The sequence below is a fragment of the Amblyomma mixtum genome, chromosome 2 (genome assembly GCF_055824585.1).
Source record: "Amblyomma mixtum isolate Tamu chromosome 2, ASM5582458v1, whole genome shotgun sequence".
Taxonomy (NCBI): Eukaryota; Metazoa; Arthropoda; class Arachnida; order Ixodida; family Ixodidae; genus Amblyomma; species Amblyomma mixtum.
In genome coordinates this window covers 204,067,542-204,201,075 of record NC_143013.1, presented here as the reverse complement: position 1 = coordinate 204,201,075, position 133,534 = coordinate 204,067,542, and the positions used below count along the sequence as shown (strand labels likewise).

The following is a 133,534-nucleotide window of genomic DNA, read 5'->3' as shown; positions in this document are numbered from 1 at the left end:
TGCGCCTGAAGCCAGAAGGCATCCAGAATAGTTAAGCGCGCCGTAGTGAGGGGTGCGCTGTTTCATTAGGCGCAGGGGTTTTTCTCTCGTGCGGCGCACACACACATTCCTGAACCTGCCGAACGTGTTTCCTTTTTTTCCAACGGTTTGTAAATCGGCTTCGAGGGGAGTATGACATGATGGGTTGAATTGCAAACGCCGAATAGATTCTAGTGTGATTCGACATGCCTTAGTCTACAACGGTAAGCAAACGCGGCGGCAAAGCAACGCAACTTCTGTCGACAGGAAGTGAGCAGTCGCCCTTCTTTTTTATGCTTGCATGCTAAGCTAACGGCAGAAAGGTGCCACCTTTTGTGAATTTGAAGAGGACGACCATGCCTGGGGAAGGTTTCCCGTCGTAGTTGTTAGTGCGCGTTAGTGAAAAGAAGAGACATTGACGAGGCCAAACAAACTGAATAGATCCGCGTGCTGTTTAATCACCGGCCTAGTGCCCTGTTGCGTCTTCGGAACAAGAACAAGTTGGTTCTGGATGCATTTCGCAGTCTCCTTACGGAAGCAGTAAACCGTGTGCTCAGCGAAGGTAGGGTAGACCTCTTCGCCATTCCATGGTGCAACGACGTACAATCGACGTCGTACTCAACAAGCCCTTTAAGGTCAGAGATAGGTAGGCAAACAATGAACGGATGTCCGGCAACAATCGAACAAGTCGACGGGCCGCCTGCAGAGGCCCCCGCTTGTGACCATCTGCGGACCATCTGAGTCTCGTCGACCTGGCGTTTCATGTCTGACGACATGGCCAAGAACGCAATCAAGAAGTGTTGCACAAGCAAGAAACTTCATGGGACTGACGACGACGCACTGTGAGAGGCGGCCAGCAACAAAGAGTTCTCTTCCGACGACGCTGCTGAGAGTTCTGAGTGAGATTGTACCTCCAGGTAATCAAGTAACGCAGCCGATGGTATATAAATGCGTTTCGGCAATTTTTGGTGTTTTATTTTTTATATTTCTTTTTTCACTTCAAGTTAAGAGGGTTAATCCATATCCTTAATCAACCTTTATGAACCTGTTTGCATCTATAGAGACAGACACTTCGACCTTACTTTATGGGTGCGTTCAGGAAAGAGCGGAGTATGATCATGGAAGACAGTTGGGCTAGTTGGTGTGAATTCGTTAGTGACTGCGACATTGCAACTAGCGTGGAAAGCACAAGGACAGAGACAAAAGGAACCCGTGCTGTCCCGTCGGTTCCTTTTGTCTCTGTCCTTGTGCTTTCCACGCTAGTTGCAATGTCGCAGTCACTAAGGAAAGAGCGGTAATTGCGGTCCCTTGACCATTTTTTGTTCTCAATGAAAGTTTTATACAGGGTGCCCCAGCTAACTTTCCGCCACGGTGGCTCAATTGTTACGGCGCTCGACTGCTGACCCGAAAGACGTTGGTTCGATCCCGGCCGCGGCGGCCGAATTTCGATGGAGGCGAAATCTTAGAGGCCCGTGCACTGACATCGCACAGTGCACGGGCCTGGTGGTCAAAATTTTGACCACCTGGTCAAACTCCAGGTGGTCAAAGTTTCCGGAGCCCTTCACTACAGCATCCTCATAACCTGAGTCGCTTTGGGACGTTAAGGCCAAATAAGCCAAACCAAATAAACCAAACCAGCTAATTTGGATCAAGATTTAAAAACAACCTAAGCGTTCTTCAGAATGGAAATCACGTCGATGTTGTTAAGTTTTATCTAAAGTTACACTGCCATTCTTTTTGCTCGTCCTATTTGAATAATTAGTTGAGATAAATAAATATCTTTTCAAATATAGCTTGAAACGTTCAGGCGTCATTAGGAAAGTTGTTGGGGCTCCACAAATATTGTCCAACCCATGCACTTCCAACGAGATAGCGTGGCCGTTTTTATTCGGGAGAAACGAAAGCCCGCAGAGTTTTAAATATACCACGTGACAGCGCGCTCCGTGGGCCCGAATGCGCCTCGATTAAAGCGCTGTCATCCGTTCTCGGTAAAAAACATCACTCGCTTCGCGCCTTTCGTGCTGCCCAAGACAGAGCTTCGCGGTGTGCTTGGTTCTAAGATAAGCGCCAGTGGGTTCGGGCGGCAGTTGAAAGAAAGCGCGGTGCCTGTTACCCCGCTCCTGTTGAAGTGGACGAGAGATTTCCCTTTCTTCAATTTGCCAACTGCAAATCTAAAAGGCGGCAGATGGCAGGTGGCGGCTTCGCATGGACGCATGACGGCTTTTTCGCTAGTGGCCCCACCTAGTGCTAGCGAACTCAACATGCCCATCGCGGCAGGTGGCAGCTGTCATGAGGAGGCTTCACCCCCATACAGGATGACTTTCACTAGCGAGGCATCTTATGCTGGCGCTAAAGGGTGACTGATTGTCGAGGTGGAAGCTTGAGCTTGGGCCTGGATGTATTGCACGGTTCTGTCGCTACGACGCCCAGCTTAACCGTGTCATGTCTGTTGGACTCAATCTACGGGTAACAAACCAAAATCGTGTCCTAGAAAAATGCATACTTCTTTCCGCTTTATGTTTTCTCTGGCTAACTCTGTTCGAAACAGGTTAGTAGAGACCGCGAACCCTGAAAGTTTGACGACAGCTGGGCGCCACTTGCAGCTAACGCCCTAATTCCAGAAACAAAAAATCTTTCAAGCAATCGGTACAATGGAGCTAAATCTTGGGCAGACGGCTTCACTGGCGCTGTGCACGATGTAAAACCAAAAATAAGGCAGCTGGTGGCGGGCTTGAGGAAGGCACTTCGTGCCAATGGGGCCTGCAGCACTTTGTGGATGCGCCTTATGCAAGAGATGCTTGCAAAATCTAGAACAGCTTGGTGTTTCTATGCCTGCTACGCAGCGCGCCACTTATACGACTGCGTGAATTGAACCGCACTGTTGTCCTAGCTACGATATCCGGATTGAATAATTAGCGCTTTTGAAAGGAATAGATTTAGTGCACGAGCTCATTTAATGTTATGGTAGAGACGAAAGTTATCGTCAGCTTTGCCCATGGTTGCTTGCCTCTAAGAGATTCAGAGAAGCAGCCAGCTTTGAATTCGACTGAGGGGACCGTGTCCACCCGCCATCAGAAATCGCTGACAGCTGTGTAGAGACAGCGTTTCTTTGCTACAAACCTTTTCCTCTAGAAAGCGTAGATAAGGTGGTTGTCTAAACCCCGACACCCAAACATGGACAAAGATGAACGCCCTAACACAGGTCCTGCGCTGAACGTCAGGCGGCAACAATCACGGTTGCCAGTCTCTGATGGCTCTGGTAAATAGCGGAAATGATTGCAACTGTCGGCATCTCAATCATGACTGTAAGCCGTAGGCGCTGACTTCGAGCGAATGACTTCATGGAAATAAAACAATTTTTATGACAAAGCAGGCAACTTTGAGAAATCTTGTGGAGACGCAATAAAGAAAGGCTGATTAGTTTTAGACATAGAAGAAAACTCCCGGTTCCTTGCCGTATCCTGCAATTGAATGGCGGTAATAGTGTATGCAAAAATGCGCGTTTAGAGTCCGACTTAATGCGCGCACAGGCTACGTCTCGTTGGTGAAAACAGCGAACTCGACGCATTGGCGCAGCCGATGTAACGGGCGGCTGCCTCCGCGCCACAACGGGCCCGACACCGAGATGGATTTTGCTCCTTCCGCGCTTCGGCGCCAGCCGCTTGGACACACATCCAGCCTACAACGCATCGGGCGGGTGAAAATGGCAGCTGCCCGTGCGAGCAGCGCGAGCGGTGAATACGTGTGTGCGTCGCACAGTGTCTTTGAGTGAACCCTTGTGTCTATGACAAAGATGCACTCGGTTTCTGTTACCAAAAGCGAGAGAATGACGGTCGGGAGATACTGTCTATTTTCGCGATTTATAGGCGGCGCCGCAGTCGAGACAAGATGGCAGTCGTAAAGAAGACTGCGGATATGATCAGCCTGGGCGAATCTAAAGTTTTCTTCATTGCACGATTGAGTTATACTTATTCATTGCAAGCGACCGCCTAGTTTTAGCTAAACAATTTGTGTTAGTGGGTCAAAGCACAAAACCGATGACAAAGCGGAGATAGTCGACGTGTGCCGCCAAACGTCTACCGTACAAGCGCTACCGCACGCGATCGAAACCCGCCTCCAGGATGCTTTGAGCGATGTGAAGACCACCAGCGCAGAATTCTTATAGCGGGGGAAAGTCAGAATAATGCAAGCACATCTCGGGCTTACTGCTACATTGTTACAGGTAAGCAAGGCTTGCGAAGTTGCTAAGTGGCGATGGAAGCTAAAACCTTTGCGGTGGTTTTGCTTTGGACCACCGTGTGCTTGGATATACGTTCAGCTATCTTAGCACCACTAGAATTTACATGTGGCGTTGTGGGTATCATTTCGCTGCAGTAAGCAACATCTTTGTATGCACATTCATGAGCAGATTTATTTAGAGCAGTGGGCTGCGGAATAAATCATAGCACATGAGTGCCGTGTTAAGGGCAGTGGGTCCGTTGCATTCTTTTATTTCTTTGCAGTTTCGCTTACTCGGAAGTACTGAGCGTGAAAACCAGCACCTGATGTAAAATTTTGTCTCGTTTGCTCTGCAGAGGACCGATCGAGCGCTTCGATACAAGTCTTCTCATGTCTGTTCGTTACGGCGTGAATGGATAACATCGTGTCCGAGCGCGTCCTCAGAGGCTCGACGGCGCGAGTACTAGGCGCAGGCTCCTGTTCGTTTCATTTTCCGGTAATCCAAATCCCACCAGTTAACCGGATTGAGTCCAGTTTACCGATCGATTCTGATTAGTGACTTGCCGGTGCCCTTGCCGGCCAGTTAACTCGACCTGTCTTGGTGCTTTATTTTTTTTCCTGCTCATTGGCTCATACTTTGTGAAACGCGCTTGTCTCTCGCCGCTGCGGTCTCTTCACTTTGAGGTTTTATTTTGTGCACCATAAAACACCAATGCGTGGAATGACTATAGACAAAGGGAAATATTAAACGGAACGGGGAACAATACTGGGACTGTAACTGGAGCTTGGGTTCCGACGAGGCTCAATTTTGCGTCTTGAAAATTAAATGCATCATCAGCGCTGTGTCGTCCATTCCCTTGTCTTTTGTGTTCGTCTTTGTTCGCGCTGTTTATTCAAGATGCTTAACCAACTAGCCCGCGAGAATTGTGGTTGCATCGCGGCAGCAATTGCAACGACTCGCCACGAGTATCACCCTAGCCGTCCAATTGAAACAAAAGAAAGCTATATGGCACTGAGTCCTTGACTGGACGACAGACGTCGTCTCCCTGAAAACGGAATGAAGGCAGGGCCACCGGCGCTCTGACTGGCTTGTCAATTCCCAGTTTCTGCACCTAAAGCTGCCTTCTCTTTGGGCTGCTAGGAGTGGTTAAGCAACGCAATGACACCTCCTAGCTTTTCCATCTAGTTGATGAAAAGAAAGCACGCAGCCTGCAGCCGAGCTTTCTTTTTGCCACGCCGCTTTAGGGACAACTTCTGAGACTCATTGCTACGCGCGCCAGCACCGCAAGAAGCGCGAATCTCTAGTCTTAGTTCTTTGTAGATGGGATGGCAGCGCGGCGGCAGTGTGCGCAGTCTACCTGTCGTGAAAACCGCGAATATCTTGTAAGAAAGTTATGAGTGCAAAATTTCAAGGAGCCGGCGAAGCATTCACAAAGGAACAAACAAGCGCTTTCGCACGCGGCTGATCCTTCTTACACTAGTTCGCTGCGTCCCTTCAGCGTGTCGCCAATTTCGTGAAAATAACCTTTGTGACCCATGGAGCGCAACGTTCTCGCAACGAGTTAGCTGTTTAAGCCTGCTTTTGTCTTCGCATTTGCGGGTTTGCTGCGCAAGGCGAGTTTCGCTTTTGCAGCATACAATGCGTAGCTTTTTCGTCTCCGTTTTCGTTCTCAGTTGGAAGAATGCCGGAAGATTTGGAAGAGACTCAGACACGATAAAAATGGCTTAAGGTTTAGCATTGCCGGACACGAATCAATGTGCGAAAGCATGTGTTTGTTTTGTAGACAGACACCACCGCCACTGCCTCAAAGCGCAATAGAAGTGTTCACTAACCAAACAGTCATTTATGAGCCTTTCCATTCCTTTTGTGACTACCTGATAGGCTTCGTGACTACCTTTCGATTTTGTAGGGTAGGAGGCTAATAGTGCCTTTCCCGCATGAATGGAAGTTGATGAAGGCGACGGCGTGCAATGCGCAGTGCGAGAGTATTGGAGTTAAACAGGAGGCGTAGTAGGTTGCATCGATAACGTAATGTTCTCGTGCAGTGGCCGACAAACTTCATCTGTTCGCGCATGCGCGCGTTGAAAACAGTTGTGGCAGTATTTATTTTATATCTCCACGTATCTGAGAGGCTTCACATCTACTTTTGAATATTATGGGGTAGGAGGCTGATAGTTCTTTCGAACTAAAAGGCGCCGATGCCACTTCGCACATAGCTGTTCCAGGCGGCGCGCATATTGTCGATCGTTCTGCGCATGCTCCAAAAAGATTGCCCGACAGCGCACCACTGGCGTCGCTTCAAGTATTGAAGAAACGCCATTTTTGTCCGGTCCATCGAAACTGACATAGCATTACTGACGGTGATCGACGCTCGCTCTCACGCCGAGAACGTCAGATTATGAACACGCCCTAAGATAGCCGGCGAGGCGGTACGGAATGGGCATAGTACACAGGGCGATGCGTACGTGCACTCCAGCATCGGAGAGGAGCAGAATAGTTAAACTAGAAGTCTATAAAAATTAGTTGCTCTCGCAACACTGCTAGCACTCAAAAAGTCGCGTTACACATTCGTAACCGTCTTGATGTTTTTCTCATGCGTATTTCTTGTTTTTGCAGGAACTTACATTCATTGCTCCTCAAGCTCAGTACATTGGATAAAGGGACACTGTGGAGAAATTAAAGTTGGCTTCTATCGATTGCGTGCCAACTCCTGAACACAAAAACGCCACTCTTTCTGAAAACAAAGCTCTTGAGAGGTAGCAAAGATCAAAAACTAAAACACAAGTATCACTGCCACACGCCAATCTTGCCAGTACAATTGTGATGATGAAGTAGAAGAAATGATGACAAAGATATCTGAGGCTGACAAACGCGCATGAAGGTTAGGTGTTTGATCAATATTGAAGTATATAAATTTTTTTTTGATACACCAGTGCACTTTCGTCACTCCAGGAAGGCGAAAAAAACAACCTCAATGGTGGAAGTCAACGAAAACAGGCAGCTGGCGGCGCAATAGGCGGCCAGCTTACATCCGGTATGTTTTGGGGTGCTTCTGCCTGACCGGGTGGTTACGTTATGTACCTCAATTCACGACGGCATAGCAGCAGAAGACCCCCAAGTGCCTCTCTAAGTGCTCCTTGGAGAAATTTCGTGGAATGGCACGCAACTGCAAGCAGCAAATAGAGCTTTGTATAGCCAGTCTTCAAAGCGCCTCCAAGTTAGCAAGTTCACCGCTCGGCTCGTTCGGTTCGTCAACGTACCAAGGCGCTGGCCTACATAACCAGCCCTACGAGGATTATTGTTACAGAATTTAAATATGACCGCACGTACCAGTCGCTACACATCAGTCGTGGCGGCGGCTCGGCGGTGTTAGCAACCCTGCCGACTACTCGGCGCTAGGACTTTTGCCAGATCCGCTGCTTCAGCCCTGAAAAGCATCGCACGCTGTGTGGGGTTGAGGTCGCTGAATGCTGGACGCAGTCCTTTGCGAGAACTTCGTTCTCGGAGTCGGGAATGGGTTCCATCGCAACGTTGGTGCAAACGTAAACGAAGCGACGACGGCTTATAGGTTCAACAAGGGGAAGCTTTGGGCCAGTCTGACATGTTGGAGAGGAGGAATAGCCGCGAACTTGACTAGACTGAAGAACGAGAAGAGGACAGGACAACCGCTCGCCCTGTCCTCTTCTCGTTCTTCAGTCCTGTCAAGTTCGCGGTTATTCCTCCTCTCCAACGGCTTATAGAGCCCGTTAACGTCCGGCCGGCAGTAGTTTCCATCTCGGCTGCTGCTAGGCGGGAGCACAGCGCTCGCATCCAGCAGCCATGGAGTCCTCGTTTCCATTTCCACCATTTTGTCACTGTTCTTCTATTTCGTCATCAGAGAGTCATGAATTAGAATCGTAGCAGCGGGAAAAAATTTTTGAACTTCAAAACCAAAAAATCTTAGCTATAAATGCGCCTTCCGGTGCCAGACAAGCGGCAACACAGGCGCAAAATACCGAACTATAGTATTTTATTACGAACAAAATTTGATCACGTTGTCCTCAGTGTTTCTTTAAGGATAAAAGATGCTGAGAGTTCACGACTTAAATAAATATTCAAACTGAAATTTTGCGCGTCAGATAGAAGGGCCGCTGTTTGTGTAGTTTCTTCAGCTACACAGTCGCATTTTTTAATAGGCTGCTGCGGGAAATTTGAGGAGGATTATTTAAAGAGTTTCTTCGACATGAATCAGATCAAGAAACCCAAATTAAGTCAGGTTATATTCTAATTGCAAACTAATCAGTGCATCTATTCGCTGGAAATACTATGATGAAGAAAGTGCCACGTAACGTCTAGAAACTGGGCCAAAATAAAATTTTAAATAAAAAAAACCGGCCGTATCCTCCTGATGTGCGCATCAAAGTGAGTGGAATCTGCCCGTAGGACCCTTCTTTGCCAGCTTAAACCTCATAGCTTGTACTGCTTTGAGCGTGGTCTAGTTTATTCATTCCCTAACATTACTTTGCGATCGACTGCATAGGATAAGAAGATATAGGCAGAAGATCTAAACCTAGAAGACAACGATAACGAAGTGATGATTAGCCGCATCGCACAAGAAGCAGGAATGCACCTTTTAAACATTGAAATTTAGTGTGTTTGTTTGGACGTGTTGGTATCAGCTTACTAAATTCAATATTACTAGCAAATTTTAGATGCAGACTGGAAAGGATAGCTCTAGCGGGTCCTCCTGTTGACTTGTATCCTGTGCTCGTAGCGATCTCGCTCCTGAACAAAAATTCAGGATACTATAGTGTGGCCTTAAAATTTTAAATCCCATACATTCCAGCTAGATTAGTTTTCCACAGCCAAAATCAGTACACAGTAAAAGAGGGCTGACGCCTGTTTCGTCAGCGCTTGTGGCAGAAGCCGGCTCTTTACGTTGACTTGCTCGTGCAAGTTAAATAGCGGAGTGCCCCTGATTGCTCAATGTGAATGTTCTAATTCAATTTTTTTGCTCCATTCAAACCATATTAGTTTTAGAGATTTTTTCACAAACAGTGCCTAAATTGCCTATTCTAGTAATAATGTTTCAGAACAAAACTTGGTCAAATCTAGTTGCAAATATTGACTAAATTATTTACATAAATTCGGAGTACATAGTGGTGTAGAGCTGCTCTAACTTACTTAAGAAGTATATCATATTTTTTAAAGGCAATAAGATTTATGCACAAAAAGAAACTTTATGCTTTTTACATGTTAGTGAGGAAATTTTTTTCATCACGAAAAAAGAAACTCTAATGCGTTGGACAGTGGAATCTGCAATAATAAAATTTAGAAAAACAATCGACTCACTGACCAGGCCGAGACTTCAGATTGCTCCCGGACGTTCTGCAGCTCACAGTCACTTTCATGTGCGTTTCATCCGTGCTGCGTTGGCCAGCTGTGTCCTGACGATGACAGAGCTAGAGGATGTCCTAGATAATCCCCCTGATTTCTTTATTTTCTGTATTCTCTGACTGGCTCTGTGCAACGAGGGTGACCGCAAACCTAGAAAGACGGACGACAACTGTGTCCCGTTTATAGCGAACGCGCTAGTTACACAAATAATTCTTTAAAAGAAGTGTCGCCTTGAGTGGTGCTCTACTAAGAAGTAAAAAAAACAGAACCAGGTGACGCGTTTGCGGAAAATGTTTCATGCCGATGGAGTTTGCAGCTTATCTTGACTACACCTTTTTGCAACCATTGCTTTCAGAATCTGGGCGCCGCTACCGACTGCTGCTGTGCTTGATACACAGCGCACTGCATCAGCAAAAAGCGCAAGTACAGTGCTACACCTGCGGCGTTCTACAAAGAGGAGAAGTAAAAAATGGCTCCAGGTGACGCGTTTGCGGAAAATGTTACATGCCGATGGAGTTTGCAGCTTATCTTGAGTACACCTTTTTGCAACCATTGCTTTCAGAATCTGGGCGCCGCTACCGACTGCTGCTGTGCTTGCTACACAGCGCACTGCATCAGCAAAAAGCGCAAGTACAGTGCTACACCTGCGGCGTTCTACAAAGAGGAGAAGTAAAAAAGGCCTCCAGGTGACGCGTTTGCGGAAAATGTTTCATGCCGGTGGAGTTTGCAGCTTATCTTGACTACACCTTTTTGCAACCATTGCTTTCAGAATCTGGGCGCCGCTACCGACTGCTGCTGTGCTTGCTACACAGCGCACTGCATCAGCAAAAAGCGCAAGTACAGTGCTACACCTGCGGCGTTCTTCAAAGAAGAGAAGTAAAAAAGGGCTCCAGGTGACGCGTTTGCGGAAAATGTTTCATGCCGATGGAGTTTGCAGCTTATCTTGAGTACACCTTTTTGCAACCATTGCTTTCAGAATCTGGGCGCCGCTACCGACTGCTGCTGTGCTTGCTACACAGCGCACTGCATCAGCAAAAACGCAAGTACAGTGCTACACCTGCGGCGTTCTACAAAAAAGAGAAGTAAAAAAGGGCTCCAGGTGACGGGTTTGCGGAAAACGTTTCATGCCGACGGAGTTTGCAACTTATCTTGACTACACCTGTTTGGAACCATTGCTTTCAGAATCTGGGCGCCGCTACGGACTGCTGCTGTGCTTGCTACACAGCGCACTGCATCAGCAAAAAGCGCAAGTACAGTGCTACACTTGCGGCGTTGTACAAAGAAGAGAAGTAAAAAAGGGCTCCAGGTGACGCGTTTGCGGAAAATGTTTCATGCCGATGGAGTTTGCAGCTTATCTTGAGTACACCTTTTTGCAACCATTGCTTTCAGAATCTGGGCGCCGCTACCGACTGCTGCTGTGCTTGCTACACAGCGCACTGCATCAGCAAAAAGCGCAAGTACAGTGCTACACCTGCGGCGTTCTACAAAGAGGAGAAGTAAAAAAGGGCTCCAGGTGACGCGTTTGCGGAAAATGTTTCATGCCGATGGAGTTTGCAGCTTATCTTGACTACACCTTTTTGCAACCATTGCTTTCAGAATCTGGGCGCCGCTACCGACTGCTGCTGTGCTTGATACACAGCGCACTGCATCAGCAAAAAGCGCAAGTACAGTGCTACACCTGCGGCGTTCTACAAAGAGGAGAAGTAAAAAATGGCTCCAGGTGACGCGTTTGCGGAAAATGTTACATGCCGATGGAGTTTGCAGCTTATCTTGAGTACACCTTTTTGCAACCATTGCTTTCAGAATCTGGGCGCCGCTACCGACTGCTGCTGTGCTTGCTACACAGCGCACTGCATCAGCAAAAAGCGCAAGTACAGTGCTACACCTGCGGCGTTCTACAAAGAGGAGAAGTAAAAAAGGCCTCCAGGTGACGCGTTTGCGGAAAATGTTTCATGCCGGTGGAGTTTGCAGCTTATCTTGACTACACCTTTTTGCAACCATTGCTTTCAGAATCTGGGCGCCGCTACCGACTGCTGCTGTGCTTGCTACACAGCGCACTGCATCAGCAAAAAGCGCAAGTACAGTGCTACACCTGCGGCGTTCTTCAAAGAAGAGAAGTAAAAAAGGGCTCCAGGTGACGCGTTTGCGGAAAATGTTTCATGCCGATGGAGTTTGCAGCTTATCTTGAGTACACCTTTTTGCAACCATTGCTTTCAGAATCTGGGCGCCGCTACCGACTGCTGCTGTGCTTGCTACACAGCGCACTGCATCAGCAAAAACGCAAGTACAGTGCTACACCTGCGGCGTTCTACAAAAAAGAGAAGTAAAAAAGGGCTCCAGGTGACGGGTTTGCGGAAAACGTTTCATGCCGACGGAGTTTGCAACTTATCTTGACTACACCTGTTTGGAACCATTGCTTTCAGAATCTGGGCGCCGCTACGGACTGCTGCTGTGCTTGCTACACAGCGCACTGCATCAGCAAAAAGCGCAAGTACAGTGCTACACTTGCGGCGTTGTACAAAGAAGAGAAGTAAAAAAGGGCTCCAGGTGACGCGTTTGCGGAAAATGTTTCATGCCGATGGAGTTTGCAGCTTATCTTGAGTACACCTTTTTGCAACCATTGCTTTCAGAATCTGGGCGCCGCTACCGACTGCTGCTGTGCTTGCTACACAGCGCACTGCATCAGCAAAAAGCGCAAGTACAGTGCTACACCTGCGGCGTTCTACAAAGAGGAGAAGTAAAAAAGGGCTCCAGGTGACGCGTTTGCGGAAAATGTTTCATGCCGATGGAGTTTGCAGCTTATCTTGACTACACCTTTTTGCAACCATTGCTTTCAGAATCTGGGCGCCGCTACCGACTGCTGCTGTGCTTGCTACACAGCGCACTGCATCAGCAAAAAGCGCAAGTACAGTGCTACACCTGCGGCGTTCTACAAAGAGGAGAAGTAAAAAAGGGCTCCAGGTGACGCGTTTGCGGAAATGTTTCATGCCGATGGAGTTTGCAGCTTATCTTGACTACACCTTTTTGCAACCATTGCTTTCAGAATCTGGGCGCCGCTACCGACTGCTGCTGTGCTTGCTACACAGCGCACTGCATCAGCAAAAAGCGCAAGTACAGTGCTACACCTGCGGCGTTCTACAAAGAGGAGAAGTAAAAAAGGGCTCCAGGTGACGCGTTTGCGGAAATGTTTCATGCCGATGGAGTTTGCAGCTTATCTTGACTACACCTTTTTGCAACCATTGCTTTCAGAATCTGGGCGCCGCTACCGACTGCTGCTGTGCTTGCTACACAGCGCACTGCATCAGCAAAAAGCGCAAGTACAGTGCTACACCTGCGGCGTTCTACAAAGAGGAGAAGTAAAAAAGGGCTCCAGGTGACGCGTTTGCGGAAATGTTTCATGTCGATGGAGTTTGCAGCTTATCTTGACTACACCTTTTTGCAACCATTGCTTTCAGAATCTGGGCGCCGCTACCGACTGCTGCTGTGCTTGCTACACAGCGCACTGCATCAGCAAAAAGCGCAAGTACAGTGCTACACCTGCGGCGTTCTACAAAGAGGAGAAGTAAAAAAGGCCTCCAGGTGACGCGTTTGCGGAAAATGTTTCATGCCGGTGGAGTTTGCAGCTTATCTTGACTACACCTTTTTGCAACCATTGCTTTCAGAATCTGGGCGCCGCTACCGACTGCTGCTGTGCTTGCTACACAGCGCACTGCATCAGCAAAAAGCGCAAGTACAGTGCTACACCTGCGGCGTTCTTCAAAGAAGAGAAGTAAAAAAGGGCTCCAGGTGACGCGTTTGCGGAAAATGTTTCATGCCAATGGAGTTTGCAGCTTATCTTGAGTACACCTTTTTGCAACCATTGCTTTCAGAATCTGGGCGCCGCTACCGACTGCTGCTGTGCTTGCTACACAGCGCACTGCATCAGCAAAAACGCAAGTACAGTGCTACACCTGCGGCGTTCTACAAAAAAGAGAAGTAAAAAAGGGCTCCAGGTGACGGGTTTGCGGAAAACGTTTCATGCCGACGGAGTTTGCAACTTATCTTGACTACACCTGTTTGGAACCATTGCTTTCAGAATCTGGGCGCCGCTACGGACTGCTGCTGTGCTTGCTACACAGCGCACTGCATCAGCAAAAAGCGCAAGTACAGTGCTACACTTGCGGCGTTGTACAAAGAAGAGAAGTAAAAAAGGGCTCCAGGTGACGCGTTTGCGGAAAATGTTTCATGCCGATGGAGTTTGCAGCTTATCTTGAGTACACCTTTTTGCAACCATTGCTTTCAGAATCTGGGCGCCGCTACCGACTGCTGCTGTGCTTGCTACACAGCGCACTGCATCAGCAAAAAGCGCAAGTACAGTGCTACACCTGCGGCGTTCTACAAAGAGGAGAAGTAAAAAAGGGCTCCAGGTGACGCGTTTGCGGAAAATGTTTCATGCCGATGGAGTTTGCAGCTTATCTTGACTACACCTTTTTGCAACCATTGCTTTCAGAATCTGGGCGCCGCTACCGACTGCTGCTGTGCTTGCTACACAGCGCACTGCATCAGCAAAAAGCGCAAGTACAGTGCTACACCTGCGGCGTTCTACAAAGAGGAGAAGTAAAAAAGGGCTCCAGGTGACGCGTTTGCGGAAATGTTTCATGCCGATGGAGTTTGCAGCTTATCTTGACTACACCTTTTTGCAACCATTGCTTTCAGAATCTGGGCGCCGCTACCGACTGCTGCTGTGCTTGCTACACAGCGCACTGCATCAGCAAAAAGCGCAAGTACAGTGCTACACCTGCGGCGTTCTACAAAGAGAAGTAAAAAAGGGCTCCAGGTGACGCGTTTGCGGAAATGTTTCATGCCGATGGAGTTTGCAGCTTATCTTGACTACACCTTTTTGCAACCATTGCTTTCAGAATCTGGGCGCCGCTACCGACTGCTGCTGTGCTTGCTACACAGCGCACTGCATCAGCAAAAAGCGCAAGTACAGTGCTACACCTGCGGCGTTCTACAAAGAGGAGAAGTAAAAAAGGGCTCCAGGTGACGCGTTTGCGGAAATCTTTCATGCCGATGGAGTTTGCAGCTTATCTTGACTACACCTTTTTGCAACCATTGCTTTCAGAATCTGGGCGCCGCTACCGACTGCTGCTGTGCTTGCTACACAGCGCACTGCATCAGCAAAAAGCGCAAGTACAGTGCTACACCTGCGGCGTTCTACAAAGAGGAGAAGTAAAAAAGGGCTCCAGGTGACGCGTTTGCGGAAATGTTTCATGCCGATGGAGTTTGCAGCTTATCTTGACTACACCTTTTTGCAACCATTGCTTTCAGAATCTGCGCGCCGCTACCGACTGCTGCTGTGCTTGCTACACAGCGCACTGCATCAGCAAAAAGCGCAAGAACAGTGCTACACCTGCGGCGTTCTACAAAGAGAAGTAAAAAAGGGCTCCAGGTGACGCGTTTGCGGAAATGTTTCATGCCGATGGAGTTTGCAGCTTATCTTGACTACACCTTTTTGCAACCATTGCTTTCAGAATCTGGGCGCCGCTACCGACTGCTGCTGTGCTTGCTACACAGCGCACTGCATCAGCAAAAAGCGCAAGTACAGTGCTACACCTGCGGCGTTCTAAAAAGAAGAGAAGTAATAAAGGGCTCCAGGTGACGCGTTTGCGGAAAACGTTTCATGCCGATGGAGTTTGCAGCTTATCTTGACTACACCTGTTTGCAACCATTGCTTTCAGAATCTGGGCGCCGCTACCGACTGCTGCTGTGCTTGCTACACAGCGCACTGCATCAGCAAAAAGCGCAAGTACAGTGCTACACCTGCGGCGTTCTACAAAGAGGAGAAGTAAAAAAGGGCTCCAGGTGACGCGTTTGCGGAAATGTTTCATGCCGATGGAGTTTGCAGCTTATCTTGACTACACCTTTTTGCAACCATTGCTTTCAGAATCTGGGCGCCGCTACGGACTGCTGCTGTGCTTGCTACACAGCGCACTGCATCAGCAAAAAGCGCAAGTACAGTGCTACACCTGCGGCGTTCTACAAAGAAGAGAAGTAAAAAAGGGCTCCAGGTGACGGGTTTGCGGAAAACGTTTCATGCCGATGGAGTTTGCAGCTTATCTTGACTACACCTGTTTGCAACCATTGCTTTCAAAATCTGGGCGCCGCTACGGACTGCTGCTGTGCTTGCTACACAGCGCACTGCATCAGCAAAAAGCGCAAGTACAGTGCTACACCTGCGGCGTTCTACAAAGAAGAGAAGTAAAAAAGGGCTCCAGGTGACGCGTTTGCGGAGAACGTTTCATGCCGATGGAGTTTGCAGCTTATCTTGACTACACCTGTTTGCAAGCATTGCTTTCAGAATCTGGGCGCCGCTACGGACTGCTGCTGTGCTTGCTACACAGCGCACTGCATCAGCAAAAAGCGCAAGTACAGTGCTACACCTGCGGCGTTCTACAAAGAAGAGAAGTAAAAAAGGGCTCCAGGTGACGGGTTTGCGGAAAATGTTTCATGCCGATGGAGTTTGCAGCTTATCTTGACTACACCTGTTTGCAACCATTGCTTTCAGAATCTGTGCGCCGCTACCGACTGCTGCTGTGCTTGCTACACAGCGCACTGCATCAGCAAAAAGCGCAAGTACAGTGCTACACCTGCGGCGTTCTACAAAGAGGAGAAGTAAAAAAGGGCTCCAGGTGACGCGTTTGCGGAAATGTTTCATGCCGATGGAGTTTGCAGCTTATCTTGACTACACCTGTTTGCAACCATTGCTTTCAGAATCTGGGCGCCGCTACCGACTGCTGCTGTGCTTGCTACACAGCGCACTGCATCAGCAAAAAGCGCAAGTACAGTGCTACACCTGCGGCATTCTACAAAGAAGAGAAGTAAAAAAGGGCTCTAGGTGACGGGTTTGCGGAAAACGTTTCATGCCGATTTATTTTGTAGGTTATCTTGACTACACCTTTTTGCATGTATTGCTTTCAGAACCTGGGTGCCACTACCGACAGTTGCTATCCTTGCTTCAAAGCGCTCAGCATCAGAAAAATGCGCAATTACAGTGCTACCCCTGCGGTGTTCTGCAAAGAACTGAAATCAAAAAAGGAACGAGATGACGGGTTTGCGGAAAACATTTCATGCCGATTTATTTTGTAGGTTATCTTGACTACACCTTTTTGCATGTATTGCTTTCAGAACCTGGGTGCCACTACCGACAGTTGCTATGCTTGCTTCAAAGCGCTCAGCATCAGAAAAATGCGCAATTACAGTGCTACCCCTGCCGTGTTCTGCAAAGAACTGAAGTCAAAAAAGGAACGAGGTGACGGGTTTGCGGAAAACGGTTCATGCCGAAGGAGTGTGTCCCGCCGCAGTGGTTGAGTGGGAATGCGCTCGACTACCGAGCCGGAGTACGCGGGTTCGAACCCGACCGTGGCGGCCGCGTTTCCATGGAGGCGAAACGCAAGAGACGTGCGTGTGCTGTGCGATGTCATTGCACGTTAAAGATCCCCGGGTGGTCGAAATTATTCCGGAGGCCTCCACTACGGTACCTCTTTCTCTCTTTCTTCTTTCACTCCTACCTTCCTTCCTTACCTTACGGCGCGGTTCAAGTGTCCGCCGAGATATGTGAGACAGATAGGGCGCCATTTCCTTTCTTGAAAATCCATTTGAACCAATTAAAATGGAGTTTGTAGCTTATCTTGAATACACCATTTTTCAACCTTTGCTATCAGACGGTTCATGCTGGTGGAGTTTGTAGCTTATGTTGAATACACCTTTTTGCAACCACTTCTTTAGGAATCGGGGCGCCGCTATCGACTGTTGCTATGCTTGCTGCACACCGCATAGCATCAACAAAATGCGCAAGTATAGTGCTACCCCTGAGGTGTTCTACCAAGAAAGAAGTACAAAAAGGCACCAGGTGTCGGGTTTGCGAAAAGGGCTTCATGCCGATGTTGTTTGTAGCTTTTGTTGATTGCACCTTTTTGCAAGCATTCCTTTCAGTATCCGGGCACCGCTACCGACTGTCGCTATGCTTGCTGGTCAACGCATAGCATCAGCAAAATGGGCAAGCACAGTGCTACCCCTGCCCTTCTATTGTACTTGGAAAGCCGTGGAAAGAATAAATTTCAGGAACGACGCTTGTAGCGGTGCCACTGAAATCCCTCTTGCTGTAGGCTCTGGAAACAGCGTCGGGGTACCCTGTTCGCACTTTCCGGCGTTGCTTTGACTACCGCTCAAAATGCCACCTTGTCACTGTCCGGATGGCTCAAGGTCGTCCCTGACATTTCCTCTTCTGCATCCTAGATAAAGATGTCCCTGGAGCTGTACTGTAAAGACGGAGTGGGCTGCACAATAATGGCCGGCTCTTCGACATTACTGCCGTATGGGAATGCCATGTGGGTGCGACAGACGAGTTTAACGAAGTGCGACTACTAACTTTAATTGATTGTAATTACTTTTTCCTCGAAATCCCCAACAGAGCCCGTATACTATATATGCGGTGAAACATCGGCTCTCAAGACAATGTGGAAGTTCATTGACCACCCCTAGTCGGACCAAACAAATATGTTCCGCGTAGCCCTGTCTACTCTTATCCGCATGTAGCGCTGGTTGAAGCCATTAATATTTATTCTGTTTATTTACTGAGGGAGTCCACCTGCCGCTGTGAGAATGTTGCTAGGGCGCTCGGCTACTGAGCCTGAGGACATCAGATAGATCCCGAACGCGTAGGCAGCGTTTCGATAGAGGCGAAGCGCAAAAGGCGCCCGTGTGCTGTGCGTTGTCAGTGCAAGGTAAACAGCTTCAATTGTTCGAAATTTATCGCCTGATTTCCACTTTGGCGTCCCTGATAGCCTGCTTGTTGCTTTGGGACGTTGAACCACGTATACCTATTACCATTTCTTCTAAACCAGTGTAACGCAGGAGATAGAATGAAATGCAAAATACAAAAAGGACTTAAAGGAATTCAACTCAATGCATAAAAGTTTGATGGTGTCAGTCTTACATTTTATCATTGGATTCGATGTTACCTAGCCCTTTCCATCCCAGCACCCTCATATGTGGCCAAAATGTTATGCATGTTTTCAAAACATGTATTTGTATTGAATTCGACGATCCCAAACGAATATAAAACGTTCGCACCATATGGACGTTTCATGAATGTCTCCCTAAGCGGGAGAATCTGCTGCGACAATAGCCGCAGCCGAGAGTAAAGCATTGTGTTTTCCAGAAGCCATGGCATGACGTACGTACCTGCGTATTTTAATCAAGCTTTTCTGACTTTTCTGACAGGAACAATAGATGCCCTTGTAATATACTCCGCGAAAGTTTTTGTTTGGGGAGTGAATAATGGCCTGTTGAAGTGTGTTGCTTTGAAGACTCTGCGGTGTAGGGTTGAGGCGTCGTTCGTTGAGACAGGGTTCGGAAACTCAGTTTACAGAGTTCTGACTACAAATAACCGTTGACCTCATAAAGGCAGAAAGCGCAGCAGAAAATGAATGAGAGGAATTGTGAATTTTCACCGCTACAGTGTCCAACAGAGTGACGAACATTCCGGATAAAATTAGGTATTACGATATGAGCCCCTTTCCAGTCGAAGTGGCTCAAAACAATGCTCCCCATTGCAAGATTCCAACGAACAGCTGGCGAACAGTTCTACAGTGCAAGGAATGCAGTGTTTAAATTTGCAATAATGAAAAATGGCCGCAAAATGCTTTGACGAGCTTCAAAGGGTGTAACCTGGTAGTCTCAGTTTAAATGTATATTTACAGTCTTTTTTCTGGCACATAAAGTCCAGCTAAGTTTGTTTCTTGTTCGAGTGTTTGTATTTTGCCCTGTCGACTGTACATAAATAGTCAAGATTTCAAATCTGCAAGCCTATGCAGTAGGGGAAACAAAGTATTCGTGCTACCATAGGTAAAGCACCCCCGTCAGCTTTGGTGCGGAGGAAGGAATATTGACGTAAGTACGTTGCCTCTGGTGGCTAATGGGTTAGTGAATGAGAGGGATGGTGTCTCTTTACTTGTGACAGGAAAGCGGTCTTAACATACGGTTGTGGATGCACTGCCAATATATTTTCTCTAAGATGAAAAAAAAATTTATGGCGTTTCTGCTTATGCAGCAGAAATGCGGTTTGGTTCATGCAGGTTTAACGTCCCTAAGCGACTCAGTTTATGAAGGACGCCGTAGTGAAGGGGTCCGGAAATTTCAACCACCTGGGGTTCTTTTAACCTGCCTTGACATCACACAGTGTATGGGCCTCTAGAATTTCACTCCGGTTTAGGATGCGGTTCTTTAGGACTGCTCTCACGAATTTGGTTGCCTTCCTTACGGATGTCACTGTTTCAATGTTTTGATGATGTAATCGTATTAGACAGTGTCGTCCGCTTTCATTATTTAGAGTGCGTCCAGGATTGTCTTAACCTTTTCCATATTCTTGTCTGTTCTCCTGCTTGTCTATTATATATATAACGATGGACCGAAAGACACTCTGAATTAAAGAATAAGGAAAGCGAGCTTGGAAAATATTGATATTGCGCGAGCCGTACGAAAATCCCCCTGTGCAGAAGTTAACACAATAACCATGCTCATATGATACCAGTGTAGGATCTCCGCTCGTCATGGGTACTTACTTGCCCATGGATTAGAGACCAGGCAGTCCTGGGTGGCTTACAATAATCATAAGATCAAGGTATTGTGCGACATTTGTGGTTTACCGCCTCAGAGGAGCATATGGGGTATGGGAGGCACCGAAGCCGAGGTCTTTGAATGTACTTCCACCATCTCGCCTTGTTTAAGGAGCTGCGGCATTGCACAATACACGGGTATTTTTTTCATTTTGCGTGCATCGAAATGCGGCCTCCACGCGGCGACCTCGGGCTCACCACCTGAATGCCATACCGCTGCGTGCTATGGAAGTAAAGAAAGCTTGCAGTATTAGGTCGGGTATATTTTTGGTATATTGGTTTTGTCCGCTTCGTTCTCGCTACAAAGTACGCTCTATGGGTGCCTGGGGGTTGTTTTATCTGGCATGCCATGCTATTAGTTGCACTTCAAAGAAGCCGAACTGGCTGTTGATAGGATTTTCAGGGGATGTTGGAGGGCAAATGAACAACATTTACAGGTACACAATAAAAATATCCTGCAGTTTCTTTCTCCGCGCCCTGTAAAAGCGTCTGCGTGGGCTGTGGCAGGCTCACATGTTTTCACATTTTATACGTACCCAGTTAATGATGTAGGCTTGACAGGTTTAGCGATCTGTTACAGTGGGCGAAAGGGTAGCAGCGGTTGACATTTTGCCGCCTTAGGAGTAGGTGCTTACCCGACCTCTCCACCTTTCCCTCATTAAAATTCCTTGCTCTCTCTCTCTCTCTCTCTCTCGATTTAGAATTATTTCATTAGAAGCATAGCAAGTTTTCTGCAACTTCTTCTGTAGTTATGATATTCTATCGCTACAGAGGTACCGAGGACTCAGGAATTCAAGCTATGGTGGTCGCGCTTGGGAATTTCCTGTCTAAGTTGCGATAACGGCTCTTTGTTCGGAGCTCCTCGGAAATGTCGATATGTCTTCGCAATTCTGCTTGAAATACATGATATTCTGATTTATGAGCCTCTTTGTTGTGTTCCTTGATCGTCAGGTTCAATGTGACCGGGACGTAGGACCTTTGGTTCCTCTACGTCCGGGCTACAGCCTCAATCTCTCACCACTGTTTTCTTGTGTCTAGTAAGATTCGTTAATCAAACATCGGGTTCAATTTTCGAACACAGTGTTAAGAACGGCGCCAACAGGTAGCAGCCACCACCCACATTTCTCCTGGATAATTCTATCGACTCGACGACGTTTGCCTCAAGTCGTGAACGCTAGATTTCCAACACTGGGACGCTCCCTGGGATGGCGTACAGGCCTGCGTCTCTCCGAGCGTGCGCGTCGTCATCGTGGAGCGTGTTGCGCGTTCGGGCCGGTCAGCCACCGGGGCGTTCCCAAGGAAGGCGCCCTGGCCTGCGTCTCTCGTCGTCGTAGAGCGTGTTGTACGTTCGGGCCGGTTAGCCACCGGGACGCTCCCAACGATGGCGTCCAAGCCTGCCAGTCCAATCAGCCACCAAGACGCTCCTGAATGGATGAAAAGGAGCAGGAATCTGTGCCGACTCTATTTAAGGGCTCCCGTCTACTTTGTGCGTGCCTTTCCCTGCTGTGTTCCAGCTTGGCACGTAGCGTGCTTTTCGTTGCTCCTTGTAAATATGTAAATAAATTCAGTCTTCTTTCACCACCTCCTACCCCTTCGCCCAGCGGCGCTCCTGTCCTGGTGGTAGGAACGGGCGTCGTCTTGACCGTGGTTCCGTCGAGCCACGACCCCGAACCTTCATCCTCAAGAACTGATTGGCAGCGGTGGGATCGAGCATGCGGCGTGGTGTTGCTTCTACGGGTGAGTGCTTGAAATTTGCTTGAGATTCGCCAGGCTTCAAATGTTTGGGTTATAACTTTGAACTGCTGGGAATCGGGGGAAGTTGGTCAGTGAGACAAGTGCGTTTAGTTCACTTCAACAGTTGAACAGCAAAGTCAAGGCTCAGAGCAGCAAACATGGATCTAATGAGGTTGCTAAGGACAGCTTTGGTGTCATTGTGGGAAGAGTTGGGTGTGGAGGTAGAGGAGAAGATGAAAAAGTCGGACATTTGCACATTGCTCTTGGAAACCGTCCAGGAAGGAAAAGTTAGCGATGCGTGGGAGCTCCTTAAAGCGGAGTGAAAGAAAGAGGAAGATGAACGAAAGAAAGTGGAAAAGGAGAGGCTAGCGGCCGAGAAAGCGGAGCGGGAGCTCAGAAGGTTGTAGCTCTCGCATGACCGAGAGAGACTGGAATTTGAGAGGTCAAGAGGCATGACTCCAGAGAAAGCGAGCGAGGCCGAGCTCTGAATGGACGGACCGATGCAGCCGTATCGGATTGGCGAGGATCTTGGTTATTACCTCGTGAATTTCGAAAGGGCGTGTGAGAAACGCGGTTACGCTGAGATATTGGCACAAACGCTACTGATGCTGTTGCCCTGTGAGGCGGCCACTATAGTCGCGAGGCTTAATGCGAAAGATGCCGATGACTACGAAAAAGTCAAAGCGAGTCTGCTTAGAAAATACCGCCTGTCAGCGGAAGAAGTTCGGCAGCGGTTCAGAGGTGCCAGTAAGTAAGTTAGCGAGAGCTATGCAAACTTCGCATTCAGTTTGAAGGCCTACCTTACAGAATGGTTGTAGGGTGCTGAGGCGTATGAAATCAGAGATAAAGTTCCAGAATATATAGGACTCGAGCAATTCTATAACAGTCTCACTGAGGCTGTTAGGCTATGGTTGCAAGACAAAGAAAAGGTGAGTATGGCAGAGAAAGCTGCAGAACTAGCGGATGAATATGCAACACGTTGAAAGTTAAGCTCAGTGGCCAGCGGGTTTGAAAAGAAAACTTCCGGGTTAAAAAAGTGCTTTGTACCCAAAAATGGACTGCAATTTAGGAGTCACGAGGCGGTTGAGGGCACTAAACTGGCCCCAGAAATAGTTAGGATCGTGCCAAGCATGCCCAAGCTCAGAAAGCATTGACGAGGGAGTTCGAGAGCAGGAAGCCATTCCGTTGTTTCAACTGTCAGGAGACGGGGCACATCGCATCTGGGTGTAAAAAGTCCTGATTAACCTTCTGATATGCGCACGACAGTGACGATAGCTTGGAACTCCTGCGTCCGTATATTCACAAACTCCAAGTGAATGGAAAACCGTGCAGGGTCCTCCTGGACAACGGGGCAACAATGGACATTGTTCACCTCTCTTATGTTAAAGAGGAAGATTTCACGGGAGAAGTTGCTTGGATAAGGCAGTTGCTAAACCATCCGAGTCCCACGCGAGAACTAGTAGACCGGAATCTTAAAACTGCTCAACACACGGCGAAGACTTACTACGGCAGGAAAGCTAGACTGAGAACCTTCAAGGTGGGCGATCGGGTGCTTATTCTGAGGTCCGCTCGCAAGAATAAGTTGGAAGATCACTGGGACGGACCAGTGGAGGTTCTGGCGCAACTTTCGGAAACTAGCTACTCTTTGAAAATGCCAGGAAGAGGCCAGCAGATTAAGATCTATCACTGCAATTTAATGAAGCCCTATGTAGAAAGGAGCGGGGTTGTAAACATGGCAGTAGATATGCCCGAAGAGCTACTAATCGAAAACCCTGAGGGGAAAGGCCGCACCAACAAAAAGGCTGACAACAGCATAGAGGAAATCCTGTCCCGTTCCGCGAACACCAGGGTGCTAGAGCCAAAGCAACTGCAGGAATTGAGACAACTGCTGTGCGAATTCCAGTAGAGTTTTAGCGGCCGGCCGGGAAAAACAAATCTCATCACGCATGAGATAGAGCTAACTTCAGCCGATCCAATAAGATTGAAAGCGTATAGAATTTCTCCAAGACAGAAAGAAATAATAGAGGCAGAGGTAAAGCACATGCTGGAACTTCGCCTGATAGAGCCAGCAGAGAGCCACTAGACATCTCCTCTGATATTCATAGAGGCACCAGGCAAAGATCCGCGACCCTGCGGTGACTAGAGAGAGCTGAATGCCATAGCGAAGGACAAATTATACCCTGTACCGAACATCGAAGAAAGGTTAGAGAGAGTTAGCGCAGCACAGTACAGTACATCTCCACCTTTGACCTAGTGAGAGGGTACTGGCAGGTGCCCCTCTCGGAAAGCGCGAGCCGGTATGCGTCATTTATTTCTCCTGTTGGTGTATTACGACTTATGGTGCTCAGTTTCGGGCTGAAGAATGCACCTTTTACCTTCTCAAGGCTAATGAACATCATCCTCAAGGACATGCAGGATTTCGCGCTGCCTTACATTGACGATGTGGCTATCTTCACCGATTCTGGGAAGACCATGTTCCCCATCTCAGGAGGGTACTGACGAGTTTGCGAGACGCTGGACTAACCCTTGAACCCGAGAAATGTAGTTTTGGCTGCTCCTATGTGGCCTTTCTTGGTCATGTAGTCGGGAGAGTGACACGGGGCCGTCAGACCTCAAGATCGCCCCTATTGCTGAATTCCCGCAACCTCGATCTAAGACGGACCGAACTTTTCACAGCTAGCGAGTCCTCTGACCGATGCGCTTCGCAAAGAAAAGCCTCATAGCGTAATCTGGGACGCGCCAAAAGAAAAGTCGTTTCAAACCCTGAAAAGTGTGCTGGCCTCACAGCCCGTGTTGCGTGCACCGGGCTACACCAAGGAATTCATTGTCCAGTGCGACGCCAGTGACAGGGGGATGGGGGTCATATTAAGCCAAGTCGGAGATGACAATGTGGAGCACCCCATCCTTTCCGCCAGCAGGAAGTTAATCGTAAGGGAAGAAGCCTACAGCGCTTCAGAAAAGGAATTTGCTTGTTTGGTTTGGGCCGCACAAAAGCTATCCTGTTATGTTTACGGAGCAAAATTTACTTTCGAGACAGATCATTGTCCGCTTACATGGCTGCGTCAAATTTCAGCCAAGAATGGCCGCTTGGTGCGCTGGTGTCTATGTACAATGGCAATGCCTACGGACTGAGCTGACTATTCCCGTAATTGAGGTGTCCGTTGTGTCGTATTTCGGCGCTTTTTCGTCTCTTTGTACATAGATGCCAGTTTGTTTCTTGTTGTTCTTGTTGGCGTAGTGACGTCATCATTGATGTCATTGTTTCGCTTCCAAGTTTTGCTACCCCTCCTCACGTCGTGTACGGGTAATCGGGCTTTCGCAGCCAATTTAGCCAACATGGAAGCTTGTCCTAGTAGCCGAGGCTATTGCTGTCAGCTGCGAAATTCTGCGATTAGGTTTCTGTCAAGAATGCCCTGGTATGTCATAATAGCCTGGCGGCTCTCGGGCAAATTTCTTGTACTGCCTGTGGAGGGGCGCTATGTTGAGTGCTTGATTTCGACTAATGCCTCCATTGAGCGAGGTTTAGGACTCTTTTGTGTGCTCGCTGAGGCATTCAAGAAGGCATCCCACGCTACAACCCAAGCCCATATCTCCTCGGCAAGTGATTGTGACCACTGGACGATCGAGATTCTCCTAGCCGCGGAGAAGCTGTTAAGAACGGCGCCAACAGGAAGCAGCCAGCACCCAAGTTTCTCCTGGATGGTTCCGAGAAACCCTATCGACTCGACGACGTTTGCCTCAAGTCGTGAACGCGAGATTTCCAACACTGGCACACTCCATGGGATGGCGTCTAGGCCTGCGTCTCTCTGAGCCTGCGCGTCGTCATTGTGGAGCGTGTTGCGCGTTCGGGCCGGTCAGCCACCGGGACGCTCCCAAGGAAGGCGTCCTGGCCTGAGTCTTTCGTCGTTGTGGAGCGTGTTGTGCGTTCGGGCTGGTCAGCTACCGGGATGCTCCCAAGGATGGCGTCCAAGTCTGCCAGGCCAATCAGCCACCGACACACTTCTGATTGGCGAAAAAGGGCAGGCGTCTGTGCCGACTCTATTTAAGGGCCCCCGTCCGCCTTGTTTTGTGTCTTTCCCTGGAGTGTTCCATCTTGGCACGTAGCCTGCTTTTCGTTGCATTTTGTAAATATGTAAATAAATTCAGCCTTCTTTCGCCACCTCTTAAACCCTTCGCCCAGCGGCAGTCCTGTCCTGGTGGTGGAACGGGCGTCGTCTTGACCGTGGTTCCGTCTAGCCACGACCCCGAACCTCCATTCTCAGCAACAGTTAAAAAATATGTGATGCAGAGCAAAGAGCACTTCACAGTTCATGCAAGGCTTTGGTTTTCAGGGACAGTCTGATAGTACTGAAACGTTGTATATACCTCGCACCTGTAATTTCAGAGTAAGCCAAGAAGCCTTTGGTTTTAAAATCAAAGAACGACACCTTGGTGGTGCACCAGGAAATGACCATAGAAGCGATGAACGAGCTGTGGTTCGAAAGGCACAGCGATTGAATGAGTATGATTACATTGCATTGTAATGCCATGTTTATTTCTCATTACGCGTAGAAACTGTAAGTCTTGCACAGACAATGACCGATCGCAATGACCACGTAACCCAAGTCACAAATCAGGAAAGCAAACACATGCTGAGACAATGTGGAAGTGTCCGGAAGATGTTTATTGCCGCAAAAGAGTGGGTCCTGCTCGTCGCATCAAGGTATCCGTCTGAACAATGAGCCTGCGGTTGCAGAAGCAGTATATGAACCTTGGATCACTACGCCGAAACATTTCTTGAAATTTGAAAATCAGTCCATATAAACATGTTTTTGCCATTTATCATTAATTACAATCTTTCTGACAGTGACATTCCTAACTGCGGCATTCCAAACTTTATTTCAGATTGCCGGTTTAGTCAAAACTACAACCTTTTATAGCACACGTTTTCCTGAAACATGACTTGTATGCACCCCACGCACCAACAACGGCTTCAGGTCTGTGTATTCGACATTACCATCATTTCAAAACAATTTTTAGTAGAAATGCCTCAATTATGAGGGATTATATTATGATGCTGCATTCAAAATACTGTATGTTTTTTGAGCCTTCCCTATGAAAGTTTTGCATTAAATCCCCTGATTTATTGTTTCGAATTTGTTTGCGTTGTTTGTGTTGTTCAAAGTTAAGTTTAAACCAACATTACAAACGCATGTAATTTCTCTTGTTGTGTATGTAACAGCATTCTCTTACGTGACATGTCAGAGAAATTTATAATTTTGGCTAGGTTTGATGTTAGAGCTTGTGTTTTTTGTTTACATTCTTCTGTATTATATAATATATACCACTTTAATATGACGCGCAAGGGTGACTGCTAAATAATGGGGTTAGGGCCTCGTCAAGCTGCTACTAGCGTAGCCTGCTGCCCTAGCCATCTTCCTTCTGAAAAAGGAAGTGAATAAACTTTAAGCATCCAAATATATGACTACCACTAAGCTGGTAACGTGCAGTGAGGGCATTAAAAACAACTGAAACAGTATATTTTTACGTATTGGTTTATATTAATCATGTAAGAAGGCGTCCAATTTATTAAACTACAGTGGCCAGCTGTTTTGGTATTTTTTCAAGTGTTTTCATAGGATTGCAAGCAGATGCGTTTATTGGAGAAGCAGCTCCGATTGGTAAGAGAGTAAAGAATCCCAAAACACGGTGAGTAGTGGCAGTTCAAACTCGTGCCTTGAAATATAGCAAAACTTTATTGCATTTATTAATACTGAGCTCAGCCTCTGCTCCTAGCATTTACTGATTGGGGCTAACGTGACACGTTATTAGTAAACTATGTATAATGCTGAGTCAGCACGCGAAATTACATTTTACTGCCTTTTTATGAGTGCTTCATGCAATAACGAGGGATTCCGTTTATCATTCTGCGTCTCACATTCGTTTGGTGAGAACGTAACCTTCAAAATGATGTCAGTTTGCAGGTTTCTCTTCCACCTTGAAAGATGGAGGTGTTTCATGCACGCTGTTAATTGCACCGCATTCTTGTGTGCTACTGAAGACAAGTTAGGACAAGTGCCACATTACAATAGTTAACCATGCAAGATGCTTTACATGAGTGTGTTAAAGAGCTACGTCGAACCTGATAAAAAGTAAGCACCTATCAGGATTAGCGATGTTGACTGCTTTCCTTCAGTAATAAACCAGAAATTTAAAACTTCGATTCTGGATAAGATGCTTACGGGGTAAATATTGCACAATTCTGTCTAAGTAACGAATTCCAGGGAAAAATTACTCGCCGAATCAAGGACTTTGTTCGGGTCGGGATACGTTGCAGCTCTCAGTCGATACGAAACCACTGCAACTGTGTTGCATTTTTTTGCTCCATTTTAGAAGTAACAAACCGGAAGCTTGTCCTCGATATACGCCTGTTTTTCCGCTTGCTGTTCGCCCTTCTTGGCGCTATGCGAAGCCAGCGAGTAAAGCCACAAACCTTGAAATTTAGAGGACAGCTGTGCCCCACTTGCGGGTAAGTGCTACTTCAAAAACACTTTTTGCTTTATGGAGTGTAGCTGAATCTTTCATACAGGAAAGCACTTAGATGTACTGACTGCGTAGCTCTAGACAAATTTTACCTCCCTCCAAGCGTTTCTTCCAGAAATATTCAGGAGCCACAGTTGAGCGTTTTAAATGGAAAGCCGTTATGCCAATACCACATAAAAGACACGGAGGCGCATTTTCAATCGGCAACCTGCATCAGCTGGAGTCTACATTCTGTCATTCTGAATATTGTCAGTATTGACCAGTGCCTCTGCTCCTAGCAGTGACTGATTGGAACAACCGCGAAATTGTATTTGCCGCCCAACTCTACACCGTGTTAAAACGAATATCCACTTGTCGACGGATGCATAACCAGGCCTGGAGTGCGGCCTGATCTCAGTGGCCAGAAGAGATAACGCACTCCCTCACCAGATTAGGACCTGACCAGCCTGGTGTAGTATTTTGCCAAAACCTCTTTATGATCAAACAAGTTAACTCCCGACCCTCAGTCTGCAGCAGCTAAGAAGCAACTGACAAAGGCGGCAGTCAGACCTGCGACTCAGCGGAGAGTGCTGTAGGAACCTCTGGCTCCGGGCAGGCTGCCATTGAAGAGTGAACCTGGCAAACGCTTAACGCTAGAACCATACCAAATGGGGCTAGTTTAGCAGTGCTGGTATCAATTGGGATCTAATAGTGCTCATTGACGTTAGAATGGCAGTTGATTCGCTTGCAGTGCTCAAGTATGGCCACGTGCATATCGCGGATTAGCGGACACCGGAGAACTAGGCGTGGGATTCCTCGTGTATCGGGACAAAGCTTGCAACATAGAGTTCTAGAGTTCTATAGCATTAACGAGAGGATGCCAGCTATCGTAAGTAGGCAAACAACACATAAGAGGTAAAATGTGAAGGTGGTACACGCTTACGCGTCTATATCCACCCATGATGACCAGATCGTCGAATGCTTCTATGAAGACACGGAGCTGGCAATCACCAAAGCAAACGCAGTACACCGTGCCAATGGGCGACTTCAATGTCTAGGTAGGTAAGAACCAGGCTGGAGACCAGGGAGTAGGCGACTATGGTATGGGCTCGATGAATAGCAGCGGGGAGTTATTAATAGTGCTCGCCGAGAAAAAGAATTTACGGATCATGAATGTATTCTCCCTCAAAAGAGAGAACAGGAAATGGACGTGGAATAGCCTCGATGGCGAGACTAAAAATCAAATAGACTTCATACTGCGTGCTCACCCTGGAAATATGCAGGATGTGGAGGTCCTTGGGAAGGCACGTTGAGAGACCACGAGATGATAAGGTCACGAGTTATTCTTGGCTTGAAGAGGCATCGGAAGAAACTAGTGAAGGGGAAGCAAATTAAAAAAGTTTGCAGTAAGAGGGAATGTAGGGAAATTCAGGATATCACTTCAGAGCGGGTATTCGTCTTTAACTGAGGGTGAGGACCTTAATGTTCAAGCAATGAGCGATAATCTCACAGCTATCTTTATAGAATGCGCAGAAGTAGGCGTTAGAAATGTTTGAAAGGATACCGGCAATATTTCTCTCGGGACGAAAGATCTGATTAACAAACGCCAAAGCATGAAAGCACCGAGCCCTAGAGACAATAGCTAGAAGATCTGCCAGTCCAATAAGCGCAAGGTAGCCAGCATAAGGAAGTTTAATATGGACAGAACCGAGCAAGCTCTCAAGAACGGCGGTAGCCTTAAAGCGGTGAAGAGGAAACCAGGCATAGGCAAAAATGAAATGTATGCCTTAAGAGGCTAGAGCCATATCATTAGCAATATGCACGGCACACTTAGAGTAGCCGATGAATTCTACACAAATCTATACATTAGGCAACGTAATCAGGACATAGATGAGATAGGCGCTATAACATAGCAGTGGGACATCACGCCAGTAGCATAAGAAGAAGAAAAGAAAGCCTTAGCAGCTATGCACACAGTTAAAGCAGCAAGGGAGGATCAAGTATAACAGCTTATCTCTTGCAGAGGACCCCGCTGCATGGTCGGTATCCTTAGTCCGGGACACCGTACAAAGAGGCCCCGTCTCGCACCCGCTTTACTATAGCCCTTTGGGACTCCAGTGTGGAGCATTTGAGGAGGGCAGTCTCCCATGCACCTCGGGGGGGAGAAGGGGGGAATCTGAGTACATGCCCACACCATGTGAAATATATCGCATGTCTCTCCACAGTGCGGGCAGCGCCCATCTACGTTGGGATCGAAGTGTTTGGCGATGGCCGGACAGAGATTTCCTGTTTGCACGCGCCGCAGAGTGCGCTACTCCGCCTTACTCAGCCCCTTGGCAGGTGCCGGGTAGAGACGGTGGCTGTCGCAGTAAAGAAGTAAGATTTCGCGGAACCGCAGAAGGGGTTTATGAGCTTTTGAGCCAGGATAGCTAGGATCAGGAGCCTGGTGTGTGGCGGAGGGGAGCCTATGCTTGAAAATCTGCCCTGTATACCCAATGCCTATGAATACTCAATGCCTATGAAATTGACCCTGTATACCCAATACCCTGTATACCCTGTATACCCTGTATACCCTGTATACCCTGTATACCCTGTATACCCTGTATACCCTGTATACCCTGTATACCCTGTATACCCAATGCCTATGAAATTGAGCGTACTAGTACTTTGTGAGAACAATAAATCATCTTAACCTATAAGAATGGAGATGCCATGGACTTGAAAAATTATAGAGCGATCACTTGCCTATAACATATTTACTAAGGAGGAGGAGGTAGAAGAGGAAAGGCAGGGAGGTTAACCGGAAGAATAATCGGTTTCCTACCCTACACGGGAGAAAAGTAGTGAGGGGATAAAAAAAAGAGAAATGAGAGAAGCAGAAAATTGGGTCACTCTAGTCAGTCTAGAAAGGCATTCTAAAAAGTCACTCTAAGTCACCAAAAAGTCAGTGTTCGTTGAAGTCACAGCCTATCATGCAGGCCAGAAGTTCGCAAGAAGCGGAGCAGTGCTTTGGAGGCCTTCACTGCCACGATCGCCGCTGCCAGTGGCCGAAAATCTTAATTTCGGCCAGTGGGCGTGGATCTAGGCGCTCCAGCGCACGGCTTAGAGACTGCTTTTGGGCGCTGTAGGCAGGGCAGTCACAAAAAATGTGGGTTATAGTTTCGTCATGCCCACAGATGGCACATGCAGGGCTATCAGCTATACCGATTAAGAATGAGTACTGGTTGGTGAAATCTACACCAAGCCAGAGGCGACACAGCAAAGTTTCTTCTTGTCGTGGTAGGCCTGATGGAAGCCGCAGCTTCAGATCTGAGTCCAAAGATTTTAAACGTGAATTGCAAAACTGGCCGGAATTACACGCGGCAAGCGTGATGTCCCGCTCAAGTGCGCAAAGCCTGCCCGCTGCGTCTGCTCTAGAAATGGGGATCGACACGAAATCGCCGTCGTCGTGAGTAGTTCGCGCGACCTCATCCGCGCGCTGATTGCCTGTTATGCCACTGTGCCCCGGTAGTCATTGGTATGTAATGTCAAGTCCTTTGTTGACGGCAGAGTGATTTATGCGACCAGTTCTTCATGGGCTCCAAGGCGAAGAGCAGCTTATAAGCCTTGGATGGCAGTCTTTAGGCACCTAAATAATCAGGCAGGATCTCGTAAAGTATATTCGATAATAGACCATATTCACCCTATCAGTGTGGAGATAGAGAAATGGGCCGAATGTAAAGAACATCTGTATGCAGCCTTCATAGATTACCTGAAAACATTGGACTCAGTCGAAACCATAGCAGTCATGCATGCATTACGGAATCATGGTGTAGAAGTGCCTTATGCAAAAATACTTGAAGATATCTACTACGGCTACACAGATATCATAGTCCTCCACAAAGTGGCCAATAAAATTCAGTAAGAAAGGATGTCAGGCAGGGAGACACGATCTCGCCAATGCTGTTAGCCGCCTGTTCAAAGGAGGTAATAAGAGGCTTGGATTCGGAAAAGTTCGGGATGTGTTAATGGAGAATACCTAAGTAATCTGCGATTCACTGATGAAATTGCCTTGCTAAGTCTCTCAGGCGATGAACTGCAAAGAATGATGGGTGAGCTAGAGAGGCAAAGCAGAACAGTGGGTCTAAAAATTAATATGAAGAAAACTAAAGTAATGTTCAACACCCTCGGAAGGAAACAGCACTTTGCAGTCGGTGGCGAGGTATTGGATGTGGTAATGGAATGCATGTACTTAGCGCGGGCAGTGAGCGCAGATCCAAATCACTAGCGCGCAAAAACTAGAGAAATAACAGCGGGTGGAGCACATTTGGCATGTTCTATTACATAATGAATGGCAGTTTGCCAATGTCCCTCAAGAGAAAAGTATATAGCTGTCGCATCTTGCCGGTACTCACCTATACGACAGAAACGTTGAGGATAACAAAACGTGTTTAAACGGACTGCATTCCAAGAGGATAGGGTAGCGTGGGGCGGCAGAAAATTAGGTGGGTGGCGATGGTGGTGGAAACATTTATTGCCAAATAACATTAATTGCCAAGCAACGTTTGCCAAGAGGGGGCAAACCTTGCCTCCCTTTACGTGCACGAGGCAACTCTTAGGGGGCTGCCATTAAAAACTGCATCTAAACGTCTTATTATGGATCCGAGAATTCCTTTCTAACCGCTCCCAGGTTGTTCTCGCTAATGGCCACAGTTCCAACCCTTGGGTGAGGTGCAACTCACCCAGCTCTTCAATCTACTAGCAAACTACTCTTGTAAGATTTTTCGTAGCTTCGGCTAGGTGTTCTTTTTCATGTGTTGCGCTGTTTTGTAGAAGCCTTCGCATATGTTCTTGTGAATTATTTGTAATTACTGCGTGTCGTCTGTCTGGTGTACATGTTTTGTTGCTCAGTGAACATTTTACCACAAGCCATGCTCAAGCTTGCGACTGGCGAACAATGAGCACTAAACGAACGCTCACTTTTCTCACTTCTTAGTTGGACTGCGACTGAGTCAGCCGCGCTAAGTCGACAGTCTCCTGCGACATCGTAACGGCTTCCAATAAACATTCTAAGGGTGTATGGGTAGGTACACCATCAGTGGGTGCATGATATATGGTGGTGGAGTAGTGCAGAATGCATTTATGTACGATACACTGAGTTTAAAGAATGACCGCATTAAGGTAGTCAACGTATGGTAGGACATCAGTGGCTCCTTTTCCTCTCTTTCTTCACGAACGACATTCGAGTATTTGCCCAGCGATGGCACTGACACAGACTCTGATGGTTTTCTAAAGAGTACGCTGAGAGAGCGAGGGAAACCGAGAAAGAGTCTAGTATTGAATATAAATTGTCTACAGTGAGGTTCTGCTCGCGATCATGACTAGAAAAGATGATTTCACAGTGAGAAAAGATATGACAGCTTGTTGACTCTTGTTGCTACCTAATAAAAATTCATAATAAGGCGAAAGCTTGAGGGCAAATCTGTTGCTTGCTGCGATTTGTTTATTACACCGAAGCATAAATTGTGGGGGTTGTTTACGGCTACGGCTTGTAACAAAAGTAGCACAGCAGCTTTTGGGCTATGGTCTTTTGGGCTTTTCCCACCTGCCATAGATTTTTCAGCATCGTCTTGTTCTATTCTGTCAGACTTTGATTCCGCCAAATGAACCATGTGTTTACGCTCCCATTGCATTATATGCATCCTCAAAACCATCGCCGCTTCATATCAGTGTTCCCACCACAGCAGGCGACAAAATGCATAGCATAAACATAACGAGAAAGCCCGTTCTGCTGAAAAGCTTGCCCACTTCACAAGTTCTACGGCACAACTTGAAAATAAATAAAAAAGCTGGTAGGCTTGCCGCTGTAATCCAAACCGCAGATACCCTTAGCTCTATAAAGTAGCATACAGGATTACAGAGGAAATGAAAGTTGATTGAAATTATTTTTATTCAGTAAGACTTAATTCAGACAGAAAATTATTTTATCATGGTCGAAACAGTACTCTACGGTTTCAATGAAAGTGCTTCAATGCGTCACCAATCACTTGACTGCGGAAGAGAAAAATCCCTCAGGTCGACGCTGCAGCCATGTATGCACCACCTCTGACACCTCATTTTCCGTGCTGCACTTGCTGTCACCGAGTGCCTCCTTAAGACGGCCGTAAATGCGGCATTCTCTAGAGGCCAAGACATTGATCGTGAATGGTGCGGAAGGGGTTCTAGAAGGAAAGTTTAGAGATCCGGATTTGTACGATCTATGTGTAAGCATGCAATAATGAGCTGTAACAGCGCGCCAAAAGAATGCACATTCACTTTCTTGCAGATTTGAGCTACTCCTCGAGCAGGTCTGAGTTGAACCGCTTCTCGTAGTGACTACAATGGGCATGGAATGATCTGTGATTGGCTCTGAGCTGTCTGAGCACAATGTCAGTCTGAGTTTGCCACCTCATTGTGCTCGACACATTGGTTTCGGTCACAATAGACGTCACTAGTGCTTACTTGTGTAGTCACTGGCTGAATGCGGTCTACCTAGCTTTCGTCCCCGATGAGGATGCGCTGTAGGCAGCTATTTTCTTTCTGTTTCAAGCGCCTCAGGAGCGCTCAGGTGGCGCTTCTTCATCTAACAATAAGTTCTTTTCGTAGACACCTAGCAGAAAATTTGTGTTAATGCGACCTAGATATCCTACATTATTTAGTGCTCCCTGCTGTAACTAATCTTAATTCCTTGAGTCACCTCGCCGCTAGGTAAGCGCCGGTTCTCATAGATCATGTCTTCCAAATCAGTAAGAATATACATCGCTGTCAAAGTGCGCAGGCGTCCAGATTGCTATGTGTCAGCAGGTGTTAAAGTTTTTGTAAATTTTTTGTTCCACTACTAAACCTTCTGGCTATACAGCCAAGTAGGCTATGGTGTAGCTTGATTTTTCATTAACCTTATTTGGCTTTCATCCTGCCATCTTAGATGTTCTGTAATGAAGCTATCCTTTCCGGCATTCCGAAAGACGGCACCGCACTCCACCACTTGAAGGTGAGTAATAACATACTAGAACACAAGATTTGGCGATTTTACTCCTATTTTTTATGATCAGTTTAATGCTGGTTTTTGACTGACTGTTGTGTTAACGATCATAATATCCAAAGTAACTTGCTGCTAGTCCTTACAAGCATTTCATGAAGCTCCAGAACTAATATCTGACATAGCCTACACTCGACCCGGTTAGATACAGCGTTGTTTTCGCCGTTTTAATACGCGCACTCTCCGCACAACGGACATAAGCCGCTCTACCTCTACTTGACGTGGCAGCGTTCAATTTGCTCCATGAAGCATTCCCAAAGGTAGCCTGCTAGCCGCGTTATACAGCTGTCCGTCGCTGCTTTAACATAACCCTTTTCTGGCATGCCAACTCTGCCGCCTATCAAAGAGTGAGAAACAGAACAAAAATGCAGTACTTAATCGGGACAAGGTACTAGTTTGTTCTGTGGAACGTTCATAATTGGCAGGACACGAAACTGTCCACTGTTGCTACAAAAGACAGCAGCGAAGCATTGGGGTTGAAACTGCAGTTCCGACGGGGTGAGTCGACAAAGTTGCTTTTGAGTTCCATACCTGGGAGGCGGACCTGCAATATTTTTTTTAATCTAAGCGCAAACAAGCGGTCAGTAACGGCTCATTACTTACTAAAATTTTGCATTGAAATTCTTTATTCTTGTGTAAAGGGATAAAAGTTGTGAAGTTTCATGGACTCGGCGAAAAAGCCGGAACTTTATAAATGAATATACTGCGGTGGTTGTCCAAGCATTGCAGAGCATACCCAAAGGTAGCCTGCTGGCCGCGTTATGCAGCTGTGCGTCGCAGTTTTAAGATAAACCTTTTCTGGCATGCCAACCCTGCCGCCTATCAAAGAGCGAGCGACAGAGAACAAAAACACAGTACTTAATCGGGACAAGGTTCTAGATTGTTCTGTGGAACGTTCATAACAGGCAGGACACGAAACTCTCCACTGTTACTACAAAAGACAGCTGCAAAGCTCTGAGGTTGAAGCTGCAAATTCGACGGGGTGAGTCTAGGAAGTTGTTTTCGAGTTCCACACCTGAGAGGCGGGCCTGCAAAATATTTTAACCTAATCGCAAACAAGCGGTGATTAACGGCTAATTAGTTACTGAAATTTTGCAGTGAAATCCTTTATTCTCGCGTAAAGGGATAAAAGTTGTGAAGTTTCAGGGAGTCGGCGAAAAAGCCGGAACTTTATTAATGAATATACTGCAGTGGTTGTCCAAGCGTGCCATTAACAAGAGTGAGGGGGAACTCCAACTCTGTAGATCTTGCGCATAAGCATGGCGCGTCGGACCGTTGCAGATCACCGCAAGGAATGCAATATTGAAGGTTAGCGGTTCGGGTTCAGTCTTTTAAATTATGGCTGCCCTGCCTGTGATCCGAAACGGCTGCATGGAGATAGCTGTGAATTATTTGAAATTTTGTGAAAACGCTCTCCGCTCTTTAGCAAGAAAGACATAGAACGGACGTGGTGAGATAGAGAGAAGTTAGTCTCGATTGGGCTTTCTGGTCGGGGTATGGTTGCGAAGAAAAACACTTTGCGGTCATGCGAATTATGCTCTGGATTGTAATCTTCCGTTCAGCTGCTTCACTCTGGCGCCTGCGGGAAGTAACAACGCGGCCTGTTAGTATCAATGAGGCTTGTGCGACACGACCCCTCTATCGTTAAAAAAGTAAGGTATTCACATCGCTTTTTGTAGTGCAGTCTCCTTGCGACGCGTAATGACAACAGAAGGCTTGCAGTTCCTTGCAATACAAGTTTAGTAGTTTTTCACAAACGTGTGGAAAGAAATGCAAGCTGAAGTATACGCATTATGCACAGAGAACTGATGCAAAAGACTGCCTGAAGCTTTGGCCGTGGGGAAGCACCCATGTCAAGTGGACATCTTGTACTGGTGTTGTCTGAGCTCTAGGTTAGGGTGACTGTCACAGCGCTCCGGCAGCTGCTAATTTACCCCACGATTCTAATCTACTTTTGGTCTATCAAGAGCACCCACGAAAGCCACGTAGAAAAACCTACTGGAAATCCTGCCTGCACGCCAGATAATGAAAGCTGAAGACAGTCTCTCATGAATCCATCGTCGAAGCTGTAGAATGGTTTGTGGCAGTTTTGAAGATAAGGACATTTGAAGCGAAAGCTTCCCTACGGGACCTCATGCTTCGATCGTCGGGTGCCTAGTTTTGACCTTGAGCTGAGTTAGAGGTCAAAACATGAAAATTAAAAAAGAAACTTAATTAATACCCACGTCTGGGAGTCGAACCCGCGGCTGCGCGAACTGATCTCCTTTAAGGGCCCGCTCAGCGAGACCACTATGTTACCGCCTCAGCAAATACTCTCCGTGATGATGATGATGATGATGACGATGTCCTCAGGCTTAATGGCACATACCCACAGCGGGGGATTGGCTAGGGTGAATAGTGTTAAACTGCGCCACACTCTCGCGCTGTGAATTGCAGAGCGTCGGCTTCATCAACTTCCATCTGCTCAATTCCGCGGCACTGCCTGCTGATCGTCGTCTACTACGTAGCACAAATCCGTGCTTTAGCTCCGATTCGGATGTAGTAAACATTCTCTAAAATTTTTTAAGCACTCCTCGAGGACAGTGTGTTAAACCACACTGAGACCGTGTCAGTGCACACCTACACAAATGCACTCCTAAAGCACCGCATCCTAAAGGCCTTGTTCGCATTGGCACTAGCCCCAGGCACACAAAAGACAAAAGTTTCGCCTCATTTTTCTTCGCAGTTTTTCCTTGAAATGAACCGGTCTCACGGCTTCCAACTCCATCTCTTTCTTAGTGACCAAGTCGTGCCGTAATTCTTAAGAGATTCCGATAGATATGGATGTATAGGCAGCGAATGACGCCAAGTCTGAGGCGCGCTATCACAACTGACAGGGGGCTCTGAAAGCTGACACTGCAGCGGCAAGATGCTCAGAGGCCACAAAAAAGCGCTAGTAACCACGATATTCGCGCAGTTTTTTCGTAACGTACCACTGTCGCGCGCTACCTAGGTTACCCAAATGCAATGATCGAGGTGACGAAATCCGTAATATAACATAAATTTACATATTTAGTGCAGTTTCGGTTGTGCCAATTTGTATCCCAGGTTATGCACGGCTGAGATACGTTGCACAGGGATAAACGTAGGAATGCAGTCGCGTCTTTCGTCAACACTTATTTGTTGCTATTCTACGAGGGGGAGTGTGCGGCATCACCAATAGCGTTACGCTGCTTGCGATAGCACACATTTTTTGAATACATTTCTTTCTCATTCACCTCCTGCCTTTTCTCTCTTTCTTTGCGCAATTTCTTATGGCTGCCTTCATGTTGGTAAATATATTTGCTCATTTGTGTCAAGAGAGCGAACAACTGAGGGACGTAGACCGCAGCAACGACAAGCGCTGACTATCAACTGAAATTTTGAAAGAAAAGAACAATACATATCTTACATATGCAACAAATGTGTACCACAAAAGTGAAACGAACATTTAAAAATCCAACCCCAGTGAGGGAAGCTACGTCGAGTGTGTGGAAAAATGGTGCAATGCCTTAACAGACAAAGTAAAAAAATGTGGGACAAATACAGATGACAGTCGTATTATGAATCCAAAGAGCCACCATGATATTAGTCCTGTAGCGTGAAAATGTCCCACTTTTTTTATTTTCCTTCTCTTCAGCCGTTTTCTTGAAGGAAGCGGCAAAGGCGTCCGGCATGATGTGGGCCATTCTCTTCGTCTTGTGTGCCCCAGCGGCTCTACTCTGGCTGGTGTTTCGCTACTGGCTGAGGGATCCGTGCCCTCCACCCGGAACGAGGCTTCCACCCATGCCACAGGCGCAGTCTATCCGGGGTCATTTGGAATTATACCAAAGAGACTTTCATTGCAAGAAAGCGATAGAGTGGAGCCAACTCTATGGTCCCGTGTTCAGGTACTTCCTTTCAGGCACGCCACAACCAGTGCTATTTGCTAGCAAGCACAAGGGACCGTCGTTCTTCCCAGTGTTTAATGAAGTTTCATACAGTCGTATTGCTTGGAGACTGTACGATCCCAACAGAATTTTCTGCATTTAGAAAACCGGCTTCTGTAGTGGTGTGTTTTATACTATGCGGGGAAGTCCTTCGCATTCGGGTAAAACACCACTTTGCATAGTTTCGCATCACTGAAGAAATATTGCGCATGGTTATGGTGTTCGAGGTCATGTATATGTTGTCAGAGGACGGGGATTGTGTCCATTGTGGTATAATGTTTTAGCCTCCAATGTTTGGCTTTCTGATAGAATATCGCGGGTAAAACACCTCTTTGCATAGTTTCCCATCACTGCAGAAATATTGCGCATGGTTATGGTGTTCGTGGTCATGTATATGTTGTCAGAGGACGGGGATTGTGTCCATTGTGGTATAATGTTTTAGCCTTCAATGTTTGGCTTTCTGATAGAATATCGGTTTTAATAACTGTGCAGTTGACTTTAATCAAAATCTTGAGCGTTAAGAGGATTCTGTACTTAAATTATCGTATACTATATTTGTTAGCACCACTCTTTCCAGAAAGAAGGCTAAGCTGTGCTTAGACAGGGAGAGCAAGAAATAATTAAACTAGACAACGCAGGTCTCAGCGGTGCAATTCAATGAGCGGGTAGCTCTGAACATCGGGAAACAGCCAATACATTGGTGTAACAGGGTGCAGTACATGATTCTGCGCCAGGAAATGCAGGCGCACAACCGTACCTAAGATGGAATTACCAATGCTTGCATGATATCTTCCAAATGAGAACAAATCTTAGAAGTTGCATTGAAGAGCAAAGGAAAGTTACGTTTTAACTGCAATAGCAGGTGCCACGTGAGTGTCTGGCATAGCGGTGTTGGCAATCTTAGGCTGAAAAATTGAGATATATCATTATAAGAAGAAGCAATACCAATGTTGAACGTCCGTTTATTAACTGTTCATGGCAATAGTTGCAGGCTTGCCATGCATTTCTCTGTGGCTTCCATAATATTTGGTACTTGTATAAATTAAGTAGCTCTTGCGCCCTTAGTTTTCCGAGCAACTCCACTAGAATATACTATCCGTAGTCGACTTTTACATAGCGGTATAAGTATTCGAATTATATAATTCCATTTCGTGGCGCTTGTCAGTTCATTTTTTTTATATTTTTCTTTAACTAGCTTCGAGTTTTACACCTTTGTACACTTTTCTGGAGTATGAAACACAGCGAAACAATCCGACAATCAGCTGTCCCTTATATTTCAACCACTGTCCTCTCACAATCCTGGACTAAACTTTATCAAGCAAGCCGAAACAGGAAGTCATTCATAATTGTGCAAACGCGAGGGCTCCAATTATGCTCTCCCGCCCAGCTTTAACTAGCTAATTATCGCGAAATCGTTTAGTTTATTTGTGCCATGCATTGGCCACTTTTCTCCTTTCATTTTCGATACGACCTGACCATTCATCCAATGGGCTTACAGTGACGCCACGTCGGGAGGTGGTCGTCAGGGCGGAGACAGGCCTGGAAAGAGAAAACATGACAGCAACTTGCTCACATGGGTGAAAAAAAAGGGAGCCTTACCTCTTGCTGGCGTCTTTACCGGCCACGTGATAGTCGGCTTAACATGGTGCCTCACTATAGATTCCTGGCAGGACCCTTTCTTTAACGTCATCGAAAGTAGGGGGGGGGGGGGGGGGGGGCTTCCGGGTTGGTGATAGGGAGCCTGTGCGTTGAAGCCCAAATTCGCCAAGCAGACTTCATGTCTGACGAAAAGCTAGTCGCTAATTTTCTGCTTGCGCCAAGAACACAGCAGGCATTCGACTTGGTAGCGGCTCCTTGCCTGCGCTTGCCATGCTGTCAACTCAGGGAGCGCCCATTGTCACTATGCGCCTAGGTCTGACGGCACACTGGCGGCGACACTGTCCGCCACTCCACACCACTCCACTGCTCCAGTCGAGCGATTAATTCATGTTAGAATTTCCACTAATGACAAGCCGAATCTCTTCTTAGGAAGCGTGACATTACGTTTACATGCAGTACGTAGCTGCATTACGACAGTGCCTGCCCTTTAGCTTTCCGAAAGTACCAGTCTGCCGCCGCGCTGGGTCAGTGGTTATGGCGCTCGGCTGCTGACCCGAAGGACGCGGGTTCGATCCCGGCCGCGGCGGTCGCATTTTGACGGAGGTGAAATTCTAGATGTCCACGTATAGTGTGATGTCAACGCATTTTAAAGACAACCAGGTGCTCGAAGTTTCTGGAGCCCTTCACTACGGCGTCCGTCAGAGCCTCAGTCGCTTTGGGACGTTAAACCCTCATAAACCAAACCAAAGTACCACCCAGTATGCATTATGTGTCATCACGTAAGGTGAAGTTTTTAGGCTTAATTTTTTTTACTTGTTTCCTTGCATATGTTTTCCAACACAGCCTTCTTTTGACAATGAAGTTCATGTCGTAAGTGGCAAGTACATGTGTTGCTCACAAAGCTTTCCTGTTGAAGACATCACTGAATGCAAACCATTAAAAAGCCGCCGCGGTGGCGCATTGGTTACGGCGCTCGGCTGCTGACCCGAAAGACGCGGGTTCCATCCCGGCCGCGGCAGCCGAATTTCGATGGAAGCGAAATTGTAGAGTCCCGTGTACTGTGCGATGTCAGTGCACGCTAAAAAACCCCAGGTGGTCGAAATTTGCGGAGCCCTCCACTACGGCGTCCCTCATAGCCTGAGCCGCTTTGGGACGTTAAACACTAGCAAACCGAACCAAACAAACTCTTTTGCGGCTAGAAAGTATTACGTTTGTACAAATGCCTGTATTTGCAGAGTGAAAGCGAACTTCACGCATGTGGTTCTGCTTAACGATTTGGACAGCATTAAAAAGTTTTGCAGCAGAAGCGAAGTTTTGCATCGACCATATTGCGTGCTCAAGACCAGCGACTTTTACGAGGGTGAGTACAGTAGCCATTAACACACATAGAACACTCTAATGACCCATTGCGTCCGTCGGCTTCCCTAAAAATGCAACTTTTGCTACTTTCAGTCTGGCGAAGGTAGATACGGGGCTTAAAAACAGGTTGAAACACTTCTGAGATTTCAAATTTTACGGATGGATGTTTGCTGACGCTATACATACTTCAGCAGAGCTTTCATTTTCTCCGCCTAAAAATACTTGAAATGCAAAAATTCAAACTAAGCGTGCAGACTTTAGCAAAAGTAACCAGGCTGCATGGTTTGCTTTACACTCGTGTAAAGCTTAGCGCTTACGGATTCCCTGAAAATCAGTCTCTAAAGGTGAGGACAAGGGTTCTACTTACCTTACCGTGATTGGAGCTTGAGAGGTGTCCTGACTGCACAGCTACAAGACTCGGCTGCAAACCAAGCATTAAGAATACTATAGATTTCCGCATTGTTTTGTGTTTTAGATGGAGATAAGAAGTCGCCTGGTTTTGGGCTCTTATAGACTTCGCTATTTCGTTCTAATTAAACAGAGAATTTTTGAAGCGACACGCTTGCCTAGATTAGTCAACAACGCGCTTCGTGTGAGCCGGAGCCCAGATTTGCCACTTCTGCGCATGCGAGAAACCGAATAACGTCACGCACGGCGCAGGTGGCCGCCGTCGCCGCCGCCGCCGCTGACACAAACAAAATTAAAGAAAAACATGTCAGAAATAAAATATCACAAGTAAAAAACTAATAGAAAGACAAACAGTGCGCCACGAAACACTCACATCTCGGTGGACACCCGAACAGCGCCGTAAGGGAAGCAAAATGAAAAGAAAATTGGCTTTAAGGAAAGAAAACGACGCCTGTCACTGTCATATCTCGGTAGATACCCGAGCCACGGCGTAAGAGCCTCAAGGAAGATGAAATGAAATGAAAATTGTATTTAAGGAAAGCAAATGCCTGTCTCTCATGCTGTATACTCGAAAGGACTGCAGACCACAGTACATGTCTCTAAAGCAACCTTCTAAGACAGCACCATATTCACTACACGCGCGTCTCCTCCTCCGCCTGCGTACAAACTTTGTATAGCTAAGACAATAGGTTTCAGAAAAGACAGAAAGCTATACCCAAACCCTATGTATGAAACCTTAAGCTAAACCACGAACATCGCCGCAGCTTTTCGCTTCTAGATATCCAGGCTAGCCTTAGCTAAGCCACAGCCAATTTTTTCCCTTGAGCTGCCTCTTATATTCTGGGGTATAACTAGGCTCAATTTTGAGCAGGCTAGGGAAAGGAAAAGAAGGTCTCGTTATGACATGCATGACCGAAGCCTTCAGTCACCGAAGCCAAGGAGCATAGGGGATGTTTTTTTTCTTAACTTGGGGTGTTCATCAATGGCAGATCAATAGAGTAATTTTTAGTCTTCTTCTAAAGGTAATTCTAAAGTAGAAGAAAAAAAAACACATGCCACCAGTGGGGTCCCATCCCACGACCTTCGAATTTCGCGTCCGAATTTCGTCGAATTCTACGTCCGCTATGCTTGGTTTCGTCACGCATGTTATAACGAGTCTCTTTTTTCCCTTCCCTTGGCTGCTTAATAGCTAAAGAGTGCCCCAGTTCTGACAGTCTTGATGGCATGGCAGCATAAGAGGGTTCTCGCGCAGTTTCCGCCCTCAACATTCGACCACGTTCTTAGGTGGCACTCGCAGAAATACAGGACGCACTGCGTCCGCTGCTCTGGACGAATGTGGCGCTCATGAACACCATCAAGGTTCGCTTAAACTACACATAAATACCCTCGAGAGGCAGGTGATCGGACATCCATTGCCGTAGTTCAGTTGGTAGTGCGCCGGACGCTAAAATCGAAGGTCGTGGGTCAGCAACCGACCGTAGGCTTGTGGTTGCTTTTATTTACTTCTGTTTTACAATAAATTATGTTTACAAGAATAATAAGCAATAATTACTATATTAATTCCTCATTGGTGAACGCCACAAATTAAGAACAGAAATATCCTTTATGCTTCTTTGGTTTCGGTGACTGTTACTTCCGTTGGGCTTAAGTTTGTTTTGCAGTAAGGAAACGCAGCGAATTTCATAAACCAGTCGACAGTTTAATTGCTCATATATTTTAGCTCTACAGTTCACACGAATAATCTGTTCTTTATTTTGCATAGGAATAATAGGCCTCGAAGACGGCCTGCTTATGCAAAAGCCAGATGAAGGAATGAAGTGAAAGAATTGGGCATGGTTCATTGTTCAAAACGCGTGCTCCAACGGCCATTAGGAGAACGGACTGAATACTTCGAGACGCCATAATTTTCTAAGAAAATTTTTAACAATCTTCAAATTTATTTCAAAGTAATTTTTCTTGAAGACCTGCCTAAAAAGGCGAACTTTTGCAATGGGGATAATATTATTTGGATAAACTTTTTCATCTTAGCGTTTGACTATGTACGATGCATATTTTCCTGAAAAATTCTCGACTAACTATACAGCATGCACCTCTACTAAGATTTGGAGGACTGGTCCTTCAAGCAAATTCTTAGCAGGAGTAAACTGTTAAGCTGTACCGTTCTCGTTAAGCTGTACCGAAAAATTTGAATCGTCAGAAATCTGTTTTGAATACATTAGAGCATTGTTTTCTCTTCTCCATCATTCATTTGTTTTATAAAGACTAAAAACGAGACTAAAATTGTGTTCGCAGCAGCCTTTGGACGCATGCGCCGCTACCTCTTCAATTAACTGGTTTCTTGCTTTATACTGCACATAGAGAATTCATTTTTCTGGTCGAATTGTTTAAAGTTTTTAAAATTCAGTGCAGATACTATCTAAAAAGTGTGCTTTTTGTAAGAAATCTAGAACTTTTTCCCACCTCCTTCCTCATACGGCTTTTTAAATTGAAGTGGTATATGCTTGTTGAACATTTGCCGGGCATAACTTTTTACACAGCAGTGCATGATGAACACGCTTTCCATATTTACAAGAGCATAACAAGATGTCGAGTGAAAAAAAAAAAAGCTGGACAACAGTTTCTCGTATTGTGATTGTAAAAAGCGCGAGCCCAACTTTCCGTTCTTTTAGTGACACTCATCCTTACTCATACAGTCACGTGAAGTCATATTCGATGATAGTACTGTTTATGGCGCTTATCGCTGTTGCGCTAAAGCGTTCTTAAACTGCGCTTGCCTATCAACACGAGGGGTGTAATATACACTCTGTATTCCTTTTTTTTTGTGTGTGCACAAACTAATTTGCGCATCTTTTTTTGTTGACACTTGATGAGAGCATGTCTGCTACTTTGTTTAAAAGAGTGAGCCTTGCAGGACGAGGTTGGATGGTATTTAAACTTGCCTACGTGTTTCAAAAACTGAACCCTAGTTCTATTTCCTTTATTTCGAGCATATCATGTTTAGGTGAAGGGTATGTGGCCGCAAAACTTATGGATCACGAAATGATTTGCTTTATTGAGCTGTGCATTGGCAAGTACTGTTCTCGCGACTACCACAGCCCGAGCTACTGGAGCCCAAAAACTTCGATAAAATGCCACTTTCGCAATTGAAAGTTCCAAGCGTAGGATACCATTACGCACAACTGCTGTGATATTTAAAGGATGGGACGCAAGTAATTTTCGCGTTTAACGCTACTGCAATTCGGCATTTCGGTTAAGGATTCTGGTCTAGCTCTGAAACAAATTTGGTCACTAAGGACAGCACATGCAAGGCCAAGGACTGCTCAACAGGTTGACCCGTTTAGAACTTCCTAATCTGGTAGCGTCCTTTGCACAGTTGAGGCGGTCAGGCGACAGCGGTGCAGGCATGGAGGCAGGCATGTGGCACAAACGCTCCCAAAATTTCCTACTGCAACAGCCACGGACGCTGAAGATTATTATGTGTCCTCAGAGTGGATATCCTAGCCGGCACGCTACTTGCGGTTTTTGTGTTGTCTTTATCTCACATCACCCAGATACCCCTGAACTCTGACGCATTCCGCTAGACGGCGCAAGTACACTTGCGCTGCCCCATGAGCGGCCTCAATTCCATGCACGCTGTCGCTTGGAAAGAGGTCAAGAGGAAAAGACACCGGTCGGGTCTCGCGACAGGACAGCAGAGGGCCTACGTTACCGCGCTTCGCTCGTAGTAGGAGAACAGCAAGAGGACAACCTTACCGACAACAACCTGCACTACTTGTTTCTCATCTGAAATGAGGTCTGGACCTTTTTATTGGACGATCCGTGCATGTGAGAGCACTACCACCTTTTTCGCCTCGTCTTCCAACCTTACCGCTAGCGAACGGAATTCCCTTTTTTATTACGATGCGGCGATCACATACACTCACACGGCTTCAAAAAGGTCAAGGAAGCTTTTCAGGACAGGATATCTGCAAGTATTTGTTGACGGCTACAACTTGCCACTCATGTGGCATCCCCACTGGTGGTTGTGAGAGAGTTAAAGGATGGCACGTTAAAGTGAACTACGAGTGAGGAAGAACAACGGCAACTTTGCTAGGGCTTGATAAGCTGTTTCATGGATTGGAAGGTGCTACGTGTGTATTCCGTGACTTTCTATGCCACTGTGTTACACATTGGTCTTATTTTTCCGAAGGCTTGGGGACACTGAACGGCGATGTCTGGAAGGCAAACAGAAACTTCTGCACGAGCACGCTCCGTGAGATGATGTTTCCAAACGCTTCAACAGAGGAGCTCATAGAGGTAAGCTTATTAGAGGCGCACGGCTTCAATAGTTACCTAGAGATATTGCGTACCATATAGTTTCGGCAGCGTACGCTGTAGCCTTAATTTTACGTCGGTTGTGAACAATTAAATGGTTACGCTATAAATTTTATTTTTACCGCCATTCTTGAGTTATTTGGGCGCTACGCCTGATTGTTCATATTTACCATCACTTGTGAGTGATTTCGACGTTAATCTGTATCCTCAATAATTTACCCGCCCGTCGGCGAATTGCTTAACCAATATGCTCAGAAATGTCGGGAGCGCCGGGTGGGGGAACTTCCGTTACATCGAATATGCGACATGTTCTGGCACTAAATCACGTTTGGGGTAGCGGACACAAAGCGAGGAGATAGTGCTGGTGGCTCTGTCGCTCATGTCCTGGAATGTTCGAACTACAAGCACGAAATTTGCTTTGCTCCCGTTGATTGCTCTGCGGGGGTTACCTTCGCGCCAGAACAAAGCAGAACACTTAGGTGAACTTAAACGAATATTAGCGAAGCTTTCAGTCCACCTGGTGCTACCTGCTGCACTGCCGCCAGAACAGTGCATGCATCCTCTTAGTGGTCTAGGGGTGAACCAAGCAATAGCGCGGCTCGAAGCAGCCTATGTTTTGCCCTGCAGCCCTAGATGCGCAAGAGCAGTTCAGGTGGCACTTGATAAGCTAAGCGGCAGTGCCGCGCGAGTTGCCCTCATTACGTAACGAACACGAACCCTGTAACGTAGGTCCCGTGATGCCATCTATCAGCACAGCCAGAAGCCAGCTGTAATTTGTTGTAGTTCGACGTGGCTGTCGACCGAGACGGTGACGGCGGCCGCGGCGAATGTCCAAGCGTTCTGTGTGGCACGTGCTGGTACCATCCCCTCCTCAGCACGTGGCGAGCGCCACATACATAAAAAGCTACAGAATTTCTAAATATTACTTAGGGGGAAAGATGGCGCTACCGTCCATTCGACTTCCTTAAAGAGCACTTCATACGCCGCAGGTATACAGGGAGACGTGGTTTTGTGTTTGGCTTAGGCAGTGTTTGGCCGAAAACCTGAATTATACATCGAAACTTGTAGCTCCGCCGCGATGCTTTCATATGTGCGCAGATTAAGTTATTTCAACACTTTATTTTTCACTTCTGCAATAGATTTAAAGGAAGTGAATGTTCCGGTTTAGGCTGGTGTGGAAACTATCAGAGCATTTCTTTGCTTTGGAAGCGAAGAAATGTTGCCTGTTGCCTGGAGAAGATTCTTATTTTTAATCCTGAATCCCCGTTTTATGCCTAAATGTAGCTAAGCCAAGTAAGAAACCTTGCCTTCCCGGCATTCATGCGCCTGTTCATGGTGTACTAAGTGTAGGGCTGGTAGCTTTCCCTCTAGATATGTTTTGAAACAACGTAGAAAGCGACAAGGGCCATGCACGCTTTCGCTAATGAAAAAAAAATGGCTGAGGCTTAACTTGGTTAAGCCTGGATAATGCGAAGCATCATCGTGTCGCGTAATTTGGAGGCGCACAACCACAGCGACGGCGCGAGGTGGGCCCCCGTTTCTCCACGGTCGTGACGTCATCGTGTCACGTGGTGTGACGTCATGTATCACGTGATTTGGAGGCGCACAACCACAGCGACGGCGCGAGGTGGGCCCCCGTTTCTCCACTGCCGTGACGTCGTCGTGTCACGTGGTGTGACGTCATGTATCACGTGATTTGGAGGCACATAACCACGGTGAAGGGCTGAAGTGGTAGCTAAAGTAGTATGCTTCGCATAAAAACCTAAAGAAAAGGTGTCTAATGAGGGACGCTCCTTGAGACTCTTGTGCGGCTATCAGTATCTATGGGCCGTCCTAGATTTTGCTGCGCTTTTCTTGGAGTGCATTTCGTACTTGCACATACTGTCGGCGACAATAGAGTCTGGGAATTTTTAATACTGCTAATATTACATTTTAATGAGTGCAGAGGTGAATTCAGGCTAATAGACCTTCCTATCATATACTTGAAACTGCTATAGCTTTAACCAATAAAACGTCCAAGTTTGCGATTGAAGCGTAAGGACGTTAAGGTCAGCATCGATAAGTTAACATATTCTTTTGTATAAAGTCCGAAATTCACTAAAGCTCTCATTTAATCCTCTTGGTTAGTCTGCACTGAGAACGAAGCACAACGCGATGTTTGTTTTGGGGGGCCTAACTTCCCGCAGTGACTCAGGGTATTAGGAACGCCGCTTTCGAGGGCAACAGATAATTTTGAGCACCTGAAGTTCTTTAACGTGCACTGACTGCACAGAGTATACGGGCGTATAGCATTTCGCAACAGATCTGGCTGACAGCATAAGAACGTGAACTTAGAGCAGTGTTTTAGGAAACCAAATTAAACCTTCCAGATGTTCTGTTAGTTACGATTAGAGCGCAACTTGTGTTTCTTCCCACGCTCGGCTCTCTGATCCGGCACTTTTGCTAACGCGGAAAATTTTTCCTGTAGCATAAACTATTCGGGTAAACAGCACTGGAAACGAAAAAAAAAATAAATGCTAAATATTCCGTATTTATCATTGTAGAGAGCAGTGAAAGAGCACGCACAAAATTTTGGAAATAAATATGTATTAAACGCAAAATATTTACCAAACAAGCAATACTTAGAGGTGGGATGGTTTTGTATAAGAGATAAAGCGGATAGGTTTACTGCGCAGTGAAATAAATCTCTTATTGGCACACTCAAAAGGCAATTCGCTTACTGCATCACACTCAGTAAACACGCGCACATTGATCCTTAAGATCGGTCGAGCTATGCAAAGCAAAGAAAATACAAGAGGGAAGGGAGCCCTTGGCATCTGTGATATTACTCTGCGCTCTGAAAACTGCGCAAGTTAACTCCAGACGCAATTCGAGCAAGCCGCACGAGAAACTGAAGTAAGCGATGGCGGGTGGGTTTCTCCTTAATCTGCACGAGTTGAAAAAAAAAATGCCGTAAGCGCAGTCTTGCCAAACCAACGGCCTCACCGAACGATTCAATCGTACTCTTGGGGACATGATCGCCATGTACATTAGCTCCGACAGCTCTTTGGGATCAAGTCCTTCCGTTCGTGACCTATGCATATAACACCGCATCCCAGGCAACCACCGGCTTTTCCCCATTCTTTCTTTTATTTGGGCGCGAGCCTTCCTGTCTGCTGGACACAATCCTTCCCTACAACCCCGACAGCTCAGAATATACTTCCATTTCTGACATTACCCGCCATGCTGAGCAGTGCCGCCAGTTGGCTCGCTCCTTCACCGCCGAACGTCAAGGGCTCCGGAAACATGAGTCGGACCAAGACACGCCCGCTACACACTTCTCTACTGGATCATTGGTCTGGCTCTCTGTTCCGGCTGTGTCCAAATTTTCGGCCAAGCACATTGGTCCTTACCGCATCTTAGAGCGCACGTCACCAGTGAACTATATCATCGAACCGGTGACACCTTCTTTGGACCATCGCCGCCGTGGTCGCGACGTCGTTCATGTCAGCCGCTTGAAGCCTTATTACAGCCCTCTCGTCGTCTCCTCGCCTTGAGTCGCCAGGATGGCTCCCTCTTTCCGCCGGGGCAGTTGGAATGAAGATGATGATTCAGCACCGCCACCAACGACGACGAAGCGCTAGCGCCGCCCGTGAAAGGCTCGTGCTGGAGAACTGCCGCTTGTGTGCCGGGCTCTCGCCTCGCTGGTTCCTAGACGACTTGCGCCCGGGTCTTCGTTGCCGGCGCTTCAACGTGCCAATAAACCACTCTTCACATGTATAATAACCAGCGTGCATGCCACTCAGAAGATGCGCGTCATGAACAAGAATTCTTAAAAACTGAAGCCAAATTTGGTTTGGTTTATGGGGTTTAACGTCCCAAAGCGACTAAGGCTATGAGAGACGCCGTAGTGGAGGGCTCCGGAAATTTCGACCACCTGGGGTTCTTTAACGTGCACTGACATCGCACAGTACACGGGCCTCTAGAATTTCTCCTCCAAAGAAATTCTAGCTGCCGCGGCCGGGATCGAACCCGCGTCTTTTGGGTCAGCAGCCGAGCACCATAGCCGCTGAGCCACCGCGGCGGCGAAATTTGAAAACGTGTAATGACAGTTACGCGCCATGAACACACGTTGCTCACCAACGTCGCACTAGTGTAGTGGAATGAATCTTCAACCGTGTGTCTTGCTAGTGCATGATGGAAATTTCCCCACATTGCACTAATTTGTTTCGACAGCATCGCGCGCGCACATGTACTACTTCTCAGTAATAAATGCGCGGTTTCAATTTCGCGGCATACGAGACGTGGTGCCACGCCTGAGCAAAGATTCCTACGCTGCAGACACTGAACAAGCAGACGCAGAAAGTTAAAGATGGCAGGAGCCGTCGCAGAGCGCTCCACGGCTTCTTCCTTGTTTTCCTCTGCTTGGCCCTGCATGCTGGAAACAGCAAGTGGCCGCGTCGAACGCAGGTAGCGTAGGAGAAAAAAAGAACGAGTAAATAACTCTTTCCGACTCGCTGTAGCCTTTACATCGACCAAGAATAATGAAACTATCGAAACAATCTCGCTGCAGCCTTCATTTTAGCGGCCTTTACTCTTTGTACCTTTTATAGAAGTAGCTCTATACGTTGCTAATATTAGAGTGGAGGAGGATGCCACGTTGGGGACCATCTGTACTAATCTCTTGCGCATCATTACAAATAAGAAAACACGCCACTAAATTTTGTTTTCTGCACTCCTTCAATGGCCCACCCATCATTGTGTTTAGAATGACGACATGTGGGGCGAGTTGGGGCATAACTGTATTGTCCTTTTCTTTCTTGTGTTGTCGTCGCTGCCTCGCAGTATTTTCTATCATTTTCCCTTTTGCAATGTTCACTCCGCTACACAAATTGATTTCTGCTACGTACAGAGCCACGCACGTATCAATAAAATCGTAGCTCAAATCAATTTTTTGCGTTCGCATCTGCGTTAACAGCCCTTGGCATGACTATTGTTGTTAAAGATTGTGTTTGAACATGCGTGGCCAGGTGTATAAGTATGCGTTCCCAAGGAGAAGCAAACAGTTGTTAGTGCGCTTGTGTGTGTCTCTGTGTCTTTTCTTCGTGGTTCACCCCGTGGCTGCGCAACCTACACCTTCACAACATCATGTACGATCTAGGCCCAATCGAAGTTTTATTGATATTACTCCGGTACATCACCGCCTCGGCCGCCGCCTACGTGGAGAGCCCCCGGAATTCAGTCCACTTCCGGCCGCTACCAGGATGACGCTGCTTCGAACCCCTGTAGCACCTGCGGCAATGACACCTGAGAGCAGGCTTCCCGCAAGCATCCTGTGCCATCAGCCGCGAACACCACCGTCTTTTCAATGCGACATGTTCGAAGACTCCGAGGACTGGCTTGAGGCCTTCTAACGTGTGACACGTTACAACGGATGGACCGATGAGCGTAAGCTCCACAACGTGTACTTCGCTCTTAAGTGTCGGCACGGATATGGTTTGAAAACCATGAGGCTTCTTTTCTATCTAGGGAAGCCTTCTGTCGTGACTTGAAGGCAACTTTTCCGAGTGCCGACCGCCGGGAGCGAGCAGAAGCTGCGCTGCACTCTCGCAAACAGCGCCAAAACGAGAGCGTGCGCATGTTTTTGAGGACATAACACGTCTTTTAAAGCGCGGAGACCCACAAATGCCAGGAGACAAGAAGCTGCGCCAACTGATGCGGGGCCTGAATCAAGAACTTTTCGCAGGACTATAGTGCGCAGCCCACCGCGCAGTGTTGCGGAGTTTCTCAGCGAGGCTACCACCATGGAGACGACGCTCCAACATCGAGCTCGTCAATACAATCGCGACGTGAACATCATTGGGTCCGACGCATTCCCTATGCAGGGCGGTGTACCACGCAACCTCTGGATGTACTACGCAACCTCGTCCGTTCTGTCGAGCGAGGAGAACTGCAAGCCCTCCGGATGCCTTGCATCACGCCATCTTTTCCATCACTGGCTGAAGTCGTCCGGGACGAGGTGCGTATGGCAGCTGAGCAAGTGCCTGACGTTCCCCACCAGTTCGACACGAGACCAACCTACGCGTCCGTCCTACGTAGGGCTCCCACGCAGGACCACAGTATCAACACCGCAGCTCCAGCAATGGAGCCGCAGGATCCTCCTCGCTATACCCCTCCGCCAACCTATCAGCGACCCCGTAAGAGTCAAGTATGGCGGGCCGCGACCGTTGGCCCCTCTGCTACCATTGTGCAGAAGCAGGTCATCTCTGCCGGGCGCGCCCGTAACGCCGCGTCGGCCTGCGGGGTTTCGCACCAGACAACCCCTGCCCTCGAAATGGCGAAGAGCCTACCGAAATCGCAAGCCACCTTGCCGCGCAAAAGTATCCTATCACGTCCGGCTGCCAAGAGCGTCGGTCTACGTCTCCGACAAGCTACCGTTCCTCAAGTCTGAGCTATCCCCGACGCCGCCGCTCTCGCAGCCCTCGCCGGGAAAACTAATACCAGCGGCCTTCGGAGGCAGGGTCGCTGATGTCGCGAAATGTGAAGATCCTCCGTCCTCGTCAAGCCGATTCAACGAGATTTCGCTGGGGTCAGGTAGCAACAGCATCCGACGGGCTGCCTCCCACCGATACGAGGACATTTCGCTTGGGACAGGTAGCGACCGCATCCGACACACTACCTCCGATTTGTGCGTAAAGATTGATGGAGCCGATGTCAACGCGTTACTGGACACCGGTGCTGATTACTCGGTAATGAGCCATGGCCTCGGCGGCAAATTGAAGAAAGTTTTGATGCACTGGTTCGGCCCGAAAATTCGTACGGCGGGGAGTCACTTGATTAGCCCTGCAGGCAAGTGCACAGAGCGTGCCGGCATCCGTGGTTTTGTGTATGTCGGAGAATTCGTCGTACTTCGCGAGTGTTGGAAAGACTTGATCCTTGGCCTAGACTTCCTGCAGGCTAACGGCGCTGTGATTGACTTGAAAGAACTGCGTGTGACGTACTCGACGAAACGGGCCGTGGCGCGCGTTGAAAACGAGGATCCGGGACTCAACGTTCTGCGTATTGTCAACCATGACGTGAGGGTGCCATCACGGTCTAGTGTGCTGGTTCTTCTGCGGCATGACTTGTTTCACGACTACGAGGGCATCGCGGAAGAGCACCTCCCGCTACATCTCGAGAAGGAGGTAGCCGTTGCTTGGACTCGTTCAACTCCATTACGGTTGTGCTACTGTCCTCCTGACGAGTTTTGCTAAGGAGATGCGGCACCTCGCCAAGGAAAAGGCTGTTGTCTTCCTTCACGATGTTACTGCCTCGCCCCGTTTATGCACCGCCGGGGCCAACCCACAAGAAGAGGCTACAACTTGCCATGTCCTTCAAACCATTACAATTAGCCCGGACTTGACGCCCGATCAAAAGAATCTTCTTTCGGCTCTTCTGACCTATTTCGCAGAGTGCTTCGCCACTGGCTCCAAGGTCGGTCGTACTCCTGTCGCCAAGCATCGCATCATCACCGATGGCACCACGTTGCCGGTATGCCAACGCCCATACCGGGTTTCTTTTAAGGAACATGAAGTGATTAAACCGCAAGTGGATGCGATGCTTGCGGACGACGTAATCCAGCCTTCGACGAGCCCGTGGGAGTCGACAGTAGTCCTAGTCGAAAAGAAAGATCGCACCCTGAGATTCTTTGTCGATTACCGGAAGCTTAATAACGAGACCAAAAGGGACGTCTATCCATCCACTCCCCAGGATTGATGATGCCCTCGACCGTCTACGCGACGCCAGGGACTTCTCATTAGACCTCAAAAGCGGATACTGGCAGATCGAGGTGGATCAGAGCGACCGAGAGAAGACCGCATTTGTGACGTCCGATGACCTATACGAGTTCAAGGTGCTCCCGTTTGGTCTTTGTTCTGCGCCCGCCACGTTTCAACGTATAATGGACACGGTTTTATCAGGTCTGAAGTGGCAGTTGTGCTTAGTGTACTTAGATGATGTCGTCGTTTTCTCGCCTACTTTCGAGCAACACCTTGACCGGTTGCGCATTGTGCTTCAAGCACTCAAAGGCGCACAATTAACGATCAAGCCGTAGAAATGCCATATCGCTTTCAAGGAACTTTGCTTTCTCGGCCATGTTGTCAGTGCACAGAGCGTTCTCCCTGATCCCGACAAGACTACCGCAGTGTCAAGTTTTCCACGTCCCAGCCACAAAAAGACACTTCGGCTATTTCTGGGTCTTTGTTCTTACTACCGACGCTTCGTCCAAGATTTCTCCAAGATAGCTGAACCATTTACAGCACTAACCACAGAAGACATACCCTTCCTGTGGGGAGGCGATCAAGAACAAGCCTTTCAGGAGCTCCGAAGCCGTCTCCACAGTCCTCCTTACTCGCCCATTCACATGAAAACGCAGCAACCGACGTTCAAACTGATGCCAGCAACGTTGGCCTTGGGGCTGTACTTATCCTATGGCAAGGTGGAGTAGAATGGGTTATCGCTTACGCGAGCCGAACACTATCATGACCGGAGGCGAACTATTCAACGACGGAGAAGGAGTGTCTTGCGGTAATCTGGGCCATAAGCAAGTTTCGACCATATCTGTATGGACGACCCTTCCATATTGTCAGTGACCATCATTCGCAGTGGCACGCCTTAAAGACCAGTCTGGGCGCTTGGCTAGATGGAGCCTTCATCTTCAATAGTATGACGTTATCGTTGTTCGGGACATAAACACCAAGACGCAGATTGCTTGGCACGCGCGCCGTTGGGCTCAGCTGCAGTGGAAAATGCCGACGATCCCTTCATTGGGTCCATTACTCATTCCCATATGGCTGACCTTCAACGCAAGGACCCGGAGTTGGCGCCGCTTATCGAGTATCTAGAAGGTCGCGGCGGTCCGGTATCTCCTGGTTTTTGCCATGGCTTGTCGTCATACATTTTACGAAGTGGGGTTCTCTAAAAGCGCAATTTTGAAAGATCACGAGAGACGTTCCTACTTGTAGTGCCTATGAACCTACGGCCTGACATCTTGAGCGCTTGTCACGACGAACCGTCCGCCGGCCATTTGCGAGTTACTCGCACGCTTGCCAGAATTCGGGCGAAGTATTATTGGCCGAAATTATTACCTTCAGTACGATCTTACGTTAAAACCTGCCGTGACTGTGAACGCCGAAAATCTCCACCCATGAAACCATCCGGATTTCTTCAACCTAATGCTACACCGAAAACTCCTTTCCAACAAGTGGGAATGGATCTTCTTGCCCCTTTTCCAAAGTCGACTATTGGAAAGCGTTGGATTGTTGTCGCGAAGGATTACTTGACCCGGTATTCTGAGACCGCGTGGCTCACAAATGGAACTGCCACCGAAGACGCAGCATTTTTTGTCCACGACATCGTATTGCGTCCAGGGTGTCGAACCGGAACTGAACCCGAACCCGAAACCGGAACCGAACCCGAATTTTCGCCCGGAACCGGAACCGAACCGAACCGATATTTTTTTCGCCATCTTGGAACTGAACCCGAACCGGAACGATTCAAAGGAACCGTTCCGAACCGGTTCGGGACCCGGTTCAGCCCCAGTTTTTTTTGCATTCCGGCATACGTCTTGTTTTCTGACAAAATGAGATGACCTATCGCATAGATTTACCCACCCGTAGCTGTCTGCGCTGGGAAGTGCGAAAATTGTACCCAGTGTATGCGGCAGCAAACTTACAGGAGATGTGGTGCCTGGGAAGAAGCGTAATTGACCCTTCTGTAATGTACTACCGCCAATTCTAAACACTTGTACAGTACGGTCCACTGTTAAAGGGAACACGCGATCGCGTGGCCTCCGCGCTTCGCGGAGTGCTCCTGCCGAGAAGTTGCGGGAATTGTCGGCACAAGACGCAAGTGCAGTAAGCATGACGGCTGGTGACTCCGCGCATGCGCCTGATGTCGCCTATTCTCGCCGCATCCAGGCAGCAGGGCTTTGTGAAGCGCAGAGCACACGCGATCGCATGTTCCCTTTAACAATGCACCGTACTGTACGTCAGGTTTATGTGAAATTTTGAGTTAGTACTCCTCCCCTTTTACATATTTGCGTAAATCTTTAATGAAAGTATTAGGACTGCTCTAACTCAATAAAGTACTATAGACACCAAACTTTTGCTTGCGGGCTTTCTTCTTTCAAACAATGCGTTAGATGTTGCTGTACATGGAGCACCGCGTGGTATTCACCAAAACATAATAAATAATTTATATTTGAATTTCTTCTTGACCCTGTTTCAGTTTCACCAACATAACGGTGGGTGTGACGTGTAGTGGAAATTAGGTCGCGTTAGGGGCTATAAAACGGCAGAATAACTGCTGATACGTCGTTCGTTGTAATGATAGGTCTTGAAGCCGGCTGATTTAAGTGCAACAGTGAGTCAATACAACGTATCAGCGTTTGTATTATTTTCCCGTGCCTCAGGTGAACTAATGTCGAACTCACGTAAGAGCCATCATTCGGTTGATGAAACCGACACAGCATGGAAGAATAAATTCTTTTCTAAATTATTTAGCGGCAGTAGCCGAATACCACACGGTGATCTATGCATTCTAATATCTATGGCGTCATTTGAAAGGAGAAAACACGCAATAAAACTGGGTGTCTATAGGCATTTTAGTACCGATTGAGAATGCCTTCCTATTCTTTGCGTCATTTCCCACAGATAGACGAAATATTAGCGCGAGGACACAACAGTGTTGTGATGGTGGTTTTTGAGAAAAGGAATTAAAGGGCGCATTCTGTCTCACTTCTTGATGGGCACCTTAACCGCGCCATAGGAGAGGGAGGAAGGTGGGGTGAAAGAAAAAAGAGAAACAGGCGCAGTAGGGGTGGGCTCCGGAATAATGTCTACCAGCTGGGGATCCTTAAAGGGCAACTGCATAGGTTTTAGAAATCGGCGAGCTTAAAAGGGTCAATTTGTGAAACTTCCAGGTAAAGTATGCGGAGTCCTTTTGGCCTAGCATTTGAAACGGTGACGTAATCACCAATTAAAATTGCGACGGCCTTCAAGCTTCTCCGCAGCGCACAACGCTAAGGGGGGACGCATGATGACGTCATCGAAAGTATCCGTACATTTCCAACGCCTTTGAAAGAAAAAAAACCAACACCACCGAAGTCAAAGCCCGCCGAACGTTGTTTGGCAGCGTCCAACTAGGCACGGCAGGCCGTGGCTGACGGCAGCAGTAATTTGAAATCATACCTTTCGTGACATCACATTGAACTTCGCCGCACTCCACTGTTGCTTTAAGGAAAAGTGCAAAATTTAATTGTCGATTATGTCACTATTTTAAATGGTAGTGCAAAAAACTTAGCATGCTTTACCTACAGCCTCTATATATTTGAATCCTTGAGTATCGCGAAATTCTCAAAAAGTGGCGCAGTTGCCCTTTATTAACGTGCACTGACATCGCGCAGCCCACGGTGCCTTTTGCGCTTCGCCTCCAACAAAACGTGGTCGCCGGAGCCGAGTTCGAACCCGGGTACACCGAATAAATAACCGAGCGCCCTAACCACTGAACAACCGCAGTAGGTAGTGCAACATTTACTTTTGTAGGCGCTCATTGTCTGAGACAGCAAGTTCTAAATAAAACCCCTCACGGTGGGTATGTAGGGCAATAAAGAAAAAAAATGGCTCAATGGCTGTGAAGCTCGGCTGCTGATTCCAAGAATACAAAAACCAGCGTGACGTCGCCAGCTGGTCTCCGTTAATCTGGAGCCCTCCACTACACCGTCTGTCATGTAGCCCCAATGTCTACTCGACACGTTAAACCCGAGATATTACTACTAGTTTGAGACAGAAATGGTAATAGTACTGCAATAAGACGTACACAAGAAAGACTGACACAGGACACACGCTAGTATTACCAAAAGAAGGATGTATAAATTGGTGCAGCTTCTTTTTCTTTTAGGATCCGCATATTCTTGTTTGCACGCGACGGAAATAAGAAACGAAAGGCGGGTTCTTGGCAACGGGGGAGATGTACTAATAAGGAAAAAAAATAAATACCGATTACACAAAAGGACAATGCGGAAATACACGAGCTCGCTGGCATGCGATAGTGATTCCGCCCAGAAAGATGCTACTGCGATGAAATGTAACTACGGTGAAGTGATTTTGTTATGCCAATTCGCTGAAATCGTTCTGCGTCTAAGAAAGAATTGCTGCCAGTCGCCAGCGCGCGGCTCCATCCGCTCTTCTCGCGCTGCTCGATCTTGAATTCTCTGTCTGGCGACTTATATCTACTTCTCGCAGTCATATTTGCCGTTCTTAGTGTCTGACACGATAGGCTGATGCTTTTTTGGCGTTTTTTTCGTAGAACGCTTGGGCGACTAAATACGTTGAGCCTTCACAACAATCTGCCTCGGCTATATCGGGTACAGGTGGGTGATGAGGGGTGGAGAGATGGGTGAAAGTTTTTTAAGGTGCATTTTTACCAGTGATTGCTCTGATGTACGCGCACAGGAGTGTGAATCAAGGATGGAGGCTGCACGCACGCAGCGCGGTTATTTTTGGGAAAGCAAGCTATACTGCTAACGCAGTAAAATGAATAACTAAAAGAGTATGCATAGTCTAACCTTTGACTCCGAGCGGGATTCCTACTAATGACGGCGCAACAGAAAACTGTGTTTACAGATGCTTTAGGCTATTCGGCTATCTTGTAGGCTTTTTTTTTATGGTTGTTGCATGAAATATTTGGAACCTCTCTGACCTTCCTCATGCCTTACTTGACCGTGTCGATTTCAGCGATCACGGCATAAGTCATGCCACCATAACCCTCCCTCCGCCCGCACATGCTATGCATATGCATACCACGTGACTAGCGTGGCCAGCAAGGATTTCAGAATTATCTAATCGCTGTTGTGAGTTGATCCGCGACCATGGTCAGTAGCTTCGCTTTCGACGATGCCCCTTTCTCACGCGCACCGCGCTTCTTCCATTCGGGATGCTTTGCCGAGCCGGCGAACGCGTAGGAAATGATTGCCCTCTTTGGCCATCGACGCGGGTTTGGCCGGCGGTTACTTATTATTTCAATAGAAAATTACAGCATATCGTTACCGTTCTTTTTTTAGCGTTTACAGTGTTACCGGACGCCGGACTTTCCGGTTAGCGCTGCGCACAGCAGTGCCGCCTTTTAATTCCATTTCTGGGTTGACATGTCTTTCCGGGCCGGCGTCGTGAAGGTTGAGGGGCGCTATTTCATCTGCGTGCTTAGCGGAAGGACGACCTCTACAACCTGGGGGTAGTTCACCACGCTACCTCGTTCGCTATAACCGAGTGGGGTGGCCAGAGTTGTTCGCTGTATCTGCGAGGAATTTCCGTTGCCCTTATGCATATTTTCATAGTAGCACGACACCCACTCGCAGTAAGCGAGCATTCGTTATATCTGCGGAAATTAATGTGGGCTCCACTGTACATCCGCTGACTTTGCTTTAATACACCAGTATAGGCTGTATATGTATGGGTAGAGGAAGTAATGCCCGATTGCAACATTTGTCATCTGCCCTGTGGAGAGGCCGTACAGGTAAGTAAAAGCGAAGAGTGAGAAAACCGACTGAATCAGCCCTCCCGAGCATGTCCAGAAACGACAGGCGAGCACTTATTCATCTATCAAGCACAGCTGCCAGAAAGGGGTTGTTTCTAGTTTTGAAAATAAATGCCTGAAACAAGTTGGTGGACAAATGGTGCACGCCAGTTTAACCACTCTTTATCACTCTATTAAGGGCGCAAAAATTTCTGTTACGAAAAGGGTGCCTTTCATAGCGCCCCAGGAAAAGTCCCAAACATTCTATTACAAACAAATTCCTTACTTTACTATAGTGAGAAGCCACGATTAGCTGAGTTTTTGAAGCTACTGAGCTGTAGGGGCTCGGGATATATAACGTGAGTCACAAAGGCGATGTCGAATAGGTGATTTAAATAAAATATGTTTGATAAGTTCTGGATGTTAGGGAGAGCCAGTGCTCCCACGAGGCTCTCGTTGGTTTGGGGATGGGCGGTGGAGGGATTCTCGAACATTTCCTTACCATGTAGTAAAGGAGGGGGGGACTGGCAAGTCGGTTTCGGGGTGACGGAAAGGTATCTGCCTGTATATGTATACGTGCCAACACATGAAAGTTTCGTTTCTCAGTAGTGCGCGGGAACGTAGAGGGCACGTGCGGCGGAAATTTTGGTGCCTCGTAAGTACACTGCGTACGATAAAGTCCCAACTGACTAAAGCTTCAAGGGAGACCTATTACTCGCGCTACGGGGTCTCCCAAACTGCTGAAGCAGGAGGGTCTTGTAGATGCAAAATCCATCGGCTTATCGTCCTACACCTCATAATATGAAAGAAGCCAACAGCCACAGAAACCAAGGGGCACAGGGGATTTTTTAATCTATTTATTTATTTTGTGGTGTTGATCAATTTAGAATATTACTGAACATGTTATCGCTTAAAGCTAATTGATTAGAAAAGCAGAAGAAAAAACAACCACTGCCGCCGGTGGGATCCGAACCCACGACCTCCGAATTACGCGTCCGGTGCTCTACCTCTGAGCTACGGCGACGGCTGTCAAATCTTCTGCTTTCGGGGGTATTTATGTTTACAAGTAACCTAACCTTGAGAGTGTTCATCAGCGCCACCCACGTTCATAAGCGGCGGACGTAGAACGTCCTGAGATACCGCAGGTGTGACGTAGAACGTCATCGAACGGAGAGGGTGGAAGCTGCGTGAGAACCCTCTTTATGCTTCCTATGGCGTCAAGGCTGCCAGAACCGAGGCCCTCGCTAAGCAATTAAGCAAACAAGGGAAGGGGTATGAGGGGCTCGTTATAAATATGAAAGAAGCCAACAGCCACAGAAACCAAGGGGCACAGGGGATTTTTTAATCTATTTATTTATTTTGTGGTGTTGATCAATTTAGAATATTACTGAACATGTTATCGCTTAAAGCTAATTGATTAGAAAAGCAGAAGAAAAAACAACCACTGCCGCCGGTGGGATCCGAACCCACGACCTCCGAATTACGCGTCCGGTGCTCTACCTCTGAGCTACGGCGACGGCTGTCAAATCTTCTGCTTTCGGGGGTATTTATGTTTACAAGTAACCTAACCTTGAGAGTGTTCATCAGCGCCACCCACGTTCATAAGCGGCGGACGTAGAACGTCCTGAGATACCGCAGGTGTGACGTAGAACGTCATCGAACGGAGAGGGTGGAAGCTGCGTGAGAACCCTCTTTATGCTTCCTATGGCGTCAAGGCTGCCAGAACCGAGGCCCTCGCTAAGCAATTAAGCAAACAAGGGAAGGGGTATGAGGGGCTCGTTATAAATATGAAAGAAGCCAACAGCCACAGAAACCAAGGGGCACAGGGGATTTTTTAATCTATTTATTTATTTTGTGGTGTTGATCAATTTAGAATATTACTGAACATGTTATCGCTTAAAGCTAATTGATTAGAAAAGCAGAAGAAAAAACAACCACTGCCGCCGGTGGGATCCGAACCCACGACCTCCGAATTACGCGTCCGGTGCTCTACCTCTGAGCTACGGCGACGGCTGTCAAATCTTCTGCTTTCGGGGGTATTTATGTTTACAAGTAACCTAACCTTGAGAGTGTTCATCAGCGCCACCCACGTTCATAAGCGGCGGACGTAGAACGTCCTGAGATACCGCAGGTGTGACGTAGAACGTCATCGAACGGAGAGGGTGGAAGCTGCGTGAGAACCCTCTTTATGCTTCCTATGGCGTCAAGGCTGCCAGAACCGAGGCTGCCAGAATCCCCTGTGCCAAGGGGCACAGGGGATTAAAAAATCCCCTGTGCCCCTTGGTTTCTGTGGCTGTTGGCTTCTTTCATATTTATAACGAGCCCCTCATACCCCTTCCCTTGTTTGCTTAATTACACCTCATAATGTGGATTATAGCGTATATACATAGCCGATTTCCATTAATTTCGAGTTCATTTCATTTTGCGGTTCTTGCCGTAAATTCGTCTTTTTGCTGCGGATAATAAACAAACTGGGTAAAGTGAGAACATCTCACATTAAACTATTTTTTTCATGCTGAAGTAACGCAGTAAACACGACAAAAGGAAGACGGGAGACGACACGAGCGCTGACTAAAAATTGGTTATGTTATTCTGGGAAAAGTATATAGAGGCGCAGGACACAGGAAACAACCCCAAAAAACAGAACAAAGGTTAAAACTTAAAAATCATAATGCGCATGCACATCACATCCTGACGTCTTTTTAACGAAATTCGAAGAGTATCTTCCACAGCAGACGTCTCTCCCCTATATCCTGGACCTCAAGCCTGGACCTCAAGCCTGACTCCTTATCTACCAAATTGATAGATGGTGAAGCAACACTCATCGGCTTCTTTTCTGATCCCATTGGCCTCGACCAACTCCCTACAAATGCAAACAGCGTTATTAACCAGGACACTTGTCTTATCTACTGGGGGAAGCAATCGTAGCACTCGCTGCAATGCAAAGCCAAGTTGTACGACACAGCTACTTTTTTCACCCATCTGTGATGTTCGAACAAATACTCATTGCTTCTCCACTTATAAATACAAATTTCCTGTTTAATCACCCTGATCGAATTTTTAAGGAGATGGTGGAGGCCTTTATGATCAGGATGGAAGCAGATGAGCGTGTTGCTTCACCATACATGAATTTAGTTGATAAGGAACCAGGCTTTCTTGGCAACTGTGTGAGGTCCAGGAGATAGGGGAGTGCCGTCTACTATGAAATATAGTCTTCGAATTTCGTTGAAAAAGATGTCATCACTCGACTATAATGTGCATGCGCAGTATGGTTTTTTTAGTTTTAATCTTTGCTCTTCTGTTTTTTGGATTGTTCACTGTGTCCTGCACCTTCATATACTTTTCCAAGAAGGTAACAACCAGTTGTTAGTCAGCGTCTGTGTATTCTCCAGACTTCGTTTTGTCCTTTTTCCCTTACCAACTAGCCCAGTATTATGTTCTCGTAAACAAATCTTCAGATTTTTTATTTTGTACAGTGATGTGCAAGAAAAAAGAAAACGCATAGCAAAATTGACTGAAACCCATCGGCGTTATAATTTTTTGTCCTGAATCCGTTTGAACCCGTTTGAACCGGTTCGAGACGGTCCGAACCGGTTCGAACCGGAACGGAATGGCCCTCTGGAGCCGAACCCGGAACTGAACCCGAAAGGCGTGAACCCGAACCCGAACCGAACCCGAAAAAATGCCGGTTCGACACCCTGATTGCGTCATGGCGCCCCGGCTATTATTATTACCGACCGTGGGGCAGCTTTTACGGCCCGCCTGACTAAGGCTGTGCTAAATCTTACGCACACTCACAGCGCACCACCCGCAGACTAAAGGCCTGGTGGAACGGCTAAACAGAACTCTGGCCGACATGTTGTCCATGTACGTGGATTTAGAGCATAAGACCTGGGATCAAATTCTCCCATACGCCACGTTCGCATACAATTCGGCACTTCAAGAGACGACGCGGCTTACTCCCTTCGAGCTCGTCTGCGGCCGCCGAGTGACCACTCCCCTGGATACGATGTTGCCCGTATACCCCGACTGCGAACGTGCGCTTGATCTGGACGTCACTAGTTTCGCTCAGCAGGCAGACGAAGCGCGGCAGCTGGCAAGGGGGCGCATATACCTACAACAGCAAATAGACGCTGACCGCTACAACCAGGGACGGCGCTTCGTTTCGTACGAGCCTGGAGGCTATGTCTGGAGTTGGACACCCGTTCGTCATCGCGGACTGTCTGAAAAATTACTGCGCCGGTACTTCGGACCATAGCGTGTTCTCCGCCGCATCAGTGACGTTACTTACGAAATTGAAACCGCCCCCCAAGACCCCTCAAGCCGCAGACGACGCAAGCTCACTGACGTTGTACTCGTCGTCCGAATGAAACCCTACCACGTCCTCCCTGTTGACTGATCTAGAGTCTGATGATGCCCCGTTTTGTGTTGTGGTCCTCCTGTACCAACCTTGCACACTATCTGTCCGCTCATAGCTCACCAGTATGCTCCTAGTCGGCCGCAACGAGGCGATGCTCCAAACAAGGGGGGCAATGACACATGCCTTCCTTAGAAGATGACTAAGAACGACACGGACGATTGGGAAAAGACGAAGTGAAACTGCTCCATCTCGTGCTGATCTGACTGGCTGCTGGTGTTCCTCGGTGCAAGAGTGACTTCTTTGTAGCGTTACGTTACAATATCACAACAAAGGGGAAATACGAGAACAAAACATACCACTGTAATATGCAGCTTAGAAAGCATCGACGCAGGCAGTAAACTAGCAGGGGCATAAAATTTCATAAAAGTAGACTTTATAGCAACTAACAGAGAATTTTTATCAAGTCCGATGAACCTTTGAGCGTATTGCGGAAGCATAGATAGTTGAGGTCATGCAGCATGAATAGATACTTAAGCGTAAAAATCATAGTGGTCTGAGAATGTCGTCTTGATTCCGGGAAGGCTATTAAAAGAGGTTGCCGCACCACGGTAAAAGTAACTGCGCGTTGTGGACTGTCGGCATAGCTGTGTGCTACAGAGTGGCTGTGTTTTAGGCGCAGTTTTGTTCGAATACATGGGAGGAAATTAAATGGGTATGAAGTATGCAATGATATGTTGTGAATGTTAGTAGGGTATAAAAAAAATGTACTCTACAAACACAATACTAGACGAATTTTTTGGGATACAGATTCGCTGGAAATATATGCTTGTGTCGGCTGCCTAGCAAATCAACGAGGAATAATTAAAGCGGATAAAGCGCGCTTGTCGCCTTCGACCTTCAGTATATTCGTTCGCCACATTGTCCTGATTGCTCTAAAGTAACTGTATTTTTACTAAATTTATTTACTAAAAACAAAGGTATAAATGTTTAATAATTTCATTGATTAACTTCATAATTATTTCCGTTTTCCTGCTTACCTTTAACTTGCCTATGAATTTCATTTAAGGTTACGTTTAAATAAAGCAAACTGAATAGCTGCTCTATCTGCAGCGAAAATGGTGTCTGTTTCGAGAAAATTTCATGGTCTTTTCGCGCCACGTTGCAATAGAGCTTACGTCCTCCTTGAGAGCGACGAGTTGGGTGCACCTTAGGATGGGGCATTGATTGAAACATTAGTTTGCAGGTAGGTGTAACTGTGATTTGACGTTAGCAGGTAATAGCAGGGGATTGAGGGAGCTAAGTGCCTGGACACTGCGAAACACCTGACACAGAGTTGCTAAGATGCGAGCTACAGTTGTCTACAGAATAAGTTATTTGTGTGCTTCTGGGAACTACGGTAGCAAGGAGAGCAACTATGGCTGGATTCTAAGGCATAGCCATTCATGAGAAAGAAAATTCCGTGAATCACAAGAAACTATATGCTTTAAAATCTAAAGAATAATTGCGTCATTTGAAAAATGGTTATCCAAACAATGTAGAAAACCGTGTATGAATACGTCGATTTGAGTATAGCAGGATAACAGCAATCAAGAGCAGTGTTGGTTAGAATGCAAATAGTTAAGAGATTCCATGCTACTAATTAGACTGAAAAAAAGTTGTGTGTTCAAGTTTCAGATGACATGCTAGTCAGAAATATGGGATGGTTGTTTGCATGACTTTTACTAGCATCAGCTTTGAAATTGGGCATAATCTGTGCTTTCTTCCAGTCGTCGAAAAAAAGAAACGCAATTGTCTATATAATGTGTAAATACCCATTGCTGTACTAGCCTCTGCTGTGGCGGCTTTCTTTTTATACGATTAGCAGTAAATGTGATTCTACCATGTAGATTTCGAGGTTCTAGGAGGAACAATATGGTTGGTTACCTATTCCGTCGGCACTGGTTTTGATTTCTGACATACTGCACCCACAAGCTGCCAGCCTTACCACAAACATACCTGATAGAGTAAGCGTGAGGCCAATTTCGAAATTTGGCTCGACCTTATATTAGGTGCCTTATAGCTATTGTCGAGACGCACCTCAAAACAGCGCAGTGTGCTCGTGCGCCTTTTTTCTTTGTTAGTACTTACACGGACTTTGCTGATCTGCTTCCACCAGCTGCAGTCTCGTCGGATCGAACAACAGATAAAAGAAGCTAAGGGTCAACCGGTCTCCATGTCATGGGCAATCGTGGCTTTCACCGCCAACAACGCAGCATCCCTTATATTTGGCTCGAAGCTTCCCCACGAAGCCGATGTGGGGCACCGGATGTTTAGCTTCCTTCCCAATATGTTAGCAATATTGTCACAAGGACCGCTGTTCGGGCTCTTGAAGCGCCCTACACAGCGCTTGCTTTTGTGCTTCCCATTCACTCGAAGCGGGAGACAGCGCAAAGGTGGACAGGAGTTCTACGATTTCTTGAAGTAAGTATAAAAGTGTGCGGTGTAAACGCATACAACTTGTCTTAATCTGGACAGCGCCACAGAACACGCTTGCCTTTGGCCACATGCCCGAAACCCCAGGCCTTAAATGGAAGCACGAAACGGAGTATATGCAGTTCAAGCATAAGCCAATTGGCCTACTTACCAGGTGCTGTCTCTCTCTATTCAAACTACACTTCTTCTGCTCCAGTCGTTACTTTTCATCATCATCAGCCTGACTACGCCCACGCAGGGTAAAGGCCTGTCGCGTATCTCTTCAATTAACCCTGTCCTTTGCCAATTGGGCCAGCGTATCCCCTTAAACTTCCTAATCTCATCTGCCCACCTATCTTTCTGCCGCCCCCTGCTACGCTTGCCTTCTCTTGTAATCCACTCCGCTACCCTTAAGGACCACTGGTTATCTTGCCTTCGCATTACATGCCCTGCCCAAGCCCATTTCTTCCTCTTGATTTCCACTAGGATGTCATAAAACCGCGTTTGTTCCCTCACATACACCGCCCGTTTCTGATCTGAACGTTGCACCTATAACGTTGCACCTATAGCTCGCTGCGTTGTCCCTCTTCGTTAGCCTTCACGTTTCTGCCCCATAGGTGAGTACCGGTAAGATACAGCTGTTGTATGCTTTTCTCTTGAGTGATACTGACAAACTGCCATTCATGATCTAAGCCAACCTGCCATGTGGGCGCCGAAACAATCTTGTCCTTCTTGTTATTTCCCTCTCAGGATCCGTATTAGCGGTTCCTACCTGCATTAATTAGACATACTCCCTCACTACTTCCAGAACCTCGCTACCAATTGCGAACTGATGTTCCCTTGATAGACTGTTGAACATTACTTTGTTTTGTTGTATTATAATTTTTAGACCCCCCGTTATGCTGTCATTCATCATGCTCAACAGTTCAGGTCCTTAGTTACTTCGCAAGGCAATGTCATTAGCGAATCGCAGACTACTCAGGTATTCTCTATTAACTCTTATCCCCAGCTGCTCCTACTTCAGGTCACGGGATACCTCATGTAAACAGACGGCCAATAGAATTGGCGGGATTGTGTCTCTCTGCCTGACACCCTTGCTTACTGGAATTTTATTGCTAACTTTATGAAGGACTCTGGTAGCTGTGCATTCGGAATAGATTTCTTGCATTATTTGCACATAACACTCTTCTACACCCTAATTCCGCAATGCCAGCATGATAGGTGAGGTTTGCACTGAGTCAAATGCTTTCTCGTAATCAGTGAAGCCTATATATATAGGGGTTGGTTGCATTCTGCGCATTGCTCTATCACCTTATTGATAGTGTGAATATGGTGTATTGTCAAGTATACTTTCCGAAAGTCTGCCTGATTATTCTGTTGATTGAACTTTAAGGTTGTCTTCAACCTATTAGCGATTACATTAGTAAGCACCTTGCAGGCAACGAGCAGTAAGCTGATTGGGTTGTAATTTTTCAAGTCCTTGACGTCTCCTTGTTTGTGAATTAAAATTATGTTAGCGCTCTTCCAAGCTTCCGGTACGCTCGAGGTCACAAGGCATTGCTCATACAGGGTGGCTGGTTTTGGGAGCAGACTCTCTCCTCCGTCCTTCAACAAATCTGCTGTTATCCGAACCTCACCAGCTGCTTTCTCCCGCTCCATTGATTCTAAGGCTTTATTTACTTCCCGTTTTGTTACAGGCAGAATGTCCCGTTTCTGTGCGCGATTGTCTCTCTCTTTAACGTTTTGATTGCATTGGCGACTGTATAGTTTCGGCTATTTCAACTATCTTATCCATAATGGTAATGGCATTGCCTTCTTTGTCTGTTACTGCTTACATCTGGTTTTTATTTATGCCTAATTTCCTCTTCACTGCTTTTACGCTACCTCAATTCTCATGCTCATTTCTCATGCTCAAGCATGCTCAATTCTCTCCGTATTAAACTTCCTGATGTCGGCTGCCTTGCGTTTATTTATTAACTTTTATAGCGCTGCTAGTTCTATTCTGTCAGTAGAGTTAGACGCCCTCATGTTTTGGCGTTTCTTAATCAGATCAGATCCTACCGCCTACTTCTATGGCGCACTCCGTAACGACAGCTGCGAGATTATTGTTCATTGTTTCAACAGTGAGGTCGCCTTCCCTTCCTATTGTTATGCAGAGAAATCCAGCATTCCTCTGCTTCCCTTGTTACCGGTTAAATGTTTAGGGGATTTTTTCAGGAATTTTTGAGGACAAGAACAAATTTTTTTTTAACTACCAAATTTCTGATAAAGCTGCATAGCGCTCATTTGTAGCCGGGTGACTGCGCTCGGATCGATGTCAATGAGAAATAACTCGGTTACTTCCCTGTTACCCAAAATCGCTAACTGGCTTCCGCTTCATTACCGTCTCCGTTCCCTCTTCAAATCTAAGCTATACGAGACCCTTCCATTCTGTGGTCGCTACAATGACCTTTCCGAGGACATCAACATCCCCTGTGATGCCAGGGTGAGCGCATAGTAAAAAGTCCATTTCTTTTATAGTCTCACCATTGGGGCTCTTCTGTTTTCTGACTTGCGGAAGAAGGTACTCATGATCCTTGAATTATTTCTATCTGCAAACTGTACTAATTGTCCCCTGCTATTTCTAGAACCTATGCTATAGACCCCTACGACCTGGTCTCCAGCCTACTTATTCCTATCTTCGCACTGAAGTCGCCCAACAGTACAGTCCACTGTGATTTTACTTTGTTCATTGCCGATTCTACGTATTCACAGAAACTTCAAGGATCTGGTCATCATGGTTTGATGTAGGCACCTAGGCCTGCACCACCTTCAGCTTGAGCCTTTTATTAAGCCTAATTACGATAGCTGCCACCCTCTAGTTAATACTATAAAGCCTCTCTATGTTGCCAGCTATATCCCGATTGATTAGGAATCCCACACCTACTTCTCGTCTGTCCGCTAATCCACGGTAGCACAGTACATGCCCGCCCTTTAGTACTGCGTACGCCTAATCTGTCTTAATCCACTAAACCCTATGACATCCCATTTAACACCCGCTAATTCCTCTAACAGCCCTGCTAAGCTAGCCTCACTGGGAAGGTTCTTGTGTGAAATGCTGGCGTTCAGTTTCCAATAGCGGACTGTCCGCCAGAGATTCTTAGCGCCCTCCGCTGCGTTACAGGTCTGACCGCCACCTTGGTCAGTTGCTCTGCAGCCGCTTTGGACTGAGGGCCGAGGGTTCATTGGTTTGTTCGTAGAAGGTTGCGGCCATGCTACACCAGGGTGGCAAAATACTGTTCTGGTGAGGGAGTGCATTGTCGGTTGTGTTCACCGAGCTCAGGCCGCACCCCAGGCCTGGTTGCGCAATTCTATCGACACGCGGAGTTTTTCTTTAATCCGGTGGATAATTGTGCGGTAGCAGGATTCGAACCGCGGTCCTCTTGCACGGGAGGCGGATGCACTACCTCTACGCCATCGCTGCATCCAGTCATTAATATGAGAGGTATGAGACAGGGGAAAAGTTTGAAAAATAGTGTCCCCTTCCGTAGCGGAATTATGGGCTACCCTTCAGCTGTGAGCGATTGCCAAATGCACTACGCCTCAATCTTGTTCTTCTGTTATTTCACCCTCATGGTCCGCAAATGCCGACCAAGAGGCCCCGTCAACGCTTGCGATAGGTGGTCCGCATCATTAGCTGTCCCAAGTAGGTGTAGTCTGTTACCACTACCAATGTTATCACAAACTTTTGTTTCCTAGCGAGACCGTTAAACATTACGTTTCTTCATATCAACTATTTACCGGCCGTTCTGGTATGCCCCTCTTAGTTTTAATATTTGCGAAATGATCATTAATCGTGAACCCAAGGTCATCATCCTCCACAGAGACACTTAATTCTTCAATTCTTCCGCTTACCACTGGCCAGTTGGTGTGCTCCGTCCTTAATATCTTCCTCTTTTCCTCCTTCAAATCTAGGCTAATTCGAGACCTCACGACTCTAGGGCCTCTACTTCTCCCCTAGATGAGCTTCTCCACATCCTCCACTAGGCCAGGGTGCGCACACTTGATGGGCTATTTCATTTTTTATCTCTGTGTTTGGGCTCCGCAATGTTCACTAATAGTTCTCCAGTTTGCGCAAGGAGGCATTCATCATCAGTATACTACTTCGTTCTCCGAAGTCTATCAATAACTCACCCTTACAATCTCTAGCTCCTATCCTGTGGTCGCCAAATATCTGGTCGCCTGCCTGCTTCTTCACTACCTTGGCATTGAGGTTGCCCAAAAGGATAGTATCCTGTGTTTTTATTAGCCTTTACAAATCCCAAGACTTCATAGAAGCATTCGACTATCCCGTCTTCATAACTGCATCTAGGTGCTTAGCCCTGTAGATCCTTCAGATCATCCCTATATTTATGCTCTATTACGATACCCCGCCCCCTCGCCGCCTCGTTAATGCTACAATATCCTTACAGACCTTAACAATATCCTTACAGACCATGAATCCCACGTCTAGATCTCGGTGGCACGCTAAACGAGGATATCGAACTGTGTACCCACCCTTTGGCACTGTACTACATTCGTCCTCCTAACCGGTCTAAACCCTATGACGTCCCATTTCGTACCCGCTGCTACCCCTAACAGTACTGCAAGCGAATAAACAATTTTTATACTTTTCAAGAAAACATTAGATATTGTTAAGAAGTGCTTGGGTTTTGGGCTCTTTGGAATATCGCCATTTCAAAGGCTGCGCTGCTTGGTCAAACAGGGACGTGTTAGAGAGACAAACAGAGTAGTGTTGCACTTAACGTCTCTGTTTGTCTCTCTAACATGTCCCTGTTTGCAAGCATCGCAGCCTTTGAAATGACGTTATATATATCGGAGAAAACCGTCTCCCACGTCAACTTTTGTTCTCATTGACTTATCCACTTTTACAGACAATATAGAAAAATTCTTTCGTTTATAGCGTCTTCAGTGAAACCTGCAATAAATAACTGAATCTTAACATCACGGGTGGAAAGCATTTTCTATATTCTAGCTTATAATCGCATCAGTGGTACACCGGCAAGTGCATTACGAGGTTGTAGTGCCAATTCCAGTACGCTGCATAATGTGCAGTTCCTCATCTCCGGGGTTGTTCGCACCAAAAGTCATAAATATTGGGCAACAATCACTTCGCGCGCTTAAAGTAAGGAACCCAGAGCTGTTACAGCCTCCCGCCTAAGAAGGAAAAGTAAATTCAGTTTTTTTCGCTTCCTATTCTAACACATCGTGTAAAGACTTGACGAGTGGTTGCCGGGAATGGGCAAATTTTAAGAATGTGTTCTTCCCCAAGCGAGCAGATTGTCATTTGCAAGCAAATAAATGAGGAAGGAAACGACTTCATTCAATCCTACTCCGAGATGATCGAGAAGGAGAAACAGAATGAACATCCGCGGTTTCAGTGTGAGTTGAAAGCTATCTTCTTCGTATGGACTGAGTTTTTGTTCTAAAGGAATACCTTGTAGCGAATTTGAAGCATGTGGGACGGTATAGACTCACACGACACACTTTAAAAATCCAATCAGTATTTTAGTTACTCACCGTGAGTTTTAAGCATGAAATGCTTTTAGCCCCCGTTGTCGGCAGTGTGGTGACGTCACGCCGAGACCTAGAGCCATCATCCGGGCACTGAAATCCACTCATCCGGGCACTGAAATCCACTCATCCGGGCACTGAATTCCCGTCATCCGGGCACTGAATTCCCGTCATCCGGGCACTGAAATCCACTCATCCGGGCACTGAAATCCACTCATCCGGGCACTGAATTCCAGTCATCCGGGCTCTGAAACGAGAACATCCGGGCACCGTACGAGACTTAACGAGATTTAACGAGACTTTCTAAGCCCTCCTACGCGACCGGCATGCAAGCACCGGTTGGTCTCCAAACGAGACAAAAAATAACTGCTGCCAGTGCCTTCTCAATGTTTATCAAGATATCAGTGGAGCTGTGGGTTTGATAATGCACCGAATTATAATTTCCGATTTCTAATAAGGCGTGCAAAAAGCACATAAATGCCACGTTACACTTCGTTGTCATACGTGATCCGGGGGAGAAGCGCTGCGTTCAAAGGGCAAGGCATCGCGCCGAACGGGTGGTGGCGTTCCTCTCTTCCTTTACGGTGCGGTTCGGGTGTCCACCGAGATGGCAGAGAATTACTGCGCCATTTCCTTTCCTCAAAAAACCTTGCGTTCAAATGGCAAGGCATCGCGCTGAACGGGTGGTGGCGTTCCTCCCTTCCTGTACGGTGCGGTTCGGGTGTCCACCGAGATGACATTAGGCCCGTAAACATTTCATGCTTACTCTACTCTCGTTTACGGGAGAGGCAGAGATTTTTTTTTTTTGTTAATGTGATCGCTTTGAAAACCAGATGGCTAAAACATGGCGCATAAAATTCGCTCACTGATCAAAACGGTGCTAACTCTTCTTAACACAGCCCGATAAAGACACGAACACAGAGAATAGACGTACACACGAGCGCTGGTGTGTACGTTTCTCCTCTGCGTCCGGGTTTTATCGCGCTTTGTCAAGAATGATCTGCCAGCAACTCGCCCAAGCTTCTACACTGACATTGATGGCGTCATGAGAACACGCAACATGGCTTGTTTAGACACAAAATTCGCTCAGTGAGCGAAACAGTGATGGCGTCCCGGGGTCACGAGACGTGGCCGAGCCTTCATTGGTCGAGAGAGTGTATGACGTCATGAGACCACGTCATGAGACCACCTTAAATAGCAGAGTTGGCAGACGCCCTTGAAAAACATAGCGAGGTTAGTCAGAAAATTAATCGACTTGTTGACACAGTGATGACGTCACACCGCCGAATTTACCGGTGGGCTGGCAGCTGGCAGGTGAGCTGGTCACGTGGCACCGCCGAGCGAGGCGGCGGGCTTTGGGGGCAGTAGAAATTGGCGTTGGTTGTGTGCACACACTCCTACACAGCTCCGCGTATCACCTTGAAATAGAGCCACAATCAACGATGCGTGTGTCTACCGCACTGGAAACTGTCCGCTAAAGAGCTCGAGGAGTATGTCGCTGAGGACGGATAATCGGCCAAGCAATGACGGAGAAGGAGAAGCAGGATTAGCGGACTTCTGACTTTAATGCTTTGGCATTCTGGAAACGAAATGTAATTAAGTGTCGCCCAAATTTTGGGCTGTGCCATCTTTTGTATTCTTAGAGGGTGGAAAGGGGAAGGGCAATGACTCACGCTAGGTGTCCCTTACTTACTGTTAACTGGTTTTTGTTCCCCAGACCGCTTTCTTGTGGGCAACGTGCACGACATCATCATTGGCGGCACATTCAGTGCAGCCGCTACGTTGCAGTGGCATTTCCTGAACTTCGCCACTCACCCGGAAACCATACAGGCCAGAATTCAGCGGGAAATAGATGCTGTAGTCGGTCCACACAGGGCGCCCACGTGGGAGGACCGAAAGCGAATGCCTTTCACGCTGGCCTGTGTCTGGGAAATGGACAGATGGAAGACTGCAGCGCCGCTTGGAGTCGCCAGACAGTAAGCTTCTATCATCATTAAAAGAAAATCTGATCCAGTACGGGGCCGCTGCTTCTCCTGTTCTTCGAACAATATTCGGTTATAAAAAAAGTTATTATTCGGTTATATAAAACGCTTCTTGAGGGAGAAGTGTGAAGAGGTCAGGAGAGGGTTTCACTACGCGCCAATGGGCGCGTTTTGCTGATTCGCGCGGCCCACTTCAATCTGCCTGCCGCGAGGGGGGTGGCTTAAAACCCCTCAATAAACTTTAAGTAACGACATTTTTTCCCTCTTCTCCCATGTCGGTGCTCCTTCTCTCGGCTCCTCTCCGAACGCAGACGGTGGCGGCACCTAGGCAGGGGGAAGCTAGCAGACGCTCCCAACGCTCGCCCTTTGGCGCGCAGTAGACCGTGCGCACGTTTTCAGTCTTGGCTTCGTCCAGAATGAGATCATGGAATGGGAGATTTAAAAAGTCAGTTACAGAAATAACCGCCCCGAGCAACTTTGCACTCCTTTATCGAAACATTCGTTACAGCGGTCGATATGATTGCGGTCCACGCAGTGGATGTGGCGTGCGCAGCTGAGAATATCCTCAAAGTGTTGGAAACAGCGCTCGCAGTTTGACGCGCAGTGTATCGCGCGCCCGTATCGGTTGTTTGCATTTTCTGCCTTCGATTCACCCGCAGTGAGATCATGGCATGGGAGATTAAAAAAATATGGTTTCCCAAACAAATGCAAAGACCCATGTTGCACTGCTTTATCGGAACGTTTTGTACTGCGATAGCTTTGATTGCGGTACACACGGTAGAAATCGCACGCGCGAGCGAGCTAGAGGCTCAGCAGTGAACATGCTCGGAGTGTTGTCTTCGGCCGGCGGCTTTTGCCAAATCTTATTCAAAATTTAACTCCTCCAAGAAGAAGCGAAGAGGAAGTGGTACGACATACGACTAGACGTGCGGCCGAGGCTTTATATGAACAGGTGGCGGTGTAATATTGGCATAATATATTTTTCTCTGAAAGGAACGTTTGTTCGTGCAATCGGCTGTGCGTAGGCTCCTGCTCATATCAGTTTTATTTTCTATTTATATTAGTATTTTTTCTAATAGTTTTTTTCTGGTGCAGGAAAGCGTAGTGATTATTTGGGAGTTACAATATACCTCGGACACCTCGCAGGCTAACTTTAAAAGGACTCGACTGACGGTAGCCTCTTACTGTTTGTAAATAAGTGAATACGATGCCTAGTTGCGCACTATAACAGAGATGCGATCAGAAGAATTTTTATGTAGGTTCAATACCTTCGCTTGAGCAACACAAACCAAAAAAGACTTTTAACCACTGCTTCGCGGGCAGATACAGCACGGCCTGACCGAATAGAATGCTGTTTGTTTAAGTTATTGTCATATGGGGTAAACCTATGCAATAATGGCTTGTAAGAGGACATTGTCTTCCCTTATGTAATTGACATGAATAGCGAACAGCGTCCTGGACTGGCGTAGTCAGTTAATCGCTTTTGGTCGAAGGAGCCCGAAACAAAATTCAACAGCTGAAAAACCAAAACTCCAATTTTTTCAGTCCTGTTCGAAGCAAACCGTTGTTCGTTTAGGAAGTTGCTTGAAAAGCAAATTGAAAGCACAAGCAGTTGTATGCACTATGTTTGGCCGAGGTCCTCGCTTGCATTTTCAAGTATTATCCACGAAGATATGCAGTATTGAGCGATAGTTCGGTTACCGTGCCTGACCCATTCTGACCGATTCTGGTGGGAACTCTGCCAGAAGAAATTTGATACGCCCAGCAATGCGCGCAAAATGAAAGGTAGACCTGCACCGCGAGCAGCATGAACAGCGTCGCTCAAGCAGCGAGAACCGGGTCTTTAATATCGAGTTTGTGAGCTAAGGAGTCCAACTGCAAAAAAACAAATACGTCCAGCGAAGCTCTGAACATGAATGCTAGAGCTGCACCGCAAGCAGCGTAAACGGCGCAGCTCAAGCACCATGAAACCAAGATTTGAGTGCAGCCCGCGAAAGAGTCCGACTACAACCAAACTAATACACCACGTAATGCGCGCGACATCAAAGCTACGCCTGCAGAGATTAGCAGAGCCAGAAGCGTGCACGGCGAGGCTAAGACAACGAGAAGCGCTGCGCTTTCGTAGCCCACGAGTGAAAGCATCCATCTACAACCATGCCAAACGATATTAACTGCTAAGACTGCAGTCGCTCGCGCTTCGTATCAAATCCTCCGAGAAAAACGCGACTGACACTTGAAGAATTGCTGCTCACATCGTGACGACGGGTATCGAACTCATTATCAATGTTTTCCTGGCCGATCCTATGCAGCCAAACCTTTCGGCGATCCGCACTGCTTTTTCCGGGCGGAGTGACGAAAAACCGTTTCCATTGCCTCCTCGGTTATTGCACCCATAAGTACAACAGAAGCTCGGCATCGCCGCAGCGCGTGGGCAGCGTCAAAGCTGTAGAAACGCTTCCCAACAAAACTGTGTCGCACGAAAAGAAAACGAAGCGCGATTTCTACCCCCGACGATGGCGCCGGCGTCTGGTGTGGAGCCAAAAAGCGCGCGCTAACACGTGCCCACGGCGCCTCGGCCAATGGGAGGGTTCATTATCCGCGGGAGCGCTAGAGTGTAAGAGAATCGGAAAGTTCAAACCTTTTCTCTACTTTTGCTTCATTCGCCTCGTTACGCCAGTGGCAAAACTAGACGGCCGCATTGAACCAGGCATTGAACGAGGTTATGGTTCACTTATGGCATTCTCCTACGCGAGAGCCTCACTGTGGCGAGCGCCTCATTCATCGCCGTACGCCTAATTTTGCCAATTACCGAGAAGCGGCGCTCGCGGCCTTGACAAAATAAAGCCCGCCAAGGGGCTTCATGAACGTCAGTCTGCATTGATTGACCTTGGACCCGATGTGCAGGCATGGAAAATATGGACGGCTGTGTTGAAGCCCGCCTAGTTTTGTCGCTGGCCGTGATGAGGGGCTCGCATCTTAGAAGCGTGGCCTTGTGGTAGAGCATCCGCCTCGCATTCGGGAGGTGCTGGGTTCGATCCCCAGTGCCGCCGGGTACCCACCGGTTTCTTTAATGGGTACAAGATTTCCCCTGGCCTGGTGCTCGGCTCTTCTAGGGTGAAATGCTCGGGAAAAGGGTCTTAGACCGCTGTTAAACTTACTAGACCGACAAAATTTTGATCCCTCCAGAAACCGAAACTGTCGCATTAAACGTTTTTGTCAACTTCTTCATTTGCAAGACTAAACCATGCCTTCCTATTCGCCTAATTTTCTTCACTAATGTTGCTTATGTGTGTTGATTTATCTGTATTACCTTTTGTTGCTTCTCCGATTGATTGCCGTCTTGTTTCATTCTGTATTACCCGTTGCTTTGTGATATTTTTTCATTTTTGTGTAAGACTAGCCGTCATCCTGCTGTCATGCCAACTAACAAGGGGTCGGGACCTCGTCAAGCTGTTCGAGCTTTTAGTCCCGTACTCCTCCTTTTCTAAGGAAATAAAATGATTGATTGATTGACAACCTAAAAGTAACGAAACTTTGAACTTTCCGGCTCTTCTCCTCCTCCAGCACGACACCGGATAATCGAGCCTCCCATTGACCGAGGCGCCGTGGTCGCGTGCTAGAGCGCGCGTTTTGACTCCTCAGCAGACGCCGGCGCCATTGTCGGGGGTAGACGTCGCGCTTCATTTTCTTTTGGTGCGACAGTCTTGGCGAGAAGCGTTTCTCCAACTTTGACGGTGTCTACACGCTGTGGCGATGCCGAGCTGCTGTTGCGCATACGGGTGCAATAACCGAGGAGTCAGTGGAAAAGGTTTTTCGTCATCCCGTCCAGAAAAAGCAATGCGGCTCGTCGAAAGCTTTGGCTGCACAGGATCGGCCGAGAAAACATTCATAATGAGATGGATCGCCGTCTTTACGATGTGTGTGCCCGTTCGTCAGTTGGCAGTTGCGTTTTTTTGGGAGGATTTGGTGTGAAGCGCGAGCGAATGCATTCTTCGCAGCCAATGCTGTTTGGCATGGTTCTAGATGGATTCCTTTGGTCGCGGGCTACGAAAGGCGTGCTTCTCGTTGTCTTAGCCTCGCCGTTCACGTTTCTGGCTCTGCTAGGCTCTGCAGGTGTATCTCTGATGTCGCGCGCTTTGCGTGGTGTATTGCTTTGGTTGTAGTCGGACTTCCTCCCGGGCTCAACTCAAAACTTGCTCTTGAAGTTGTTTGAACTCCGCCGTTCTCGCTCACGGTGCAGGTGTAGCGTTCATGTGGCGCGCATAGCTGGACGTATTCGTTTTGTTTCAGTATGACTCCTTCGCTCACGAACTAGATACTAAAGGGGCGGTTCTCGCTGTTTAAGACCACGCTGTTCATGCTGCTCGCGGTACAGGTCTAGCATTCATGTTGCGCGCATTGCTGACTGCATTTGTTCTTGCAGGGTTCATACCAAAATCGGACGTTCCTGTGCCTAGGCACGGTGACCGAACTATCGCTTGAATACTCGATATCTACACGGATAATACTTGAGAATCCAGGCGAAGACCTCCGTCAAACATAGCTGCATACATTGGCTCGTGTTTTCAATTTTCGCGTCGAGAAATTTTCGCGTCGAACAATGTTTTGCTTCGAACGGGACTGAGAAAATTCGAAAGTTGGTGCTTCAGTGCTTGATTTTTTTTTTCGCGCTTGTTCGACCGAAAGCTATTTATTAGCGGCGGAAGTACAGGCTGCTGAGCATTATACATGGCATGTACACGAGGGAAGACAACGTCCGCTTATGAGACATTGCTGCATATGCTCACCCAAGATGACAATCCCTTCAACAAATAACATTCTAGTGAATAATGCAGCGCTGTAGCTGCACGTGAAGCAGCGGTTAAGAGCCTTTTTTGATTGCTGTTACTCAAGCGAAACAATTACTAACCCCACATCAAAATTCTTCTGGTCAGAACCGTGTTACATTGCGCAACTAGGGCATAGTATTCACCTGTTTACAAACAAACAGTATGTGGCTACCGTCACTCTGGTCCTTTTAACGTTAACCAGCGAGGTGTCCGAGGTATATAGTGACTCCGAAATAATCGCTAACCTTTTCTGCATTGAAAAAAATTAAAACTGAGATGAGTAGGCGCTTGCGCACATCCAACTGCACGAGAAAACGCGCCTTTGAGAGAAAAATATATTGTGGCAGCATCACACCGCCTTTCGTTCTTATAAAGCCTAGGCCGCACGTCTAGTCCTGTGCCGTACCACTTCCTTTTGGTGGTTAAATTCTCAGTAAGATTGGGAAAAAGACGCCGGTCGAAAGCAAGCGCTACAAGGATGTTCATTGCTGTGCCGCGATTTCGCTCGCACATGCCGTTTCCACCGTGTTTCCAACTTAGGAAGCTATTGTTATGTTGTCAAATTAAGTATAGTCATATTTGAACACTGTTTTTCATGTTTTCCTGGCGTCTCATGAAAGAAACACAAAACTCTGTATAACTCAAAATGACTTTATCAGTTGCTTTCGTCTTGCTTTTGTCTCGTTTCAAACCGTATTATGATGTTTCACTGACAATTTAAAAATTGCATTATGTATTTTTGTATTATTTTGTACAGCAGCTACTTGTGCTGATTTATTCTTGTTATTTGTGTAACGTCCTATTATGTGTGACTTGTTGTTTGTGTGTGCAACAGTATATGCAATACGTTTATGTACAGGTGTCAAATGTTGCGTTTTTTTATCTTTTGTGATTACAGCTGGGAGGTACAATTTATTCTTTTTATTCTAAGGTGCGTATTGTATCTGTACCGCTGTGAGTTGTGTAGGGTCAGAGGCCTCGTCAGGCACCATTAGCCTTTAGCTTCTGTCCCTGCATCAGGCTCTGTCTTTCGTCTGATGCTGACATGGCTCGGGGTAGTTCTTTGGGTAACTGTCATTTTTTCATCTCCTATGCCATGATATAACTGCGGGTGAATCGAAGGCAGAAAATGCAAACAACTGATTCAGGCCCGCGGTCCACTGCGCGCCAAGGAGCCAGCATTGGGAAACAACACTATGAGGATATTCTCGGCCGCGCAACGCACCTCAACCGCGTGCACCGCGATAAAATCAATCGCAATACAAAAAGTATCGATAAAAGAGTGCAGACTTGCTCGAGGCAGTTAGTTGAGTGAGTAATTTTTGAACGTGCCATGCCATGATTTAATTTTGATCGAAGTCAAGGCAGAAAAATTAGCTGTGGTTTAGCTCTTGTTAAACCTGTGACGTGATAGCTACAGCTGGACAAGTGCAACTCGCTCAGTCGAATTGCAAAGTCAGTATTTAGCTGCTCCTTTTTGCTGGGCGTTCCTTCTTCATCTTCGTCTACGCACGTGGAGTCACTCTCTCCCCCTCTTAACTCCTCCCTCACTCGATTTCGCCGGCGTGCCGCGCAGACAGCTGCTCCGCATCACGTGACCACCCACGTGGCCAGCCACGGCGCCGCCACGGTGAAGACTCGAAATGCTAGCGTAATGTAGGCGCATGGCGCGCACACCAGCTGCGTGCTCTGATGTCACTCCGCGTACGCACGCAAGTGACGAAGTGGGGGCGTCTGCTCCGCCCTCGGCGCAGCGGCGAGGCGCGCGGCGCGCACACCAGCTGCGGGCTATGACGTCACTGCGCGCATGCGCACAGCTGGCGGAGCGGTGGTGTCACGACTGAGCGCGCAGCCCCACTAACCTTGCCAAGCGGCTGGCGCAGTGTAGCTATCGCTACAAAATGCAAGCGCGGTCTACTGCGTGCCAAAGAACTAGTGTTGAGAGCGTCTGCTAGCTTCCCCCTGTCTAGGTGCCGCCACTGTCGGCGACCGGGAGGAGCCCAGAGAAGGAGCGCCGACAAAGGAGGAGGGGGGAGAATATGTCGTTACTTTTAGTTTATTTAGGGGCTTTAAGACAACCCTCTCACGGCAGAAAAATTAAATTGCGCGCGAACCAGCAGCATGCTCCCATTGGCGCGTAGTGAGACCCTCTCCTAAACTCCTCACACTTCGCCCGCAAGGAGCGCTAATAGCCTTGATATTAAGGCGAAAGCCTTTAATGGCTCATAGTTGTCCGTAAGTGCGACCGCGAAAACTGTCACACTATAGCGGTCAATCATCCTCCTGCCATCATCTTTGGCATAATTCGCTGTAACCAATAGTCATTAAATTCATCCTAGCATATTATGTCGTAAGCAAGAATTAATTGTTTGTCATTAATTAGTAATGTGTCATTAATCAGTAATTAGTCATCAGCAACAGAGGAAGTCAAATCGGCTCGAAAAGGCTTTTGCCTCGCGCACTTTAGACCGTCAAAATGCTCCTCTAATTTTTGTTCGAACGACCTGTTTTGAGCCGATGGCCAGGCACGGAAAATATAGGTGGCTATGGCTAAGCCAACAGGTTAGTTTCCGAAAACGATACGCTACAACAGATAATGCTGATAGCATTCACGAGGTTGTAAAAGTATTCCAGAATTTTTAGACTGCATCTATAGCCTTTATAAATTACAAAACACATTTTACTCAGCCTGAATACTATAAGGCGTTAAGAATTCAATATGCATGGTGTGAATAGGCATGGTTAACGGTGCTGGAAAATGCAACAAGCTTAGCATAGCGACGATACTGTAGAAAAAAAATTGAGAGGAAAGCAATGAATAGGACATTTTGTAAACGCGATGCAATCTTTCTGTTGCTATATACAGATAGGTTACAAGAACTAATCACAGGGTTGTGTTTAGAGATGCAGCAGATAAGAGTTGACGAACTAGTGTTTCTCGTTTCTGCCACGTCTTAATTCTCTTGCCAGTATCTTGTCGTCGCCCGTTGCGCTTTTTTGTGAAGGGGAAGAATTCATTAGACCACATCTCTAGCCTTGTAGACCTTGGCCACTTCCTGTTTGTTCACGTCATTTGTGCTTGTAAATATCTCAACTGTATAAATGCAGTGAATGTTTGACTACAAAAACTCGTCGAGTAGAACGGTGTGACAAAAATATTATGCATGCAACTAAAGCTGAGTAGTCGTGGGAAGTGATGCGTGGCATTGGACATGCCAAGTTTACACATCGGTCTAGTACAAATAATGACTGGAGACCTGGCCTAAGATTTAAACAGCTGGACGAATAACAATCTTGCGGTCTCCACTTCCGAATTGTTCTGAAATCATGAACGATAGCTAACGAATATTCCTAAAGAGGAGAGTACTCTACTGTCTTGTCAGTACTGACATGATAAGTAAATTCGAGAGGGCTAAAGAAAATGCTCTAAATATATTAAGGACGACGCAAAGACCTAGCAAAAGGCGATAAAACTACCACCATGACGCGGGTAGAGAAGGTGGTGTGGTGGTGTGACACTTTTTATTAACAGTCTTTATGTTAGGCGTTCAATAGGTCCTGGGCCAAGGTGACGAGGGCGCGTTGGAGGTTCAGGTACCAGGAGGCAAGCCAGATGGGCCACGGTGGGGGTTGGCGGGAAAGGATAGGGGGGGAACTGGAAGGCTACGTGGCAATGTGTAAGGCAGTATTCAATGTCTGCACATATGTGTGGACAGTTTGGGCACTGAGGTGTGGAAGTGTGCCGGTACAGATAAAGTTTGGCTGGTGTACGTAGGAGATTGAACTGTATTCGGCGAAGAATGCGAGCTTCACGGATCGATAAGGATGGGTGCGGTGGTAGTAAATCAGCTAAGTCTAATTTTTGCTGCGTGTAGTATTCGTCGACAGTGCGTCTGTATGCCCTGACCGCCTGCTCCGTCTGTGGGCTCGTCAATGGGATCCCATGGGGATGCCCATGTGACCAGGGATCCACCGAAGGGTCACCGGTAGTGGGCCTCGTGCCCAGCGTGTCCCCGTCCCTCGGACCCCACGGCATTCGTCTGCAGGCTTCTCCGCGTCTGCGATAGGGGCTGGTTGTCGGACGACGCTGTTTCCACGTTTTACGAGGTGTGTTCCGTGCTACCCGGACTCGATTCCGTGCGGGCGCGCCGAAGACGCGGGCGTGTCCCGTCGTCTGGCGGCTTGGCCGTCTCGGCTACGCAGCAAGCGCCGTCCAGTTGCCTAATGCTGCGGCCTAGAGGCCGATGTGCGCACTGGTGGGCGCGTTACAAATGCTTTGCCTAAAGGCACACGTGCTCTCTTGCCGCGTGGCTACTGCCGTACCTACGGGTTGGATGCCGCAGCGAGCTCGAACGATGCACGGGCAGCGCAAGCTGCCGCGAAAAAGATGCGTCGCGCGCTGGGGGTTTATGGCGGCCCTATCGGCGGCGACGAGGCACCCTTCTGGGGTAGAGAAGAGAATAGTATAAAAAACCAAGCCCGAGTTGTCAACATCCGAGCTCAAATCAAGAAGAGGAAATGTTCCTGGGCAAGGCATATACTGACACGAGATAACGGTGGTCCTTCTGAGTAACAGGCTGAAATCTAAAGGGAGGTAAATCCAGCAGATGACCAGAGATTCGAATGGACAGTTGAGGTAAGGAATTTTGAAGGTATTGGTTGGCTGCAGTGGTGCAGGATGGGACTAATTTGAGATCAATGTGGAGAAGGAAAGCATTGTACGGAAATTTAGGTAGCTAAGCTGGTGATCATTATAATGAGTTAACAAATGCTTATTATTTTCACGAACAGCTTCGAAAACAAACGAAATCTGGTGCTTCCGCTTTCACTAGAAGTGGTACGCCGCCGATGTCCCTTCATGCTCAGCTAGACGCCTTAATATGAAGCGTGCAGACTTAAAACAGCAGCCCCATCTCTCTGAGGTCCTGCGCCGTTGCACTGACTTCTCGGCTCAGGCGTTGCACCGGAACTAGTACAGTGATAGATATGTCTACCCTTCTTTCTTCTGCGAAATACATATGAGCCAGTTTACTCAGACGATGATCGTCATGCAATTCTGTATATCTCGAACGCGCTTCTGCGCTGCAGTTCGTTTGCTTCATGTAGCAAAAAAAAGGCTGAGGCTTAACTTGGTTAAGCCTGGAGAATGCGAAGCATCATCGTGTCGCGTAATTCGGAGGCGCACAACCACAGCGACGGCGCGAGGTGGGCCCCCGTTTCTCCACTGTCGTGATGTCATCGTGTCACGTGGTGTGACGTCATGTATCACGTGATTTGGAGGCGCACAACCACAGCGGCGGCGCGAGGTGGGCCCCCGTTTCTCCACTGTCGTGACGTCATCGTGTCACGTGGTGTCACGTCATGTATCACGTGTTTTGGAGGCGCACAACCACAGCGACGGCGCGAGGTGGGCCCCCGTTTCTCCACTGCCGTGACGTCATCGTGTCACGTGGTGTGGCATCATCGTGTCACGTGATTTGGAGGCGCACAACCACAGCGACGGTGCAAGGTGGGCCCCCGTTTCTCTACTGTCGTGACGTCATCGTGTCACGTGGTGTGACGTCATGTATCACGTGATTTGGAGGCGCATAACCACGGTGAAGGGCTGAAGTGGTAGCTAAAGTAGTATGCTTCGCATAAAAAACCCTGCGCCGTCTTCATTATTCGCTGTGGAGCTTACTCTTTCGCGCGTTTGGGTACTGGGGTAGAGGACGCGCGACGAAATCCAGGTTCGGTGCGCGTATTTTAAATAGATCTGAAACTGAAATTGTGGCCATGTGCTCTGCGATGTCAATGCACGTCAATTGACGACAGATAGTCAAAATTATTCCCTTCCACTACGACGGCTGTTAGCCACTTTTTTCTTACATTCCTGCATTTCTTCCTTTACGGCTTGGTGGAGATATCTTCCGAAAAGTTATATCTACTGCACATTTCTTTTTTCCTCTTAACCATTTCTGTCTTTCATGACATCCATTCTTTAAAAGTTCAAAGGGCATAAGGCCGTTACTATATGATGCAAGATGGGCAACCAAGCATCATGCTTTGTTTAATGCCGACCTGGTTTGCCATCATTCATCGGTAATTCTTGTTTTCTAAAGTTATGAAAATAGGGCACATATATGCGAACTCATTAAAGAGTGAAGCAATGCGTAAGTTCAGATGCTTACCATGCTCCACTCAAGTAGCACATGACACACTGACCCTGTGCCTTCTATGTTGAAACCTGCTAAGAGCTATTTATTCAACCGGTGTCACTCATGCTGGCATTTAAAACGCGGACTTGATGTCCTTTTGTTTACTAATGTGCTGGCCAATTAATTTCGCTGGAGCTTCCTAACTGCACATACCGAATTGCTTCATAAAGGCTAAGGTGAACCTTCACAAACTACAGGTGAGCAGATCGAAGCTTGATCGAAAGCACGAATTTTTTTCTTTCACCTCGAATTTCGGTCGCAGAAGGCCTCCTTACACACGTTCAACTTTCAACAGTAAGGTATGGAGAGGCCTTTTGGAGATGATTAGGCCGGCTTCTCTGGGCATCGCTGAGGCTTTTAGTTGCGTTTTCCTTTTTCAGTCTCTTCAGTTGCGTGTCTTCTGAATGCAGCTAGGAACGTTTCCGAAGACGAGGAACGTTAGAAAATCTTGCAAGAAGAGTTAAATTTCAAAATGTTTCATTGTTTTTTTTTCATTTTAGAATTTGTTAAGCGGTCCCTGCTGGGAAACCATATCTCACTGTCATTTCATATCGTTCAAGCTATTTTTTCCACGCAAAAAATATTTCCTTAATACCCTGCCTTGTTTTTTGTTTTAGATGAGTTTCCTACTTGGTCGACTCTCCTATGTTTACTCTTTACAGAGCCAGCAAGGACCTAGTTGTAGACGGTTTCTTCATTCCGAAGGGAACTGTCATTGTTTTCAACTTGTGGGCCGTACACAATGACCCTAAGTATTGGAAAGAGCCTCACGTCTTCAACCCGAGTAGATATTTGAAGGACGATGAATCTCTGATGCCTAACAAACCGCAGCACTTGATTCCTTTCTCAGTCGGTAAGTTCACCTGGCACATTGAATGATATGGCTTACTCACTCCTATGACTCAAGTGTGCTTCATAGAAATATCGAACTTAAAACTAAACGTGTTTAACAGGACCCAAATGGAATTTTAACTTAGCCTTCCGGAGTTTAATATAGCTTTGAGCAAAGAAGTTCTTTAGGCGCAAAACATTGCGAGGCGTAAATTCAGGCGGAGATCAGAATGTCACTTCATGAGAGTGATAATTTAAGGTGATACATTTCGTACACATTCGCCATTCCGGAGACAGCAGTGAAGTAAGAACATATGGAGGCATATAAGATTGCTGTGTATTCATCATAGTTATATGAGTTTCGAAGACCACATTCAAAACTAATTGCTTAACATAGAAAAACGAGTTTCACACAACGGCTGTCACAATCCTATAATTCATAATAACAGGACTCCCTTAAGCCCTTTGAAGGGCAACTGCAGCACTTTTTTGAGAATTTCGCGATATTCAAGGATTCAAATCTATATAGGCTGTACGTAAAGCATGCCAAGTGCTTTTGCACTGGCATTTAGAATAGTGAAGTAGTCGACGACTGAATTTTGCGCTTCTCTTCTATGCACGGGAGACGTGCAGGAAAATTCAGCGTGACGTCACGGAAGGTATGATTTCAAAATTACCGCTGTCCTCTGCTACGCCCTGCCCTGTCTCGTTAGACACCGCCAAACAGCTCTCGGCAGGGTTCGCCTTCGATGGCGTTGGTTTTTTTCCTTCAAAGCAGGCGTGTGTGCGTTGGAAATGTACCGATACCTTCGATGACGTCATCATGCGCCCCCCACTTGGCGTTGTGCGCTGCGGAGAAGCTTGAAGGGTGTCCGGATTTTAATCGGCGATTACTTCACTATTTTAAGTGCTAGGACGAAAAGACTTCGCATGCTTTACCTGCAAGTTTTACACATTCGACCTTTTTAAGCTCGTTGATTTCTAAAACCTATTCAGTTTCCCTTTAACCTGTTTCTTTGCAGGTCCACATCCACCGCTCGCGATTTCATTCCACCGATGTTAGAACCTTACGCTAATTGTCAATGTTCTCTCTGTTAATTTCGTTTTTTTACACTATACCCAGCTGAGCCGATCTATTATTACCTAAGAGTGGGCTTGATATAATCATTGACATACCGCGAAATTGTACTATACAAGCCTGAGTTCGAAAAGTAATGGGAAAATGCAGATTTCACTGCGAAGAAAAAAACGGTAGAGCTTCTGACATCTACTACATGCGCTAGAAGATTATTTTATTCCGACATTTTTACGTAAAGAAGAAAAGCTTCTTTTAGTCGTTCCAGAATTTCACTTATTTTTTCTCAGGCGCTTACTGAAGCTCAGCGTTTTCTCTTCGTTTATTACGAACGCACAGGAATTTGTGGAGGCTACAGGCACTGATATATATATATATATATATATATATATATATATATATATATATATATATATATATATATATATATATATATATATATATATAGCACAATAAGGTAAACGTACTTGGTTGCTAGTTTAAAATAAGATGCGAAATTGAGAAACGCTTCGTTTATTGGGAGTCGACGTTTCGGACAGAGCCTGTCCTTTTTCAAGACTGAGGTTACATGGTTCTTGCTTCTCTTCTTAAAGGGTCTTCATCTGTACAGGTGTTCGACACCTGAGCCAAAACAAGCCGACGCTGCAGAAGGAAGAACGGCTCAGGGAAGAGAAAAAAAACAAAAAATTAACAAAAATGCACAAACGGGACAGGGGGTGGGGAGGGTAAATGTCGTCGCCCGCCACCCACGTATGCGGTCGCGGGGAGAAAAGAAAAAAGGAAAAAAGGGGAGGAAAAAAAAAGGAAGAGCGGGAGGGGAATATGGACAGAGAACTGAGTCCTAACACAGCGGACAGCTAGCAAAGTGTATAGAGACAAACAGTGGCCGACGCACAGCATAGATTTGAGATGCACTCAAATGTTGTCCACTTAAACGAGTAAACAAGATACAATGGAGCAAAAGGGCGGGGGGGGGGGGGAAAAAAGAAAAGAAAGACTTCCGCCATGTGCAACTTCTTTGGCAGGATGAGTCAAGGCGGGCAGAGTGGAATTTAACGAGACACACGTGGAGTGTACCTGCACACACCCACACAGGCAACAAAAAAGGAAAAGAAAAGGCCGGAAACGGAGGCGACTTTGGGGAAGAATCGTCGCGTGGGGCCACTATGATGGCGGGGGTGCTTAAGTTCTTTGACGGCGCCGCTCTCGTCAAGATGGTCGAACGGGGGAAGTAAGAACGCTGTGGCGATGAGGCCATCGGTGTAAGCGTATGGGAGAAAGCTTGCGAGGCCTGTCAGGCCGGAACTCCAAGGTCAGTATTGGATTTGAGGGGGCGTATTGAAGACAAAGCGCCCAGGTTCTCATTAATGCCTTGGGCAATTGTTCCAAACTTATAAATAAAGTACGACTCGCGTTGCTCCCGTTCCCGGGTGTTGTTGAACCCACCCTGTAAGACTGTTAATTTAAGTGCTTCAAATGGGCGTTTTTTGTCATTAATGTGTTTTGACAAGGGGAGGTTAGGTAGAGATAGGGCATGAGCGCGGTGGTTATTAAAGCGAAATCGTAGAGGGTTAACCGTCTGCCCAATGTACTGCATACTGCACACACCACATTCTAGGAGGTAGATAACGTTGGAGGAGTCACAATTAAAGTCGCCATTGATTTTCCATTTAAAGCCTGAGGCTGTGCTTATCGCACAGCTGGTTGTTTGCATATGTTTGCAGACGTGGCATCTACTTTTGGCGCAGGGTCGGCAACCCAACCCAAGGTGGTTATGTGTTTTTGAGTGTACGAGAATGTTTTGAATGTTTTTCGGTCGTCTGTAGACTACGTGAGGGGGAGTAGTGAAAATTTTTGCGAGGCGCTCGCTTTGTTCGGGAATGTTGAAATGTTTTTTTAAGGATTTTGTTTACGTTGGGGGGATTACCTGTGTAGGTGAGTACCAAGTTTGCCCGGTGATCTGTTTCTTCGCTGCGTGGACGTCCATCTAGTATTTCATCTCGGTTGAGTTTAGATGCCCTTTCAATTGCATCGTCGACAATGGCGGGGGGATATCTTTGCTTGGTGAGGACCTCTCGCATGCGATTGGAATTTCTCTCGAAGTCTTGATCTTGTGAACAGATTCTTTTAAATCGGTGTGCCTGAGAGTATGGAATACTTGTTTTGGAGTGGCGAGGATGACAACTTTGAAAGTGTAAGTATTGTTGACGGTCCGTCGGTTTTCTATATACGCTGGTGTTAAGTGAGCCTTCCGTTACCGAAATCTCGACATCTAGGAAGTTAATTGAGGTGTGGGAGTACGCGTGAGTGAATGATATGTTGGGGTGGACAAGGTTGAATTGTTCAATAAAATGTAGGAGTTCTTGCTCTGTGTCCGTCCAAATTAGAAAAATGTCATCCAAATAGCGTTTGTATAGGATGGGCTTGATGAGAGAATCTTGCAAGAATTTAGATTCAATACTATGCATGAAGATGTTGGCGTAGGCGGGGGCCATCCTTGTACCCATGGCTGTGCCATTAATTTGTAAGTAGTGTTGATCGTTGAATTCAAAGTTGTTGTATTCGAGTACGATTTTCGCAAGTATTTCTAGAACATGTGTCGCAGGAGACTCCTCTTTTCTATCTTGTCTGTACGCTTCGGTCAGAGATCTGATGCCATCGGAATGAGGAATATTAGTGTAGAGTGAGATTACATCTAATGTTACCAGAAAGGCACCTTCCGGAAGTTTAAGGCCCTCTATTTCGCGAAGGAAATGGTTTGTGTCTCGTATGTAGGATGGGTGTGTTGTTGGAATATGCCTGATTAATGTGTCAATGTAACTGGAAATTGGTTCTGTAATCGTGCCAATGCCAGATACTATAGGGCGGCCAGGATTATCCTTTTTGTGGATTTTCGGTAGTAAGTAAAATCGACATGGCGACGGGTGTGGTGCGAGGAGGGCTTTAGATAACCTTAGGGTTATGTCCCCTTTTTGCGCAAGCTGATCCAGAGTCTCTGCTATATATTGTTGGTATTGTGGAGTTGGGTCTTTTTCAAGAAGCTGGTAGAAGCAAGTGTTAGAGAGTCGTCTCAAGCCTTCCTCAATGTATGCTTCACTATCCATTACTACTATACCGCCTCCTTTATCTGCTGGCTTTATGGTTACATCTGTCCGTCTGCTGAGAGCCTTCAATGCATCCCGTTCTTTTTTGGACAGGTTCGGTCTCCCTGGAGTGTGGCTTTTGTAAGCGTGAATTATGTCGTTCTGGACCGCATTAATATACATATCCAAGTGTTTGTCTCTTCCCATGGTAGGAGTCCAGTGTTGGTTTGTAACGCAGAATTCTCTGCTGTCTGCACTAAGTTGGGGCCTATCACAAAAGTATTCTTTCAGTCGCAACATTCGTGCAAAATTGTCCAAATCTTTTAAAACTGAGAATTCATTGTATTTACTTGTGGTGGGGCAGAACGTAAGACCTCGAGAAAGAACTGATTTCTCGTCAATTGTTAGGGCGCTGGATGATAGATTAATAATGCTATCCTGGAAACCGGACCCAGAGCTTGTAGCAACGGGTTTATCATTAGTGGCTGCTCCCGTTCCAGAGCGTTCTGCTTGTGTTGTCGGTATTAATGTCGTTTGTGTCGTTGCGTTGAATTTGTTGTTGGGGTTTGCCGTAACAATGGGGTGATTATTAGTAGCTACCTCCGTTTCGGATTCTTCGCGTTCAGCTGGGTTTGTCCACGCGAGGTGTGGAATCCCGTCCCTAATGAATTTCTTGCGTTTTATCTCGCGTACCTCGCGGGTTCTCTTTTCCTCAAAGAGCGTAAGTTCGGTGGCCTCAGGCGCGGTTAGGGGAATGTGTTGACGAGCACGACTCTCTTCTTTTTTCAGAGCCCCCAAGACCCTCTCAAAATGGCCAATCGTAACTCCAAGCAAATCCAAAGAGGCAGATTCTAGTACACGATTCCAATTATCCTTTTCCTCATCACACAGGTTACCCATTGATGGTGTTAGTGAAATTTGTAAGCCTTTTGGTGCGATTTTGGATTGCATATAGATCTTTAGGCTATGGATATGGAGTTCGTGCCTTATTCGTTTATCCACGATTTTTCTCAACTTTAAAAATTTGGAATTATTTGAGGAGGGCTGTCGGTAGGGTGAGAAAGAGAGAGTCGGCGTACTCACGCGGCCTGATTGTCAGTGTTGACGAACGCGTTGTGCGGAACCACATCGCTTTCGGAGATCGTAGCGAGACAGAGGGGTGCTTAGGATTTCCGGTCTCGAGCTGGTGTCGGCACCCATGTGGCCTTCCACAGTGGAAGGCGTTTGTCGCTGTGCCTGGTCTGGATGGCCTGAGGCTGCGCCGGGACTTGCTGGAGTCTTCGAGCTGTTTTCGGTGGGTTTCTGTGCTGTGCTTCGGGAGGTTGGTGTATCTTGGTGGTTAGCCTTGGATGGAGGTTGCTGCTGGTGGGGTCCGGAGCGTAGGACTCTTGTTAATTCGGGTCTCTCGGTGGTTCTCTTTAGTGTCGCTTCCCTAGAGGAGGTAGCGGGTATCGTGTTGCTTTCCACATTGGGAAAAGGTGGCCGCGTTGGTGTTGGAAGTAGGGCTCGGCAGTGGGTCACGGATGATGTCGTACTGTCTCCATCGCGCGAAAGCCTTGGGTGCTGTAGTGGCATCTTGGCCCGACACCCAGGTGTTCGATGCTCCTCCACCTGTCGATGCATCTGAGGTGTGGTTGGGGAGTTTTCACCTTGTCTGTCCTTTTTCGGGCGGCTGGTGAGGACCTCCGAGTAGCTAGGAGCTGCTCGATGCTCCATGGTGGGGTGGGTATACTCATCTGTTGTCATTAGATGGTCCTGCCACTCTGTCAGGCGATGCCGATGGTAGTCGAGGAGCAGGTTGTAAATCTGCCACGCCAACACCGAAACCCCACGGAAACTAGAATGCACTCCATCTGCAGCGAGTACACTGATTGGGGGAAAGACCTCCAGAGAGTGGTTAAGAAAAAACACATTGTGTTCTCGATGACAAAGTTCAACCAGTTGGCGATTGAAGCTCTCAGCCCGGCGATTGAGTCGGTCCACTGACCGCCAGTTGCTAGAGCGTCGTCGGCGGTTTGGGGCGCGTGGCAGAACTAATGTTGCGTAGATGACTTGCACTTGAGGCCGTTCCGTGCGGATGATGTTAAAGGCCTCGGCGTACCGCTCAATCGCAGTCCGGATGTCGTCGCTGATCAGGTTATTAGCCCCTAAATGTAGTATAAATCCGCTCACCGATGGAGGCACAAAGTCCAGCAGGTTTCGAATGTCGTTGATCTTCGCACCGGGCTGAGTGATTGATGCCGAGGAGCACCGATTCGAGGGGTCGAAGTGGTTAAAGAGGTGTTTAGTCTGGGAGTCTCCAATTACTGCCATGTTGGCGGATGAAGGGGATATTTCCAAAAAACTGTATTAGAAGCGTTGCTAGCAGCCATCGAAGAGATGTAGCACAATAAGGTAAACGTACTTGGTTACCTAGTTTAAAATAAGATGCGAAATTGAGAAACGCTTCGTTTATTGGGAGTGGACGTTTCGGACAGAGCCTGTCCTTTTTCAAGACTGAGGTTACATGGTTCTTGCTTCTCTTCTTAAAGGGCCACGGACCACCCCAGCTCAGCAGACACTCTCTACCTCTCTTTCAGGGAGCCTCCTCTCCTTCCACTCCCTCCTCGAAATTTTTCTCTCCCGCTCCTCGTCGAGTAGGCTCGGCAAGGCAAAATCACCCCTTCCTTCTCCGGTGTAAGCCGGAGGCGTGGTGTCTGTGGAGTGCGTCACAGGGCGACGTCATGGCCCCGCCTTCAATAGAATTCTTTTCTTGGTTTTTGCATTTTCTCCGCACACTGAACGATCGAGAGGCGCGATCGGCTCGACCACCTAGACTTGTTAGCGAGCGCATCCTTTCATACATCTGTTTGTCATTCCCAGTTAACGAGCCACCTTTTCATTTTCTTTTAGGCCTCCCCACCGTTTCACGAGCGGAGGGGCGGAAGTCGGTTGTGTTCGAAACACACGGCGAAGCGCGGACCCGGCAACCGCCCGTTTGCTTTTCTCCATGCGTGTTTGTGTTCTGTGTGTTTGTGTCTTTTCTCCGCTCCAAAGCATATGTCATTCATTGGAGTCAAGGCGTACGCAAGATGCACGAAAGATAAGCGGTATGTGTGCGGAGCGGTAAAGTGGGCGAGCGAGGGAAAGGCTCTGCTGCACTACTAATTAAAACCTTGTTTTGGGGGGCTCGCATAGAAGAAAAGAAACTGAGAAGGGAGCGCGCACGCAGAGCGTCTCGTGACGGGATCACGGCGGGGGGGGGGGGGGGGGGGGGAGGGGGAGGGGGGGGGGCGAGCCAACTCCCTCAGTTTTACTGTTTTTTTACTTTTTATGGCTAGGGTTCAAGGCTGTCGCCGCACGCTCCCTCCGCAGTTTTTTTTTTTTGTTCCTTCATGCGGGTTTGTAGGCATGAGCCAGAACAGAAGGCGCTGCGGAAAGCGTTGTGCAGACGACGCGACGCCAAGGCTACGCCCAACCTTCTCCCGTCAGTCAGAACGATGCACCAATGGAGTGCCTTTAGCGAAAGTAGCCCCCCCTGACGTCAGCGGGGTGCAGAGTAGTGGGCCGGGCCCGTTTTTGAAGGAAGGAAAGAACGAACGGGCTTTGATTTGAATTTTCGCAGCTTTTCGGGGCGCGCATGGCTCTAGTATTTTGCAGAGGTTATCTTCGATGCCTCATCTATGCAGTGGGCTTGTTTTTCAAAAATGTCCGGACCCTGGTCAGTGGCCCTTTAAAGGGTCTTCATCTGTACAGGTGTTCGACACCTGAGCCAAAACAAGCCGACGCTGCAGAAGGAAGAACGGCTCAGGGAAGAGAAAAAAAACAAAAAATTAACAAAAAATGCACAAACGGGACAGGGGGTGGGGAGGGTAAATGTCGTCGCCCGCCACCCACGTATGCGGTCGCGGGGAGAAAAGAAAAAAAGAAAAAAGGGGAGGAAAAAAAAAGGAAGAGCGGGAGGGGAATATGGACAGAGAACTGAGTCCTAACACAGCGGACAGCTAGCAAAGTGTATAGAGACAAACAGTGGCCGACGCACAGCATAGATTTGAGATGCACTCAAATGTTGTCTACTTAAACGAGTAAACAAGATACAATGGAGCAAAAGGGCGGGGGAAAAAAAAAAGAAAAGAAAGACTTCCGCCATGTGCAACTTCTTTGGCAGGATGAGTCAAGGCGGGCAGAGTGGAATTTAACGAGACACACGTGGAGTGTACCTGCACACACCCACACAGGCAACAAAAAAAGGAAAAGAAAAGGCCGGAAACGGAGGCGACTTTGGGGAAGAATCGTCGCGTGGGGCCACTATGAATGGCGGGGGTGCTTAAGTTCTTTGACGGCGCCGCTCTCGTCAAGATGGTCGAACGGGGGAAGGAATATATATATATATATATATATATATATACATCAGGTGCTTTAGCGAACACTCAAAAATTTTCAAATTAGGCTTTGTGTGGTAAAAAATGTAGTTTTTTGCGCCGTAGCATTAACAGTGTTGGCGGACACCATTAAATTAACTTTCTAATTGGTATAGTTAGGCGCCTGGTTACAATTAGAGATTTTTGTCTGGCCATTACTAATAGCCATATGAATTTTTAGAATTTCGAAAACGCGATTACCTTGTCGCTGTGACTCTAAAAAAAAATACATGCGCTTTCGAAAGCATGCAGGCAAAGCAACCTCTCCAGTGCACGTAACTATATGAATAAGCCAAATGTAGGTCAGCAACATCCCCAAAGGGAGTCGCGTTTTCGGAATTCTAAAAACTAATGGGGCCATTACTAACGACTGGCTACAAATCTCTGATTGCAACTATGTGCCCAACTGTAATAGGTAAAAACTTATTGAGAATTAGTTAACCAGCTTACTACTTAAGACGATTCAGAGGTTTGCTGGTGTCCGCCGATACTGCTAATACTATGCGACTTGAGCCATGTTTTTACCCCAAAAAGCTTATTTACGAAAATGTTTGAGTCTTCGCTGAATATATATGTATATATATATATATATATACATATATATATATATATATATATATATATATATATATATATATATATATATACCAAACAAGGGAAGGGGAATGAGTGGCTCGTTATATATGAGAGAAGCCAACCGCCACGGAAACCAAGGAACATAAGGGATTTTTATATATTTATTCATTTATTTTGTGCTGTTCATGAATGGAGAATATTACTGGTTATGTTATTGCTTAAAGATAACTGATTAGAAATACAGAAGAAAAAACGACCTCATGCCGCCGGTGGGAACCGAACCCACGACCTCCAAATTACGCGTCCGGTGGTATATCAACTGAGCTACGGCGACGGCCGTCAGATCTTCTGCTTTAAGGGTATTTATGTTTACAAGCGACCAAACCTTTAGAGTGTTCATCAGCGATACCCACGTTCATAAGTGGCGGGCGTCGTACGCCCTGAGTTACCGCTGATGTGATCGAACGGCGAGGGTGGAAGCTGTGTGAGATCCCTCTTTTGATTCCTACGGTAGTAGGCTAGGCACCTAGGCATGTGGTTGTTTTTTCTTCTGCTTTTCTACTCAATTATCTGTAAGCGCTAACGTATCCACTAATATTCTCGATTGATCACCAGCACAAAAAAAAATATATATATATACAAAAAATCCCTTGTGTTCCTTGGGTTGTGCGGCTGTTGGCCTCTCCTATATACCTGGTGTCTAAGCTAAATGTAGCCAAACTTTTAAAAAAGCCGAAGTGTCCTAGTCCAGTGAAACCAACTCAGAGTTGTTCATAGTCGCGTGCCCTTGTCTTGAGTATTTTCTCGCTCTTCTAAGTTAATTAATTAATTAAGATTAATTATCTAACTTTTTAATTAATTACTTCAAGAAGAAAGTTTCAATGCAAAAGTTTTAGATCACCTTCAAAAACCGCTAGTACTGCTGTTTCCGTTAAGTTACGATTTACGTAGCTTGAAATATTGGCCTTAAAAGAAAGTTGTCACGTGACCAGCTGCTCGCTCACTTCTCTGCCCCAATGTGCACCCAAAGTCTCATCGAGGAGAGGACTTCAGAAAAAACGGATTTTATTCTTTAAGGCGCGTCTTGGGACGTTGAAGTGGCAAAGTTGTCATGTGCAAGCTTGTTCTTATTGTGCGGGTTATGGTTAAAGGCCGGTAAAAAAAACTACTTTACGTAGATATTACTTTGCTTCAAATGTCTCAGTAAGCTGTTTCTCAAAGCGATCTACAACTTTTTCATTGACACTTTGTTCCTCAAGTCAATAATTAAAAAGTTAGTTAATTAACCTTAACTAATTAGTCACCCTTGAAGAACGAAAAAAAATACTGCAGACTACGTCACGCGACTCTAGACAACCCTCATTTGGTTTAAGACGGCTAGGACACCCCGTGTTTTTGAAAAGCTTGGTTATATTTAGCTGGGACACCTGGTATATATATATATATATATATATATATATATATATATGACAGAAGCCAACAGCCACAGAAACCAAGGGGCATAGGGGATTTTTTTTAATTTCTTTATTTATTTTGTGGTGTTGATCAATTTAGAATATTACTAAATATTCAGTAATATACTGCAGACTACGTCACGCGACTCTAGACAACCCTCATTTGGTTTAAGACGGCTAGGACACCCTGTGTTTTTGAAAAGCTTGGTTACATTTAGCTGGGACACCTGGTATATATATTATGCGAAGCATATTAACGTAAGTTTCGGGCCTTCGCGCGACGCCCGGCGGTGGCCACCATTGACCTTGAAGTGAGATCACATGATGTGACGTCACGTGATGACGTCACAGCGGCTGCAGATGGGGCCTCATATCGCGCCGTTGGACGTCGCCCGGCAGAGGCCTCCACGCTTCAGTTCGCGCCATCGCGCGCGACGCGGCGGCGGCGCCACCATCGCTGCATCACGTGATATGTGACGTCACGCCAGGGATGAAGCGGCGCGCGCCCGCAGTCGCGTCAGTCTCTGTGCCCGCAACCGCGCCAGCGTCTTTGCGACGGGCGTGTATGCGGTCAAGATGCCTCCAAACGCTAAGGACGTTAATAATAAGAATGCAAAACGAAGGCTGCTTCGCATCCACTGGGCTTAACCTTGATAAGCCTCCAACTTTGTATATATATATATATATATATATATATATATATATATATATATATATATATATATATATATATATATATATATGACAGAAGCCAACAGCCACAGAAACCAAGGGGCATAGGGGATTTTTTTAATTTCTTTATTTATTTTGTGGTGTTGATCAATTTAGAATATTACTGAATATTCAGTAATATTCTAATTTGATCGACACCACAAAATAAATAAAGCAATAAAAAAAACCCCGCTGTGCCCCTTGGTTTCTGTGGCTATTGGCTTCTGTCATATTTATAACGAGCCCCTCATTCTCCTTCCCATATATATATACATATATCTTCGTAGTTTTCAAGTTCCCTTGAGGCGCCTTCAGTGTCTTAGAGTTGCTACTGGAAGACCCTAAATGGCGACACTGACTGCAGACTGCAATGCAGAGCAGAAACCTTGTGTGTACGTTAATAGTAATATCTGGATGAAACTGCACGTCATGTCCACTGTAGTCGTTATAGTCTTATATGCTAGAGAACATTCTGAAATCAAGACTTCTGTCAATGTCCTTGATCGCATGTGGTCACAGATCCTTCACTTCAATAAAAAGCAGTCTGCTACCTAAACATTACTGAACTAAGCATTCGATGATTGCTTCCTTCTTCATTTGTGCTGCATGCTTGTCAAAAAGTTTGTAATTTCGGCAAATTAGTGTTAATTTATCAGTCGCCATTTTCCATAGTAACAATTAATGCTTGTTTTCAATTTCATACGGGTGGCACGCTCACATTTTATGACGTTGTAATTGTTATGCTATTTGACACGCTAATTGACGACGAAGCTGTCATTATTTTGAGCTCATATTCAAGCAACACTAATATCCTCTCATAGTTTTAAGACATCATGCCAATTATTCTAAAATTATGATTGTTCTCATTGCTCTCACGTCGTACCTGCTTGTTTCCAATGTATTTGCCAACATTGGCAAAACACTTACTTGCTTTCGTATTCCTGGCACTGACGTTCCTCCTCCTGAATTTTGTCTGTGAAGATTATTATGTGTGTAAAAAATGCAGTTGTGTCCAAAAACTAACCAATGTTAACAGCTGTAAATCTCCATCTTTACACTCTTGCATTCAATGTGCGACAGCACTTTCCCTTTCTTCTACCTTTTTGCCGCACGTTATACCGAAAGGAGTTTTTACCTATAATGTAGGTCGTTATCTCAACACATTTTCAGATAATAATATATGTATAGGAGAAATATGCCGAAATAAACTTTTATCCATGCTTTGTACTTGGGAAGACACTCCTACAACATTGTAAACAGCCATGAATTATTGTATTGAAAGTTGTTTATATCGACATTATGTGTTTAGTTCTTTTTATTATATGAATGCACTCTACATTCAAAGTTCCTCTAAAAATGACACACGTGTGCCTTCTGTTGCAAACCCACTGCTCTTCGTGTGAACCTGGGGCACTGGGCGCTACCTCAAGCAGCCTTTAGCAGCTTTCTTCCCAGTGTTCCCTATTCCCTGTACTCTATTGTAATGTACAAAAGAGAAATAAATAAACTCTTTCCTTCCTTCCTACAGGCCGACGATCCTGTCCCGGAGAGGCGTTTGCCACGGTGGAGATGTTCCTGCTCATCACTTCTGTGCTCCAAAAGTACCGAGTGCTTCTGGATAAGCCGATGCAGCATGACTTAGACGATCCAGAGCTCACATTGCACCAGTTGGATTATCTGAAACTTCGATTTTTACCACGCACATTGTTCGAAGCCTAGCAACAGTTCCGTTGCCTTTTACTGTTCTCGGATCACCGTGTGTATCCTTATGCATAACCGTACAAAATACACCTGTCATATTCCCATCCTGCATCAATAAAAGGAACTGGAATTGGCAGTGAAGCGTTTATTTATGGATGGTTTGCATGTATTAGAGATACACTACCTGTTACCTTTTTTTATCGCGATGAACAAATAATGAAAGCCATAGTATTGGATCAGCGCATTAACTGTCCGCTGAGCTGAAGGCGAATTTTTATCCCTTCGTTCTACTTCCCTTCTTATTAAATGTTACAGCTGCCAAGAAGAGGCAAAATGCGGTTGTGGTTAAAAATGGGTTGGTGGTTGAGCACTGCTAAGCTCAACATATTATGTGAAAGCACAGTTTTTTGCAGGTGGACATTACCGCCGCGTACCTCAAAGCGCGATTCAGGTGACCACTAACCAAGATAGCCTGTTACGGGCGTCTTGAACTTTTTCACCGCCAATGCCAATTTACTCAATTCCTGTGCTTCTTGCCTATCCAACAGTGCCGCGTTTGGGCAACACTGTTGACAAAGCTACCACGTATTACTCTAGTGCCATGTTTCTGCCACAATATCGTCCACGCAAATGCATGCAGTGAAAATCATTCGGCCACTATCACCATACTACTCAAAGCTTGCACATTAGTTCGATAGCAGTATCAGTTGATGCAGCAGATGTGCAATGCACAGCGCGATAGTGTGCTGCAGTTTAACGATAGGAGTGTCGGGCTGCGGCGATAGCCTATTGCTCTCGCGCTGTGACCGGCGAAACTGATCTATTAGCGCCGCCGCGGCTTCGAATCCGAGTCGCGGATATCCATTTGACTTATAGTTATTTATTTCACTTGGCACAAACTTGCAAACGTTAGAAGAATACAAACATCGCAAGATCGTTCTCAGGGTTTACCCACCGGAATAGTGTTTGTTTGTTTGTTTGTTTGTTTATGGGGTTTAACGTCCCAAAGCGGCTATGAGAGACGCCGTAGTGAAGGGCTCCGGAAATTTCGACCACCTGGGGTTCTTTAACGTGCACTGACATCGCACAGTACACGGGCCTCTAGAATTTCTCCTCCAAAGAAATTCAACCGCCGCGGCTGGGATCGAACCCGCGTCTTTCGGGTCAGCAGCCGAGCATCATAACCACTGAGCCACCGCGGCGGCCCATCGGAATAGTGGTGTGGCACTAATAAATGCGGCTGGCTTCTTAGGGTATACACACTTTTGTAGATTATTTCATTTCAAACAGTAGCAACATAATTTTACTCCAACTTCTGTCCCAAAAGTTCGGAAGTTAAATTTATTACTCGCACATGTACATCTTGCTCAAATAGGTAGAAGCTTAGGGCTTAGCGAAGAGCGCCTAGAACATGCTATTCACATGGCTTCTCATGCATGCTCTAAAGGAAAAAGTCTTAGCTTGGAGCCGGATTTTCATGCACGGCGCTTTTTCTTGCCTCACCTGGCTGCTCGATTTGCAGGGCGCTGGACAGAAACTAATTTTCCAGCCACTATTCAGCAGCGTCACTACTTGCCCTAAGTAGACATTTCCCTTACTACTTCCAGCCCCTCGCTACCAATTACGCTCATTCGGATCATGAGAGGGAAATAACTAGAAGGATAAGAATGGGCTGGAGCGCATATGGCAGGTTCACTCAGATCATAAATTCCAGTTTACAAACATCACTCAAGAGAAGAGTACAGCGGCTGTGTCATACCGGTACTCACCTTTCAGACAGAAACGTGGAGGCTAACGAAAAGGGTTCAGCTTAAATTAAAGACAACGCAGCGAGGTATGGAAAAAAAATGACAGGTGCAACGTTAAGAAATCGGAAGAGGGCGGAGTGCGTGAGAGAACAAATGCGGGTTAATGACATCCTAGTGAAAAGCAAAAGGAAGAAGTGGGCTTGGGCAAGGCATGTAATGCGAAGGCAAGATTACCGCTGGTCCTTAAGAGTAACTGCGGTATGGATTCCAAGAGAAGGCAAGCGTAGCAGGGGACGGCAGAAATTTAGGAGACCGGGTGGTTTGCGGGGATACGGTGGCCGCACCTGACAAAGGACAGGGTTAATTGGAGAGTGATGAGAGAGGTCTTTGCCCTGCAGTGGGCGTAGTCAGGCTGATGATTCAGCTGCGTGAGGTGAAAAAGATGAGAACTTTGCTAAACTCAGCTACATGTCGCTAAATCGTGGGGCACCCCGTAGCCACCAGGGGTAGTGACAAATCTATAGCATCTCGCAAGTTCTGGTTTCCGAAGGAAAATTTTGGTGTGACTGCGGAAGTTGGATACCAGGTTATTCTAAGCAAGGGAGCGCAAGACGCGCAGATTTAGGTTCTGTAAGCGCCCTGTATATAAAGAACTTTTCCCATCAGATTTGAAAAGTGCCTTCGACAATTTTAAATTTTTTTCAACTTTCGAGCCTTGAAAATTGATTATATTACCTTTCAAGACCAGCGGACACCAAAAAAGGCGGAGTCCTAAAAAAAATTGCGCCAAACTCGTCGTTTTCTACACGTGAATTTGATCCTAATGGTACCGAAATAATCATGGTGCAGAACTTATGAAAGACAAGTATGCTGAAGAGGAAAACTAAGTCTAATAATACCTAACGTATACTTCACATCTATGGCAGAGAATAAACCTTAGCTTACATGAGTACGGCATGTAGGTGTGCGAGTGTATACAAGTGAAGGTGGCTTTGCATTCCCTCATGCGTGGCAGCAGTTAGTGTCCTTTGGGGCTAATGTGGCTTCCTGCTCCCAAATGCGCACTTTGACCTGCCTTCTTGCTGTGGCCACGCTTACGTTACCAGTTGTTATTCTTACTGACGCTCCTCAGAACGGCTCCTGAAGGTGTCTGACTGCAGCCTCTCCTTGGCCTTACACCCTACTGGTGTAAGCGTGAAACCTCGAGAGGCTGCTCAGTCATGATGTCATATATCCTCTCCTTGGCCTTACACTCTGCTGATGTGAACGTGAAGCCTCGAGAGGCTGCTCAGTCATGATGTCATCGAGGCCTAATGACCGATAGGCGAAAATAACCGTATTTATTTCATCAGCTGTTCTGTTGAATAATTCTACCAAAGGTAACGGCACTTCGAATGCATGAAGACAACGATACTGCGAAGCTGCTTCTTCTGCAGGTGGCCGTTACCAGGGGGCGATCATATCCCTCCACAGTCTGAAAGAGGGGAGAAAAGGGCGTCATCCTGTAAAAAATAACCACACTGGCTCTAGTAGAGGCAAGCCTCGTGCAGATGTAGCAAAGCAAGCCTCTGGCAACGCTGCCAGTTCGAAGGGGGGTACCTGCATCAGGAACTAAGTCTTGCTTTCTTTGCCAAGCCACGTTCCACATCATTTACATACGAGGCACGAAAACGTTTACACAGACATCGCTCCACACCATCCTACGCACCACGCCATTGATATCGCCAGGAAAACTAGCTCTGCAGGGTACGTTGTTGACATAGTTGGCTCACGATGATGAAAAGATATGTTGCGCAATAAATGACATCCACAAATGAGGACAAGGTGGGGAGCACAAACTTACAACTAAGATTTACTCGAAGAACAAGCAAGCTTACGTAGTTTCGCCTGCTGAAGTTCAGAACGGTTCCAGAAGTAGATATGAGAAGAGGCGGAGTCACGACTCCGTGCCTTCGAGGAAGCGCACTTCACTATGACAGAGTCTGCTCGACATATCACTGATACAGCCTGAAGCTCTTTTATTGATAAAATGAGCTGGTGACCTTCCTGGTGTTTTGTTCTTGGAATTCCACCGACTCTTGATTTTTTTTTTATTAAAAGCTTGCCTTTGTGTGCCAGGTGATGTTAGGTCGCTGACGTAGCTCCTTGTCGCGTATTTACCTATTCCGCTGACCAATGCGAATATTTATAAACACCTGGCCTGACAATGTAGACTTGGCCTCATGTCAGAATACAATGATGAACTAACCCACTTGAAAGTCAACGTGGGGGCTCTTATGGTTCACGTCGCACCCATTTTGTTTCCTTGCGGTGGAATCTTGACCATTTCGTCTATAGGCGGCAGACCTTGCAATGTCCCGAGAAACCACGCGGGCAGCTGCTTAATTTATTCTTTCTTGAGGGTGTGGGCACGTCTGCGGACATATCTATACAACTGGCCTTTTGTTATATGTATTCGCCACTTGTTCAAGAGGTGCTTTAACTTTACCAGGGTTCGAACAACTACCAACACAATTTTAGGAAAACGAGGCTCCCTCAAATTTGAAATCGGCAAGTTGAAGCTCGATTGCATGATATGTGTGCAGTACTTTCTGAGAACATTCTAAGAAATGTGTTTAGCAATTGCCTATTTAAAGGTTTTCGCCGGCGCGGAATCATAGGGCAATAGATGCTTTCATGAACTGGGGCAGAAACATAACAAACATATTTATGAGAGAAGGTAAGATTAAGGGCTAAAATTTGCAGGTTGTTATTAACAGGTTGTTCATGGGTAAGAGATAAACCTGCGGCAATAGGTTTTCTACCTGTCGAACCACGATTTATTCCTGCATAAACTCAATTATTATGGCAGTTCAGGAACCAGCCTATCTTTAATGCAGCCATATTTGAAACACCGGAAACAAATGCTTTCTATTAATCACATTATATCAAACTTACAACCTCTTCTCTCTGGAGTACAAAAAGGCAGCATTCTGGGGGCGGTATTATTTATTAGAGCGCAGCTCTTTGGCGCCCGTTTCTGCGTTTCGCGGCTTCGCCGTTGTAACCAGCCGTGGGCACCTTAGTCGCGCTTTAAGGTACGAAACCAATGGAGCGGGAATTTGGATATGAGCGGGAAGGCACATAACTACCCTCTTGGAACAGTGTGCACCTCAATCGTGCTTTAAGCTACGTGGCGGTAGTGACAGATGTGCGCTGCATACGGTCGCATTGGCAACGTTGTGCCAGAAACACGGTGCTGAAGCCATTAGCTGTTGGCGTTCATTGTGGTCATTGGCGTTGGCGTTGACAACATTTTACACTCCGATCATTTTAAGGAAAGGAAGTGCGCATAACTGGCTCCCTGGGTAAGTGGACGCCTGAATCGCGCTTATAGGAACGTGGGGTGATGGGAGAGAGATGTGGGCAGCATGCGTTAGCGCTGACAACGGTGAGCGAACTCACTCAATCAACGATTAACTGTCACCTGCCATGGTGGCAGGGTTGGCGGGGACTTGAATGCAGATATAACGACAAACAGGAATTTCGTACCACTTATGCGGGAGTACATCGCGTTCCACTCGCTCGTAACGCCTCCCACGGCTGTGACAACCTTGCGAAATACTTGCATAGACTTCGTCTTTGAGAACCAGGCATTGGTTTAGCAAGTCCAGCATATATATATAAGTCTATTTCTCCGACCACGAAGCTTCCCCCATGACAATGAAGAACTGTTTGTGGAGTGTTTCTTGAAGAAGGAAAATGTGTAAAAAATATCAGTTATCTGCAATTGTATACATGTTTTCCTCGAATTCTTTGCCTCAGCCGATCGAAAAGCTGAGCAGCTGATGAGCTGCGCTCAATTTCGCATTAAGAAGTCACGTAACTGTTCACAATTTTTTTAGATACATTAATGACATATTTTTCGCCCCTCTTCCTGTACACATAATAGCGTGTGCAGATGACCACACAATGCTTGTCTGAAGCAACACGGAAACTGACCTGCTAGAACATGGAAATCAATTTCTAGAATTCTTGCGTCAAAGGTATATTAAGAATTACTCTATTATAAATACCACCAAGACGAAAACGATATTATTCCGAACTAAATATAGAATTCTGGGGGCAAATGTTGACCTCTGGTTAGGAGATAGCAAAACTGGGGTCACGCAGAATGTCAAGTGTGCGGCGTTGTTTTAAACGAGTCCCTCAATTGGGACACATATACTGAGAAAATCTGCGCAAAAATGACCAAAAGTAATGGCGTCTTTTGTCGTGAGAGGAATGCCCTGCCCACCAGAGTGAAAATACTAATTTACAGCGCATTTCTACCGCCACACATAACTTATTGCCTCATGGCCTGGGGGACAACCAGGCAGAATGAAGCGAAAATCCTACTGGGTCAAAAACGAGCAATTAGATTAATAGCAAATTTACCATGGTGGCCTCATATGGGCCCCTAATTTAAAAGGCCCAGTTAATTAATTATTATTATTGTTGTTAATATTAATAATTAGGGTTAAATGGAGAGACATGGGAGAGGCCTTTGCCCTGCAGTGGGTGTAGTCAGGCTGAAGCCGATGATGATCATCGTCATGAAAATCGCGCAGTTATTTTCATACAAATTTATTTCTGTGTATCAAAATGCTGTTTCAGGTAAGAATGACTTTATTTTATCAGTTCGCAACCTCAGTCGTTCTATTTCAGCCCAAAATATACGGCGCCAAATCGCATGGTCCAAACCTTCTTCCGCTATAATTATCCTAAGCAGTCACTGACACACGATAAATTTATTTCCCTAGCTTGAAATTTAGAGAGTGCAAGTGTGTTATTAGAAATATTATCGAGAATATACTCAAAATAAGGTAGAAAAGATAGCTGATCATCAAATATTACTCCTAAAACTTTTATTTCTCGATCACCTTTTAGATTTTTTTGTGCATTATTACTAGACAAGGTAGTTTTTGATAGTTTTCACCTATTAGACTATATTCACATTTTTTGTGATTCAATATCAATCTTTGGCTTGATCACGAGTTGAAACCACGGGTGATTCAATATCAGTCTTTGGCTTCATCACCATTTGAGAGCATGATTAAGTCGTAGTTGACTGTGTTCTAGTTCTAGTCTTGAATTACTATTACCAAACTGAGACAAAAGAAGGCTGCTGCTCGGAACCCCATAGCAACTGCAGCCGCTGCGGTGAGCCTCATCCGGTCTGATACGCCAGTTCCGATGCAAAGGCGTCGGTTAAATCAATCGTACCCTTATTTTATCAGGAGACAATACGGTTAACAATAAGGCAGGGCCATGAATATACCATCTACTACTACGCTGACCAGTTCCAAAGAGCCCTTCGCTGTGTTTTCAATGTGAAACAACCTAGGCTTAGCGACGACAAGAAATTAGTGCCAGAACGCCGTCGACTTGCAAGCTCGCTAGCGGAACAGTTGTGGTAAGGTCGCAGCATCCGGTTCTGTGATTTGCTGATGTGGAAGGCACCAGATACTTTTTTTCCTCGTTAGGACGCTTGAATGGGCAGCCTAGGCACCTTGGGTGAGTGATAGAGTGCGTCGTTCTTGCGCTGGCGGATGGTACTCGAAGGTCGTATAAAAGCGCGATATCAGACGGCACTCTAGACATAGCTAATTTCAGTGTGTTGCTCTTGAAACGTGATTTTGAGTGAAAACTGTGAGTTGATGAACCGGGATAGTTGATGCGCTTTTCGTACTCTTACGCCAACGGCCACTCTGCCTTCACAGACGCAGCCATTTTCTCGGTTGACTATCCAAGCCGAGCACGCAAAGCTGGGTTCGCGATAAACTTTCGTTAGCGGCATGATTGCGATTGGTTTTTGCGTGTGAACAGCAGTAACTGCGTTCAGCGAAAACCGCGGTTACACAAGCCGCGGTTAAGCGTGCCTGTGTGTCAAAGGTATTAATTTGCGTTAAGGCAGGCGCGCACGCACACGTAATATTGATAGCATAATCGCTTTCTCAGCCTTCTGCTCGGGCTCACAGCTCCATTGTTCAGGTAGCTTGCAGTCGTCCACAACAAACGAGGCCTTTCAGCTCAGGCCAAAGGTCGCCGATTCCGAGGGATGTCCTTCTGAGGAAGATCATTAAGCACACTGGTTCACCGCTCCGTCTTCCAAGAAAGTTGTCCGACCCTAATTTGACAAAAACAGCGTGGGCGTGTAGGCTACAAGGAAAGATATGTGCTCAAGAATTTGAGTGCGGCGTAGTATGAGTTGTTTTATATTTTCTTGATATCAAGTCAAAACATTACTAATAAAAAATAATTTATTTCAGTGATGATTTACGTCGATATTACATCATTATGAACTTGATGAGCCGGTGCTTTTTACTGCGCTAGCCTTTATAGTGACCATTCCCCGCCTTTGGGGGCTGTGTGTTTGCCTGTTTGTCTGAAGGCGGCTTTGTGGGAGACTGCTCACCTGCTGACATGCCCACTGTGTCAGGCGGTGGCCCATTTAATGGAGATAGGCTCCTCGGGTAGAGCAACCTGGGTGCAACCCAACCCAAGTAGCCGAAGTCCCACCCGTGGTAACACTTGCAATAGCACCTGCCTTGTGCCCCTGTGCCACTGCTCACCTGCCCACCGGGGTCCCCATGTTCCCACCTGGCGGTAACCAGGTGGGAACATGGGGAGCTGCGCGACCGCTCGCTTGCTTACAGGATGGCTTACTTGCCAAGGTGTTCCCAGTGGACAGGTGAGCAGTGGCGCAAGGCAGGTGCGATCGCAGGTGCTGCCAAACCCTCCTTTAACTTTTGCATGAAACAAAGCACACACCAACAACCACCTTAATCTGGCAGAGCGGCACAGCACCGAAACACACCTTGCTAGCGCACGTAGCCGAATTTGGCTTAACTGCCCTAATCGAGTGGCATTTTATTTTCACTGACTCGTTCCCTCTCCTGTTTTTTGTGTTGCAGATTGGTTTTGAAAGCTCTTGATACTTTAACGCAAAAAGAATTAAGTAATTAACTTGTAAAAGCGATGATAAAATAAATTAAGGTGGCAGTCTGGGCTTGTTGGTAATTCACAGGTAAAAAAATAGCGCAGGGGCAGAACACGGACAAGCAAGGATACACATGACCGCTAACTTCCGACAGTTTATTGTGAACGCCAGGGCGGTAAATATACACGACGTGGCGATACATTGCGTAGGCTCAGGAGGACAAACAATTTCAATATTTTCTGAGATATTCTAGTTCCTTTCAAAAAGTCCTGTCCTCAGCTAATGGCAGCAAGTTTTGCTGAACAAGTAAAGAGGCTAACTAACGCCGGGTTTCCTATGCATGTCCTTGCAAGTATTACCGAAATCCTTCTGAGCCAGATCTGCTCTCCTCTAGATGTCTCACATCCCCTTCCTGCAAGTAAGCAAAAAGTTGCTATTACTCTATACATTCGCGGCTTGTCCCGTCGCTTGAAAAAAACTGGACAACAGGCCAATGCCAAAAGTCATTTCTTCAGCTCCTGAAACGCTGCAGAAACTCTGCAAGTTTACAAGACTCCGCCCTGTGAAAAAGAGTGAGTGCACCACGAAGCATGTAACCAAGTTCATCGAATGTATGGAATCAATTGTGTACAGCATTTCGGAAAGAAATGTACAGGTCAGAGTGGAAAGTGCCTGTATGAACGTCTTCATGAGCATCGTTACAATGTAAAAGAAAAAAGAGGTGGTGGTTTTCTTAATTTACGCTGAAGAAATTGTGAAGATTGTGTCCCTATCTGTGAAGCATCTAATGCCATCACCAAAAACCGTAACAAACTTACAAGTGAAATCACTGAAGCAGAAGCCATAGATAGCTTAGGTGACTTGTGCATGACGAAACTCGAAAGGAAGTAGATGATTTGAGAACTATTGAAATTGTTTGTCCTTCTGCGCATGCGCAATATATCGCCACGCAGTGTATATTTAGCGCCCTGCGGTTCACAATAAACTGTTGGAAGTTAGCTCTCGTGTGTGTCCTTGCTTGTCCCTGTTCTGCCCCTGCAATATTTTTATTTGACATTTGATGAAATAAAGTACATCTCCCTATCTGAAACCTCTGAGAAATGCAAGTCGAATGCACCATTTTTTGAGCACTTATTTTCAATTCAGGTAGATCATAATCACCATTTGTCAGTTCTCGCCCCATAAATTGAGCAGCCATTGACCATACGACAGTATTAAAATTTCCGTGAAGCACAGAAACGGCGGAGTAGCAACCAGGAAAGACACTACATTTCATCAGGAATTTTTCACAATGTGTGATTAGTCTGTTCTCCGGTTATCCTCGGTCGCCTCTGCGTGTAGGCCAGCACGAAGTATACGGCGGAAGTGAGCAAGTGGAGCCCGGCCATCAGTCGGAAGAGGTTGTCGTAGGATCCCAGTGTGTCGCGGAAATACCCTGGAACAGTGAGCACAGTAAGGTATTGGCTTAGGCTAGCTGGTAAACAACGTTCGACATAAAGCGCACAAATGGACACAGACTGGTGTAGACGACACACGTTGCAGTAAAAAAAAAACATGTTGCGGTGAAAGTTGGTCCTATTTCCTTCTAGGAGTTCAAGCGCTGAATGCGCCTGGCTCCGAAATCGTGGATGCGCTGATAGAGGGGTATTACATCAGAAAAAAATAGGAGTGCCTGCGTGAGCACTTTGCCGCTGACGGTGAAAATGTAAGCCCTTTCTTTAGTACTGCCCCACACATTGTTGACTGACATGCATACCTACTGCACTCTAGTTGTTGTTGTAGCCTTTGAGAGAATAGCACATACCCACACTGGGGGATCGGCCAAGAATCGGGAGGTAAAGGTTGGTATTCACCTGTACGTAGTAAAGGCAAAAGGAAAGCACACGGGAGAGGACGCACTTCTCCGGTGTGCTGTTAACCTCGGTTTCCTCCTTATCTAGAGGGCTACACAATAGGCCGCTTCTGGAATAAATACAAAGTTGGATGTAGCGCATGTTCGTCGATCCTCCTCCTGTGTGGTGTCGTTTTGTTCCGCTTCAGTTTTTCGACACAAGACAGCAGACAAGTGCACCACTGTCGAAAACTTAGTACTCGGATAATGAATTTTTGGTGGAATGACGTGGGTATTGCGCAGATCGCAATCATTAGCAATTCTTAAATGACGTTGCCTTCTAATGCGTTTACAAAACAGCGCTTCTGTTCCGAATATCAGTGTTTATGTGCACAATCAATGTGCTTGCATTAAAGCCTGTGAAGGTCTAATTCTTTTCTTTTGCCAACATCAATATCTAGTCTTTTTTGTTCAGCTGCTTATCTCTCTTCCCTCTTTAATCCCCTCATTCCCTTCCCCTGTGCAGGGTAGCCAACCGGAATCCTTTCTGGTTAACATCCCTGCCTTTCCTCTCTCTCAGTATCTATCTCTCTCTCTCTCTCTGCTTATCTCGCGCGGAAATTTACGCACTTACACAGAATACATGCAGCGAAGCTTGTAACATGTAACTGTGTATCATGGGGAATGTCGTCAAGTTGGAGGAAGAACATCGCTTTTTTTTAGTTTCTCATAACAATTTTAGCTTCTCATGACTCATGACGCCTGTGCTGACATTCTAACACGCACACACTGAACCCAGCATTGTCGATACGTTTCCATCAATCATATCTAGACACTCTAGCCAAGCTCATTTTTCAATGCAATGTTGTTTTGAAGGATATTTTTTCGCATATCTTAAGGATTGCCACACAACAGTCAATATACCCCCTCGACACGCTTTTAGTGTTCTGCTATTCATTGTGAAAAATGCACTCTATTCGTTTTCTATGAAGGATTGGGGTACCGATGGGATCACCAGACAATTACCATGAATGTGTTCATAATAGTTTCTTACAATATTTTACATTTTCTTCAAAATTGAAGGTGATTTCCATGAAAGCTAGACTAGGCACTAAGCACTGTACGAGTATAGGCTGTTAAAACGGTGCTATGTATCCTTTTAGTTCTAGTTTTCTGAGCCTGGCACGTTGTACTTCCTGTAGCGCTCATAAAAGTTTCCAAAACGGCTATAATTCTGAATACAGCCGTCGCTATATGAAGAAGGCTTCACGTACAATTTGCGAAGCCTTCGTCGTCGTCGAAGTAGTAATTTTGTGAGGATACATATCTCGGCAAGATTTTTGTTTCTATTCAGGATTAGGTGATGGGTACCTTACTCGAGAGTGCCATCCATTTTTGTGATCGACAGCTCAGAACGTTCTATTTGCCATTCTTCAAGGAGCAGGGGGAACTGAGTGCTATTACAGCATCGGTATTCATTTCTTCCGGAAATAAATATAACATAGAGTATGCAGCTTGAAGTGCTCAATCGACATATTTAACTGCTCATTTTCCTCCTACGGTGCTACGGAACCAACAATGTGCTCGCGTTTCAAGGTGGTGATTCTTGTTTCTATGTTGCTTGAGAATTCAATTACCACGATATTATTACATGAGGGTCCTTTCAACGAAGGTATTTAAGATAGCCATTGATAGTTCATTTTCGAAGAACACTGGAGTCGCTATGCATGTATAAATAAATAAGACTCTTGAAGTTTTATTTGGTAGGTGCATTAAATTTGTATCGTTAAATTACATATATCATTGCTTCTTTTTCTTGCAATTATCACCTTTCGTTTCGGGACGTAAGTATTAAGTTTTTTAGTGTCTGTAATGTGAGATGCCTCTATGTTAACTAATTATGTGCATTTTATAGGGACCTTTTTGGTAAACTATCCATTGTTCTTTTGCAGCATTCATCTCGTTATTTCAATATTTTTTTCCCTGATTATATTGTAAGGTACAATATGATGGGAATGTGAAATGCCTTGCCATTGATGCTTTCGCACATGATTCGCTCGATATAGCGACTTTACTTTAAGGATTGAAAACATTTTGTGGGGTCATGAACAATACAGAAGAATTTGACGGTAACTAACCAAGTCATATTTCTGTCGCTAATCAGGCACGCCGCACATGACGCTATAGGCGTGAGTAGATTGCCGACTTATTTCCCTCCGTCCTATTCATGATGTTAGGGGTCGTTTGAACGCGCGTGGTGCAATTAACATTCGTGATGACTTACGTAACAATGCCCTTTTGGCACCCTTAGCATACAAGGAACCGCTGCGTGGTTCTGAAACTTATCGCAACTTCTCACTTTTGAATTGGTCAGTGACCGTCAAATTGTTCAGCTCACTTCCATTGCAAATGCATAGTATTGATGTCGTGCTGAGTTCAAGAGACGCAGATGACAGCGACTCAAATATTTGTGTTTTGTAAAATTCGATTCTTATGCTATTTCTACCTAAATTTTGCTGTTACGTAAGCAGCAAACATTGCACTCAAAAACCAATTTTTCTGCCAACCAATTCATATCTGTGACGTCAATAGCGAAAATTATTTTGCCTAGCCTATATATAGATATAGATCAGCTATACATCGCTGGTAAAAGACTTCTCAGTATTTTATTTCTTACATTTTCTGGCTTATAAATGCAACTATTTCTGTGCAACTAGTCTTTTTTCTCCGGACGTGGTAATCCACCTATGTCAGCCAATTTCACTGTTTCATCAGAGGCTTCTTAAAAATAAGATCGCAAGCTTTGCATTGACTGGTTGCCGGAGTGGCATTCATATGCAAAACACTTAAGAAGCAAATGAATCTAGTACATGTAAACATGTGCGCGAAGAAAACCGCAACAACTACTGCGAGGTAAGTACTGCAGACAGGGAGGAAGATCTCACTGCATTTATGAGGGGGTAATGCGTGCGACAGAACAGCAATTGCTATCGCGCCTACCGGTGAGTGATGGGTTGGCAAGGAGTACTGGTACCAGGGCGATGCCACAGGCACCGTAATAGACCGCCACGGCTTCGGCGCCGAAGTTGTCCGCCGCCAGGACAGCCTTGAGCGTGCCGAGACAGGATAAGAAGAAGGCGAGGAGCACCTGCGCCGCCGTGGAATCAGGTCTTAATTTGGTTTGTCTGTTTCGCTTCCACAAACTATAAGTAAAGGACACCGGAGTGTACCCTGCCATGTCTTACTGAAGGCACAGATTATGAACAAAAAAATACTGATAGATTAATCGTAAGCACATGTTGCATTACAAAACATAACCTTTGAGAGTAATTGTGCGTTTTGGAAAGGAATCTCCACCTGAGGTGAGAAAAGAGACCTTGGAGCAGGGCTTTCAAACTGCTAAAAACATGCTGTTTCGTGCATACGGCTTCATCCACCACAAAATACCAAGAGCCAAGAATGGGATGAGTGTAGTGGTGTAGCAAAAAAAAAAATGCCAGATCGTTTGAAATTCGGTGGGGGTTTGTGGAAGGTGCACAGACCAACTTCATTTATAAATGCAGTTAAAGAAAGAAAATTGGAGAGGACACTTAAACTCCTGCTGAAGGTATCACGCGACAGCGTTAATGGATTAATGTTCATAGACCCATAATTCGTCAATGTCGGCTTTACATTTCTGGATTCATTTCAACCCTGGAGCAGTGGTGCACCGATTAAACGATGCTCCATTGCCCTGCAATGAGAGATGGTGCCACCAATGGGGCTTGTGCGATCCAGATTGTTCGCCTTGAAAACAACCTCGTGACCAATCAGTAATTCAACTGCCTGCTGCGGTGATCAGTTTGCTAATATTTAGATAGGCAGGTTTTGGTGACGTCATAAGATCAAGTGACCTCTCGGGGGATGTTTAGCTCACTGTGGCAACGCGGACGACGCCGCCAGATCAAGTTAATATTTCAACGGAGTAGCACAAAAATCGTTGGCAATAAATCAGCCTGTTAGTGTTTAGAGGCAAGGCGGAAACAAAGCAACACGCAGGTGCAAAAAATACCGGGCTACGATCAAGGATGGGAATTTAAATTCTATAGGTGCTGCCCTTACGCGTCTCGCTGTGGTGTTACTGATAAATGACGCGGTTGAACGCATCGCTTCAATCGCAATACGCACTCTCTTCGAGAGTCTATCACTGACTGAACACGCAAAAATCGAACGGGCTGTCAATCAAATTACGGTATAACACTGCCGTGTGCAATCGCGCTTCACATGTTTCTCGCGTCCGGCCACTTCCCGATCGCATGCACCTACTCCATGATTCTCACGCCGGTTTTTTATCTCCTCTGTATTGCGACGTCGAACGCCTGGATGCTTTCGCATGTGAAGCGTTCGCTTGCTTCACAGTTGCGAATTTCCGGGCATTCACGTAGGCGTCGCTTGCGCTCGTATTTACGGCAGCTTTCGCGAACTTCTTCTTCGAAGTACTGCGTCGTGTGTTCCATCTTCTCTGCCGCAATACCCAGTGGCTGAGTGATTCGCTGTTAACGAGTGACGAACCATACACCAGGGTATGGTGACGTCATAAACGCGCACTGCGATACTTGAGTGCACGCTCTTGTTAAAACGATGCACATGCGAGCAGTGAAAGGGGCGTACTGCTCAGGCATGCGTCTTTACACTCAAAGGTTGTTCTTGCCACGACAATTTCTCGTGTTGTCTGGTCACGGTTTCGATAAATTATCCCTATATTTTGAAAACAAGGATCAAATTTGGAGTCCCGACAGTGGATGGCGAAGCTACCATCCCTTTCATTTCTGAAATTTTTCTTGTGCTCACTGAAGCGATCATTCAAACATCGGCCTGTTTTACCCATTTAAGTTTTGCCGAACTCCAGCGGAATGCGACACGCAATTTCTTCGGGGCATGCGACCATGAGGATTTCATGTTTCTTGTTGCAGCCTTTGGCTTCTTTTCCATGCCTTTCCGCAGTTTGCTGCGGTGCTTCGGGGTGCCGACGTCATGGACAAACACCACATGAACGTTCCGACGTAGAGTGGGACCGTGCGGTGGTCCAGGGACCCAAGGGGGGTCTAAACACACTTGCCATAATAAAGGTTTTCTATCTCTCTCTCTCTCCATGCCTTGGTCTCAGTGACAGAAGATATGCTTAAGGATCGTGGCAGGCAAACAATCATGACTCCGCTAGACTAAAGAAGCGAATGGCGCTGGCCTCATACATCCGTAAACTATCCCACAATTTCGAGAGAATTGCCTCTCGGATAAAAAAAAAGTGGTCTTGTCGGCAACTAAGGAATTGTAAAAAAAATTGTGAGATGACAACGCTTTCCGGAAAAGAAGCCAAAGGCAGCAACAAGAAACATGAAGTCCTCATCGTCGCATGCGCCCAAGAAGTTTTGTACCGCATTTCGCTGACGTGCGGGAAAACTTATATGGGTCAAAGAGGCCGATGTTTGAATGATTGGCTCAGTGAGCACAAGAGGAATTTAAGAAATTAAAAGGGTGGGAACCTCATCTATTGACGGGAATGCAAGTGAGCCTTGTTCTCAAAATACAGTGTTAATTGATCGAAACCAATAGAAAACACGGGAAATTATCGATGCGAAAACAATCTTTCATTGTAGACGCATGCGTGAGCAGGGCATTGTTGAATGGGTGAAGTTAAGGGTTAAGGGAAGTTTTATATGCACTGTATATACTTGGAATTGCTTCATGATTGAAATACGAAGGAACATGTGACGGGACCGATTGCCGACTGTTTCATCTGCGCTTTATGCGTTTAATGGAATTCGCCGCTCCACTGGCTCAGTGGTTATCGTGCTTGGCTGCTCACCCGAAAGACGCAGGTTCCATTCCAACAGGGGTGGTGGAATTTCGATGGCGGCAAAATTCTAGAGGCCCATGTACTGTGCGATGTCAGTGCACGTTAAAGAACCCGAGGTGGTCAAAATTTCCACAGCCCTTCACTTCGACGTCCCTCATAGCCTGAGTCGCTTTGGGACGTTAAACCCCATAAACCATAATCCACCATGAATAAAATTCAGTTATTTCAGCGCATTGTGTTTGTGTGCCTCGTCACTTTGTCGATGTTTTCAAGCGTTTGTTTTGGTAGGAAAATATAACGTAAACACTATGGGTTGTGTAATTTTAATGAAAGTAATGCGAATAAGCTATTATTTATGTTAGTTTTAATTTCATGAAGAAATAGACGTATAGAAAAAAAGAAAACAAATGTTCTATCAGCAGGTTTGCAGGAAATGCAAGCAAAGTTAAATCATGATCAGCAAGCAGCGTAACCGACGGTACGATGAATATAGTGGTAACTGCAGTTTGTAGGGAACGTAGGACAATGATTTTCCAGTGGGAATGGCTACCAGATTCATTGAATAAGGTATTGGGGAAGTCACTGCCATCCAGTTACCTCAATGACCTTTGTTGTTGCACGCCAAGGTAACTGCTTCCCGAGTCTTTTTTTGGCTGGAGGAAAAGATGAGCATGATTGTTTTTGTTCTCTCATCGAACGTGTACCCATCCACATTCGACGAACCCTCCTAAAACTCACATTACGGCTGTCAAGCTTTCCTTGTTGACGAATGCTGTTCTTTCAACAATTACCAAGTTTGGAACCAAATCCTCATTCTGTACTGCTACACCGTATCAGAGAGCAAAATTCTCATCGACAGCCTTAATCATCTGATTTCTATCGTAGCCCAGAGAAAGGTGGTAAATGTTGGAGCCATTGCTAAACATTCGCCATGGTTTAACGATTGATACCACAGTGGTTCGCAGTGAAAAATGTCACATTTTCCCGATATTTGTTGATATAGGCTCCGTGCCATCTTGCTTTTCCGCTGACATAAGAAGCAAGTGTTTTGAACTTTCTCTCCGACTGAATAACATTCTGGTTACGCTGGGATTCCTGTTCCTACGTTGCATCAATTCAAGCTGCATGCAGTGCTTGACGAGGACACCGCATATTTCATGTAACTGGATATTTTCTCGCACATTCAGCTTTTTCAGCACTAGCGGTTTTCACCAAATCCACCGATTTCTTGTTCTCGCACCATCTGCGAGTGAGGGGCATGAAGAGCAGAAGAGGAGGAGGAGAAACAGACGCCCAGGAAAAGAAAGGACACGTGGCAGTGTGCTTGCAGTGGAGAATGCGCGTAAACACAAGTTTTTTTTTTTAAGAGCCAGTGCTCGCTGGTCTACGGTGATGGCATCCGGTTGTGGCCCGTCTAATTAGCAGCAGCGCGGCTTGAGTGCACAGTAGTTGCCGCCGCAGTGATGAAACCACGAGCGACGACAAGCCGCAAGTTGCGGATGCAGTACAGACAGAGTGTCGTAATCATGGTGTTGTTTCCAGGCTGGAGGCCAGAGCAGGCACACGTCTGCGTGTCCTAGATTAAGGGGCGCTCGGGAATATGTTCGCGGACAAAGCAAGTAGCTGATTATCTGATATATGGTCACGAATCTTTGTAGTGTTTGCTTGTTCGTTCTTCAAAGCTGCCGGCACGCCGCTTTATCACTTTGTGATGCAAGAAGCGACCAGACATATCTCGATTGATCGCATCCAGGCGGAGCTGACTCTAAGTTTTTGCAGAGTGTTCTAGTAACTTTGCACGCTTGATCTCCAAAGTTCGCTATCGCCTTTAAATTCAGCACAGCCGTGCACGGCGGTCGACGACCACCGAGCACGCCTGTCGCTACGCCGCCGCCGACTCATTTAGTTCTTCGCGGGCGCAAGTCACCCCAAATAAAGAAGCCATTTGTTTAGAAGCCATTTTCGCTGTCCCCTTGCTCACCGGACTGCAGCCACCACTACGTGACATCTGGCGCAGGTGCTAACGAATGTCCCTGTCGCCCTCTACCCTTGGGAGCCGCCAAAGCGGCCTGAGACGTCCTGAAGAAGGTCATGAGAAAGCCGCAGATGCCGTTCCAACCGAATACGAAGTGCGAAGCAGCCGTCGTCTCCAGAGGCATTCACGTGAATACTGGCTACTACCGGATCGCACGTGAGCAAAGAAAGACTCCTCAATTCCGACGTCAACAATGGTAACAACACCAGTCCCCCTTATTTTGCACCAGCGCTAGCTGCCGCCCACGTTCAACGGTTCACCGGGCGAGGATCCTCAAGAATGGCTGGAATACTTTGGCCGTGTCACGCAGCCACCATTGAGAAAAGCTTGAGACAGCTTGAGACCATTGAGACAGCTCCAAGTTTCCTCAACAACCCTCTCGAATGGCACAGTATTCAGAAGAAATCTGCGGGATGTCACCCACGAAATTGTACAGAAAGAGCTGCATCGCCTGCTACCATCTTCGAACCAGCCTCAAGTAGCGACCCTTGAAGAAATTGTGCGCGAGGAAGTACAGCATGCGCTTGGCTCCCCATCATCGACGCCTACAGCTGAGGCTCCAGCCTTGACCTCCGCCACTGCAGTATGCAGTCCTCTGTCCCAGCGACACGCCATAAGGCCACGTTTTCGACATGAGCCATCTGTTCCTGAACGCCGCCCCCCCACTTTGTCCTTGCCCGCCCAGCCTATAATGACGTCCAACCCACAGGAAATGCGACGCCTCGAGGACTTCAGTCAACCACCCACCTTGCTTCCATAGCGGTGAAGCCGCTCATATTCTTCGTCACTGCCCGCACCGCCGTAGGAGTCTTCGTGAATTTGCCGTTGACGCACCGCCACCACGCTTCGGCCAACGTCCACTACAAATCGACGAGTACCTCCGTCAAGAGGAGTATGCGCCGAACCGCCTTTAGCACTCACCATCGCCTCAGACTCGAGTTTCGCGTCACTACGCTGCAGCTACGCAGCCGCGGTACGAGGAAGGTCTCCCAACTCCCGTAGGAGAAACTAAAGACAGTGACTTCTGGAGATGAGGTTGCTCGCAAGCGAAACGCCGAAGATCTCGACAACCATACCGCATGAAGACGTCGCCCTAACATGCCGACGCCGCATATAATGACAACCTCGACCACGACGCGAAACACCTTCAAAACGACGCCGCCGTCCAGAAAAGCTTAGACCATACGCCCCAACCACGATTCACGTACCCGACGAGGCCGTCATTCGACGCTGAAGAAAACGTGCAACGCCATCCGCCAGGACATCCGACTTAATAGTGGTTATCGACGTTCGGAAAGTTACCGCTCTATTCTATACAGGAGCCGATTACTCAGCAATGAACATTCGCTGCACAGCTGAGAAAAGTAACGACCGCTTGGGACTGCCCAGAAATTCGCACCACAGAGGGCCACCTCATTACGCCATCAGGATGATGTACAGCGCGATTGAATGCCTAGGGACATACCTATCCCGTGACCTTCGTTGTGCTACGCCAAGTATTTCTCATCGATGGACCTCAAGAGCGGCTACTGGGAAATTGAGGTCGATGAAAGAGATCGCACGAAGACCGCATTCTTTACTCCGAATGGCCTCTTCGAGTTCAAGGTGATGCTATTTTGTCTCTGTTGCGCATCAGCGACGTTTCAGCGAGTAATGGATACAGTGCTGGCAGGCCTGAGGTTGGAAATTTGTCTGCCATATTTAGATAACGCTGTTGTCGCCTGAAACTTTCAAGAGCACTAAAAAGGCTTCGAACAGTACTAGACGCAATGAAGTCATTCGGCATAACTTTGAAAGGTGAGACGTGCCAATTTGATTATGAAGAGCTGCTATTTCTTGGCCACATTATTACCTAGGTGGGAGTACACCCAGATCCGCAGAAAACAACTGCTAACGTATTATTTTTACTCCTGTCCGATCAGAAAGCTGTGCGCGGATTTGTCGGACTGTGCGCTTATTATCGACGATTTGTCAAAACCTTTTGCCCATCGTCAAGCCTCTGATCCACCTGACAAAGGCAGATGTGCCATTTATATAGAAAGCGCCGCAATTAGAAGCCTCCAAGGAACTTCATCGTCGTTCACAGTCACCACCGACCTTCGCGCACTTTGATGACAACACCGAGACTGAAATTCATCCGACGAAAGGAGCGTGGGCCTAGGCGCTGTCCTCGTTCTGAAAACTGACGGACGGGAGAAGGTAATCGCGTACGCCAGCCGTTCCCTGTCCAAGGCCGAGGCTTACCATTCGGCAAATAAGAAGCAGTGGCTTGCCATAATGCAGGCTGCGTCGAAATTCCGCCCCTGCCTATACAGACGGCCGTTCAAGGTGGTCGGCGATCACCAAGCACTACGCCTTCTTGAGTTTGACGTCATCGTCGTTTACAAGTCCGGACGCAAGCACTCTGACGCCGATTGCCTGTCACCCTGTAGATGCACCGCCAACGGATGACGATGATAACACCTATCACTTCGGTTGTTTGGTTGAGGTTGCTTCCCAGGCTGTTCTTGCCAAGCGCCCACTCGCGCTTAATTGAGCTGCCACCTGACACCGTCGGCAGATGAGCAGCCTGCCACCAAATAGGGTTCAGACAAACAGAACGAGAACCAAATACACAACTCCTAAATGCGTGGAATGCCGCTATAGGTACTAGCGCACTAAAAGCCACCTTTCCACGTGATTACAAGCAACAAATTCCCATCATATAAAATCCGTCGTCGACAGAAAGCCGGCGCCGCAGTGGAAAGCGGCCGCACCAGCGGATGACGTAGCTAGACACTGACACTGCTCGTGTGGCCTGTAAAGTTTGCTTTTAAATGCAATTGTTAGGATGCACTTCGTTAACTTGGGCGGTAAAAAAAGAAAAATATGCGGCAGCTAGTTTTAAGAGGTTATCAAAGCATGCATACCTGCGCCGAGACGTAGGTGGCGAACGCTGCCGTGTGCGGCACAACGAGCGCCGAAGCAGCCATGCAGGCCAGGCATAATGCTGCTAGGCTGGTGCGACCGATGAGCCCTGCATCGGCCGCTATGGGCAGAAGTAGCCGACCGATGAAAATGGCAGGCGCACAATACGTCATCGAAAGTTCAGCCGTAGCTCGGTCAACTCCCCTGTCCAGAGCGTAGTCAACGATCGTGCTGTGCACCACTGTCACCGTGTAGTCCACGTTCAGTGCACCCAGGACGAGGGCGTAGAATGTGGGACTGACGAGTAGCGTTGAGATTCCTACTCTGTCATCCCTTTTGCTTGAAAGCTCGGGGCCGGTTGATGGCGCCGACACGTCGTGAGAACTGGAGGCTGCTATGGCTCGGGACCCGGATGGCTTTGTCATGTTTGTTCTTTGCTTGGTTATGGCACTCTGCTCATGCTGCTCATGCTCATGCCTCTTGCCATCCGTGACCCTCGACACAGTTTCTGCGTCGACCATCCCTGGACTGCTGTTGCCGCCGAACTCGACCACGTCCTGCCTTCTCCGCCATGTCTCTTGGCATCCCTGAGTATAAAAGAGGGCAACCTCAAAGTTGTAGAAGTGTTCCGAGCTTAGGTGCTGTGGCATGAGATATCACTGCACATCATCGGTCATTGCCTCTAGGTAGTGAAGAAAATGTCTGAAATGGAGCAAAATCTCCTTACGGCAACATTAATAATGCCAATAGTCACATGCTAAGAAAATGCGGTGGGGTGACTGCCACGAGCACATCAAGCGCCTCAACAGGAAAAGCAAAAAGTGGAATCAGTCCTATTATATGGGGTGCAACCTTTGTCGAAACTTTACAACTCAGAGTAGTTTCCTTCTAAGCTTTGAGGGGGGGAGGGGGAGCTGATCGTGAGTGAAGATAGGATCAGAGTGCCTTTTGCCTTGATGGACTTGGAACGCAGGGTATGCATAACGGGGATAACGGCGGGGCAAAGAAGCGAACACACTACACATAATATTTGCACAAAGGAAGCTCACACTTTTTCAGCCTGTTCTTCTCCGAAGAGAGAACACCAGAGAAGGAGAAGCTGGTAAAACTCATAGATATATAAATGGCTCCATGATTATCAATATCAAAAGCTTCGCCGCATACAAAAGCATATCTGTCCGCACCGCTGTGTGCGCTGGGTGACTGCACTACAGGGAAGCCATGTAATCCAATAATCTTCACAACGTACCTTAGTAATTCATGTGCCGTTTGCTAAAATCGTGTAATTATTTTCTGGTGGAGTTCCTCAATGTGTTCATGTCATTCATTCCTTACTCCTGTCTTCAAGCGATAACGCAATGAAGGCTGTTCCGAATGATTGCTGCAGAGTGGCATTAATACAGCAACTGAGCACTGACCAATACCAATACATTTCATGGATACAGAGTGTGCGAACCTACCTAGTGCAACTGATAAAAAAAAATAAGGGATTTATAAAAAAGAATGGTCAATCTTGACACACAATACGAAGCACGTTTTGGCCTAGGAAATGATGCTGAACTGCCCCAGACAGGCGCAAGCAATCTAGCTCGCATGATGGAGGAACTATAAACCCCAACGGTTAGACGATGCCGAAAACAGGTCAAGCAGGGCTAAAATAAACTTATAAAGTGCCCATGATCCTACTAGTACGGAAACGAAGGCCCAGTGTGAAAACTAACCGTTGATTTTTGCTGGAGTAATCTCCTAATAACCACGGAACTACGCTCTATAAAGAGAGCACATCGCCGCGCTCATCATTCGGGCGGTCAAAATCGTCCGGTAATAATGCATTTCGCTCGTCAGAAAGCTAAATATGCACTCCTGTTAGATGGCCCCAAAATTAAAAGCCCTAACTTTAGCACTAGACACGACCTTTTCGCGTTGTTCGCCACGCGGAAAAACGAGTATTTGCATAAGGTGTAGAGAAATGTTTCCGTTTTTTTTTCACTTTAAAATACGTCATATCGGCTCCAAACATCTTTTGTTTTGGACACATTGCTCACCACCGTTAAAGAAATAGCGTATTCTTCACTCCACCACCACTCTTAAACTAAACGTCAGTGATCTACGTTCATGAATGTTCTCTTGATTTGCGTGATATTCCCTAAGATTTGGAGCTTCAGCCAAAAGCAACAACTTATATACAAAAAAATTTCATTACCTACGAGAAACACACTGGTACTAACTGAAATTTTGCTTACCCATTACATATATTGCGCCGAAATCATCACTGATTACCAGGAATTGGAGGCAGCAACCAGCCGGTGCCACTACCTTAGCCGCCCATCCCGTTCGATTCTGCAGTCACTCGGTTATTTCCGTTCTTACGTCACGCATGATGTTACCGTGCTGTTTTTTTTCACGTTTAAAAACATGCACCAGTTGGTAGCTACCAAGGAAACTACAAACTCTTGTACCGAATTCTTGGTAGTGGGTTTCCTCGAATTCAGTGCATACTGAAACTATGCGAATTTGCGGGGGCACAGTGTCCTTGCTACAGTTCACGAAGGTGTGTGATTCGCTGTCATTGTTGTCACACCCGATACAATATTAATGTGGTCGATGGTCCACGCTCCCCCATAATAATGCTCAATAGAGGTACACAAAGACTAGCCGAGGCTCTCCTCACCGTATGAACAATACATTAAAAGCACTTGCTGCCGCCTACTCAAATACTGGTATTCTCCTTCATGGTGATTTTAGCTACTCGGGAATTTAATTGCAGAACATAGCTACTTTTTATTCACACGTCATGCAGAGGCCAAGGGCTGTATCTCTGCTTCAACTTTCACTTCAACCATTAGTCTGGGAACCGATTGCGTTGTGCGAGCGTGAGCAAACACTTTCATCCGCATCATAACTAACTCCAGAAATCAGCTATCAAAAATTTTTATCTTGTTTCTCTGAATTTACTTTGCTCAAAAGCGCTTTGAAGCTAATACGTACTTCCGAGAACGGTAAAACAGTGCAAAAACTGAACACCTCGAGTACAAATCTGCGTTTCGTATCTGCTGGATTCATGAAAACTGATTAGTCTTCAAAAATAGATGTAATCAGCTCACTAATGCGTTTGTCTTATGTATTACTAATGGCAAGAAGGTGTGGTTGACTAAGCATCTAAGACTTCTAGAAAACAAAAAGGCCCGCCGCGGTGGCTGAGTGGTTATGGCGCTCTGCTGCTCGCGCGGGAGACGCGGGTTCGATCCCGGCCGCGGTGGCCGAATTTCGATGGAGGCAAAATTCTAGAGGCCTGTGTACTGTGCAATGTCAGTGCACGTTAAAGAAGCCCAGGTGGTCCAAATTCCCGGAGCCCTTCACTACGGCGTCCTTCATAGCCTGTGTCTCTTTGGGACGTTAAACCTCCTCAAACCAAACCATAAAACAAAAAGAAACGGTTGTTTCGTGCGACAAACGAAGCGGCAATCTTGTCATTGGGAACAAACACCGTAGGCCAAAACGTACAGTTCGTTACAGCAAGCACTAATATCCTCACAATGACTCGCTGAACCTACTAATCCGCAAATCAAGGTAATTCCGGCTGATTCTAAATCCTTGGCTCAAGCTCAATATCACACTCACTGTTGACTCGGTTGAGGAGATTACTAAACATGAGTGCTCATATAAATATTTAACAACGCCCTCCCACATGTCTTCACTACTAATCTTGACGCGTTTTAAGAGTCACCATTGTTTACCATAGAAGCCATTCATACCACCTATGAACTAACGCGATATCAGTGCACGTTAAAGAACCCCAGGTGGCCGAAATTTCCGGAGCACTTCACTACGGCTTCCCTCATAGCCTGTGTCGCTTTAGGACGTTAAACCCCCATAAACCTATGTGAAGTGACATGCGCCGCGGCTGACAGTGTGTTCCCTAAAAGCAGTTCTGAATTGAAACTTGATCTTATAAGAATTTTAACGTGTGCGCTGAAGCACCCAGTATTAATGACTTACGCCTGCACGTTTCCTGCAGTATTCGATTGTTTCATTATGATTACATTATTTAGCGTACCATGAGTAACCCACCATGAGCTCACTTGTCAGGCATATCTTACGATGGGGGCTCAGTGAACAATGTCTCGCAATCCTACAAGCACAAATATAACCCATGTTCTACTGTCTTGTTGACAACTATCGCTTGCTGTATTGAATTGCTCACACAGAGATAGTATACAGTCATATCCTGTAGCAGACACCCTCTCTTTGCACTTATCATGATGCACTCTTATTAGTAATATTATTCCTGCATCCAAAAAAGGCCAACGCTTTGCACCGCTGCACTGCAAATGACTCGCATAAAAATCACAAAAAAATCCCCAAATTAGAGTATGCACCTGCCATCTAGAGTCCGCTTCAAGCGCATTTGTTCAATGTATTAGAAGTATTGAATTCAAAATTGTACCGCCACATTAATTCAATATGCTTGCTGAAATGACGTAAGCATGCCTTCTTTGAAAGAAACACAGATACTGCAGCCCATTTCATTTCGTTGCCAGATTGAGTCTCGCCCTTCATCGCGTTTTCTTTATTCGTCCCTCACCCGAACACCACTCATCTCAGCCGTAGCATGCATATCTCACCGCGCTCTACGCCGGTGACACCGCCTCCATCGCTTCTTCATCACTTGAATTTCAATGACATACAACGGATGCAAAGCTAACCATTGTGATATTTGGGAATGAAGTACCGCGACGGGAAGCCCATGTGTCGCTGATCTTAACTATTTTATCTCCTCTCCATAATGCACTACCCAGGCTAGCAGCAAGTGTCTGTAAAATAATTAATCATCGCTGTTATTTTGTTTCTCAATAAGAAGTACTGCCCCTTGTGTAATTCCACCAAAGATTTCACTTCCGGAAAAACGAGGCTGTTAAGGAAGCAAAAAGAACTGAGTAAGAGAAGACACGAACATAAGAAGATTTTTTTTTTGGGCAAGATTCGTATTGCAGTTGAGGGAACTTATACTAGTTGGTAGGTGATAAGTATTACTCCGCATTTGCTCTTATTCAGGGGTACTTGGATAAAGCTGCAAACTCCTGCGCCCGACTTTGTAGAAAGCTGCCCAAGTGTTTAGCACGAAAATGGCGCAGAGCGTTCATATACAGCCGGCGCGGTGCGAGCATTATCAGTCAAAAAGTCTGAAATAACACAACAACTTTCACTAGCCGTACGAAGCACTTGAAATACTTGTATACAACCTGGTGCCTTCTGGTTGCAGGCCGCCTCTCCCTGAGGAACAGTATGAACGCTGTGGAGTTCATGCAAAGTGCGGCGTAGATTAGCATGGTTCCCCGCATGGAGTAGGCAGCTCGAAGCAGCGATAGCAACTTGGGCAGCACCAGGGACGACAGTGAGTTTCCCGTGTACTTCAAACCGGCGGCCACTCCTCGGTACTTGTCGAAGTGCGTCATGATGGCCACCATGGCAGCGATCAAGACGATTCCCACTCCAGCGCCTGGAGTGAGTATGCAAGTAAGTCAACCGTTCAGCGAAGTCTGTCAATTAAAGTTACCATGAAAATGAGCAGGAGTAACTCCTCAAGAAAAATGGAGGAACGTTCCGTTATAAGCTTCGCGCAGCAGATATATTCAAAGCTCTCAGGAATTCAACGTTTACTTTTTTCACTTACCGTGGATTATGCCGAACGTCGCGACCATGCATGGAATGTCTGGTGCGAAGACAGCAGCAATTAATCCCAACCACAAGATGATGCTGCCGATGAGGCCAATTTGGAAGACGGAGAAGGACTTCCGCATTACCGCCACCAAAATTCCTGGGGGAAGAAGCATGCGATTTAAGCCGTCAGGTGACGTCGGAATTTAAAATTGGACAATTGCTTAAGATCTGATCCGTAAGGCGCTAAACTCAGCGAAAGATGTCACCGTGCCATGGCTGTCTTTTGTTGTAGGTCTCATGGAGTAATGTAAAAGGCTTCATAGAGTAAAGTATGAGGCCTACAGAACTTGGGGCAACATTGGCTACCACAGCGATCGCAACTTGCGCATGACGAAGTTGGCAGCGCTGGCTACGTTATCAGATATTAGAGAGTTTTAGTATTCCGGACTTTTTGTGAATGCGTGCATAGCGGAATAGCGGCTCCAGAGTGCGCATGCGCAGAACGCTAACGGGGAAATAGCGTTAGCGTACGCACGCAATCTTCAGAAGTTAGAGTTTCGGCAGTTGCAGTTTTTGCGCCTGTAGCGTGAAAACATGGCGGCGTCCTTCCAAGCGAAAGCTGTCCGCTTCTGCCGATTCAGCGGTCCTTGCGATTCCGGTCGGCATGTTTACTGGCAACTACTGGTGATGTTGCTTTTCGCGATTACTTACCCTTAACTTAACGTTTAACTTACTTAACGTTTAAGCTGTTTTCAACACACTTTTTGAGATACGCTATCGATTGACTAGCACTCAAGCCTAATGGGACCTTAAGCTCGTCTGAAACCGTCTGCAACTGCCCGGAACGTAACACAAACGTCTGGAACGAGGCAAAAATAGACTTCGAGCTTTGTCGCGGTATTTTATGTACTTAAAGCATGTAACGCAACAATTTATATTAAATTTATAAAACTGTTTTTAAGCATAGACGTGGTGTGATGGAAAATATTCTTGCTCGAACGGTTTGTAGCTATTGCCTTGACTAAATGGCGCCACTGTGTACGTTTCTTATTTCACTTTATTTCAACTTCTGGGTCATTTTTCTGGCTATAGTAAGCGCTGCTGCAACAACTGGCTTGAAACACTCTGAAATATTATATTTTCGCAAGTTAGCGGCAGTGGCGACCATTTTAGAAGGTCCTTTCGCATTCATGTCAAGCAGATCGTTTTTAACGTTTCCGAAACGCTATACTAAAACTGCCTGTGGAGATAAGTTGCTTGTGGTACGATAACGTAATTTCCTTTATGTCCTCTATAACGCATACTGAAGCTCTGTATTGGCGCTCTACGTCCACTGTCCACTGTGGATGGCTGCTTATGACAGCTTGCGCTGTAACAAAACTGATGAAATGGTTCAATACATTTAAACTTAAGTGTATTCTGCGAGTTCTGCCTCGAACGAGACGCGCACTATTTGCCAGAGATTGTGTGAGTCTTAATGAACTCCTCCCTTATTCCTACGATTGTAGCTCAGAAACCGATTTGCAATGCTAACGTGTCTATGACCACGCTGCTAAATCTCGTTGAATTTCGGGCTGTCCGGTGTCCGGCTGTCGGACTGGCCCACACGAAGCTGCTAACTGAGGCCATTTTGTCCGCCGGAATTTCGTAAGCTTATCAGCACAATTGGCTTTGATGCCCATTGCTACGCTTGTCCTCTCTTGGAATCCACTTGGTTACTTTGAGGGATCATCGTTTGTATTGCATACGCATTACTTGCCCTGCCCTTTCGTTTTTTTTTATTTTGACTTGGATATGATTAAGATATATTTTACCTTTCCAGACATTTAGTACAATTACTCGAGCGTTCACTGTTTGCTTGATCAGCGCCCATGTCGGAGGCAGTTGGCAAACCTGGAGAAATTTAGTGCAAGCGCAAGAAGCCCAGGGTTGGGCGACCGTCGTCACCTACGGGTATCAATGTTCCGTACAGCCCCCATTCTCTGCTTCGCTTATCGCATTGCTTGGCATGCTTGGGAGAAACCACAAAACATTAACTACAAGCAGCCTGCTAAGCGTCTCAAGCAAACTCTCAAAGGATGTTTGTGTTGTTCTTATTTTGTTTCTAGATTTTTACGAAATTGCTTTGGCCTGTGCTTTTGAAAACCGAGAGGTAAAATGCCAATACATGTTTCAGCTCAAAATGAGCGCAACCTACTGTGTCCGATGATCTCTGCCTAATGACGGCGGGTATGCCAGCATCTTTGATAAGCGAAGGAGGATGGATTGAGAGGATGCGCTTAGCTTTGGGAACAGCATATCGGTCGATCTTCCTGCTCTGTGCTTTGTGAGCAAAAGATAACTCTCGCCCAGGTTTGCCGAATTGCTCCGTCATAGGGTGCTGGTGAGGAGAATAGTGGACGCTCGCATGATATTTGTAAAAAAATAGAGAGGTGTACATATATCTGAGACGTCGACAGAACCAAGACAGCGCAAGGCCAGAGTTGAGCCGTAGGAAACACTTTCCAGTGGCTCTAGGCCGACGGTGCCGGCATGCGATACTTGTTACTGCCGCCCGCTTTATAAGCGAGGTTACTTGCTCGCGTAGGCGGCCTAGGTAACTTCGATGATCTGCGTGCGCGCCGATCTTGGCTGAGTATGCGTGCGCACATTGAATTCGTCAATATGGTTGCCCTGTATGTCACATACCCTCAATGATAGCGGTCGCTAACGGCGACACTAGATGATTGCGCCCTCGTAGAGCGCTTTCTTGCAAATTCTATACGCGAGCAATTCTATACGCGAGCAAGCGCGATGCTGCTGCTGTTGATTCGTTCTTCGCGGGTACAGTTCGCCTCATAGTTTCACTGAGAAAATGACGGTTGCGAATTTTATATCCTCAAGTTTTCTTGCTCAGAAGGTAGTCGCGCGCGTTATTTGACATCCCTGCCCGACTCACGCTGCACACGAGTGTGATGTACAGTCTTTGTCAAAAGTAACCAGGCTACAGAGTTTGCTTCTAACTCATACAGTGGAGCCTTGACAGCTTTCCTGAAGCTGAAATGGCCGTTAAAGGTAAGGACTTGGGGTCTTCTTACCATCCAACACCTTTTGGTCCTTATAAAAGCCACAAGAGCCCCATTATACAAGCTAGAAGCAAGCCATGCAGCCTGGTTACTTTTGACAAAGACGGTACTTCAAAGCTGATGATTGGCACTCCTTCGTATGTGCCCGTCAAGATCGTAGGCGCATGCCAGAGTTCATGCCCTCTTTTTTTTTCGCACTTTTACGTAGATTCAGTGAGCACCAACGATTCAGAAATATTAGAAAATGGCCTATGGTTACTGCCGCACTGAGCCTTAACCGATGCAGGAAACTAGTGCATCACTCAGGAAGAAAAACTGGGGGAGCGGTGAATGTAAGTGTTGAAACGGAGTCATAAAAAACAGAAGGGAGGAAGTCGGTCCTAGACTGTGGAGCATTTGTTTGACCAGATCGTGTCATGGCTATCAAGCGGACCCGATTTTGGCTTACTGGAGAGGGTATAAGGGAAGGGAACGGCTTGTGGAGACCGACCGCATTACCTAAGCTTCGTCTTGAGATTTTTTCACACATCGTTTTTCACACGGCAGCCTAATAGACCCCTTCCACAGGAACGCCGGTCGTCGTTTTTTCCATAGATGGTGCCCGGTGTCTTCAGCGATCGAAACAACAGCGCAGAACTCACCAAGCGCTAGGGCCGTTGGCCACCGACTTCCTCCTCGCCCTATATAAACAAGCCGCAAACAACTAGTAACGTTACGAGCGGCGCCTTTCAAGCTTCTACGCAGCCGACCCATCGCTCTATCATCTGACCCTGTGTTGCGAGTCAGACACGCTACCCTAGGCCATGCAGGCACGCTCGTAAGGCTTGGTTAATGCGGGGCTTTATACGTATGTCATGTAGTCTTTCAGAAATTATTTTATTCGTGTAAGAGGAAACAGTGCCTGTGTCTGCATGGGCAAGAGGCAAGCTCCTTCTTTAATTGGTCGCGTGATACCCTTAAAGTAGGAGATTAAGTGTCCCCCCCCCCCTGTTTTTGCTTTCCCACGAAGAGCTCTTATCTGAGAGAGCTGTGAATACCACTGCTGAAAAAGCTTCTCCGCTTGTTACTGTGTTCACTATTCTGGTCATTTGCACTGATACACAGTAAATATTTGCGTAAGCAGCAGAGCGGAGTGTTCTTACTTGGTTTCTCTGTGTATTTTAAAGTGCGCAAACATGTTATATACAAAATGTGCTCTTCATACACCCTGTGAGAAGGGTCCTTTTTGATGGGCGCGCTCAAGAGGGAACAATTATTTTATTTTCTACGTGGGTGCATGAAGGAAATTTTTGCGCTCAATCATTACATCAGTGCTATGGAGGGTAGTACATGGTGTCTCTTGGCATGGATGCGAGAGCCAAACGACTTTCAGAAAATTATCCGCTGGGGTCTACTTTTCTGCCCTTAACCGCGTAGTGGTCGCTTCGGTACTGGAAAGAAAAAAGTTTAAGCAGACTGAGTGTTTTAAGTCTAACCCCAGTGATTACCCAGGTCTCTAGGCATTTATTTGAACGGTGTTTCAGAGGAAGACTATGGCTGCATTGAGCGTGCATGAAATGTACCTGCCAGGTGACCGACGATCTCGAATGCGCTACCCGGCCAAGAGGCGTTTCTGCGGTCAGTATGGAAGGCATCCAGGAAAGACACGTAGAAAAAGCCAAGGTTGGAGTGAGTGGAGACGGCGAAGAATGAGATGAAACACGTGGCCACTGCGATGCTCCACCGGGTATCCACGTCCCTAGCCTGCGACAGTCGGCGTCCAGGCACCTCGGCCTTCTGGTGGCCGCACCTCGACAGGTTAGACTCACTCATATCCGCCCCTTCTTATTACAGGAGGCGCATAAGGAGCCTGCAAGAAATAAAATGAAAGCCTGTGGCAACAAGGAAATACTTAGCAAACTCCCGAATATAGCCTCCGAAGTTCTATAAAGCTCGCTGTAATCAGCTCAGATTCAGAAGCAGGGTTTCATAAAACATTGCTGACTTCTAATGTACGCCAAATGAGTGCAGGAAGCGCCAGGCACAAGTTCGACAATGTCTGCGGCTCCTTGGACAGCAGTGTCTAAGACGAATATAAAAGTGGCATGTTGCTCCAAAAAACAATTCTTATATAGCTGAATAAGGGGGCTAGCGCGAACGATTGTCGAGCAGCATGAGAAATAAAGCACGTGACTTTTTCGATTGATCATTACATCTCAGTGGTGATTGTCGTATCAGATGCAACAATGGAGAGCCACGCTGCGAGCACTATTGCCGACTTTCACGAGAAATAGGTGGCGCCTCAGTCATGCCAAGATGGCAGCTTTAAAGAGGTCTCCATCTGACAGAAAAAAAAATGGCGATACTTTAGTTGCAGCTCGGGTTAAGACGAAGTACTATTTTGCGAACATTACTGTTGAATCGCTGCAGCAATTGCAACGACCAGCCACGGTTATCACCCTAGTCATACATTTAAAACCAAAGAAAGCTATGATGACACCGAGTCCTTACCTGGAAAGAAGAAGCCGCCTTCTTTAAAAAGCTGTCAATACAAAACCATTGGCGCTGTGACTGGCTTGCCAATCCGCTCTTTCTGCACCCAAAGCTGCCCACATTGCGGGAATGGCGTTTTTCTTTTCTCGTTAACTGGTTCTCCGTTGCTATCCCATTAAAAACGATGACCCCCTGATTCGCTCTGTGAACTTGAGTTTTTATATATTGCCGCGAATCTTTGTAGCGTTAGTTTGTTGTGTTTATTTGTTTATGCTTCAAGGCTGCTGGCACGCCGCTTTATCGCTTCGTTTGTAACGCAAGACGCGCCTAGAATTATCTCGATGGATCGCATCCGGATAGAGCAGATCCATCGAGATAATTCTAGGCGCGATAATTCTAGGCTGTTTTCTGCGGGTCTGGGCGTACTCCCTCCTTGCTAACAATGTGGCCTGATGTGGCAGATTTGTCTGGTATATTTAGATGACGTCGTTGTCTTCGCCTCAAGCTTTGAAGAGCACCTGAAAAGGCTTCCAACAGTACTAGACGCAATCAAATCGTCCTGGCTAACCTTGAAAACAGAGAAGTGCCAATTTGCCTATGAAGAGCTGCTGTTTCTAGGCCACATTGTTAGCAAGGAGGGAGTACGCCCATACCCGCAGAAAACAGCTGCTATCGCAATGTTTCCGCCACCAGCCGATAAGAAAGCTGTGCGCAAGATTCATCGGACTGTGCGCGTATTACCGACGTTTCGTCAAAAACTTTTCGCGCATCGACGAGCCACTCACCCACCTGACAAAGGCAGATGTGCCATTGAAATGGGAAGCGCCGCAAATAGAAGCCTCAAAGGAACTTCAGCGCCGTTTACAGACCCCACCGATCCTTGCGCACTTTTATGAAAACGCCGAGACTGAAATTCATACCGACACAAGTAGTGTGGGCCTAGGCGCTATCCTCGTTCAGAAAAATGACGGAGTGGAGAAGGTCATCGCTTACGCTAGCCATTCCCTGTCCAAAGCCGAAGCTAATTATTCGACAACTGAGAAGGAGTGCCTTGCCATCATCTTGGCTACGTCGAAATTCCGCCTTTACCTGTAC

General features: G+C 46.8%; 2 protein-coding genes across 2 annotated transcripts; one reads left to right on the top strand and one right to left on the bottom strand.

Moving 5' to 3' along the window:
• The first annotated feature begins 39,229 nt into the window (after nt 1-39,229).
• Nucleotides 39,230-99,941, top strand: LOC149362298 (cytochrome P450 2B6-like). Its single transcript, XM_089568256.1, has 8 exons — nt 39,230-39,471; nt 42,345-42,469; nt 47,066-47,172; nt 67,236-67,540; nt 72,843-72,952; nt 74,802-75,060; nt 86,755-86,945; nt 99,751-99,941. The coding sequence occupies exons 1-8, from the start codon at nt 39,257-39,259 to the stop codon at nt 99,939-99,941; spliced, it is 1,503 nt and encodes a 500-aa protein (XP_089424382.1). The 5' UTR covers nt 39,230-39,256.
• Nucleotides 99,942-109,918: 9,977 nt separating this feature from the next.
• On the bottom strand, nt 109,919-131,796 carry LOC149362297 (monocarboxylate transporter 12-like). Its single transcript, XM_089568255.1, has 6 exons — nt 131,530-131,796; nt 126,916-127,059; nt 126,485-126,741; nt 121,244-121,828; nt 113,464-113,611; nt 109,919-110,067 (listed from the first exon to the last, which is right to left on the bottom strand). The coding sequence occupies exons 1-6, from the start codon at nt 131,777-131,779 to the stop codon at nt 109,919-109,921; spliced, it is 1,533 nt and encodes a 510-aa protein (XP_089424381.1). The 5' UTR covers nt 131,780-131,796.
• Nucleotides 131,797-133,534: the final 1,738 nt, after the last annotated feature.

Bases quoted from the DNA above. Each gene is read 5' to 3' on its own strand.
- LOC149362298 (XM_089568256.1), top strand. From the start codon at position 39,257: ATGATGTGGGCCATTCTCTTCGTCTTGTGTGCCCCAGCGGCTCTACTC. The intron at 39,472-42,344 runs GTACTTCCTTTC...CTGTATTTGCAG, and splicing joins CTCTATGGTCCCGTGTTCAG to AGTGAAAGCGAACTTCACGC. The intron at 86,946-99,750 runs GTAAGTTCACCT...TCCTTCCTACAG, and splicing joins CTTGATTCCTTTCTCAGTCG to GCCGACGATCCTGTCCCGGA.
- LOC149362297 (XM_089568255.1), bottom strand. From the start codon at position 131,779: ATGAGTGAGTCTAACCTGTCGAGGTGCGGCCACCAGAAGGCCGAGGTG. The intron at 126,742-126,915 runs GTAAGTGAAAAA...TACTCACTCCAG, and splicing joins GACGTTCGGCATAATCCACG to GCGCTGGAGTGGGAATCGTC. The intron at 121,829-126,484 runs GTTGTATACAAG...TTTTATACTCAG, and splicing joins CTGCAACCAGAAGGCACCAG to GGATGCCAAGAGACATGGCG.